General features: G+C 50.7%; 4 protein-coding genes across 7 annotated transcripts; 2 read left to right on the top strand and 2 right to left on the bottom strand.

The window, feature by feature from the left end:
- Positions 1 to 781: 781 nt before the first annotated feature.
- Positions 782 to 1,314, top strand: NANOS2 (nanos C2HC-type zinc finger 2). 2 transcript variants are annotated; one of them, XM_077318543.1, is made up of 2 exons: positions 782 to 943; positions 995 to 1,314. In XM_077318543.1, exons 1-2 carry the CDS (start codon positions 782 to 784, stop codon positions 1,253 to 1,255), a joined length of 423 nt encoding a protein of 140 aa, XP_077174658.1. In that variant the 3' UTR covers positions 1,256 to 1,314. The 2 variants fall into 2 exon arrangements, with proteins under 2 accessions (XP_077174658.1, XP_077174657.1); XM_077318542.1 differs by having other exon boundaries at positions 782 to 1,314.
- Positions 1,315 to 8,205: 6,891 nt separating this feature from the next.
- Positions 8,206 to 22,992, bottom strand: LOC143828230 (uncharacterized). Of its 2 annotated transcripts, none has more exons than XM_077318503.1 (9): positions 22,897 to 22,992; positions 22,749 to 22,808; positions 19,265 to 19,315; positions 18,061 to 18,088; positions 17,783 to 17,813; positions 16,843 to 16,900; positions 15,617 to 15,650; positions 9,844 to 9,884; positions 8,206 to 8,341 (listed from the first exon to the last, which is right to left on the bottom strand). In XM_077318503.1, exons 2-9 carry the CDS (start codon positions 22,797 to 22,799, stop codon positions 8,327 to 8,329), a joined length of 309 nt encoding a protein of 102 aa, XP_077174618.1. In that variant the 5' UTR covers positions 22,800 to 22,808; positions 22,897 to 22,992; the 3' UTR covers positions 8,206 to 8,326. The 2 variants fall into 2 exon arrangements, with proteins under 2 accessions (XP_077174618.1, XP_077174619.1); XM_077318504.1 differs by having other exon boundaries at positions 9,844 to 9,871; positions 22,897 to 22,990.
- A 35,247-nt stretch (positions 22,993 to 58,239) lies between these two features.
- On the bottom strand, positions 58,240 to 115,108 carry NOVA2 (NOVA alternative splicing regulator 2). Of its 2 annotated transcripts, none has more exons than XM_077318448.1 (4): positions 114,217 to 115,108; positions 89,127 to 89,270; positions 78,402 to 78,568; positions 58,240 to 60,330 (listed from the first exon to the last, which is right to left on the bottom strand). In XM_077318448.1, exons 1-4 carry the CDS (start codon positions 114,443 to 114,445, stop codon positions 59,314 to 59,316), a joined length of 1,557 nt encoding a protein of 518 aa, XP_077174563.1. In that variant the 5' UTR covers positions 114,446 to 115,108; the 3' UTR covers positions 58,240 to 59,313. The 2 variants fall into 2 exon arrangements, with proteins under 2 accessions (XP_077174563.1, XP_077174564.1); XM_077318449.1 differs by lacking the exon at positions 114,217 to 115,108 and adding an exon at positions 112,308 to 112,404.
- A 17,969-nt stretch (positions 115,109 to 133,077) lies between these two features.
- On the top strand, positions 133,078 to 137,094 carry MYPOP (Myb related transcription factor, partner of profilin). The gene is made up of 2 exons (XM_077318440.1): positions 133,078 to 133,596; positions 135,752 to 137,094. The coding sequence occupies exons 1-2, from the start codon at positions 133,086 to 133,088 to the stop codon at positions 136,405 to 136,407; spliced, it is 1,167 nt and encodes a 388-aa protein (XP_077174555.1). The 5' UTR covers positions 133,078 to 133,085; the 3' UTR covers positions 136,408 to 137,094.
- Positions 137,095 to 140,688: the final 3,594 nt, after the last annotated feature.

A 140,688-nucleotide genomic window follows, 5' to 3' on the forward strand; every position in this document is an offset into this window, starting at 1 on the left:
GGATTCAATAGCAGAGCTCCTACTTACTTACCGAAGGTCCCAGGTTTGATCCCAGGCATCTCCAGTTAGTTAGTGGATCTTGCGCAGGAAGCATGAGGAAAGGCCTAGAGAGCTAGGACAGCTGGGGTACACAAAGGCAGGGTTATATGTTCCAGTTCAAGAGAGGGCCTACAGCTCGGGACTAGAATATCTGCTTTCCTAGGTTCAGTACAGGGAAAGAATCTCAGGGGAAAAGTCTCCAGACATATCTTTCTCTCTCAGGCCCAGAAGAGAGATAATGTGAGGTTAGGATAGGGGGGACAAAGCTCTAAGGCCCTTTCCTGTTGGTGGACAACCTGCCCAACATTTGGCCAGACACCCCAAGCTCTTGGTGTCCTTCCTGAAGTGCTGTTTTCAGCAAGACAAGGTGAACCATGGTGAACCAGAAACATTTGCCATTTCAGCCATCACTTTGCGATTGAGAAAAGGGGAGATTTTCCTTGGGGTTCGGAGACCGCCCAAGGTCCCTTTCAGGGAACTATTGCTATCTAGACCCCCACAAGGGCACCAAAGTGCATGGAAGCCTTCTGTCTCTTCAAGGAGAGAGATTTGGAACTCCTGGCCCTTTAAATCATAGACTCCTCCTATCCATGTTTAACATTGTCTAAACAGAATATTTTCCGGGGGGGGGGGGGTGGCCACACCAGTTAAAAGTACTGTGCCTGAACTGCTGCTATCCCATGCCGGTCTGCCCTCATGATCACCGGGTCTCCCCTGGCTGGGCCACCTCATCCCTCCCATCATGGCTGTTGAACGGTTCGACATGTGGAAGGATTACCTCAACCTCTCCACGGTTGTGGCGGAGATTGTCGAGGACCGGAAGAAGGGCCCACTTGAGCCCCCCATCGCAGACTCCCCAAAATCTCATGGGCCGCCGTTCTCCCTCCAGGACCCCTTGGAAGCTGCAGCAACGTGGTCCAATGGGAATGGGGCCAGCGGCGGCAGCGGTTCGGAGGGTGGCCCCAGCGGGGGAGCCGTCCAAATATGTCAGTTCTGCAAACACAACGGAGAGTCCAAAAACGTCTACTCCTCCCATCCGCTGAAGAGAGAAGACGGGAAGGTGGTCTGCCCCATCCTGCGGAATTACACCTGCCCGCTGTGCGGTGCGACCGCTGACAAGGCCCACACCTTGAAGTACTGCCCGCTCAACCAAGGGCAGCAGTCCATCTACCGCAAGAGTGGACGCAACTCAGCTGGCCGCAAAGTCAAGAGATGAAGCCATGGGGGGAGTCCTCGAGAGCCCGACGGGACAGGAAGGGAGAGGCAGACGAGTGTTGGGGGGACGCCATGTGCAAGCCTTGGAGAGGCACAACCGGGGTTGCTTTTGAAGTTGTTTCTTTCTAAAATAATTTTTAAAAGAGACTCTTTGCTGTGAATGGTGAACAGGTGAAAGATGGGAGCCGTTTATGTGTTTTGAAATCATTGTGCCATTTCCTCTGCGGGCAGCCTTTCTCTCAGATTCGGAGAGAGAGCATGTGTCAGTTTCCAGAAAAGCCATCAAGATGGAAATGTGTCTGGTTTAGAAATCTTGCGATTGAGCTAGACTGTCGGATAGATCATGAAGATTGTGCATGTTGGAAACAAGGGGAGAAAGGGGCTTGGCTAGGATAGTTTTTCAGTTTTGTATCAACGAGGAAAACATGTTTATAGCTTTTGAAAATATTTTTAAAAAACACAACAAAAAAATGACATTTCCCCCTGTCCTTCCTTCCTGTGTAACCTCTTGGGAGGCCGTTGCTTTGAATGCGTAAGTTAACTATTATGATTCTCTAGTGGTAAGTTGAATGTCAGCTTGTTCTGTTTAATAAATGACATTTTCTTGTTCTCGCAGCCGACTGTGGGTTATTTTTGCATCGCTGGGTGGAGTGGTTTTCTCGATGGACTGCCTGCAAAGGTCTCATTAAAAATTACACGGGGGGCTGTGAAAGGTGGGCAGGTCAGCAAGACGTGTTCGATCTGCTTCCTTCCTGGGCCATCGATCAGATGAGGAATTTGGGGCAGGCTCAGCCAGAACGGCTTGCCTCATTTTCACCCCTGCACACACACACACACACACACACACACACACACACCCAGCCTGAAAGGAGCTTCAGGTGGCATCTGCTGGTTGGGCCTTGGTTCAATAAAGGGTTCCCAGGAAGCCGGTTTGGAATTCTTTTGGTGTCTTAGAACAGAAGCTTTAGGGCAGGGGTAGTCAAACTGCGGCCCTCCAGATGTCCATGGACCACAATTCCCAGAAGCCCCTGCCAGCGAATGCTGACAGGGGCTCCTGGGAATTGTGATCCATGGACATCTGGAGGGCTGCAGTTTGACTACCCCTGCTTTAGGGGCATAAAATGGGTAAATGCAAGATATCGGCATACAAATATGTTGGGTAGCCAGAAGATTTTTTTGGGGGGGGGGGAAGATGATTTGTGGGTTGGGAAGAGTGATGGGATTGCTGAAGTTACAGTAGTTACAGCAGACCGCCAAGCAACAGATTTTGGTTCCCCTGGAGGATGGCTTTTTTCGAAGGTGGGTGATGTGGCATTCTAGCTCATTAAAGTCCCCCCCTTAAACCCCCTTCAAGTTCCACCCCCCCCAAAGCCCCAGCTATTTCCTGACCTGGAGCTGGCAACCCTAAACTATACATGGGCACATAGAACAATGTCTCTCTCTTTCCCATGGTGCCCTCGGAGACAATCCATGTAAATGATGGGATGTAGATCTGGAGTAGACCCACAGAAAGCGTTCGGCCCCACATGTAAGGAACCCAGAACTCACTGCCGCCAGAGGTAGGGGTGGCCACCTTGGGGCTGGAAATTCCTGGAGAATTGGGGGAAGGGAGTGGGGAAGGTGCGTTTGGGGGAGAGGAGGGATATACAGCCCTAGGGCAGGGGTGGCCGATCTGTGACTCTCCAGAGGTCCAGGGCCTACAATTCCCATGAGCCCCTGCCAGTATGGCAGGGGCTCATGGGAATTGTAGGCCCTGGACCTCTGGAGAGTCACAGTTCGGCCACCCCTGGCCTGGAGTCCACCTTCCCAAGCAGCCATCTTCTCCAGCAGAAACAATCTCATCTCTGCCGTCAGGGAATGGATTGTCATGCCAGAGAAAATGGCTGCTTTGTGGGGCAGACTCTAGGAAACTGCCCCCCAAGGAGGTCCCTGTCATCCCTGGATACCCCCCCCCCAAAAAAAAAGAAATCTCCAGGAGTTTCCAACCTGGATCTGGCAACCTGACCCTTGAAACCAGGTGCAGGTTCACCGATTGAGAAATTCCTAGAAATTCCCAGGGGGAGGCTGGGGAGGGGGAGTGACGAATAAGAGGGATAATGCCGTAGAGCCCCCCCCCCAAAGCAGCCATTTTCTCCTGGGGACCTGATTTCTGCAGCCTGGCGATCCATTGCATTTCTGGGACACCTCCAGCCACTGCCTGAGGTGGGCAGCCGTGTCCGGAGGCTGTTATTTTCACAGACAGACTTCTCTCTGCCCCCTCCCCACGGCTGTGGGCCCACAAAGCTGATCCAAAAGGGCTCAGCTTCCTATGTTCTTAGAACTACAGGGAGTGGGGGGGGGTAGATTTCTCTTGTGGAGGAGACAGACTGGCACCACTTTCTCCTCTGGACGAACTTGTTTCGCCCTGTCTATCAAAACCAGCTGCAGAGATCAAGAGAAAGGCTGCGAACCCCCTCGGCCACCCCCCCCCCACATACAGTGTCCGTAAACAAAGTCTGGGGACCAGTCCGTCCTAGAAGGTTCTTCTGGAGGTCAGCAAAGAACTACCTCTCTTGGGAAGCCAGGCTCAAGAATAAACCAGACTCAGAGCTGGCAATATATCCCACCCCTGAAGTCTAGCCTGCCCCCCCTCCCAGTTCCCTCATCCAGCTGGAGCCCAGAGATCTCCTGCTTGGGGGGCACCAATAAAGGTGTTGGTCAGAACCGTAGTGGTGCCACCACTTTGGGGACCCTGCCTCAGATCCTAGCTGGCTGCTCCAAACCCCTACAGCACACTGGCTTTCCCACTGTGATAGACCCAGAAAAAGGGCCACAGAGTGATTGCATGAGTTAAGGATTTGTCTCTGAAGGCCTTCTGGTGAGTTTTATGGGACAAGTATCCTTCCAGTGCTTTGCCCCCTATATATTCATGATTCATAGTTTGAGTGTGAGGTTAGAAGAAGAGCTGGCATTTATACCCTGTTTTTCAGTGCCTGAAGGAGTCTCAAAGCGGTTTACAATCGCCTTCCCTTCCTCTCCCCACAACAGACACCTGGTGAGGTAGGCAGAGCTGAGAGATCTGTGACAGGACAGCTCTGTCAGAACAGCTCTAACAGGACTATGACTGGCCCAAGCTCACCCAGCTGGTTGCGTGTGGAGGAGGAGGAGCGGGGAATCAAACCCAGCTTGCCAGATTAGAAGCCACCGTTCTTAACCACAATACCACCGCTAGGGACTGGGGGGGTGGGATCGCGGCTCAACTCCCCTATTCTGTCATGAAAATGTTCTGCTGGCTCAGTTGCATGCACACACACTGTCATCTTCGGCTTGCTGCACCTCATGGAGTTGTCACAAGGGCGAAAGATTACAACCTCCTTTGGAGGAAGGTCAGCATAAAAATATACTAGATAGGCACAGTGTTGTGGTTAAGAGCCACAGACCGATCTGGAGAGCTGGGTTTGATTCCCCACTCCTCCACATTCAGCCAGTGGCATGACCTTGGGCTAGTCAAAGTTCTCTTAGAGCTCTATTCAGTTCTCTTAGAGCTCTCTCAGCCCCACCCACCTCATGAAGTGTCTGTTATGGGGAGAGGTAGGAGGGAAAGATGTTTGTAAGCTGCTTTGGAATTCCTTCAGGTAGTGGAAAGTGTGGTCTAAAACCCAGCTCTTATTCTTCCTTAAACAATATTTTTTTCAACTAGCATGAGGTGGGTTTTTTGCCAGCAAGGGAGAGGACAGAAAAAACACACCACTCCAGCAGATGGGAATTGACTGAAATTATTTTCTTTTATAAGAGCCATTGCTACAACTGGCTGAGGGAGTATGATTGGCCCAAAGTCATCCTGCAGGCTTCCAGGGCAGTGTAGGAATTAGAACCCGGGCCTTCTCCTATGCTGACACTCTAATCCAGGGGTGACCAAACTAAGCTGATGGGAATTGCAGTGCGACATCTGGAGAGCCCCAGTTTGGCCACCCCCGCTCTATCCACAACACCACACTGGGGAAAAACCCACACCCTGTTTCTGAGCACAGGAAGAGAGGGACGCATCATTTCCCTTCACGTTACTTTCTAATCCTAAAGGTGTCCCCAGAAAGCTTTGAATAGCCAGACTTGATCCAGGAGCACCTTAGAAACTGACAAAAATTTTCAGGGAGATGAGCATTTGGGAGCCCTTCGGCAGAGATCTCCGTGCTTGACTTTGACTCTTGGAGCCTTCTGCCCTGAAGATTTTGCCCATCTCTAAAGTGCCAATGGGCTCCAGGCTAGCTGCCCGGCCCAACTTGTGAAAACAACTTGTGAAAATCCACATTGCCATGTGAGCTTCGGAACGATGCGTCACTCGCCGATTTGCCCTAAATGTCAGAGGCGAAGGCCCCCTTTCAAAGCCATCTGTGAGCACCCCTTGCCGCTGGGACCATTCATTCCATTTCAGTCTTTAGTTGTCTCTCTTTCCGCCTTCGTCCCTTTCTCTTGGCTGTCCACAAACTGTGCAAAACTGAACTCTTGAAGAGCGCTTTTCCCACATACAGTTGATACTGCTCAGTTCCTTAGATCAGTGGTCCCCAACCCCCGGTCTGGGGACCGGGACCGGTCCATGGATCAGTCGGTACCGGGCTGCGGCTCCTCCTCTTCCTGCTGGCAGCACTCCCCAGTGGGCGGCGGGAAGTCAGGGGCACCAGCAGGAAAGCAACCAGAGCAGGGGCTCAAGCAGTGGCGACGTCCCTCGGCAAAAGACTACCCCCCCCCCAGGCCTCAGTAAAATTGTCAAGCGTTGACTGGTCCCCAGTGATAAAAAGGTTGGGGACCACTGCCTTAGATAAATTATTAGGAACTATAGTAGTAGTGGATAGATTTTACTGTATTGGCCAAAGGCCTTCACAATGATTAGATAGATAGATAGATAGATAGATAGATAGATAGATAGATAGATAGATAGATAGATAGATAGATAGATAGATAGATAGATAGATAGATAGATAGATAGATAGATAGATAGATAGATATGTACATGTAATTCAGCTAAAAACACAATAACAGATACAGTTCCATTAGCAATTTAGGTACAGTCATTTAGAATTTAAAAGTCTTAGGATACCATTTTTTCCTTGCTCGTTATGGCTCTAATTATCCTGGCTGCAAGGGCATACAGAGCTAATCTGCTGGAAATGTATGGAAACTTGGATGAGTTTATGATGAGTTTATGATGGAGTTTTTGCATGGTCCTGTGTGTCAAATGAGTACCTCTGCTTGGCTTCAGTTCTGGTTTTAATTTTCCAGTTGGCTTTACATTGCATTGTTGATTTGACTGCCCCATGGATTGGACTGACTTCTTCTGCACGATCCACCTTGAGTCCAAGCGAGAAAGGGGAACTAGAAACGGCATGCTGGGGTGGGCAGGCAGTTGTGAATGTCCTGCATTCTGCAGGGGCTGGACTAGAGGATGCTGGAGTGCCCTGCCAACTCTGTGATTTGGTGACTTAAGTAACTAACAAACAAACAAACAAACAAGCCTCTTCTTTATTGCACGCAGAAGTCTTGAAAACAGTTCGGATCTGTTTCTTTTCAAGGCTCAAGGAAAAATGCCCCCCCCCCTCCCCACATGACTCAAGATCGACTTGCAACTGCAGTCTCCCCTCCTTGAATACTGAGCAGCCGGATGCAAACTCAGCTGCTGCAAATCGGTCTGTTCCTGCAGCCACCCATTCATTGCCTGTTAATTTCCTTCCCATTCAGGATTCAGCCGAAGACAGGCAGGAATGTAACAGAGTAGCAGACGGCTGCTGGGTCCGGAAAGGGGCCCATTTTTATTCACCAACATGCCTTGAAACAGCCATTCTGGCAAATCCCTGCCAGTCAGCCTCTCTGCAATCCTGAGCTGCTGCTCTGTTTGTCTGCCCTTGCTTTTGACTCCAGGTGAGCCTGTGTCCAAAGGGCACCTCATGGGAGTTGGCAGGTTTCAGATCCCTCTTCTGCGAGGGTCCACAGAGGCCAAACCAATAAGGTGAAGGATGGAAAGCCTCTCAACGGAGTTGCCGTCAGAATCAGTTCTAAGGCAGGGATCCCCAATGTGGCCCCCAGGGGCACCCTGGTGCTAGCCGACCCCATTTTCCTGGGGCCAACCAGAGGTGCTTAGGCTGGGGCCAGGTGGGACTTTTGCCCCACAAGGCTTCAGGTATGCCATAATTGTTGTTGTTGTTGTTATCATCCTTTAATTTATATCCCGCCTCCCCCCGGAGGCTCGAGGCTGAGACCAGATTGGCTTTTGCCAGGTGGCTTTAGCAGCAGTGGCGGCCGCAGTGCAAGGAGCATCACTGTGTGACTGAAGGACAACTGCAGCAACTGTTTTAAGGCAGGCTCCGCCTCCCGTGGCAGCCATTTTGTGGCTGGCTCCTCCCTGTGCTTGCTTCGGCAGCACGTACACCCTGCTTTTCACTACCTGAAGGAATCTCAGAACAGCTTCCAATTGCCTTCCTTTTCCTCTCCCCGCAACAGACACCCTGCGAGGTAGGTGGGGCCGAGAGAGCTCTGAGAGAACAGTACTGTCAAGGCTGTGACTAGCCCAAGTTGACCCAACTGGCTGCATGTGGAGAAGCGGGAAATCAAACTTGGCTCACCAGAAGCTGCCCCTCTTAACCACGACACCATGCTGTCCATTGCCCTGAGTCCACTTTGGTGGAGAGGGCAGTTTACAAATTCAAATAAATAATAATTCCTGGAGATCTCCAGCCACCACAGGGAGATTGGCAACCCTGGTTATGAGAGCTGACCCTGAAAGGGCCAGAGGCCATTTTTTGAACAGAACTCAACCAGCCAGATCCTCAGCCCTCCAGATGTCCATGGACTACAATCCCCATGAGCCCCTGCCAGCAAATGCTGGCAGGGGCTCATGGAGATTGTAGTCCATGGACATCTGGAGGGCCGCAGTTTGACTCCCCCTGGGCTAGACCGACAATGTTCCCAAATACCGTTTTTGCTGCCTGGCCAAAAGCCACGCTCAGTGAGGGTTTATTTCGTAAGAATCCGCAGGCAGCTCTGAGGGCTCTCTCCTGGCGAGTGATGGTAGCGTGCTCCTGACTGGGACGGTCTTCGTCACTCAATATTTTCTTCTCTGAAAAGGAGGCGTGGAAAGAAAGCATGGTTGGAAGGGGTGCCCCCGGCCGGTGTGAATCCACATGGGAGAACCCCTCCCTTGTCTTGCTGCAGAGACCGCAAGGTTGTCATCGTCCCAAAGGGTCCCCTGAGCACTTCTGTCACCTCTTGCTTTCTGTCTGCTGTTCAGCCATTCATGAGAGCACCAGAAGCGCCTGCTGGATCAGGCCACAAGTCCTTCTAGTCCAGCCTCCCATCTCACACAGAAGCCAGCCAGTTCCTCTGGAGGGCCAACAACAGGGCAGAGAGGCCGAGGCCTTCTCTGTGGGTTGCCCCCTGGAACTGGGATCCAGATGTTGACTGCCTCTGAATGTGGAGGTTCTCTTAAGAACCTAAGAAGAGTCCTGCTGGGTCAGATCAGTGGTCCATCCAGCCCAGCATCTCACAGGGTGGCTAACCAGTACCCCTGGAGGGCCAGCCACAGGGCAGAGAGGCCAAGGCCTTCCTAAGGACATCAGGGGAGCCCTGCTGGGTCAGACCAGGGAGGGCCCATCCAGTCCAGCCTCCCCTCTCACCCATGGGTCAGCCAGTACCCCTGGAGGGCCAGCCACAGGGCAGAGAGGCCGAGGCCTTCATAAGGACATCAGGAGAGCCCTGCTGGGACAGACCAGGGAGGGCTCATTTGATGTCCTTATGAGGAGAAGGCCTCGGCCTCTTTGCCCTGTGGCTGGTCCTCCAGGGAAACTGTCTGGCCTCTTTTAGAGACAGGAGGCAGGACTGGATGGGCCCTCCCTGGTCTGACCCAGCAGGGCTCTTCTTATATTCTTATCAGGGGGAGGCCTTGGCTTCTCTGCTGTTGTTGGCCCTCCATGGGAATTTGCTGGCCCTGTGCGAGACTCTTTCCTCCCACCTAATTTTTAAGAAACATCATCCCGTTTGCCACTGTAAAATGTTGGAAGGCAGGAGGATTCAAAGTTAAATATAAAAGCAAAATCGAGAACGCAATGCCAAGAGAGACGGACGAGGATTTCCAGAAGGCCATGCAACCTTTGTTTTCCCCCAGAATATATCAGTTTTGAATTTTAGATCCTTGAGGTCTAGAAGTGGTCGAAAAATCCCTCCCTGGTTTTAACAGACCACAATCGAGGCTTTCTGTTATGATTTTTGTTGCACATGATGGTAGTTACTTGGGTCTGATTTGGAGCTCCTTCTCCTGTTCCACGATTAATCTGAACAAAAAGGGGAGGAAGCTGGCTTGGCAGGAGCCCACAGAACTAGGGCAGCCCACCTCCAGATGGCGGCTGGAGATCTACAGGCGATAGGAATAATATCCCTGGGAGAAAATGGCTGCTTTGGAAGGCGGAGTCTTTGGCATTCCATCCCTTTGAAGCCCCTTCCCAAACCCCGCCCACCTCATGCTACCCCCCCCCCCCCCCCCCAATATCACAGTATTTACCAATCCAGAACTGAAACCCTAAAGGCAAACCCAGGAAAAGCCCGCATGGAGGAGGGATCTCTTACCTTTTGTCTTTCTGGCAAGTGCAGGCACCTCGAAAGGGAATCCAGAATAAAAAGAGAGAAGTAATTTATTCCTGTGAAGCTGTTTCACACCTGCCAGGCTGAGGTTCACCGAGCCAATTCATGTCTGGCTTGGTTGGACAAGCCTTTTTTGGCAGCCATTTTGTGGCTGGCTCGACCTTCTGCAGGGGCCATTTTGTAGCAGCCATTTTGAGTTTGTGCCCGCCATGCCATGCCCGGATTCTAAAGGTGCCCTCAGGCTGCACCCTCTGGATTGCATTGCCTTCACCCTAGGATCCCGCCGCTGCACTTGGCATAGGGGAGTACATAGGTTGCCAGCCTGCAGATGAGTCCTGGTAATCTTCTGGAATTACAACTGATCTCCAAAGATCAATCCCCTAGGGCAGGGGTAGTCAAACTGCGGCCCTCCAGATGTCCATGGACTACAATTCCCAGGAGCCCCTGCCAGCATTCGCTGGCAGGGGCTCCTGGGAATTGTAGTCCATGGACATCTGGAAGGCCGCAGTTTGACTACCCCTGCCCTAGGGGAAAGAGATGGTTTGGAGCAGGGGTCCTCAAACGACAGCCTGCGGGCCAAATCTGCCCGGCTGAGGATGTTTATCCGGCCCGCCAGGTGTTTTTTTCTGCAGCTGCCTGTTGCTTAGCAGCTGATTCCCTGCAGTGCGCGCATGTGTGGAATTTGAGCTGCACTCTCTGACTTCCCGCCTTCTCTCTGTCTCTTGACTCTTCCTCTCAGTCCTCTCAGTCTCCGGCGTGATTGGAGGAATAACGAGTTTGTCTGTGCAAAGTCTGCTGCTGCCTGATTGAGGTTAGAAACAAGTTAGGATTTTTAGGAGAGACTGTTTTTTTAAGTTGGTTAGTTGGGTGGGGTGGTTTCCAGGTGGGTTGCATCAAAATGATAATGCAAATTGTCAGTGCTCAGAGGAAATGCAAATGGTCAGTGCTCAGTGTTATTGCATGGGAACTTAATCCAGCTCTGCAGACAGCCGAGGAGTAGTAGAAGAAGAAGAGTTGGGGCCATTCCGCCCTCGTTCAAAATTGCACAATGGTTGCAAATTGAAATCGCTACTGTTTTGCTGTTATGCACAACGTCGTTGACAATCTGCAACACTCCTGAAACCGATCCGCAAAAAGCGCTTCGTTGTAGCGCTTTCAGGGAAATCCCCAAAAGTGGATTCACCCTCTGGAAAGCGCTACACTCTTGCAACCAGTCTGCAACACTAGCGGGAAAGTTCTGTGCGTTACCATTGTTGCGGTTTCTGCAAAGTCCCTCCCCCTGGCTCTCTCCTCTGATCTTCCGGCTAAGCGATCGCCATTTTTTTCTCTCCGAGCGAGCAGAGATCAACGCACCGGCGAGCTTTTGTTTACGCAGCGAGGCTTCCCTGGCTGCAGTCCCTCCCCAGAGCTCTTTTAAGTCACCAAGCACCAAGCAACACACAGCCCCGTTTGCTGGTTTATTTTCCCTTTTTTTTTCACTGTATTTTCGGCCGAAAATCGCGCCCGTGCGAGGTGGGGGAGGGTTTTTTTTTCCCTCGGGGGGAGCATGGCAACGATGAAACGGCAGCTCAAACACCACCTGCTAGCTAGATGGGATTCGATGCAACGTGTTTTTTTTTTAACCTTCCTTAGAGGGAAAGGGGCTTTTTGGGAGCATTATAAGAGCCGCCCATTGGCTGCTTGACGGCCAGGGGCGGGACAAAGCTCGGCAGTATCGCTTCCTGGCTAGCAATTTTTGCCGAGACCAGAAACCTGTGGGAAACGACAGAAACGCAACTGGATTCCACTACAAAGGCAGGTATGCATAACGACAAATTCCACTATTTAAAATGGCGTTTTTTCGTTCCGCAACCAATTTGCTATATAGATCCTGGTGCGGAATGGCCCTTGGTTCTTATATGCTGCTTTTCTCTACCTGAAGGAGTCTCAAAGCAGCTTACAATCCCCTTCCCTCTCCCCACAACTGACACCCTGTGAGGGAGGGGAGGCTGAGAGAGCCCTGAGATTACTGAAGAAGAAGAAGAAGAAGAAGAAGAAGAAGAAGAAGAAGAAGAAGAAGAAGAAGAAGAAGAAGAAGAGTTGGTGCTTAGATGCCAGTTCTACGTGGAGGGGGGCCCCCACCACCACCACCCTTCTTGAGCCCAGTCCCAGTTGTGGGGGAGGGGGGGAGGGGAGGGGGGTCCGGTGGTGGTGGCGCATCCTGCCTTAGATTCCCTTAGTTCTGGTCACTTTAGGATACAATTTACCAAATGGAATTGTGACTCTCTGAAAGATGCATTCAAGTCAAGCAGCCTTCTTAATTTCTATGCATCTCTCCCCTCTGAGACATATCTCAGGAATCATGCACTCAAAATGGGAACCATCTTTGGCAGCCCTTGTGTCTGTGAACAGACTTTTTCCAGAGAGAAACATCTGAAATCTCCAACTAGATCTAGACTAACTGATGCACATTTGCATCACTTGTTACGACTAGCAGTGATAAATAGGGAACCGGACATGGACCATCTCATTAGCCAAAAGCAGGCCCTTAGTTCCCATTGAAATACTGGCCAGTTTGTTGATTTAACTTTACTTGTTCTTCATTTTAAATATTTTCAAATATTGTATTTGTTCCCGTTTTGTTTTTTTACTTCAAAATAAGATATGTGCAGTGTGCATAGGAATTTTTTCATAGTTTTTTTTTTTTTTAAATTATAGTCCGGGCCTTCAGAGGTCTGGGGACAGTGGCCCCCTGTTTAAAAAGTTTGAGGACCCCTGCTTTGGAGGAAGAAGAAAAAGATCTGTGTTTTTGGTACCTCGCTTTTCACTACCCAAAGGAGTCTCAAAGTGGCTTACAATTGCCTTCCCTTCCTCTCCCCACTTCCTCTAGGTGGGGCTGAAAGAGCTCTGAGAGAACTGACCTGCAAGAACAGCCCTAAGAGAACTGTGACTGGCCCAAGGTCACCCAGCAGGCCTCGTGTATCTCAAAGCAGCTAACGTGTGTTCCCTTCCTCTCCCCATGACAGATACCCTGTGAGCCAGGAGGGGCTGAGAGAACTCTAAGGGCCATTCCGCACAACGGGCAATGTAGCTAAATCTGAGCACTATTGAAAAGCGCTGCAATCAAAAGCAGCAGGTCTCGGTAACACACAGCCGTTTCTAATGAAAAAAGGCTCTCCCACTAGCACTGTTCTCGTAATGCACATGTTTCCGGTCTCGCTGAAATCGCAACAAAGGAGGCAATATTTTTTTCGTGCTTCCTCCCACCCCAGCCGTCAATCAAACAGAACTGCCAATTAACTGTTGTGTTCGTGCTTCCCTTTAAAAACTGTTTTTAAAAAACCCGAAAACACCAGTAGCAACGCATATTCGTTCATTCGATGTATCAGAAAGACCTTTTTCGCTGGCGTAGGAGCTGGCGCTTAATCGTTTACACCAGGGGTAGTCAAACTGTGGCCCTCCAGATGTCCGTGGACTACAATTCCCAGGAACCCCTGCCAGCATTCGCCGACAGGGGCTTCTGGGAATTGTAGTCCATGGACATCTGGAGGGCCGCGGTTTGACTACCCCTGGTTTACACGCTCTTAAAATAAATTTAAAAATCCCCCCCCCCAGTGCAATTTCTGGCCGTAATTACGGGCAGTGTCGAACAGGGGGCTGCATTGTGCTTGGAAACTTTACAGACAATTGCTTGTGGAGGGATTTCAGCCAAAGAAGCATCGCTAATTCGTTGCTTTTGCCGGTTGAAGGGGGGGGAAGGGCAATCGCGATACCGGAAGCTCAGGTGCGAGAGCTTAGGGAGGGTCATGCTTGCTACCGCTATACTGAGAACGCACATGTCTTTTTCAGTTGTGTTGCAGGTTGTTCTCAAGAGTCTAGCAGGTTTTTTAGGGGGAATCCACTTTTGTGGATTCCCCAAAAAGCGCTAAAACTAAGCGATTTTTGGGGGGAGTGTTGCAGATTTTGTACAACGTCGTGAATAACGAAAAATAAATAGCGTTACACAATGGTAACACTTCAGTAACATTAACCCTGGCTACATGTGGAGGAGGAATGAGGAATCAAACACAGTCCTTCTGGTTAGATGCTGTTGCTCAGGTGGGTTTGTGGCACGTGGAGATCTCCTGCTCTTACAATTAACCTCCAAGCAACCAAGATCAGTTCCCCTGGAGAAAATGGCTACTTTGGAGGGGGGATTCCAGTGCATCATATCCTGCCAAGGTCCTTCCTTTTCCAAAGGCCAGCCTCTCCAGGCTTCACAGCCCAAATCTCCCAGTATTTCTCAACTTGGACCTGCAACCCTTCTGACAGGGCATCCAAGGATTCACCTGGCCAACAGTCATCTTTGAGCTTCCCTGCTCCACCCAACTTTGGCACAGGTGATTTCCTACCTGCTTGCCTGCTTTCTCTTGGGGATGCATTGTCCCCCTCCCCCAATTCGCCTGTGGCAGACTATCTAGCCAAGGACCTGTTGCGACTTCATGTTCACAGGAGACTGAGCCAGTCACAAAATGGCCACTGCGGGAGGCTGAGATAGTTACAAAATGGCCGCTGCAGGAGGTTGAGGTTCTATACCAGGGATAGTCAAACTGCGGCCCTCCAGATGTCCATGGACTACAATTCCCAGAAGCCCCTGCCAGCGAATGCTGGCAGGGGCTTCTGGGAATTGTAGTCCATTGACATCTGGAGGGCCGCAGTTTGACTACCCCTGTTCTATACAATTGGGACAGTAACTCTTAAACATTTAAGGCTCTGTTTAATGGGATGTCTTTTATTCTGCCCATCCCATCAGAAACCCTGTTGGGAGAACACCCCATCTATCCCTCCCGTTTCCTAAAAACATTTGGCTGGCTGCCACAGTCCCCACAGGCACAGTGTTGGGAACTCCTGCAGCACAGAAGGTGGGACGGTATAGTGCAGCCTGATCTTGTTTGATCTCAGAAGCTAGGAAGGATGAGTATTTGGACAGGAGACCCCCAAGGAGCGTCCTGCAGAGGAAGACTTTGACCAACCACCCTGGCCTGGGAAAACGCTTGCTGGGGTGGCCAGACGTCCATTGAGACTTGCCCTCGCTTCCCAGCACCATCCCTTACACTCTGTGTGTGAACTGATCCCCTGCTGTAGGGGGCAATGGCGTGGAAAGAAAATGACTGGGCCAAGGTCACCCAGCTGGCTGCATGCAGAGGAGGAGCAGGGAATCAAACCTGGCTCTCCAGATGGGAGTCTGCCACACTTTGACCCTTCTACACAACCCGCCCCCCACCCCCCTTCTCACTTCCTAAGGCCTTCCCTGAGGAAATGTTGTAGAAGTTTTCTTGGCTTGTGGAAGAAAACATAACAAGTCTGGCCTTTTTGTGTCTTGGGATGGCCTCGGTTCAGGGGGCTAGTAAAAATGCCTCCCCACCCTGCACTTTGGAGTGTTCTGCTTTGTTTCTATTGCCCTCGCACCTGCCAGTTTTATTTTATTTTTTAAAACTCTGCTCGACTTCTCTGGTGTGACACTGGTCCCTTCTGTTGGGTTCACGCTGCAGCAAGTGTCACCTGAAGCTCCCCTGCTTTTACAACTGATCTTTAGGAGACCCTGGATCAGCCCCCCAAAGAAAAAGGCTGCTTTTGATGGGCAATTGTAGGGCACCCCTCTCCTCTTCAACCCTCCCTCCCCAGGTTCCACCCCCCCAAATCACCGGGTGCTTCCCAACCTGGAATGGGCTGACCCACCAAACGCTGAAACAGAACGGGAGGGGTCCATTCCGCAAATGTGGGCTCTTGGGGGACTTACAGAGCTGTTCTTCCAGAACATAAATATCGTCTTGCTGGAAAAGAAGGAGAGAAGTGTCAGAGTTAAAGATGAGGTTGACCACTCTGGGAGCACAATTTCCAGCACTGTTTACAAGATGAAGAAGAAGAGCTGGTTGTTTATACACTGCTTTTTATACCCAAAGCGGCTAACAAACCTCTTTCCCTTCCTTTCCCTGTGAGGGAGGTGGGACAGACTGAGCTCAGAAAAAACTGCCCTGCAAGAACAGCTCTCAGAGAATGGGGGACTGGCTGTAGGTGGAGGAGTGGAGGAATTGAACCCAGTTCTCCAGATTAGAGACCGCTGCTCTACACCAGTTTGGTGTAGTGGTTAGGAGTGTGGACTTCTAATCTGGCGAGCCGGGTTCAATTCTGAACTCCCCCACATGCAGCCGGCTGGGTGACCTTGGGCTCTGTTCTGACCAAGCAGTGATATCAGGGCTCTCTGAGCCTCACCCACCTCACAGGGTGTCTGTTGTGGGGAGAGGAAAGGGAAGGTGAATGTAAGCCCCTTTCAGACTCCTTTCGGTAGAGAAGAGTGGCATATAGGAACCAACTCTTTTTCTTCTTCTTCTTTAAATGAGAGTATAGTGTTTGACTAAGGCCTTTGGAATCGGGGGGGGGGGGGGTATTCGGTATAAGGCCTGAACTAGAGTTGCCATTCTCTAGGGGTCAAATATCTGGTGTGTCTGATCCTGGTCTCCTATTCATTCTCCTCCCCACTTCCTCCCTTCATCCACACAGGAAGCTGCCTCCTACTGAATCAGACTTTGGTTCATCAAAATCAGTCTTGTCTACTCTTTGGGGTCTCAGGCAGAGGTCTTCCATGTCACCTCTTACCAGAGCCTTTTTGTATGGAGATGCTGGGGTTTGAACCTAGGACCTTCGGCATGCCAAGCAGATGCTGTTCCAATGAACCAGGGTCTTTCACAACACCTCCTGCCTGGTTATTTTAGCTGGAGATGCCAGGGATTGAACCTTCTGCCTGCCAATCAGAGGCTCTGCCACTGAGCTCCAGCTCCACTTTATGGCTTTCCAGGGTCTCAGGCAGAGGCCTTTCCCATCCCCTCCTGCCTGGTCTTTTTAACAGGAGATGCTGGGGATTGAACCTGGGACTTTCGCCTCACCAACTGTCTGATCCTTTTAATGTAAGAACAGAAGGGGGGGAGGGGATTGGAAGTTGTCCACCCTAAGGTCCAAGAGACTCACTAGAGATTCCTGAAGCTCCTTCAGTTGGTGAATTTTCTTCTTGATCTTCTCGTTGTCCCTGGAATTCAGTAGAAGGAGATTATATTTACGTTTTTTTGACATTGGAGAAAAAAACATTGGAAAACATTGGATTGGAAAAGCCACCCGAGTTTGCTTTGAGGTTTCTCTTTCAGTTTCTGGTGATTTGGATGGGATTTTTTTTTAAAGAACAATTTGGGAGGTGAATAGAAGTGCTGAGCAGCCTTCTCCTCTCCGTTTTATCCTTGCAGGTAGGTTAGGCTGAGAGAATATGACTGGCCCAAGGTCATCTTGAAAACTTCCGTAACATGAGCAGGGATTCGAACCCGAATCTCCTAAATACGACCCGCACTTCGAACTAGGGTTGTGTGCGGCGGCATCCGAATTGGGCGCTCCAGGCTGCCCCAGGCAGCACCTCACCGCGGGGGGAGGAGGGAGGGTGCGCAGCCGCATAACCCTTCTTTGAACCACTAAAACCACAGTTTGGACACCTTAACTGGGAGACAAAGAACACCTGTAACCAAATGGAGAGTGGGAAAATATCTGAGAGAGGGAGAGAGCTGCTTTTTTGTCTGCCGTTCTGTGAGAACAGCTCCCAGAGAACTGTGACTGGCCTAAGGCTGCATGTGGAGGAGGAGTGAGGAATCAAACCCAGCTCTCCGGATTAGAGGCCACCACTTAGAACCATGACACTCTTGCAATGGCCCAAGGCTCTAAGGAATAAAATGAATGACTGACTATAACCACGTCACCCACACTGTCTGGGCCTGTAAGGCTGGCCCTTGACAGCCACAGTCAAATCTGTAATTGAACCAGGGCTTTGTAAGCGGCGGTAACAGGTGCATTCTGGGTAAATGCATATGAACACCGTAACCTGCCCGATGCCAAATCCGAAATGGTGCCGAAAAACTTAGCATCCTACCTGAGTAAGATTTCTTCCGTTGACTTGAAGACTGTAAGAAATGGAGGGAAAAGGGAAGAATAATTTACAATTATTCTTCAAAGAGGAGATTGGTGTCCATCAAGAATAAGAATTCCAAGAGAAATAATTTGGATGGATGGTATCTTTTAAAGGAAGGCAAACAATCTCCAATGTTGGACGCTACATTTCTGTAATAATCTGAATGTTCCTTGGTGATTGTGGAGCTTCTGGCCCATCTCCATGGAGAAATAGTCAGGAAAGGCTCAAGGCCAAATCACCTTCGTTCTCTTCTCTCAGCTTTAAGTTCTGCAGGGAATAGGATAAAACAAAAGGAAGATTAGGAAAGGGATTCTGCAGCAGCCAGGGGAGAGGTCTTTGCAGCATTTTTGACAGGGCAGAATTGTTTGCTCGCTTGTTTGTTTAATGAGATTTTTATCCTGCCCTTCCCTCAGAAAGGGACTCCGGGTGGCCAGCATGGCCAGTTTATATGCCTCCCTGGCAGAACAGGATCAGAGTGGCTCTCAAGGAAAACCAATACCGTAAAATTGTCGATCAAAAGAAGATTTTTTAAAGTAGCATAAAATAAACATTGAGAAGCCTAAAAGGGTATCCATAAAACGGACTCTGGATTAGAAACTGGCCCCTCCAAAAAGTACAGCCCCCCTTAAGCGATGGCAAGTAGGTTGCCTGAAGTTACCAGGCCTGGTGTGGGAAAAAGCTGGAGATTTTTGGGGAGGACCTGAGAAGGACAGAGTCTGGGTCTCCAGCCAACACCTGCAGGGTCTCAGCCTGGATGGCGAGCAGAGTTGACTGCCAGCTTCTCCCCTCACTTCTGCCGGCAGGAGAGCAGAAATCGGGACTTGGGAGGTGGGGTCGGAGCATTCAGGAAGAAGGTAGACGGTAATATGGGGGATTGGGGAACAGGCCCAAAGACTTTCTCAGGACTTTTGGCGTCTTTTGCCAGTGACCTGGGCTGAATCTGCACTTACTTTATTTATTCCTGTTGAATTCAGATTGATTTGAGCTCAGGTGTTCCTCATTACTCCCCCCCCCCCAATTTGAAACAGAAAGTGCTCTGCACTTGATTGGGGGAGGGGGGAGGATTTCTCCTCCTTTTGACTGCCAGTGGAGAAGCAGCCCCAGGCTCCACAACGAGGATGGGGGGGGGGAGGGCAGCCAGCCCGCCAGCAGCCTCTCACAGAAGAGGCAAATCTCTGGTACCCGGATTCCAGAGGGAAATAACGAGAAACAATATCGCAAACAAAAGGTAGGGTCACTCCGGATCAATCATGTTTGTTGTAGAGGGAAAATTTAAATTGCCCAAAATCAAAACAGAAATCGCATTCCGTGTAGATGGCAGGGACTGAATCGACCTGGAATTGCAATAAAAGCTCCGTGCAGCTTACACCCTGGTCCAAAGGCCTGATGCCCCCCCTGGCCCAAGAGGTCTCCCCAAGGCACCGATCCAGGGCTGGTGCTTACCATATGCCGCAAGTTTGCATTCGCCTTCTGAAGAGATTTGATCTTCTCCATCTGCAGGAAAGAGACAGTGAGCAAGAGAGAGCCAAAATGCATGTTTGATATTTGGGCTACCTTAGAGGCATGATGAGTGTCATTCTATGATTCTAAATCACCATGGACGAGAATGCTGGAAGGGAAGGGAGCATGTGAAGGGTGGGCGCTACTCAAACAGGAGCTATTGCATGCTCAAACAATCACTATCCCAGAAAGACAAAAACACTGCAGGAGCTCTAAGAAGCCTATTTGGATGAACAGAGAACTTCAAGAGGAACTAAGAAAGAAAAGGAAAATGTTCAGGAAATGGAGGGAAGGACAGAGCTCTAAAGAAGAGTACCTACAGGTTACTAGACACTGTAGATCAATCATCAGAAAGGCCAATGCTGTGAGTGAGCTAGGTTTGGCCAGGGAAGCCCATTGTAACAAGAAAAGATTTTTCAGTTATGTGAGGAGCAAGCCTTCCATCCTTCCGAGGTTGGTAAAATGAGTACCCAGCTTGCTGGGGGGTAAAACGGTAATGACTGGGGAAGGCACTGGCAAACCACCCTGTATTGAGTCTGACATGAAAACGCTGGAGGGCGTCACCCCAAGGGTCAGACTTGACCTGGTGCTTGCACTGGGGATACCTTTACATTTACCTTTTACCTGAGGAGCAAACGTAAAGTAAAGGAGGCAATAGGCCCACTGTTGGGTGCGGATGGACAAACTCTAACGGAAGATGCAGAGAAAGCAGAAAGGATCAGCACCTATTTTACATCTGTTTTTTCCCACAGGTCAAAGGGTTTAGGCACATCTAGAGATGGCAGTAGGCAAGAGATAGTGTCTGGGTGGCAGGTTAACATGGACAGAGAGGTTGTCGAGAGGCATTTAGCTGCACTGGATGAGTTCAAATCCCCTGGTCCGGATGAAATGCACCCGAGAGTGCTCAAAGAACTTTCCAGAGAACTTGCACAGCCCTTGTCCATCATCTTTGGGACCTCTTTAAGGACTGGAGATGTCCCGGAAGACTGGAAGAGAGCAAACGTTATTCTGATCTTCAAAAAAGGGAGGAAGGATGACCCGGGAAACTACAGACCAGTGAGTCTGAAATCTGTTGTGGGGAAGATAATGGAGCAGATATTAAAGGGAGCGATCTGCAAACATCTGGTGGACAATTTGGTGATCCAAGGAAGTCAGCATGGATTTGTCACCAACAGGTCCTGCCAGACCAACCTGGTTTCCTTTTTTGACTGAGTAACAGGATTGCTGGATCGTGGAAATTCGGTTGATGTCGTTTACTTGGATGTTAGTAAAGCTTTTGACAAGGTTCCCCATGATGTTCTGATGGATAAATTGATGGACTGCAATCTGGATTTTCAAATAGTCAGGTGGATAGGAAATTGGTTAGAGAACCGCACTCAAAGAGTCAATGGTTTTTCATCAGACTGGAGAGAGGTGAGTAGCGGGGTACCTCAGGGCTCGGTGTTCAGTCCAGTACTTTTTAACGTATTTATTAATGATCTAGATGAGGGGGTGGAGGGACTACTCATCAAGTTTGCAGATGACACCAAATTGGGAGGACTGGCAAATACTGCAGAAGATAGAGACAGAGTTCAATGAGATCTGAATACAATGGAAAAATGGGCAAATGAGAACAAGATGCAATTTAATAAAGATAAGTGTAAAGTTCTGCATCTGGGTCAGAAAAATGAAAAGCATGCCTACTGGATGGGGGATATGCTTCTAGGTAACACTGTGCGTGAACGAGACCTTGGGGTACTTGTGGATTGTAAACTAAACATGAGCAGGCAGTGTGATGCAGCGGTAAAAAAGGCGAATGCCATTTTGGGCTGTATCAACAGGGGCATCACATCAAAATCACAAGATGTCATAGTCCCATTGTATACGGCACTGGTCAGACCACACCTGGAGTACTGTGTGCAGTTCTGGAGTCCTCACTTCAAGAAGGACATATATAAAATTGAAAGGGTACAGAGGAGAGTTATGAGGATGATCTGGGGCCAAGGGACCAAGCCCTATGAAGATAGGTTGAGGGACTTGGGAATGTTCAGCCTGGAGAAAAGGAGGTTGAGAGGGGACATGATAGCCCTCTTTAAGTATTTGAAAGGTTGTCACTTGGAGGAGGGCAGGATGCTGTTTCTGCTGGCTGCAGAGGAAAGGACACGCAGTAATGGGTTTAAACTTCAAGTACAACGATATAGGCTAGATATCAGAAAAAACATTTTCACGGTCAGAGTAGTTCAGCAGTGGAATAGGCTGCCTAAGGAGGTGTTGAGCTCCCCCTCACTGGCAGTCTTCAAGCAAAGGTTGGATACACACTTTTCTTGGATGCTTTTGGATGCTTAGGGCTAATCCTCTGTTGGGAAGGGGTCTGGGTAGGTTGGGGGGGTGATTGTGCGGTTGGGGGGTGCTGGAAGCGTGGGAAACGTTGGCGGGGCGGGAAGGGGTATGGGGAGGGTGGGGGGGTGAGTGGACGGTGTGTGTGTGTGTGTGTGTGTGTGTCCTCGAAGCGCGGGAAGCGGCGGTGGGGTGCGGAGAGGGGGGGTTAGCGGGCGGCATGCAGGTGCGTGAGTGTGTGTGTGTGGTAGTTTGAAGGGAGGGGATTGGTGGAGGTGCGGGAAGGGGTGTGTGGACGGAAGGCGGCAGTTTGCGCTTTGCGGGCGCGTAGTGTGGTTGGGAGTGGGTGGGAAAGGAGCAGGGCTCCTTTCGCCAGGGCGATGGGAAGGCAGGAGGACTCACTGTGGGCAAAGGCAGTCCCCTGGCGGGCGAGGCCGGGGCAAGCGGCCAGTGGCTGCTTGGCCCTTGAGTGTCACTCGGAGGGGGGAATTTGCGGCTCCTGATTCACCCCTCCAAGTTTTTATCACGGACAGAGCCCGCCCTAACTCCTCCCCGATAGCCCTTAGGGCTTTATTTTATCCACTCTGCAGGAGCGGTTAAAGATGTCTACATAAGCAGGACAGTGGAACAATATATGCTGTTTTGTATCAATTTTGCCACTCCCACAAAACATTGTCTCAGTGTAAGGGGAATATCCTTACAGCGACCCTCACAGCCACCCACCCTTCTGTACCCCCAGCACTTCCCCCCCTTGCGAATGGACCCCCTGCCCCCCTTGCGATTCAACCCCCCCCCCGCCCATTCAACCCCCTTCCCTTCCACCCCTGCCCCATCCCCTTTCATGGCACCTCCCTCCCTGACTGCCTTCCAGCGTTCACTTTCTCCTTCCTTCCTCTCTACATTTCTCTCTCTCTGCCTCTTTCTCCCCCTCCCACTTGCTCTCATTCTGTCTTCATGCCTTTCTTCCTTTCTTTCTTCCTTCCTCCCTTCTTTCTACCCATCCACCCCCCCACCCCCCACCCTCCTCCCTAGTGCTCGCTGTATTTTCTTTACAGCGGGCTTAATTTCTGGTTTATGAATAAAGATATAAAAAGAATTCCCTGGTACTGACCAGGGTCTGATTCCTCTGCTCCAGTTGATGGAGCCTCTTGGGTTCCGCCATGGTGTCCAGCTGCAAACAGGAAGTGGGTGTCAGATAAAAGAAATCACCCACACCCACACCCGGAGGGGGGCAGACCACCCCCCTGGGTCACACTCACATCTGTCCTTGGAGTATGGTAAAGGAAGGGTTTCCGATCTACTCAACTGCCCACAGTATCAGGTGACCTCTGCAGTGCCTCCCCCCCTAGGTACCTTCCCTTATGAAGTGGGCTGTGATGTCATAGGGGAGACAAGGGCAAGGGGTAGAGAAAACTCAGGAGGGGTTGCTTTGTGCCTATGCAGGAGTTGGGAAGGGAGCACGAAGGGAGTAATTGTGAAGTCCTTGCATTCTGCAGACTAGACGACCCTTGATGTACCTTCCAACTCTATGATTCTACGAAGGTCCCGGAGGACAAACCTGGCATTGAGAGCCATCATAGCGTCATGGTTAAAGAGCGACAAACTCTAATCCGGGCAACCGGGTTTGATTCCCCACTCCTCCACCACATGCAGCCAGTTGGGTAACTTGGGCCAGTCATATTAGGGCTGTTCTTAAAAAGCAGTTCTCTCAGAGCTCCCTTGGACCTATTTTTATTTATTTGCTTGCTTGCTTGCTTGCTTGCTTGCTTGCTTGCTTGCTTGCTTGCTTGCTTGCTTGCTTGCTTGCTTATTTATTTATTTATTTATTTATTTATTTATTTATTTATTTATTTATTTATTTATATACCGCTCTCCCCGAGGGCTCAAGGTGGTTTACAGAAAATAGGAAAGGATACATGGTAATAGGTAACAGTAACAGTAATAACATTATAACAATAATAACAAGATCATAATAATCCTTAACACGCCCGCAGCGCCGTGGGCGCCACGGACTAAATAATTCGTTAAGCCCTCAGGCGGAGGGCTTTGTCCGTGATGAGGAAGGGGCCTGATTGGCCCCTTCCTCCTGACAGACCATCGGCCGGGCCAATTCCTAGGCTGCTGAAGGAACCAACTGCAGAGCGCGGCTCGCAGTTGCTTCCTTGAGGGCGGCCTGACGTGTCGGGAGGCGCAAAGTGCCTCTGATGCGTCAGGCCCCCGGCAAGGGAGCCCCCGGCAGCCGCGCAGAGCGCGGCTGCCAGGGGCTCCCTGCCCGGCGGCCTGATGCTCCGAAAGGCGCGAAGCGCCTCTCGCAGCGTCAGCCCCCTGACACACGGAGCCCCGGCAGCCGCGCTCCGCGTGAATGCCGGGGGCTCCGTGGTCTAGCGCCCGCTGCATTTAGCTCCAGCGGGCTTGATTACTAGTAACATTATAAATAGAAATTGTGAGAGCCTCAGCTCAATTCTTACTGGACCCAGTGGGTAACAGATTAGTGTTGGTCGTAGGGGAAGGGAGCTTGGGGGCCAGCTGGAAGCAGTGGTTTGATCTGTAGAGATTCGGCCTGAGGGCGTTGGCAAACCATGCTCTCTGAGGCTGCACCTCTGCATCTAACCTAAACCAGTCAGGATACTACAGCACAGCAATTGCCTCATATGTAAAAAGGATTACTCGAAGCCTATCAGTTTGCTCCACGCTACCTCGCAGGATTACTTGAAGCCTATCAGTTTGCTCCACGCTACCTTGCGGGATTATTTGAAATGATTTACGTGTATGTATAAATAAAGGATTCCCCTCTGTTCGAGAGGTCTTTCGCAGGAAATCCTTCTCCGTGTCATTCTTCCTCATTGCTTCCCGACAAGTGGTGAAGCCCGACGTGATTCCAGATCCTGTGCTCACTGCGACCAGAAAAAGAGTCTTCGTGCACGATCAGCTACGGCTCCCTGGTGAGTATGGGGGAATCATTGTCTAAGGAACAGGTAAAGCATGCTGACGAATTGCAACAGGCAGTGAGACAGTGCACAGGAGAGGCGATTTCAGTGAAGGACCTCCGGGAACTGATACAAGAAGTATCTTGCCAGTGCCCGTGGTACCCTTTAGCGGGGACCAGAAGACTAGGAGACTGGGAAAAAATAGGGAGGGAGTTAAAGGCAGAGCCCTATGCTCCCATGCTGATCTTATTGACATGGCAGAAAGTACACAAAGCGCTGGAAGTCATGAACCCAGAAGCTGGAAATCTGCTATTTTCATCCCTTCCCTATCCCACTCTCTTACCAGTGGCCGTTACACCGACCACTCCCAAACCTGTCGCCTCGCAGCCATTAAGGACTGGGGGCCACTCCCAGATCGTTAACGTGATTCAAGCTGCCCATCAGGCCGGTCAGCTCGATCTCTCTGAGGACTGGGAGGGAGAAACCCCAGCGTGGGGAACAACGCGTGGGGAACCACGTGGGGAAGGGAAAAACAGGCAGATCCCGTTAACGTGGGAAGCCATTCCCTATTCAATTCTGCGTGAGTTGAACAAGGCTATAAAGGAAAATGGTTTACAATCCTCTTATTTTCAAGGAATGATAGAGGGGATCACTAATGTTAGGCAGAAAGTCTCTGAATTCTTTCTTGAGTTCATCAAGCACCTTACAGAGGCACAGATTAATAATCAGGAAGCCCAAGCTGAATTGCTCAAGAAATTAGCTAAAGAAAACTGTATTTCAGAAAATAGATGCATTATTCAGGGTTTGGGCCGTGATCCAGATATTGCAAGCATGATAAAATCTTGCTGGGATTTTGGCATAGGTGACTACCAAGCTTCTTTTGACTCAGGGTAAAGCCCTCGGGAATATAGTTCATTCTCCAGATGCTTGCAACAATCTTTATCAGGGATCACTAATTCTTAGTCACTGATCTTATTAAAATTTCTGTTCCTCTTACAAAGTATGCATTCTCTCTAATTTTTCAGCTTTCTTCTCTTCTACAACGTGCTTTGGAAAGATTTTGTAGAACAGGTTTTTTCCATCTCTCTACAGATTTCTATGGTCTTGTTCTTATAAGCAAGCATTTTTAGAAGCGATATGCATTAAACCACAATCTGCATTAGTATTTTAGGGTACTTGCTCGAGCACCCTCACCTTCTGAGGTTAGATGGGTGGCAGCCTGAGAAAGGATCTTCTCAGTTGTTTTCAATTGGCTTATATAATGTATCAAATAATGTTTTCATGGTTTTGATGATTAGCCACCTACAGAAATTTTAAAATTTAAAATTTGGCTGTAATTGATAGAGCCTCCAGCTGCAGTAGCAGGAGTGCTGTTTAGCGATTTGGAATCAGGCTCTCTTTTTCCAGTTCCTATGCTAGGAGCTTAGTTAGAAACTTATCTTGCTTTCTTACCTATCACCCACTAATCTACACAACTAAAAGGTTTTCCGTAGCACAGGAATGATCCTTTGTTTACAGCCCAGGAAGAACTTTAGCTTTTGTTTCCTCACCCCCGCTTCAAGGAAGAAGGGGGGGAGTGGAGTTCTGTCTTAAAATTTTTGGTCAGCAGTTAGGAGGTATGCTCACTGAAACGCTGCTATGCCTCAATAGAGCTTTATCAGTCAGAGCTGTCTAGCTGCGTAATATTTATAAGTCAGGGTAATGCCTGGCTGTGATGGAGATAGAAATTTTTATATAAGACAAAATCCTTTTGTCTTTATTTTATGTTTTGCTACCTTTTGGGTAAAAACAAGGCACAGAACCTCTTTGGGGAATGTGTCCACAGTTTTTTATTACATCATCAATTTTTTTATGTGTAATTAGCAGTTAGAATATTTTCTTTTGGTCAATTTTTTTGGGTTGTCTATTTAAAGGAGAACCTGCAATTTTGTTTTTTAACTCAGGCTACCTGATTTATATCAGACAGGCCTAATCTTTCACAGGTCAATTGTTTGTTTGGTCACTGGAATGTGTGGAGATTAGCTCTCTCTTGGAGCTCTAGCCATTCCAGCCCTCAACAGATGAGATGACTCATGGAGTCCCTCTCTTTCTTTGAATTTGTTTGGTCCAATGCTTGAGCACTATGAAAGCTCTAAGCCTCCAGGTTTCCTTCCAAATGAGTATTTGCTTTACATTGTTTCTAATGTTTTCAGTTGTCATTTTCTTTGAAAAGGGTTATTACTGATGTCCCAGTAGATGGCCTAACGGTGTTTACCGATGGATCTCCCTCACCAGGAGTCTTAACCTGGCAACAACCTGATGGTATATGGTACAGTAAGTTTACAGGTCCGCAGATAATCAGCCACCGGTTGGAACTGGCTTCAGCAGTGTTGGCCCTGGTCTTTCTGAGTCTCAACTATTTAATTTAATTTAAATTCTGATAGTTTGTATCTCTGTAATCTTTTATCTGTAATTGAATATTCATATTTGTCTCCAGTATGTGATGAACAACTATTAAGTGTGTTTTTAGCTGTACAAAAATCACTGTAACAGTGAACAGCTCCAATGTATGTAGCTCATGTGAAAAGCCTTTTCCTGGTTTTCTCACTGAAGGAAATGCTTGAGCTGATTCTCTTGTTTCATTTGTTTTTCAGTCTCCAATTGAGAGTCATGCCTTGCATCATCAAAATGCAAAGGCATTAGCCAAGGAATTCCACCTTCCTTTGGCAGAAGTACAAGCTAATGTCCACTATGCGCTAATCAGGCGTCTCACCCCTCCATTGGTGTGAACCCCCGTGGGTACGGGGCCAACCAAATCTGGCAAATGGATGTTACACAATTTCCCCCGTTTTCTCCGTGGAAATATGTTCATGTTTGTGTTGATACGTATTCTGGTTATATATATGCCTCCCCTCAAAAAGGGGAAACACAGAAGCATGTGCGCGTTCACCTTACCCATGCAATGGCGGTCATGGGCACTCCTTCCGCGCTCAAAACCGATAATGGTCCCGCTTATTGCTCCACAGCATTCGCTCAATTTTGTGTGCAATGGAACATCAAACATGTCTTTGGAATTCCCTATAATTCCACGGGTCAAGCTATTGTAGAGTGTGCCAATGGGACCCTGAAACACATGCTCGACAAACTAAAACAAAAAGGGGGAATTGGGATTTCCCTTTTAGACAAGGAATCCCTGCTTTCAAGTACTTTGTTTACTCTAAATCATCTTAATCTTATTTCTTTTAATTCTCAATTTTTAGCTAGGACTCAGCATCATTTCCAGACCGACGTCCCTCTTCCTCGGGCCCAGGATCAATACCGTCGTTTACCAGACCCGAGGTGGTACGGGCCAGTCCCATTGATTACCTGGGGCTGGGGCTACGCAGCAGTTGCCCTTCCCTCTGGGTGGGTTCCTGCTTGTTGTGTCCACCCTGCACTTAATGGTTGGCATCAGGGGTTAAGCAACCCAATTCCTCAGTTCAACCTGCAGCTGCAGGAGATGGAGCCCGTGGTCAAGAGAAAACGGGGAGGGAAGACATCCAAACCCCCCAGTGACTTGGGGGGCAATAAAGGGCCTGTCTGATCAAGCCGAGCAGCAACTCAAGGACCAAGGACTTCCAGAAACTCTGGAAAACTTTCTTGCTGCTGTTATAACAGCCTTACATTTTAATTCTGTTGTTATTTGGTTATGTTGTATGTGTGGGTTTTTACCAAGTGGGGTTGCCACTCCGCATTATATGTCTGCGCCTAATCACTGGGTCCGCCATACTGCTTATATGTTTCAATTTCATGGGAAAAATGTGTCTTTAATCTATGAATCCCGTCTGTCGGTAGCTTCTATGTCATTTATCCCCACTCCCTTTAATTCACCTGAGATGGTGCTGGCTGAATTACAAAATGTAGACAAATCAAAGTTATTTGCAGGGAACTTTTCACAAGTTAAGCGCTTTCAACAATTTTGATATCAGCGCACAATGCCAGGTCTCTGTTTTTGTTGTCATGCAAAAAATTCGGCATTTCATAATTGGACACCCAAAAATCACAGTGATAAAATATGGGTAATGTGTTGCCAATCCCATGAAACTTTTCAGCGCCGAAACATGTATTGGGCTTATCATTGCCTTAAAACAAAAAAGGGGGAGATGTAGAGATTCGGCCTGAGGGCGTTGGCAAACCATGCTCTCTGAGGCTGCACCTCTGCATCTAACCTAAACCAATCAGGATACTACAGCACAGCAATTGCCTCATATGTAAAAAGGATTACTCGAAGCCTATCAGTTTGCTCCACGCTACCTCGCAGGATTACTTGAAGCCTATCAGTTTGCTCCACGCTACCTTGCGGGATTATTTGAAATGATTTACGTGTATGTATAAATAAAGGATTCCCCTCTGTTCGAGAGGTCTTTCGCAGGAAATCCTTCTCCGTGTCATTCTTCCTCATTGCTTCCCGACATTGATCGAGCTCAACCAAATGCCTGGCGGAGGAGCTCCCTTTTGCAGGCCCTGTGGAACTGCTCTAGTTCGTTCCACCAGGTGGGGGCCAGGATGGAGAAAGCTCTGGCCCTGGTTGAGGTCAAGCGGGCTTCCTTGTGGCTAGAGACCACCAGGAGATCGGAAGTAGTAGAGCGCAAGGCTCTTTGAGGAGTGTAGGTGGAGAGGTGGTCTCTCAGGTATACTGGGCCCAGGCCACGTATGGCCTTAAAGGTGATAACCAACACCTTAAGCCTGATCCGGAATTCAACTGGGGCCTATGACTTCTCACTTGTGGGGATGCTTCTGTGCTTGGGTGGAGTGGGACTTTTAGTTACTTCTTTTCACAACAGGGAAAGCATCTGCCATTAATCACTAACCCTAATATTTTTATTCCCCCTATATTTTTGTGAACAGGAACTGAACCCAAAGGACTGATTTGTTATTTTAGCAAAAAACTATCCAATATTCATTATCATGCTGTGTATTTGGGGATGTCTTCATGATGCTGTTTACTAATTCACTACTGATTTACTCTTATGACCTCTGTTCCATTGTCTGAGGAAATATGCCTGCACACGAAAGCTCACACCTTGAATAAAACTTTGTTGGTCTTAAAAGTGCCCCTGGACTCAAATTTTATTGAGGGGAGAGGAAGGGAAAGGTGTTTGTCAGACACTTTGGGCCTCCTCTGGGTAGTAAAAAGCAGGATATAAAAATCAGCTCCTCTTCATCATCTTGCTAATAGTGGCTGTAATCAGATCAGATTTAGGGTTGTATCAGAATGCTTTGCTTCTGCCATTTGTTTTCATTCTGTTTGATGTGTAGATCTAGTTTGATGTGCAGATGCAGATGCAATTTATTGCACCCAGCTTCCTTCCCTTCCTTCCCTCTTTTATACCTTCACCTTGTCCATCTTCCTTGTCTCTGGAATGCAGCACTGCAGCCTTGATCTATCTGCCCTGATTGGTTCCCTTTGAAGAATCCCTGCATTTCTTGGGTTCCCATGGTTATATGCTGTGTTTGTTCTCTTGTACCCTGCGTGTAAACTGCATGGAGTTTTTATTCCAACCCCAGATCGATTCAGTCCCTGCTCTCTACCCAGAATGCGATTTCCGTTTGGATTTTGGGCAATTTAAATTTTCCTTCTGCAGCAAGAAGGACCGATCCGGAGTGACCCGACCTTTATTGTGCGATATCTCAGACTGCTTTTAATCCTCAATATCCATTGGGAAAGAAAGCTCCGTGGTAGAGAACCTCTGATAGGCTACACCTGGTCATGTGACACGCTTGCCTTAAAGGAGAAGCCCCTAATTTCTCTCAATTTCTGTCGGTCCTGGATTTTTCCTCCCTCCTCTGCCTTTTTCAATGCTCTCCCTCTCCCCTCCAAGAAAAGAAAAAGGCTCCCTGCTTGGCTCCTCTCCCCCCCCTGCCCTTCAAGAAAAGAAAGAAAGAGGCTTGGCTTCCTCCCCCCTTCTGAACTACCCTAACCCCGTGCAGAACACTTTCCTGTTTCAATGGGGAGGGGGGGAGAGGAATAATTGAGTTCAAAGCGATCTGAATTCAACAGGATTGACAATGGAATAAAGAAAGTAAGTGCAGACTCTGCCCTGGTTCCAACAGGTACTTGTTGGGTTATCTTTATTGCTTCAGAATATACACATCTTTTGCACCAAGTAAAAGACTGTTTTCTGGGCAACTGAAGAAATTTGGCAAATTGTCGGAAGTCCTAAAATTTGGGCTCGCGTTCCTCATTTGGCCAACATGTGGCCAACAGAAGAAAACATGGAAGGAGCCTGAGGAAGCCAAGTTGGCTCCATAAACAGTTGTCAAAAGATTTGAGAAATAAAAAAGAGTCATTTAGGAAATGGAAGGAAGACCTTATTACCAAGGATGAGTATAAACAAATAACCAATAATTGTAGGGGGACTGTTAGAACAGCTAAAGCTCAATATGAGCTTAGTCTAGCAAGAAATGCTAAACATTAAAAAAAGGCTTCTTTAGTTATATTTCAAGCAAGAAAAAGAATAGGGACACCATAGGACCACTGCGAGGACAAGAAAGTGAAATTATCATAGATGATGAAGAGAGGGCTGAACTGCTTAACTCCTATTTCTCCTCGGTCTTCTCTTGTGAGGGAAATAGTGATCAATGTGGCAAAAATGTAACACAACACGGGGGACGGGAATGGTGGCCTAGGATCCCTGTTGGAGCAGTCCACAAACACCTAGTTTCTTTAAATGAAACAAAGTCTTCTGGGCCAGATGAACTGCATCCAAGGGTACTAAAAGAACTTGCAGATGTCATCTCTGAACCTCTGTCCATTATTTTTGACACTTCTTGGAGAACAGGTTGGAAGTGGGCAAATGTTGTCCCCATCTTCAAGAAAGGGAAAAAGGAGGATCCGGGTAACTATCGAACCGTCAGCTTGACATCTGTAGCTGGCAAAATTTTGGAACAAATAATCAAACACTCGGTCCTTGAGTAGCTGGAACTGAGAGCTGTGATTTCAAAGACTCAGCATGGGTTTCGCAAGAACAAGTCATGTCAGACCAACCTTATCTCTTTTTTCGAGAAAGATCCTTGCTGGATCAGGGGAATGCCGTGGATATAGTTTATCTGGATTTCAGTAAAGCTTTTGATAAGGTTCCACATGATATTCTTGTTTACAAGTTGGTAAAATGCGGTATGGATCCTAATTCTGTCAGGTGGATCGATAACTGGTTAACAGATCGTACCCAGAGGGTACTTGTTAATGGTTCAGCATCTTCTTGGAAAAGAGTGACCCAATGATCTGTCCTGGGGCCTGTGTTGTTCAACATATTTATAAATGACTAGTTTCAAAGCCCCTTTATAAAAAGGGGTTTTGAAAGGCGCGTGAGTCCGGCAGGGAGGGAAGCCCCAGCAGCCGCGCTTCGCGCGACTGCTGGGGGTTCCCTCGGGCGGCGGTCTGACGCGGCGACAGGCGCTTCGCGCCTCTCGCTGCGTCAGTCCGGGAGCAACTGCGAGCTGCGCTGCGCGCGGCTCGCAGTTGCTCAGCCTGGGAATCGGAGGGACCAATTGGCAGGCGCTTCGCGCCTGCCGATTGGTCCCTCCGATTGTCTGTCGTGAGGAAGGGTCCAACCCGGACCCTTCCTCATCACGGACAAAGCCCACCTCTAGGGGGCTTAACGAATTATTCAGTCCGTGGCGCCCGTGGCGCCACGGGCTGTTTAAAGATTTGGATGAGGGATTAGAGGGATTAGAGGGGATACATTAAATTTGCAGGTGATACTAAACTGGGAGGAGGAGCAAACACAACTGAAGACAGCAACAGAATACAGGATATTTTTGACAGGCTCGAGAAGTGGGCTAAACTGAATAAGATGAAGTTCAATAGGGACAAATGTAAAGTTCTGCATTTAGGTAGGAGAACCCAAATACACCCATATAAGATGGGGGAGACTTGTCTTGGCAGTAGCATGTGCGAAAAGGATCTAGTAGACCAGGGGTCATCAACCCCCGGTCTGCGGCCCGGTGGCGGCCCGTAAACGCCATGGTACTGGGCCGCCGGCAGCCACACCTGCCTCCCCCCCGCCGGCAGCAAGAAGGAAGGGAAAAGGCAGGCACAGCCGCCGGCATGGCGGTGACGCAAACGCGCATGCGCGTTGTTGCCGCGCATGCGTGTCAGCGCCCCCTAGTGGTGAAAATGCGCACACGCAGTCGCGGCAACTGCGGGTGCGCATTTTCGCAGCACCCGGGCCGTCGGCTCTTCCCTCACTCTGGAGGCGGTCCCTGACCTGAGAAAGGTTGGGGACTGCTGTAGTAGACCATACATTGAACATGAGTCAGCAGTGTGACTTGGTGGCTAAAAAGGGAAATGGGATTTTGGGCTGTATCAAATAGAGATCACGGTAGGTGATGGTACCACTGTACTCTGATCTGGTTCGGCCTCACTTGGAATACTGTGTTCAGTTTTGGACACCCAAGTTGAAGAGTGATGTTGACAAACTGGAACATGTCCAGAGGAGGGCAACAAAGATGGTGAGGGGTTTGGAGACCAAGAAATATGAAGAAAGGTTGGGGGAGCCTGGTCTGTTTAGCCTAGAGAGGAGACGATTGAGAGGGGAGCTGATAACCATCTTCAAGTATTTATAAGGGTGCCATATGGAGGATGGAACAGAATTGTTCTCTCTTGCCCCAGAGGGACAGACCAGAATGAATGGGATGAAATTAATTCAAAAGAAATTCCCTCTAAGAAGTTCCTGAGAGCGGTTTCTCAGTGGAACAGGCTTCCTCGGGAGGTGGTGGGTTCTCCATCTTTGGAAATTTTTAAACAGAGTCTAGATAGTCATCTGACGGAGAGGCTGATTCTGTGAAGGCAAAGGGGTGGCAGGTTACAGTAGATGAGCGACTGGGATGTGAATGTTTTGCAGAGTGCAGGGGGTTGGACTAGATGACCCGTGAGGTCCCTTCCAACGCTGTTATTCTATGATCCTATGATTCTATGCCTGTGCAAGGTGACTCAAGTTTCAACACCAACCCTGAGGAGAACACAGAGGAGGCCTCCTCCCCCCCCCCCCCGCAAGTCTGTGCTCTCTGCACTGGGAGTGGTCGGCCCACGAAGCGGCTTTTTTGTTCAACCCTCGCCCTGCCAGGCACAAATGCGCAGGCCCGCGAGCGCAGCGCTGCAGGGAGGAGGGAGGTGCAGGCACTGGAATGCCAGCAGGCGCAAATGCATGTTTGCACCCACTGGTGTGCCAGCGCCCGGGCCTTTCTCTCCCCCCCTCCCCGCAGTGCGGGGCTCGCTGCGCCGGGAGCAATTGGCAGACAAAGTGGCCGATCACTCCCAGTGCAGCAAGCGCCATGCTGAGGGGGGAGGGAGGCACTGGCATGCCGGCGGGCACAAGTGTGCAGGTGTGGCAGCTCTGCGCCTGCGCGTTTGCGCAACAGCTCCGTGCATGCGTGTTTGCGCCCACTGGCGCCCCGGCACCTTGGCACCCGGGCCTCCTTCCCCCCTCTCGCGGACTGATCTCCGGCCTGAAAAAGGTTGGGGGCTGCTGCTTTAGACTGTCTGCATCTTTCACATGAAGTCAAGGACTGTGTTTTCTGGACAATTGAAGAAACTTGACAGGTTGCCAGCTCTGGTTGGGAAATTTCTGGAGATTGGGAGGCAAATCCTGGAGGAGTTCCTTGGGGAGGGGAGGGGAGGGACCTCAGTGACCCCACAGTGTCATACAACCCCACCCTGTAAAGTGGCCATTCTCTCCAGAGGAACTGATCTACACCACCTGGCTATCCGTTGCGATCCTAGGAGATCTCAAGACGCTTCCTGGAGGTTGGTGACCCTATTGTGACACCTGCAATAAAACCCACCAGCTATTCTTGGAATAGCCAAAATTCTCTTGTTTTTTTGGAGAAGGAGAAGGAGAAAGAGAAGGAGGAGAAGAAGAAAAGTTGGTTCTTATATGCCGCTTTTCTCTACCAGGAGCTTCAAAGCGGCTGACCTTCTCTTTGCTCTCCCATTGATGAAGACTGTTGGTTTCAAATAAGGTCCCATCACTGTAATCTTATATGCCCTTACCAATGAACTATACATGACATTGTATTCTGATTAATTTTTACTATGCCAATAAAGACTTTTTGAATCTGAAAAAAACCACACAGCTGTTTTCATCCCTTGGCTCTGCATGTCCCCAAAGGTGGGTTCCAGCCTCTTTTGGGTCATGCTTGTGAGTGCTGTATGGTTGCCATCTCCACTCTGGAAAGTGCCTGGATATTTTTTTGGGGGGGGTACCTGGGGAGGTTACAGGGTCTGGGGAGGATGGAGACCTCAGTGGGGTAGAATGCCCCTGAGTCCACCCTGCAAAGCAGCTATTTCCCCCTGGGAAGAGGTGACACATTATGTTGCAACCCTCAAAAGCAGGGGTAGTCAAACTGCGGCCCTCCAGATGTCCATGGACTACAATTCCCAGGAGCCCCTGCCAGCGAACGCTGGCAGGGGCTCCTGGGAATTGTAGTCCATGGACATCTGGAGGGCCGCAGTTTGACTACCCCTGCTCAAAAGAGACCATCCACAGGCTGAATTAGCCCTTATTGGAGATGTCAATGCTAGACTAGGAACCAAGCACCCTGGGAATCCTATCTCTGTAGTCTGGAGGTAGGGGTGCCAGCTTCCCCTGGAGGTTACCAGGGGGGGGAAGGTGCTAAAACAACAGGAAATGATGTCTCCAAAAGTGCAAAAGTGTCATTTGGCGTTGCCAACCTCCAGGTGAGAATACGACAATCAAACAAAATCCGGGATGCACAGTAAGTGGAAAATACCAGGGGGGGAAGCAGCTGTGTAATAGTGGCGGCTCTGAAAGTACAGTAAATGATTGTCTCCAAAAGTGCAAAAGAGTCATTTATGGAGCATCATAAAGACAATCATTAGTAATAACTATACAATACTGCAAATCCCAACAGGTTAGTTCTAACCTCTACTAGGGAAGTATCAGTGATAAGAAGGAACAAATCAAGTGTCAATTAAAATTTAGTCTTTTTTCTACTTAAATGGAACAACTGGGGCCAGTCACCTCCCATGTAACTATTTGAGTCTCCTGATGGTAATTCAGTCAAAATACGATCTCTCTCATTCTAATCCAGTTATTTTTCATTATTTTTGTTTTAGAATAAGTTCGCTTTTTGGAGAATAAGTTCATTTGTTAGTTATTCTCTTGAGGAACTTGATAATATTATATTACTCCTGTTTGGTAAGAGTAGAATTTATGCGCTTCTGTATTTTGAAAATATAAATTACAATTTTTGAGACTTTGGCTTATTATACCATTTCACTTCGGTCGTTTAAGTCAACGGTAGAAGCCACCCTGCAAGATCAGGGACTACCGAATCCTCATTTAGACTTCAGTTGGAACTAACCTGGTGGACTTCTGCCTGAACTATTTTTTTGTATTATTATACACACATTTACAGTATTGTCTGGTTATTTATTTATTTATTTGTTTGTTTATTTAATTTATTTATTTATTCATATTTATATACCCCCCTCCCCGAAGGCTCAGAGCGGGTTACCTATATGAAACTATACATGCAATTATCACTGATGATTGTCTTTAAGATACCTCATGAATGACTGTTTTGCACCTTTGGGGTCATTATTTACTGTAGTTTCAGAGCCTTCACTATTCACAGCTGCTTCCCCCCCCGGGCCCCCCCCGGCATTTCCACTTACTGTGTATCCTGGTTTTTGTTTGATCGTTGTATTCTCACCTGGAAGTTGGCAACACGATGTGGGGGTCCTTGTGTGGGCTGCCCACTGCTTCCCTGAGGCACCCCCTCCCCTGGAATAGTGTTCAGGCCAGCCCAGTTGGGAGGCAGAGGGGCTGTGTCAGGCATGGCGAGGTTAAAGCAGGACAGAACCGGCGTCTGTGGACAGCAACGGGCAGAAGCTGTTGGGAAGAGCATCTGCCCCTATGGAATCCTGCCAAACAACAACAACAAAAACAACTCAACAAGGGTTGTCTTCCCCTTTGCCAGGTCTCAGGTGCATGATGCGCCATGTCTGAATCCCAGAGGTTTACTGCAGTCAGCCTGCACACAGGGCTTTTGGGGAGATTGCTATGGTTGTTTTACAATAATTGCTTTAAAGGGTTTTCATGCCTTTTACCCAGCCTCAAGCCAACTGCCTGAAAGGGGTTTGAACCATTTTTTTTAAAAACGCTGGCCTAGAGGCACTTAAAGCACATTTCTATGAGAGGTGTTTGTGTGTGTGTGTGTGTGGGGGGGGGGGTTTGGTATATCTCAACACCATCTATTTCAGTGCAACCTTTGTCCCATGACTTCACTCGCGGCCCGGCTAGCTTCTAGCTGTAAGGGGGGGGGGGAAGAGGCAGGCGCGGCCGCCGGCACACTGGTGGATGCAAACGCGCAGGAGCAGACCTGCTGCACCTGTGTGTTAGCGCCCCTGGTGGCGAAAACACGCAAGCGTTGCCACTCCGTGCACGCACTTTTTCACCACCAGGGGGCACTAGTGCGCACACGCGGCACCTAGACCGCCGGCTCTTCCCCCCCCCCCAAGAGCTAGTCCTCAACCATAAAAAGGTTGGGGACCGCTGCTCTAGAGCCCAGCACCCTGCAGTGAGAAGCTCACCGGGCCTTGAGCAAATCGGCCTCTTTGGCGGGCTATTCGCTTGCAGCCTGGCCAGCTTCTCGCTGCGTGGGGGGGGGGGAGGGGGAGACGTGGATGCCGGCATGCCGGCGGACACAAATGCGCATGCATGGAGCTGCTGCACATGCACATTTGCTCCCCCGGCATGTGTGTGGCAGCTCCGTGCATGCGTGGCAGCTGTGCGCATATGCGTGGCATGCATGGCGCACAGGCCGCCGTCTCCCCCCCACCCCCGCAGGCGGTCCCCAGCCTTACAAAGGTTGGTGACCGCTTCTCTAGAGCTTCCAGCATTCTGCAGGGTCTGCAAAACAGAGCTCTTCCACCAGGTATATGGTTGAGGCCAGTGTGGCAAGGAAGATCTGATAGCCCCACCCCAACCACCCCCGGGTTAAGAGCATGTACTCACTTGGTGATCTGCACTCCCTCCTCCTTCTCCTGTATCAGTTTTTCTTTGAGGGGTTAGTAGGGTACAGTCTTTTTAAATGCAGTCTCTTGTATATACTGATATATCCAATGGGGTTTTAAATGGGGTTTTAATGGAGTTTTAATTCGGACAGGCTGTAACCCACCACAAGTCAGTCTTGAGAGTGGCAGGCAATAATAATAATAATAATAATAATAATAATAATAATAATAATAATAATAATAATAATAATAATAATAATAATAATAATAATAATTTGAGATTGGGAATGGCCTTAGAATAACACAATGGATTTTGCCCTGCTCTGAATTTTTGGACCAAGGTATCCTCCTGCTGTATAAAGAAAGCTTCAGACATCTTTCTCTGCCCCATCCCCCCAAAAGGAACCGCAGAATGATTCGGAAAAAAATCTGCAGGAGGGCAAAGGCCATGTCTGTCTGTGTGTCCCTGGAAGATGCCCTGGTATCGCCATGGCAACACCTGGTTGGGCCTGTAGCGTGATCCCTGCCTGTTGCCATGGGAACAAGAAGAATCCTCCCCCTCACACACATCTGGGGTTGGATCAGAAGAGAGGACAGCCGAGCTGGAAAAGACAAGAAAAACGGAATACCCTGAATCTTGCTTGGAGAGGACAAAATATTTTGAACCGGGCGCATTCTGCCCCTCTTCTTGGGCGCTTAGGGGACCAAGTTCGGTTTGACACCCTCACAGCAGGGAGGGGCTGGGGCTCAGCGGGAGAGAATCCATTTGGCACGTGGAAAGATCTAGGTACAATCCTCTGCATCTCCGGTTAAAAGGAGAAGGCCGCAAGTGATGGGAAAGACCTCCGCCTGAGACCCAGGCTTCTAGTCCTGTATAACACTTCTAGTCTTTCTAGTCCACCTTCCTCATTAGACTGAAGGCAGATTACAGGATAAAACCCACCAAAGCCCCATAAAACCCCAATCTTAAAACTAGATGGCAGAAAAACCCATCACTCTCCCCCATAACGTCGCCTGGACCGGGGGGGGGGGGCAGTGATCTTAAGAGACCAAATGCCTGGCGGAAGAGCTCCATTTTACAGGCCCTGCAGAACTGGGAGAGCTCCGATAGGGCCCTCAGCTCTCCCAGGAGCTCATTCCACCAGGCCAAACAAGGGCTGCTCCCTGGATCGTGGCCCCGGCAAGGGGGTGGGTCAATAACTCAGGATCAACTATGTGCAGCTGATAGATCGAGCAGCACGAGTATGGCCAATCTGTTCACAGGGCTCAACAGTGTTGGAACCCAGGTACCCAAGTAAATCCATTCCTGTATCCAGTGTTTGCTGGACGCCTGGATGCCAACAGCACAGAAGCCCAGATGAGAAGAAAGGCTGTTAACTCAAGGCTGAGTCCTGGCCTTGAAAAACAAGCTGTGACATGATGCCCAGATCCTGATCTCAGGCATCTGCTGGCTGGTGGATGGGCACGGCTGTTGCGATGTAGGTATCCCAATTCACTGACATCACAAAAATATAGTCTCAGACGCCCACATTTTCAGAAGCACCCGTAGAGGGCAGCAGATGCTCAAAGCACAGAGAAGGCTTCCTCCGGCTGGGTGCAAAACTCCTCTTTGCCTTCTCTTGGGAAAACATAAATCTGGGCTGTTTATCGGTACGTGCATTCAGGTGTGGGGGTTTTGTATTTTGTCTTCATGCAACCGTACATCCTGCGGGGGGGGGGGGGTTAGGGACGGTTGCATTTTGTAACATTTCTATTTTTATGTAATTTTTTAAAGTAAAAGACAGCCCCAGAGACCATTTATGTCAGGCAGAAAGGCCAGTTTCCTAGTTCTAGATGGGCTTTCTCAAAGGCCAGCACATGTCAGGTTGGGGGGATGGGGGAGGGAACTGGATATTTTGCAGGGCTGCCCAGGATGCATTAAGGGATTTAAATAAAGAATGCCATTAATCCTGCAAGAGGAGTAAATTGGATGTGATTGGAAGGCAGAACTATTTTTTGACGGGGAAGGTCATTTAGAGTTTTCAAGAGGAGGAAGTAATAGCTTTGTGATATATAAATCAACAGATAGACACATTCTAGGAAAATGGGAATGAGGAGGTGGATTTCTAACCTCCTCTCTCACACACAGCCATGCGTATGTGTGCATGGAGTTGTTCAGGTTATGGCCCAAGCATCTTCTAATGAATGGTTTTCATTAAAGCCCTTTTATGGCGTTCTCCAATTTCATTTGTTTAATCGGAGGGGGTTTATCAAATAGGCTGATAACTCTGGCTGTGTTTTGTGGTCTTTAAAATGGATGTGTTTGTGCGGGGAGGGACTGCAGGTGTGGTTCTGTTGCTAGAAGCCACATGGAGTGTTTTCATACCAAAGCTCCCCCACATACACACAGATACATATTTGCACAGCATGATCCATTAACCTTTTTCTGGCTTCCTCAGTCACAGTCCGGATTGTCTGGCTGGGATATTTGCTTCATGTGGGAACTGGGGAACTGCGAGGGGTGGGGGGGTGCTCAGCTGAACTACGCACTGACTCACCTCTGAGGTGCCAAAGGCTTGCCTAAACCAGCAGGGTGATTTTGAATGAGGAAGAGAGACAGATGCCCTGGGACCCAGCTGGTTTCCAGTGGGGCAATTCGGAACTTAAAAAAAAAAAAAAGTGGTGGGTCATGAGCAGTGTTTCCGCTGTGGAGCATTGTGGACAATAATTCTGTTTGGTGAGTCAGAAGAGCTAGTCGGGATGCCAGGTCCCAGGTGGGACCTGGAATTATAGCTCATCTCCAGAGTAAAGAGAATTTCTCCTAGAGAAAATGGATGCTTCGGGGGGGTGAATTGCAGAGCAATATTCTTTACTGAGACTCGCCCCGCCCCTAGTCCCGCCCACTCCCAGCTCCACCCCCAAAGTCTCCAGGGATTTCCAAGCCCAGAGCTGCTAAAACTATTAGCATTCAAGTTGTGAGTGAGCCATGGCATAAATTACCGTATTTGCCGGCGTATAAGACGACTGGGCATATAAGACAACCCCCCAACATTTCCACTCAAAATATAGAGTTTGTTACATTACATTACAGTCCTATGGGCCACCTATGGGCAGCTATGTCTATCCCAACTGAAGTGCACCCGGCGTATAGGACGACCCCCCCACTTGGAGGCATGTTTTTCAGGGGGGGAAAGTAGTCTTATACGCCAGCAAATACTGTAGGTTTTTTAAAGGAGATTATCTTGTAAAAATCTCAGAATGAATTCTTTGAAACTATATTTGAATTGCTCATGTGCTTTACAGCAGTGGTCCCCAACCTTTATTAGGCTGGGGACCGGCAGGGCATTGGGCCGCGCCCGCAGGGACCGCGCGGGCAACACCCACGAGCCGCGCCCGGCCGCGCCCGCGGGCCGCACCCGCGAATCGGGCCGCGCCCGCGAGCCGCGCCCGGTCGCGCCCGCGGGCCGCACCCGCGGATCGGGCCGCGCCTGCGAGCCGCGCCCGGCCGCGCCCGCAAATCGGGCCGCGCCCGTGGATTGGGCCGCACCCGCGGGCCGCGCGGGCGCGGCCCTGCCCTGATTCCCTCTCCCCGCCCTCCCCGCAGTAAGAAGCTTCCCGGGCCGCAAGCTTGCGGCCTGGGAAGTTTTTTACTGCGGGGGGGGGGGGCGGGGAGAGGGAGCCGCGGCCCGGCGCCATGGCCTTTGCGGCCCAGCGCCGGGCCGCGGCCCGCAGGTTGGGGACCACTGCTTTACAGGGAATGCCGCCCCTGAGCCTGTTCTCCTCACAGAGGAAAAAGCACCATGAGTTTGGGGACAAATAAGCCAGAGCATCATTTCAAAATGTCCCTTCCCTGGGTGTTGGGGATCGCCTATCTCCTCGCTCATTGGTGGCTGTCTCAGATTCCCAAGTAGCCTTGAAATGAATCTGTGCAGCTGTGCCCCCCCCTCCGCCTCCCTCTGTTTCCTCTCTCTTTCCCCATCCAAACCCATCCACCTCCCGGGCAGCCTGCATCCCGTTGCCACAGCAACGCACTCCAGATGAAGCCCTCCAGTCTCCTTGAAATAATCAGGACCACTGGAGTGTGAAGGAAGGGGAAGAAGAGGGAAGGGAAGGAAACCAGGAAATGAGGAGGCTGAAGGAAGGCAAGAAGGGTTGCCAGCTTCCAGGCGGGGCCTGGAGTTCTCCCAGGATCGTAATGGACCTTCAGGCTGCGGGGACCGATTCCCCGGGGAGAAAATGGCGGCTTCGGGAAGTGGGCCCCATGGAAAGTGGGCCCCACCATATCAAATCCCTGCCAAGTTCCCTCCCCAGCCCAAGCTCCACTCTCTGCAGGCTCTGCACCCAGATCTCAAGGAACTGTAGGGATGCCAACCTCAAGGCAGAGCCTGGATCTCTCTCATTATTGCAGTTGATCTCCAAACAATCAAGAGCAGTTGCCCTGGAGACAGTGGCCATTTTGAAAAGGGGAAGTCTGTCCCCTCCTCAGTCTCTGCCCCCCCCAAAAAAAAATCTCCAGGTATTTTTCAACACAGAGCTGGCAACCCCAAGTAATTGAATTGGGGCTCCCCAATAAGCTGTGGTAGAGCCTCTTGTGGCGCAGAGTGGTAAGGCAGCCGTCTGAAAGCTTTGCCCATGAGGCTGGGAGTTCAATCCCAGCAGCCGGCTCAAGGTTGACTCAGCCTTCCATCCTTCCGAGGTCGGTAAAATGAGTACCCAGCTTGCTGGGGGGTAAACGGTAATGACTGGGGAAGGCACTGGCAAACCACCCCGTATTGAGTCTGCCATGAAAACGCTAGAGGGCGTCACCTCAAGGGTCAGACATGACTCGGTGCTTGCACAGGGGATACCTTTACCTTTACCTTTTAATAAGCTGTGGTAAATATAACTGTTTATTCAAAATAATGGCGGAAAACCACACCGGTTCATAGAAGAAGAAAAAGAAGAAGAAGAAGAAGAGTTGGTTCTTATATGCCGCTTTTCCCTACCCGAAGGAGGCTCAAAGCGGCTTACAGTCGCCTTCCCATTCCTCTCCCCACAACAGACACCCTGTGGGGTAGGTGAGTCTGAGAGAGCCCTGATATCACTGCTCTGTCAGAACAGTTTTATCAGTGCTGTGGCAAGCCCAAGGTCAGCTGGCTGCATGTGGGGGAGTGCAGAATTGAACCCGGCATGCCAGATTAGAAGTCCGCACTCCTAACCACTACACCAAACTGGCTCATAGACAGTATTCTGTTAGCACACCAAATCCCAGAAGAGATTTCAAACTACAGAATTGTAACTTACTGTAGGATTGTGCTTTCGTTACTTTTGGGTAACTCTCCCTTTATACATTTTATATCGCTGTACTCTTGACCGAAGTTGTACATGATATGTTTTCTCAATGAAACCCTGGTTTTTGTAGCTTTTGAAAGGAGGTTATTTATGCCGCCTCTAAACGTCATACCAGAAGGTAATTTGTTTGATTGTTGTTTTGCTTTTTGCTTTTATATATATGTGGCATATTCTACATGTTATGTTTCATACAGATATGGGCTGCTGAGGAAGTCCATCAAAATACCAACTCAACCAGACTGTGGTTTCCAAACGTTGTTCTGAATAAACAGTTCCATTTATCACAGTTTATTTCAGAACCTCAACTCAGTGTTTTGTTCCTTGATTTTTTTAAATTTAAATTTAAATTTTATTATTATTTGACTTATTGCCCACCACTCCCATACAATGGCTTGTGGTGAGTTACAATGTCCTCATAAAAATTCCCATTAAACCCCCCATTAAAAGGACAGGCAGATGCAATATAAAATACACAGTAACAGGTGATAAATAAAACAAGCCCCACACCCAAGACTGATACGGGGCTTGTTTTATTTGATACCCACTCTCGGGGAGGGAGAGGGGGCCTAGCTGGCAACACCCAGGTGCTAACACCAGCCCTGGGAGGGGGGGGGGAGGCAAGATCTTCCAGTGATCTTCCTCACTGCCCTGGCCTCAACTATAGAGCTCCGTTTTGCAGGCCCTGCTGAATGTGGAAAGCTCCCATGGGCCCTGCAGCGCACACGGCCGCTCATTCCACCAGGTCAGGGCCAGGACCGAAAAGGCCCTGGCCCCGGTCGAGGCCAGGCGTGCCTCTCTTGGACCGGGAATCACCAACAAGCCAGTACCCACAGAGCGTAAAGCCCAGCAGGGGGCATAGGGTGACAGGCTGCCCCTCAGATATGTGGGGCCCAGACTGCGAGGGCCAAAACCAAAACCTTGAACTGGATCCAGGCAACAACCTTCTACCACTGAGTGGTCATCTGTTTGAGCCTCAAGGAACTGGAAGTTGTAGGGGAGAGGAAGCCAGGCCTCATAGTCGGTAGGCCAAATTCCCCAGGCCCCTCTGAAACACATGGGACCCACATGAGGCTTTGGAAAAGAGTGAGAACCCCGTGGTACCTTAATGACCACCATAATTTGTGGTTGGGTAGGAGCAGTGACTCACGGAAGCTCCTCCCCTGCCACAAATCTTGTTAATCTTTCAGGTGCTGCTGGACTGTGACCCTTGGCTGCTGCTGCAGACGAACACAGCTACCCATCTCGAAGAAGTGAACAGCAACTCCCAAAAGGTCATCCCCTGCCACAAATGCTGTTCAGGTACCAAAGGTATCTGAGGAAGTGAGGAGGGACTCACAAAGCCCAAGCTGGCTTCCAGATCGGAGAAGCTAAGCAGGGTCTGCTGGTGAGTCCTTGGATGGAGACCCCCCCCCCAGGGCCGGCCACCTCTGAACAGCTCTTGCCGTGGAAACCCTGCGGGTCACCATCAGTCGGCCGCGAGTTGACAGCAAATGAACAAATAAGAAGCCATGAAGCCATTCTGGTTTTCACCCTCCCCCTGACCCAGGATGGGGAGAGGCAGGATGTCCCAGGAAAATGCAGGTTTTAGGTGAGGGAGCTGCCTTGAGCTACAGAGAAAACTGGTCCCTGTAAGGAAGGTCATGCCCCCTGGAGACCGAAGGCCTGTAATAGTCTGAGTGACAAGAACAATGCTGGCAAAGGTAGGAGCTCTGAAAAGAGGACGCAGAGCCCAAGAGGAGGCCAGAGCCCAAACCAGACTTTTGGAGAAGGAGGATCTTTCCCTGGTTGATTTCAGTGCTACTTCTGCCCGGCCCCCACCCACCCATGCTGGCTAGAGCAAGTTTTCTCCCCCCAGCCCCTTGTGGCACACGCCACCCTCTCCAGGACAGGGTGTCGAATAATTCAGGGCTTTTGTTGTGTCTGACGTGCTCCCCGGATGGGGTTTGTCACAGCACATCCCGTCTCCTGGATTTTCTGCTAAGGAATTGCACAGAAGACCTGGGTTGACCTCTTCTCCTCCAGGAAGGGGAAGGGGAAGGGAAAGGGGGAAAGGGAAGGGGGAAGGGGAAGGGGAGGGCAGCCCTCCCTGCCTGCCAGGGCAAATCGGAGAAAAGGACTCTGCGTGTTTAACGTGCATCTATAGTCCCAAAGATGGCTCGATTCTTTATAACTGCTTCTTGGAACAGAAAACCAGGGTGCCTTCCTCGCAAAAATTGCACACAGCCCAAATAATATGGTTCTCTTTGTCCTGCCTAGATGATGGCTCCCGATTTGTGGAGGACCCTTCTCTAGGAGCAGGGCTTGGGATACCTGAGGGGTGTGTGTGCAAAATGCCCCAGAAGCCTCCGATCCAATGCAGGCGATCGCTTTATTCTCCAAGCAAACAAGAAAAAGGCGAAAACTCTGTGAAAGATGCTCACAATGACTTGGAATCAACGAAATGGCCCTTTTCTTATATTTGGTGGTTTTGTATGAAGCAATGTTAAACTTAACCCTTTCATGGATATCTGTAAATTTACTTGTTATAGTTAGGTAACTGCCACTGTCTTACTATCAATTTCACAAACTGTTCTTCTTTTTCTTGTTTGCATTGTCTACTTCTGTGACCTCTGTTAATTTTCACAGTCAGAGTAGTTCAGCAGTGGAATAGGCTGCCTAAGGAGGTGGTGAGCTCCCCCTCACTGGCAGTCTTCAAGCAAAGGTTGGATACACACTTTTCTTGGATGCTTTAGGATGCTTAGGGCTGATCCTGCGTTGAGCAGGGGGTTGGACTAGATGGCCTGGATGGCCCCTTCCAACTCTATGATTCTATGATTCTATGATTCTATCCAAGCAGCCTGGATAGTCTGAGTAACCCTCATGGGGGAGGGGGGGTTCTTTGGACACCCACCCAGCATACCCCTGCCATGGGGTGGAGGAGTAAACATGTCTCAAATGAGCAAAGACATCTCTGCCCCCAGGGCGCAGGGTGACACTGTGCACAGTTCTGGCCTCCTTTTGACAGTAGTTAAAAACCTGATGTAATGCAGCCACTGGAGCAAAAAAAGAAGGACCGGTGAATGCAGAAGGCGCTGCCCCCACGAGACCATCACCTCCATCCCTGCAGTAAACTTACCAGCCACTTGCCAGACAGAAGGGTATCAGGGGAAAGGAGGCTCTGTTCCCTCCCAAGAAGGGTTCCACTTCCAACAGTGACCCCAGGCCCCTGCAGGTATAAAATGCAAACCTACCTGTGGACGGATTGCAATGCTGAAACCACAGAGGTGTAAAGGTTTGGGGAGAAGACTAGAGGCACCTTTATTCCGATGACAGTTAACACCCCACTTCCCAGATCCATGCAGTGACGGGACACTCACGACTGCACACGCTGTTCCATGAAGCAGGACATGGGTTAGCAAAGGGGATCTAAGTTGAAAATAACTTGAGAGACCCCTCTCTCCAGACAGAAAATATAAGAGAGCTTTCAATGGCTTGACTTGACAAGGCGATGCCCCCAAGAGTCCTCTCCCCCTTCTCCCAGTCGACCATCCAAAGAGGTGAGGAGAACTGGAGACAGGCAAAAGGGAATGCTTCTTCACCAAATGCGTTATTATCTTGTAGATTTCTCTGCCACAAAATGAGCGGATAGCTGCAATCTCAGACAGGGTTTTTGTAAAACAAAATCTATCAGGGTATCCTGGTGCCTGGCAGCTGGGAAGAACGTGAGTTGATGGCATGGAAGCTCTGGGTTTGAACCTTACAGACCGCTGCATGACCACAAGGTTGGTAGGTTCCTATCCCACGAGCAATACGGGGGTTACCTTTCTAGCCTACTATTTGGGTTTTGTAATTTTAAAAATTAATGTTAATGATGTCCCACCACTGAGAAGCAGGTTTCATAATGCAAATCAGAGCAATCATTAGGATGGTTAGTAAGCATTTTCCCCAGAAAAAAAAACGCAACCTTTTTGAACCTGTGCACTCCTTTTGAATTCTGACACCAGGGGGGTGGTTACAACCATAAAATGGCCATGCAGGAGGCAAAGTCAACCACACGGAGAGAGAAAATGTAAGTTCAATGGGGTAAGAGGAGCACATTTTAAAAGTATACTGGGAAGTGGAGTCTGGGAGATAATGAAATGTGTGCTATTGTGGTCACGGTCACTGAAATATTTTCATATTTTCATATTTTCATATTTTAATATTATTTTAATCTGCACCACCGTCCGGATCTCCAATGGGCAGTGACAAACTCTGCTGGGTTGGCGTGGCCTGCCTGGCCCCACCCACTTTCTGAAAACACCTGGTGAGTGCCAAGAAAGTGGCTGGCAGGTGCCACAGTGCCCCTGGGCACCACGTGGGGGACCCCTGCTCTACACTCTTTGGAAAAGCGCAGCCACAATCGTGATCCTCATTCCCAGGGCTGTCCCTAAATTAAGACATCTCAGAACCTCAGTCAGAGCTTGTTCACTCATAAGCAATCCCTACCAAGATTGGGATTCTCCCTGTGTGTCCATTCTGAGAGTAAAAAGTATTGGATGAAACCATTCCCAAGAGTTCTTATCTATCACTTTACTAAATCTTAGTTTGGGAAATACTGGAGATTTTGGGGGTGGAAGCTGAAGAGGATGATGGGGTGTGGGAATGCAGGGACTTCAGTGGGGTATAACGCCAGAGAGTCCCCCCTCCAAAGCAGCCATTTTCTCCAGGGGAACCCACCTCTATCCCCTGGAATCTGTTGAAATAGCAGGAGGATCTCCAGATACTACCTGGAGGTTAAAAACAGTGAAGACCAATCAGCCGCAAATGATGAAAGAAGAAAGAAGGTGACAAAATAGCTACAAACAAAACAAGTCTTTGTTAATTCAAAATATATGCCAGAACGAGTTCCGGTATTACACTCGTTTTCCAAAGGGAAAAATCTTCCTCAGTGGCTTAATTTTCTTACTCTGGTAGACTCATGCCGCATAGATCCCCTGCCCAAAATTGTTTCAAACTGTCAGTCTTGTTGATACGCGATAGTTGGAACCCTTTTTGACTGGCTGGAAAACTCCTGCTTGATACTTTTGAAAATTCTGAAATTCAATCCACCAAGGAAGATTTTTCCTTTTGGAAAACAAGTATTATATTGGAACTCATTCTGGTGTATATTTTGAATTAACAAAGACTTGATTTATTTGTAGCCATTTCATCGGCTTTTTTTTTCTCCTTTCATCACTTGAAAGTTGGCAACTCTAAAATCTGGATAAACTTGCTGCAGATAAATGAGAAGTTCTGGAGACGTCGTCACTGTTCCTTGGTTTTGTGGCTGTGTACTTTGCCACCTTAGAAATTACCCACTTACCGTTTGGGTGTTTGTAATATTAATGGGAAATAAGCATTATGTTGAAAGGTCAGCTGCTTGGTTAACAGGGATGGGTTGTTGAGGCCAGGAAATTAACCCCAACAAAATATTGGCCTCCCTATCTGAAAACCTAATTGAGAACTATCTGTGATGAAAATCTGCCCAAGGTCTCCCCCCACCCAGAAGATTTTAACTATAATGAAGAGGTGACGTTTAACCTAAATAAATTAATTTTAAATTAGATTTATTGAATTAATGTTTTATTGCTATGTGATTTGTTGGATACAAGTTTTTTAATTTTGACGTTACCTGCCATGAGCCTACCAGGGGAGGTTGGGCTACAAGAATACAATTATTATTATTGCTATTATTATTTCAACTCCTCCTCCTGCTGCTGCTACTTTTAAATCCAGCGGAACAGATTCATTGGCCTCACGATGTGACCAAACTTTGTATCTACAATAAATATTCTCAGTCATGTACAGTGGCTGGCAGCAGCACGGCGGAGGAGTAGAGCATCCCATTTATGTACAGAAGGTCCCTGGATCAGTTTCCTACACCTCCAGTTCAGGGATCTTAAGATGCAGGATGTGGGACAGACCTTCTCAGCCTAAGACGTAGCCGACCATTGGCAGCCAAGGAGACAGAATTCATCCTCTCTGAGGCCTAACTGGCTTCTTTTCTTCTGGAAAAAAACACACTCAAGCTGTTCTGATAATGACTTCTGATAATGACATTGACCTCGATGGCCTGATCTCAGAAGACCCTGCCTATTATTTGGATGGGAGACCTCTATGGAATAGACATGGGGGCAGGCAGTAGCAAGCCACCTCTGAACATCTCTTGCCTTGAAAAGTGCACCTGGGGCCGTCAGAAGCAGCTGTGATTTGATGGGGGAAATAACGACCTTGTAGATACAGTTGTGTGAAGAACATCAAGACTGTCCTTATAGTTGAGACGGGAGCAGTGAACATACAAAAGAACCTCCAGTAACTTGAAAGCCTGCATTCAACATGGGAGGAGTCAAACTATCTGTCTGGGATCAAACTATCTGACTTTCTCCTTGTGCATAATGTGTAAGGGGCAAGGCCCACATAGATTGCCCCCACAGATGCTTTAAGTCTGTTCTCATACAATCTCTTAAGTTTATCCTCAGTCCATGCCTTTGTTGTGTTTTGCTGCATGCTGTCCTCAGTCACAAGAGGAGGCTGCAGAGCTGCTGGAAGTTAGTGCCTCATACTGACCCCTAGTGACAGAACATAGGCTTTACCACATCAACAAAAGATGCAACAAAAGAGAATAAAATCCAGGAAAGGTGTAAATTTCAACCAGAAATCCACTACTTCATCTCGATATTCTAATTTACAAGCTGACCACAAACCCACCTCCAAATCTGATCCACTTAGAATTTGAGGTGCTCTTCCCCCCTCTCTGCTCCCCCTGTTAAATCCCATTGTGAGGGAAATATAGAGCCCCGTTGCACAAGGGGAGGTATTGCCTCAGTTAACTCCCTCCCTCCAAAATACTTAACCCTGTGTTTCTCAAACTTGTTTGTCAAATAATATTTCTCTGTTTTTTCTGAATTAAAATCGAGGGCACCGTTCACTCAAAGCCATACCAATTTACCTTTGATGTGTAAAAGGAAAGAACACACTGCTGTTGGAGAAAGCAACTCTGCATGAGGTAGTAGTCTGAGCAGTGACTCATTAAGAGATGCAACAGACAGCCTCAGAGAGAATTCTGCTGTGTCTAAGCACTGAGATTGATTGTGTGGTCCCTTGCAGAGACACAGCAGAATTTCCTGCTTCCAGTTGGAGATTGAATGGAAAGCATCAAGGCTGGGGCATCATGCAGAGACATGGCAGAAGGATGCTCCCTCTAACTCTGGGCACTTTGACCTCCCGGTAGTGTTACTCACAACACGCCTCCTTACCACACTCAGCTTGGAAATGGCCAACCTACCCTCAGTCAACATGAGGTCTGCCGTTTGAGATTCACCCGCTATAATCTGCCCTGTGCCCGGCAATGGGACAAGGAAGAAGTGGAGGGAGGGGAAATGATGAGGCCAAGATGCAGCTTTCTCTGCGACACGATCCAGCACCATTAGTAAAAATGGGTTAAGATTGTTGTGAAATGTAAAGAAAAAACGACAACGGAAGACGGAAGTGATGTCGTGAATGGACATTTATCATGACAGAAATGAGTTAATAGTATTAGCACTAAAAAAACGCTGACTCCACTGATCACAAAATCAATACACAACTTTACACTAAACACATAAAGCTACCGAGACATTCAGATTTTTTTTGTTTGTTTGTTTTTGCTATGTAGCCATGGCAATGGAGTTGGTTACTTGGTTGCTGCTTTTTTTTTTTAATCCTTTTTTAACAATAAAAACATTTTTTTTCAATCATCACCCTCCTCGGTTTCAACTCCCCCTTTGGCACCACCCCCACGAGAATAAATAAGATTACGGTTAAAGGCGAGATTTGGATGGAGAACAAAAACCCAGAATGATCGGAGACGGTTGCATAAAAGGTATCGGAGGTTTGCACAGATATAAAACCAATGTGTGAAACTGACTTCTACCAAGTCTATTTGGGCTGGTGATACTTCTAGTGGGTCCCGGGGAGAAAATCTTTTCAGTAGAGACACTAGGGACTGGATTTGGAATTGTATGCCTGCAGTGCAAGCTGTGCTCACGTTCCCCCACCCAGCCAAAACTGGGAAGGAGGAACCAAAAGTTTATAAATTCCTTCCTCATCCACCTGAGGAGGCATCCCCCATGGGAGGGAGTTAACAGTGGGATTCCATGCCACATGGATGCCCTAATCCTTAAAATCCCCAAGGAGCAACTACTCGCCCCAGTGAATGGCTGCCTGCTCACATTTATGGGCAAGCCGGCAATTACTCAGAATTGCTACAACTCAGTTCTCCTCCTCTGTAACTCAATACTATTCATCACTACACTGGGTCCCAGGGATATCTTTGGATATAATCCAGATGATCCCACAACATCTGCTTCGGTAGGATTGAACCCAATTCCGGTGACGGCTACATTTAAAGAGTGTATTGGCTAAGCTGAGCTCTTCTTTCTGATTAGACTGGTTTATTGGGAGAGAATTTCCGGGGGAAGGGGGGGGGACGTTGCGTTTGTATAGCATCGTCTCTCTCATGCATGCGTGCACACACAAACACACTAAGCGCTTCAGGTGGTGCAACTGAGACATTTTCTTTCAGCATTGATTCCACTGACAGTATAAATAGGATCAAGGAAGACAGAGGCTTCTCTTTCCTTCTCCCCTTCAGATGCAATCCTGTCTCCCATTCCAGCAAACCGTCGACACTTTTATACATTTATTTGTCTCTGATGTTCAAGAACACAAAATTAATGGGCCTCCCTCTCCCCTTCTCTTTGCCCCCCCTCCCCACCAACATGTTAAAACAGAAACAGAGTATTTACAATGAAGGGAAAAAAGTGACATCAAATTGTCCCATTCAGTAGTCTAAACTGTAAGAATTTGACAGTCTGTTGTATTTTTTTTCATTTCTTAGTATTTATATATTTATATATATAATTTTTTTTTTTTTGTAATATGGAAGATGAGGAAAAAATCCAAAAAACACAGGTTTGATGAACACAGAAGGAGGGAGGTTTTAAAGTTCGAAATGATGGAAAGGGTGAAGCCCATAAGTTCAGAAGACGGATTGAAACGAGATGACTGTTCCCGGCAGCGAGAGAATTCAAGATGGAATCCCCAATTCGGATGAAGCAAAAGTTGCCTTCATTTTTTAAAAAATTATTATTAAAAAAAAACACATCGAAAAGGTGAGAGGTTGTGTCCCCCAGAAAAACAACACGCTAGAAATGTTCTTGATGCTGAGAAGAAGAATGAAGGTGGATTTGGAAAAGCAGTCCAGAGGTAGCCAACCACTGTATAAAGAGTCCCACGCTGCTTTAGGTAAGTTTTTTAAAATAATATATATATACTTATATATATATATATATATATTTATAGATAGAACTTTGTGGTGTGCGAACTTGTCAAAATGCTGGATGAAAGGATGCTCCAGAAAAATGAAGTGCCCTGACACAAAATTAAAACAGTTTTTGAGGAAGGGGAGGGCGATAGGGTAGGGATGACAGCTTGGCACTCAAAACTGGGATGCACAAACAAGTGGAGGAGAAGGAGTTTCACCTGCAACATTCCCATTCGACCTTATCGATTGCCTTTTCCTTTCCTTTTTTAAAAACCTTGCTATCACCACACCCCTTCTTTAAACAGAATTGCCTAGATATTAAGACAAGAAAGAAAGAAAAAAAACAGTGATATGATAAATGCTGGGGGGGACAGTAAGTGGAGAGTAAATGATAACAAGACAACTCTCCCTCCCGGTCCCTCACTGCTGCATGTGATTCTGTTGGAACGTGAGTGGATATAGAAATTATGAGATATACATATACATACTGGCTTGCTGAGATATCTTCAGAGAGGAAGCTCCACCCCCCACCTTGCTCTCCAGAAATGTCTCTTGATCCTTATAAGTTGAAAGAAGGCTATGCGCACCCATACACACCAGTTTGGCATGAGGCAGAGCCAGGAGTCCTTCAAAGAACACTTCCCCTAAAGGACAGGCTAGAGTTCCCCTTCAGGCTTATGGAGTAGATCCCCAGTTAAGTCTAATCTGGCTACCTCCACGGTGGATCCTTTCAAGAGCTTCTTAACATTATTTTAATTCATAAAAATTGAGCTTATATTTGGCACATTGAAAACTTGCAGGTCCCAGCTCTCACCATGGCAGATTTCACCACCCATTCCCCTCAAGCACCAAGAGTGGGGTGGGATGAAGGGTGTGAGGGACCCAAGCACCCAGAAAGCAATGACTGCTTTTAAAACTAACTGAAAATGGACTGGGAAGGGCATAGGGTGGGGTACAGGTAAATTCCAGTAGTGAAACCTGGTAAAGAGAGAGAGAGAGAGGAGGCAGTCACAATATTCGCAAAACTTCAGAGATGTACATGTTGATCTCCATAGTTCACCATGCCCTAGCACCCTGGTGTGGTATATTGTCACTGCGACCTCCTAGCTGGGCATGGTGTCCTTAGCCAAGCCACCAGACCAAGGACTTTGGTGGTATCATCATCCAAGCAGATACTCTCAGGACAGAGTTAAAGAATACTGAAGGTGCCTTTAACTCCCCCATCAAGACTCACACACCAGCGTGGAAAAAAACAAAAGATACTGAATGCCATCCAGAAAAAAGTTAGTTGGGATAGCAAACCAGAGAATATCAGGAAGTGGGTCCCACAGAAATAAGTGAGGTCTAATTCCAAGGAAATAGGTTTAGGCTTGGCATGCAACTCAACTGGATGGCAACAGGAAGAGGGTTGGGTTATGATTTAGATTCCACCTAACTTTTGCTGTACTATCCCTACTAGATATCAATGAGGAAAAATTACCACCACCAACATCCCACTACTCCACCCAGCTGGCTGAAGGATATCGGACATGAACTCTGAAATTGCTTGCCATGAATCCACAGCCCTGCCCCAGCCAGACCTCTGTTCTTTTGTACCTTTGCCCCAAAATCAGGATGTACACCAAGCAGTAGATATTTCTCTCAAAGCGAGCTCAGGAACAGCCTCTGCAAGACTCCCCACCCTTTGCTCTTAAAGAGCATTTGTTTTTGTTAGATGAAAGAAAGGGGAAAAAACCAACAAAATTAAATCAGATATTATTTTGTTAAGCAGATCCCCACCTTGTACATTGATATATAACAGGATCCCCGTATTACTGGTGCAAAAGATTTTGATTTCATGCCTCCAACTACAACTGCTATTCTACCGAGATTCATAAATGGTGCCGAAAGACCCCCCACCCCAGAGGTCTCTCTTGTTTTTTTTTTGTAATGTCATTTTTTAAAAAGCCACTAAGGACCTGATTTCAGGTCCACTAACAAGTTCTACACTTTACTTTTTTTTAAATTTTGTTTTTAAATATCAAAACACTGCCCTCCCCTCCCTCCCCCTTTCCCCAACAACTCTCCCTTTTAAAAAATTTCTTAAATAGCTGCATGTTTTCTATAAATAATAGTTTGGCACTTCGAGAAACGAAAATGAACAAACAAACAAACCCAAAGAGAGTGCGTCTTTTTAAACAGGACGTGGGTCCATCACATTCCCAAACAGTTCTATGCACAAGACATTTGGGTAACGGAAGCTGTGATCATTCCAGGGCCAAGGGAAATTCGTCCCCTGCATTTTAAATTTAATGTAGAAAGAGACAGGAAAAGGACGTTGAGGCCTTGGCAAGGGGGAGAAGTTTCATGAAGGAGAGGATGTGCTAGATCAGCCTTTCTCAACCTTTTTATGGTTGAGAAACTCCTGAAGAATTCTTCAGGCTTCGGGAAATCCCAGAAGTGATGCCATCCTGCAGAATATGGTTGGGAAGCCCACCTGGGGCCCGTCCCCACCCGCTCCAGGACCCCCGCTGGACCTTTTGGGAAGAAGGGGCAGATCAACATGACCCTATAATGGTCATATCACCTGATAAATATTTAACAAATTTAAAAAATATATTAAAAATTAATTAACTCCTACCCATTCAGGAAACCCTTCCAGGGCCATCATGAACACCTGGTTGAGAATGCCTGTGCTAGATGATAGCAAAGCACAATCAATCCCATGAAAATGAAACATGGCCCGTATCTGATGAAAGGAGATTTGATTTTCCAAAAATCAGAACATTTTGCTGGTCTCTAAAGTGCTAGAGGAGTGGAATAGAGCCGGGAAGAGTTCCCCGTGGGACTTGGATAGCCCATGGACCAAATTTTCCAACTTCTCTTCCCGTCTCCAGAATGGTGGACAGAAAGAAGACAAAAGAAGTAGGCTCAGAAAATCCTTACAACGAACATTTGACAAATTTATGTATGAGGTACTTTGGCGGCTGCCAATTGTGATTTTTTTCAGAAGAGCGAAGACGCCACCAAACACGGTGATGCATGCAAAATCCTGCTTTTTAAGAAATGCATTTTGCTAGTTGCAAATATTTTTGATGCAGGAATGATAACAGAGTAGCTGAATTGCTGATTTAAGAGGGTGAGGCTTTGGTGCCTTTCACCCCAAGTGTAGCGAAGGTGGAACAAACTCAGCCAAATCAGCAAAAGTAGGCAAATTTGATCAGCGTAGTTTCTGCAGGCCCCTGGCACAGATATTTGGCATTTAAGTGCTCACAGCCCGTGGCCATTAGCTCCTGAAGAAGGAGAGGTCAAAGAAGAGGAAGGAGGGGATCCCACAGCCTTAGAATGAACTGCCTAAACATCTGAGCCATTGGGTAGAGGAGGGGAAGTCTCCTTGCTCCACCGATGCACCCACACTGTTTAAAAAGACGCAGGCTAAGTTTGGCACAACACATTTCCTTTCACTCTTCCTCACCACCCTGGCAAAGCCTGATATGCAACACACTGGCAAAACAGCAGCAATATTTGTTCCTTGAAAAAAAAAATCCCAAGAGGCCCAGAATCTCAGCCAGTGCAAACTGAGGCCTTCATTGCTGGCAATTTTTTCTGTGTTTTTTTTTTCTCCCCTCCCCTTTCCCGGGAAACCTTTTGTGGATAAGATGCTGGCTGCAGCAGCTCTCCCCGCTCCAATAAAATCAGTGCAATGTTGCTAGACAGATATTGCTTCCTTAATTTTTTTAAATAGTATATAAGTTTCACATTTCAGTTTTGCTCCCTAGTGGTTATAGAGTCATAAGTCCCTCTCCTCAGACTAAGAACAGAGCTAAGACACAGGCTGCTACCTAATAAGAGATGCATCCTCCCCCCGCCCCAAATATCTCCCGAATCACCCCCTCCCCACCCTTGTAGAGTCAGCCTCACCTGTCGTTAGTCAATCAAACTAATCTGGAAAAGGACTTTCCCCACTTCTCCCTCCTCTCCACCCCATTTTAGGTTGTTCCACCAACGACCCTCCTCATGCTTTCAAGAGAGTCCGGAGGGAAGTGTTTCCCTCTAGTGGTAATAAGAAAAAGTATATTGCACAAGTCCATATCTCACTGCTGGAGTAGAAAAAATGTTGGTCATCGAGGCCAGAAGACAAAGGTCTATGCTAAGGGTAGCCGCGAGGGACGGAAATGTTCAAGAAGGTCTCCTGCTTCCCTCACCAAGGTCTTGGGCAGAGACCCTTGTAAACACACCCACATCTCGAGTCTTTTCAGCTCCTGACCCAGGCGAGAAAAGGAGGGCGATGGCCCAAACTCCGCTCTTCCTTAAGAGAAATCTCTCGCCACCGGCCCTCCCACAACCAAGGCGACGTGCACAATATACAAGACGCCTTAAAACACCACCACACTGGCTTGGGTCAGCCGGATTTGCTGCGAGATGGCCCAGAGGGGCGCATGCATGGCCTGAAAAGGAAGTAGCTTGTGGTGCCACAGTTGAACGCTACATCACAGCGGGAGCCGGGTGACGAGGTAGACATCCACTTCACATTGAAGACCTTACGAAGGAAGTCATCCGTTCTGGGACAAGAGGTGAACGAACGGGTGGGCTGCTGCCACCCGAAGGAAATGCAAAGGCTCTCAACACGAACTGACTTTAAAGTGGCCTTTCTTGGTCGACAAGGAGATGAAGACCAGCATGGGACAAGCGTGTCCGTTCGGTTGGACTGACAGCGACTCTCATCTCTCCATATTTCCAAGGAGCAAAAGCTGGCAGGAAGTGGAAAGACACTCCGAGTCCAATGAGGGAACCTTCCAAGAGCAGGTAGGGCCAAACCCTCCCTCTTATCTAGAAGGTGTTACTAGACCAGGGGTAGTCAAACTGCGGCCCTCCAGATGTCCATGGACTACAATTCCCATGAACCCCTGCCAACATTCGCTGGCAGGAGCTTATGGGAATTGTAGTCCATGGATATCTGGAGGGCCGCAGTTTGACTACCCCTGTACTAGACCTGCATGTAAACATCACAGGGAGATAACCCTGGGGGGGGGGGGTTGTGCCCCTTTAAGGGGAGCAGGTGGGGTAGATGATAAATAGCATGCATCACTGAAACGCTTGCAAATATATCAGGATAAGAAATGATTCCAACCACACGCAGCCCTGTACTGAATCGAAAGGCTGCCGTTTGGGTGGAGGGACAATCGGTGTGGGGGAGGGTGGGCCATTTTACCTGCCCCACCCCTGCATCGCAAGCGTACGTGCATCAGATGCCATCCAAACAGCAGGCAGAAGAAAGCCGTATCCCTGCTGCGTGACGGTCACCATCAGAGGCCTCCTCACAGCTGTGGGCTGATAATACTGCTTGTTCATGCAAGGGCTGGGGGGGGGGCAGGATAAAGAGAGAAAGAAGGCGGGTCAAAGGGAACCCTCCCCAACTGAGTTGGGATCTCAAGAGCCGACTGACTTTGTAGTCCCTTTGATAAGGTACGATGCCACACCGGGCATTAATACTGATAGTGCTTCCATTGCTTCTTCGGGGTAGGTGGGGGGAACTGTGCAATTTTAGTTAGCTTACTGAAGGCAGCAGGCTGGGCCGCCTGGAGAGGCAGGAAGCACCAAGAGGAAGCAAGTGGGCGTTTTTCTTTTCAAATTATACCCCCCCGTATGGATAACGCCGCTCTTAAGGTATTTTGAAAAGACACGGCTGATTTAGACACCAGCCCCCAAGAAGCCAAGGAGAGATTTCTTCCTGCTATTCAGAGACGACCTGCAGTAACAAAAGGCTACGCTACTTCTCTGCAAGGTGACTCCTCCTCAGCAGCTTACTTGCCCCACAGCTGAGAGACCCTTGGTGGCACAATGGCAAGCAGCCAGCGCCTCTCAGGAAACAATCCTCAACTAGGGCTACTATGTCAACCAAAGACTACACACCACCTGAGCATCAACAAAATCTGCCTTTCACTTTGCAGGAGGTAGCCCCAGCCCTGGCTCTAGGACAGGGGTAGTCAAACTGCGGCCCTCCAGATGCCCATGGACTACAATTCCCAGGAGCCCCCTGCCAGCATTCGCTGGCAGGGGGCTCCTGGGAATTGTAGTCCATGGACATCCGGAGGGCCGCAGTTTGACTACCCCTGCTCTAGGACATCCATCTCAACCCGGGAGACGCGTTATCCTCCTGAATTGTCTCTCTGCTGTCCTTACAAAACCACAGGAGAAGCCACCAAGACGCCTTGGTACCCTGTTTCCATTCTAGTCCAAAGAAGGACTACCATGACCCAATCTACTTGACGTCTCTCAGCTGCTTCTTAGGTCTATCTCGGGGTAATTCCTCATCGATAACCCTTCGCTCCAAATGCCTCGCTTCCCCACCCCTTTTACAACGGGGCTAAGGAAGGAGACACACGAGTCATCCCTCCCAAATGAAAATATGCGTGGGTAAACAGCTGCTCCACCCAATTTGATCCCCCATTTCAGAGCCCGCCCCCTTCCTATCTTGAACCTCGTCTCAAAACGAGCAAGTCTAACTAATAGGTACGCCATACTTCTCTTCACTACAAAAAAATGCGTGGGCTCAACACACTACAGAGCGATGCCAATTTTAGGGTTCAAGGTCACAGGGAAGGTTGGCTTCCCTCCCCCATGGATTTAGAAACATGGCTGTGCACCTGTATCCTGTAAAGGTGTGAGCAGGCATCAAGAGGGAGGGCCACACAAACACACACCCACACACACACTCACACACCCATCGGGAACTTCTGAACCTGGTCTACACATGACAGTGCAGGGGGAAGGGGAGGGTTAAGAGGCAGACCCTCCCCTTCCGAGACTCTCAATACAGAACGTTAGAAATAAAGAGGGAAAGAGAGAGGGTATTTTTTTCTTAAAAAATGATTTTTTTTCTATTAAAATCCATCAACTCAAAAAGAAAAGAAAACGTTGCCATATATATACATATACAGGATCGCCCCAATGGCGAAATAACGGTCCAGAAGAGGAAATATTTGAGCCATTTCCCGACCAGAGAAGTGAGTGTGTGTGTGTGTGTGTGTGTGTGTGTGTGTGTATTTGTGTACGAAATGGATGTTGGGGGGGGGCTGGTGTCAGGTTGGTTACAATTTGAACGATTTAAAGACTCTGTTTGGATTCTACTCCTCCTCCCCCCCCCAGCCTTCTCTCAGCCCACTTTCTGAGGGTTGGTTGCTCGGACTCCTTGCTCATATGTTACTCGCTGGCTGATGAGATATTGGGCTGCTTGAGTGGCGGCCGGCGTGCCAGTGATGGTGACTTTACGGTTCCTGGTGCCTGGAATAAACTCCCCCTTTTTGGAAATCTGGATGCGGGCACCCGTCAGCTCTTGGTACTCCACTAACGTCTTGCCTCCTTTCCCCAAAATGGCGCCTACTAGGTTCTCCGGCACGGCGATCTCCACCATATCTTTGGCGCTTTCCACCAGCTTCTCGGTAGCCAAGAAGGAACTGGCCACCAGTGGGGAGGCCGTCCCCAAGTAGCCATTGGCTGCCCCCGTGGCCGCAGCTAGAGAGCCCAGGGTGAAGGCTCCGACTGCACCCGCTGGGGTGGAGGTGCTGGTAGAAGCCTCGTTGGCATAGGAAGCTAAGAGATTGGCGGCAGCGGCAGCAGCTGGGTTGGCGCCGGCAGCGACAGCCGCAAGCACCCCGGAAGCAGCTGCTGAGTTGAGGCCGAGCCCCAAGGAACTGGTGTTGTATCCGTAGCTTGCCAAGGTGTTGAGAGCCGTGCTGATAGCCAAAAGGTCGCTCCCAGAGAAGCCTGGCAAAGCAGCGGGGAAAGCCCCCACTCCGGCAAGGCTGGTGTGGCCCAGCAAGCCCGACGCCGTGGCAGCGGCAGCAGCTGCGGGCAGGACGTCCGTGGAGTTTGCGTAAGGGGATCCGGTCGGGTTAGAGTTGGCTACGGGGCCTGTGATGTTGGCGTAGCTGATGTTGAGGCAGCTGCTGCTCTGTGGGTCCTCCTGGATCTTCTGGACGATGATGTCGACCGCCTTGTGGATTTGTTCGGGTTCCCCACTGATAGTCACCACCCGCTCCTGAAGGTTGATGCCCTCCGGCTTCTGGCTCAGTTGCACCCAGGCCCCCGACTGCTCCATGATGGCCTTGACGGTGGCACCGCCTTTGCCAATGATCAGTCCAGCCGTGCTGTTTGGGACAATCACCTTGGCCTGCATTGGAGGAAAAAGAGAGGGTGTGATAGGGGTGGAGCAAGGTTTGATTCACTTGCATTCCGATTCCTTACCCTGAACCAGGGGTAGTCAAACTGCGGCCCTCCAGATGTCCATGGACTACAATTACCATGAGCCCCTGCCAGTGTTTTCTGGCAGGGGCCCATGGGAATCATAGTCCATGGACACCTGGAGGGCTGCAGTTTGACTACCCCTGCGAACGGTTGTCAGGAATAGCGAGAGGAGATTTCCTGAATGGACTATTAATTCACCAGGCAAGGACAGGAAGTAAATCCTTCAATATGACAAGGAAGCAATTTGGCCTGCAGATCAACACACCACAATGCAGGAACAGGAAGTAAACTCTGTCATGGACCAGGAAGCAGCATGGTTCTTGCTGTGGGGAGAGCGAGATGAAGATAAAGGCCCTATCTGAGAGAGAAAGGCTCTATCTGCCGGAGGCGGCAGAAAAAACTGTCTCATGAAGTGCTGTTCTGTATCAGAGCTCTCCAGTATGGTCTGTTTGTAATATTCCAGATCAAGCTGGACATCAGGGTCCTAACTATTTTTATTGTTATTTATAGGCCATGCGGTCTCGGGGTTGCTCACAACAATGGGTTAAAAACCAGGGCAAATTTAAAATACAATGAAAACCTATCAGTATCATAGAATCATAGAGTTGGAAGGCACCTCCAGGGTCATCTAATCCAACCCGCTGCAGAATGCAGGAAATTTACAACTCCCTGCCCACCCACAGGGACCCAAATCCCATGCCCAGATGCTGGTGGTAAGGAAGGGCCACGAGAGCCAAGCACTGACACAATCCCTTCTGCCCGTCCACTTGCAATCTGCATAAATTCGCAGAATCAGCTTTTCAGTAACAGCTATTAACTAGGCATGAAATGGAGGGCTGGCCAGGACCACACCTTGTGAAATCCAAGCTGGGAAACTCTTGGAGATTTGGGGATGGAGCCTGGGAGAACAGGGACCTCAGTGCGGTGCAAGGCCTTATAGTCCCTCCTCCAAAGCAGCCCTTTTCTCCAGGGGAAAGAATCCCTGACATCAGGAGATGAGCTGTCATTCCGGGGGATCCTCAGCTCCCACCTGGAGGCTGGCACCCCTCTGTCTGGCATCACTGTGGCGATGCAGGGATGGAGGCATGCCCTGATCATATCACGACCCTGCTGGCCACACTCCATTTTTCAGTTTGGCCTGCAGATCACCACACCGCTGTGCGGGAACAGGAAGTAGATGTCGCAGCCTGACAGGAAGCAGCACAGTTCTTTGCGGGGGGAAGAGTGAGGCAGACAGAAGGAGCTGTCAGAATTGTCAGAATCTTGACCTTCCGCTGGGAGGCTTCTGGCTCTTGGTGTGGGATTTCGAGAGGCAAGGGCTGCAGTCAAGGGATTTCCTTTAGCTGCAGGGGTAGTCAAACTGCATCCCTCCAGATGTCCATGGACTACCATTCCCAGGAGCCCCTGCCAGCATTCGCTGGCAGGGGCTCCTGGGAATGGTAGTCCATGGACATCTGGAGGGCCGCAGTTTGACTACCCCTGAGCTACAGACTAGTTCCAAACAGCCATGATCCGGTAGCCCAAGTTGGCCTGATCTCATCCCATCTGGGAAGCGAAGCTTGGTGCAGCGGTTAAGAGCAGCGGCTTCTGACCTGACTTGGATTCCCCGCTCCTCCTCCACGTGTTGGGTGACCCTGGGCTGGTCACAGCCCTGATAGTGCTGCTCTCACAGAGCAGTTCCCTCAGAGCTCTCTCGGCCCCACCTCCCTTGCAGAGTGTCTCTTGTGGGAGAGGAAGGGAAGGAAATGGGAGGCCGCTCTGGTAGAGAACAGCGGGGTATAAAAAACAACTCTTCTTCTTCTAAGGGGGGCTGTGTTTGCTTAGTGCTTAGGTGGGAGACCACCGAGGCAGGCCAGGGCCTGCGCATCTCTTGCCTTGAAACCCCATGAGGGCCAGTTGGGGCTCAAAGGCCCTTTCCACACACCCCATTCCAGGGAGGGGCAAAACCACACCGTGCAGTTCTAGCAGCCCTTCAAGGGAAAGGGACGTTTCATTCCAGTGCATGACTCTGTGGATGAGAGCCCTTTTCATTAGAGGCAATGAGACGAAATGGGCCGTAAACTGCGAACGCTTCTGATGTAATCAAGTGCTGCTGGCTATTAAGATGCCAATGACCCCCCTGCTTATCATTATGGCACGGAGAGGGTCGGCTGCCATCCTTCCCTACGGGCAGACTCCAAACTCCTCCCTGCCCACCCTCCTTCCTTCTTTAAAGATATCCCGCTCTTATTCGGCAACCCATTGCAAGCGCCTGCCCAAGTACCTAATTCGGAGGGCGGAAAGCTCCTTTCAGCACCATGGAGAGCAGATAGCCCTGTCCCTCTGAGATTCGGCTCTTGGCCTCTGCTTGGGAAACCCTGGCTGGCTGGGGGTCTTTCTAGGCCCCCGAGAACTAGGCCAGCTTGTGACAAGTGGACAGCCAGGTCTTCCAAACCAGGGTAGAAACTGAGGCACAGACTCAAACTCTGAGAAGACACAGTTTCTCCCCTTCCAACCAGGGCTGGGTATGCTGCATGATTTTTAAATAAAGGTAATAAATTCTATGCCAAGAACCATTGGATTTCACAGCCTGAACAAACAGTGCAAGCCAGTCCAATTCTGCATGACAACTTTTATTTTTTGCATGGTTGAATCTGTTTCAGCTCTTTATGGGGAGGGGCAAGAGGCCCTGCAGGGTGCTGAAGTCCTGACCTCAGCCAGGGAAGTCCTGTTCACCAACAAAATAAAAACAGGAGTCCAACAGTTGCCTGAAGACCAGCAAAAGGCAATCCAATGTCAGCTTTTGTGAGTCGGAACTCAGAAGCACAGGCTCTCTTGTTCAGCAACATAAATCTTATTCACCTCGAGTTTGCCCACCAGCTTTTAAGAGAAGCTTCATAAGCCTGAGGAAAAGTTCTGGTTACCATATCTCAAAAAGGACATTGCAGATCTGGAAAGACCAGAGGAGGGCAACCAAGATGAGGGGGTAGGAGCATCTTCCTGGGGAGGAAAGGCTGAAGAATATGGGACTTGTCAGTTGAGAAAAGAGACAACTGTGACCCCCTCCCCAGTATAAATGAAGCTGGGTGGGGGAGAAAGTTCACAAAGAGCAGTTCTTCTCCAGCTCCCAAAATACTAGAACTCCAGGGTATCCAATGGAGCTGATGGGCAGGAGGTTCCAGGTGGACAAAAGGAAACACCACGTTATAAAGAGAGAGTGATTAAAATGTGGCATTCACTGTCAGGGGATGTAGAGATGACGAGAGGAATTTACAGCTTTAAAAGGCACTAGATGCATTCATGGAGAATAAGTCTGTCATTGAATACTAGCCATGGTGACTGAGGGGAAGCTCCACTTTCAGAGGCACTAAACCTCTGAATAGCAGAACCAGGAGAACCTCAGGGGAACACCTCAGCCTCCCTGCTCTGTGACTGATTCTTCAGAGGAACTGGCTGGCCCCTGGGTGAGACGGGAGGCTGGACTGGATGGGCCCTCCCTGGTCTGACCCAGCAGGGCTCTTCTGATGTTATTATGAAGGCCTCGGCCTCCCTGCCCTGTGGCTGGCCCTGCAGAGGAACTGGCTGGCCCCTGGGTGACTTGGGAGGCTGGACTGGATGGGCCCTCCCTGGTCTGACCCAGCAGGGCTCTCCTGATGTCCTTAGGAAGGCCTTGGCCTCCCTGCCCTGTGGCTGGCCCTCCAGAGGAACTGGCTGGCCCCTGGGTGAGACGGGAGGCTGGACTGGATGGGCCCTCCCTGGTCTGACCCAGCAGGGCTCTCCTGATGTCCTTAGGAAGGCCTTGGCCTCTCTGCCCTGTGGCTGGCCCTCCGGAGGAACTGGTTGGCCCCTGGGCGAGACAGGAGGCTGGACTGGATGGGCCTTCCCTGGTCTGACCCAGCAGGGCTCCCCTGATGTCCTTAGGAAGGCCTCGGCCTCTCTGCCCTGTGGCTGGCCCTCCAGAGGAACTGGTTGGCCCCTGGGTGAGATGGGAGGCTGGACTGGATGGGCCTTCCCTGGTCTGACCCAGGAGGGCTCCCCTGATGTCCTTAGGAAGGCCTCGGCCTCCCTGCCCTGTGGCTGGCCCTCCAGAGGAACTGGCTGGCCCCTGGGTGAGACGGGAGGCTGGACTGGATGGGCCCTCCCTGGTCTGACCCAGCAGGGCTCTCCTGATGTCCTTAGGAATGCCTCGGCCTCCCTGCCCTGTGGCTGGCCCTCCAGGGGAATTGGCTGGCCCCTGGGTGAGACGGGAGGGTGGACTGGATGGGCCCTCCCTGGTCTGACCCAGCAGGGCTCTCCTGATGTCCTTAGGAAGGCCTCGGCCTCTCTGCCCTGTGGGTGGCCCTCCAGGGGAACTGGCTGGCCCCTGGGTGAGACGGGAGGCTGGACTGGATGGGCCCTCCCTGGTCTAACCCAGCAGGGCTCTCCTGATGTCCTTAGGAAGGCCTCGCCCTCTCTGCCCTGTGGGTGGCCCTCCAGGGGAACTGGCTGGCCCCTGGGTGAGACGGGAGGGTGGACTGGATGGGCCCTCCCTGGTCTGACCCAGCAGGGCTCCCCTGATGTCCTTAGGAAGGCCTCGGCCTCCCTGCCCTATGGCTGGCCCTCCAGAGGAACTGGCTGGCCCCTGGGTGAGACGGGAGGCTGGACTGGATGGGCCCTCCCTGGTCTGATCCAGCAGGGCTCTCCTGATGTCCTTAGGAAGGCCTCGGCCTCCCTGCCCTGTGGCTGGCCCTCCAGGGGAATTGGCTGGCCCCTGGGTGAGACGGGAGGGTGGACTGGATGGGCCCTCCCTGGTCTGACCCAGCAGGGCTCTCCTGATGTCCTTAGGAAGGCCTCGGCCTCTCTGCCCTGTGGGTGGCCCTCCAGGGGAACTGGCTGGCCCCTGGGTGAGACGGGAGGCTGGACTGGATGGGCCCTCCCTGGTCTGACCCAGCAGGGCTCTCCTGATGTCCTTAGGAAGGCCTCGGCCTCTCTGCCCTGTGGGTGGCCCTCCAGGGGAACTGGCTGGCCCCTGGGTGAGACGGGAGGGTGGACTGGATGGGCCCTCCCTGGTCTGACCCAGCAGGGCTCCCCTGATGTCCTTAGGAAGGACTCATCCTCCCTGCCCTGTGGCTGGCCTTCAAAAGGAACTAGTTGGCTACCGTGCAGGAAAGGATGCTGGACTACATGTATCTTCACTGGTCCGATCCTGCAAGGCTCTTATGGTGCTCCTAACAAGAAATATTTTATTTAAAATAGTGAAAAGTGGCTGTTCTTGGATTCAAAGGGCTGTGTCTCATTGTGAGGCTGTTCTGTACTCCTGAAGAAGGCAAACAAACTTTGCTCACAGCATCTCACTTGCAGACCAAGGTGCGTGCCGGTATAAAATGTACTTTAAAAGATTCTGCTCTGGTGCTGAGGGCTTTGAATGAGATTTTCTTTGACTCTTGCTCATCCATGCGACACTACAGTTTGAAGAGAACGGGAGGTACGAGCAGTGTGTGTGTGTGTGTGTGTGTGTGTGTGTGTGTGTGTGTGTGTAAGAGTGGGCGTGGGGAGAGGGGATTTCAGGGAGTTCTCCACCCGCCCCAATCTTCTTTTATGTAACCACAGAGAAAGAGACGGCTGTTTAGATTTAGCAAGGAAATGCTCTTATGTAAGCAAGCCCCCACCGTCCCCTCCCATCCATTGCCTCAGTCAGCAGGCCCACAACGATGGGGGAGGATTAGTGGGGAGAGGGAAGGGGAGAGGAGGCTGTGCCCCTCTGCTGGTGCAACAGAGTGACACTCCCACCTGGGAGGCCGTGTCGCCTGGGAACTGGCCGTCTCCGCTGGGCCAGGAGGACCACACAAACACAGAACGGATTATTGTGAAGAGCTGGCCCAGCCTGGCCTGATCTCATCAGAACTCAGAGGGCGACTCACAGGGTCACTCTGCTTAGTACTTGGATGGGAGACCAGCAAGGAAGTCCACGGTTGCTACGAAGAGGGAGGCAAGAGCCAACCGCCTCTGAACATCTCTTGCCTTGAAATCTCGCTGTCCTAATCTCTGACCCCTCCCGAGAAACACAGTCCTGGCTCCCACATGGTAGAATGGAGCTCCCAGGAGTGATCAGAGCCCTGACGGAACTTGCTAAGATCCACGGGGCCTGCAAGATAAAGCTCTTGCAGCAGGCTTATGGTTGAGGCTAGTGGAAAGTCCCCCTCCCCCTCCCCTCTACTGCCTCCTCATATTATTGTACCACTGACTGTCCAGAATCTAACGTCTGTCGGTGCTGATATATTAACTTGTTAGTTTTAACCTATTAAAACTACTGACCCACAGGCAAGTGTTGGTGGATGAGGTGAAGGAGGTGGGGACCCTAGGGGGAAGTGACCATGTCCTCATAGAATTCCTTTTGAGATGGGGAGCCAAGAAAGCTTGTAGCCAGACATGGATCTTGGATTTTCGTAGGGCAAACTTCAATAAACTCAGAGACATGATGAGTGTCATACCATGGACGAGAATGCTGGAAGGGAAGGGAGCATGTGAAGGGTGGGTGCTACTCAAACAAGAGCTATTGCATGCTCAATCAATGACTATCCCAGAAAGACGAAAACACTGCAGGAGCTCTAAGAAGCCTATTTGGATGAACAGAGAACTCCAAGAGGAACTAAGAAAGAAAAGTAAAATGTTCAGGAAATGGAGGGAAGGACAGAGCTCTAAAGAAGAGTACCTACAGGTTACTAGGCACTGTAGATCAATCATCAGAAAGGCCAAAGCTGAGAGTGAGCTAAGATTGGCCAGGGAAGCCCATTGTAACAAGAAAAGATTTTTCAGTTATGTGAGGAGCAAACGTAAAGTAAAGGAGGCAATAGGCCCACTGTTGGGTGCGGATGGACAAACTCTAATGGAAGATGCAGAGAAAGCAGAAAGGCCTATTTTACATCTGTTTTTTCCCACAGGTCAAAGTGTTTAGGCACATCTAGAGATGGCCGTAGCCAAATGATAGTGTCTGGGTGGCAGGTTAACATGGATAGAGAGGTTGTCAAGAGGCATTTAGCTGCACTGGATGAGTTCAAATCCCCTGGGCCGGATGAAATGCACCAGTGCTCAATGAAGTGCTCAAAGAACTTTCCAGAGAACTTACACAGCCCTTGTCCATCATCTTCGGAACCTCTTTAAGGACTGGAGATGTCCCGGGGGACTGGAAGAGAGCAAACGTTATTCCGATCTTCAAAAAAGGGAGGAAGGATGACCCGGGAAACTACAGACCTGAGAGTCTGACCTCTGTTGTGGGGAAGATAATGGAGCAGATATTTTAGGGAGCAATCTGCAAACATCTGGAGGACAATTTGGTGATCCAAGGAAGTCAGCATGGATTTGTCTCCAACATGTCCTGCCAGACCAACCTGGTTTCCTTTTTTGACCAAGTAACAGGTTTGCTGGATCGTGGAAATTCGGTTGATGTCATTTACTTGGATTTTAGTAAAGCTTTTGACAAGTTTCCGCATGATGTTCTGATGGATAAGTTGAAGGACTGCAATCTGGATTTTCAGATAGTTAAGTGGATAGGGAACTGGTTAGAGAACCGCACTCAAATAGTTGTTGTCAATGGTGTTTCACCAGACTGGAGGGAGGTGAGTAGCGGGGTACCTCAGGGCTCGGGGCTCGGCCCGGTACTTTTAAACATATTTATTAATGATCTAGATGAGGGGGGTGGAGGGACTACTCATCAAGTTTGCAGATGACACCAAATTGGGAGGACTGGCAAATACTCCAGAAGATAGAGACAGAGTTCAACGAGATCTGAACACAATGGGCAAATGAGAACAAGATGCAATTTAATAAAGATAAATGTAAAGTTCTGCATCTGGGTCAGAAAAATGAAAAGCATGCCTACTGGATGGGGGATACGCTTCTAGGTAACACTGTGTGTGAACGAGACCTTGGGGTACTTGTGGATTGTAAACTAAACATGAGCAGGCAGTGTGATGCAGCGGTAAAAAAGGCGAATGCCATTTTGGGCTGTATCAACAGGGGCATCACATCAAAATCACAAGATGTCATAGTCCCATTGTATACGGCACTGGTCAGACCACACCTGAGTACTGTGTACAGTTCTGGAGGCCTCACTTCAAGAACGATGTAGATAAAATTGAAAGGGTACAGAGGAGAGCAACGAAGATGATCTGGGACCAAGGGACCAAGCCCTATGAAGATAGGTTGAGGGACTTGGGAATGTTCAGCCTGGAGAAAAGGAGGTTGAGAGGGGACACAATAGCCCTCTTTAAGTATTTGAAAGGTTGTCACTTGGAGGAGGGCAGGATGCTGTTTCTGTTGGCTGCAGAGGAAAGGACACGCAGTAATGGGTTGAAACTTCAAGTACAACGATATCGGCTAGATATCAGGAATATAATTTCACAGTCAGAGTAGTTCAGCAGTGGAATAGGCTGCCTAAGGAGGTGGTGAGCTCCCCCTCACTGGCAGTCTTCAAGCAAAGGTTGGATACACACTTTTCTTGGATGCTTTAGGATGCTTTGGGCTAATCCTGCGTTGAGCAGGGAGTTGGACTAGATGGCCTGTATGGCCCCTTCCAACTCTATCATTCTATGAATCTATGATTCTAATATATATATTTTTAATTTCAACATAAATATAATTTGCCAGGTGCCCCTAGATGTCCCTCCAAAACTGGGACAATCTGGTCACCTTATTCTGGCCCCCACTTGGTGGAATGAGTCCCCGGAGGAGATCATGGCCTTGTAAGAGCTAGCACAGCTCTGCAGGGCTTGCAAAACTGAGCAACCAAGATTTTGCTTGGCCCCCCTAGAACCCTCCCCTACTGGATATGCCACCTGATACAACACAAGGCGACACCTCATCAAGTGAATATTGTGAACAGTTAGATGATTACAATGTTTACAAGTTGCAAGTTTTTAAATCTGCAAGGAAGGAAGGAAGGAAGGAAGGAAGGAAGGAAGGAAGGAAGGAAGGAAGGAAGGAAGGAAGGAAGGAAGGAAGGAAGGAAGGAAGGAAGGAAGGAAGGAAGGAAGGAAGGAAGGAAGGAAGGAAGGAAGGAAGGAAGGAAGGAAGGAAGGAAGGAAGGAAGGAAGGAAGGAAGGAAGGAATCAAACAATAATAGTTTCTACCATCCTTTTGTTTCAAGACTACACGAACCCCATTTTGGCTTCTTCCCAATTTGTGTCCCTGTCCTGGTGACTCCAAAACCTTGCTGTGACATCCCTGATGTGAGCCATAGTTCCTTGGACTAATGCGTCACTTTTCTTGCCTGCCTTCCTCCTCCTCTGCTCAGCCAGGGTTTATGTCTTTCTCCTCAACCCACCACCCAGATCAACTGTCATCTTCCCACCTACTCTCTTGCTCTTTTTATTTCTCTCTTAAAAAAAAAAACGCAGGGGGGAAAAAAGAACAAGAGGGGGAAAAACCAAATCCAGCAACTAATTAAAAAAAGAGGAAAGAAGTATATATATAATGTGAATACATAACAGCCTTTTAAGATGGAGGGTTGAAATGAGCAAAAACTCCTGAGTTTTAGAAGCTTTATTCTTCTTCTGGGTAGATGGCAAGACCCAGGGCGGGGGCGGGGGATAATTTCAGGTGCTTTCCAGATATACCTCAGCCCACTTCATACAAGTGCTAATCCAGGGTAGTCAACCTGTGGTCCTCCAGATGTTCATGGACTGCAATTCCCATGAGCCCCTGCCAGCGTTTGCTGGCAGGGGCTCATGGGAATTGTAGTCCATGAACATCTGGAGGACCACAGGTTGACTACCCCTGTGCTAATCTATCTAGCAGGAGAACCAATGGCTGATTCAAGCGCTCCCTCCCCCATTTTCCACAAGCAGGAAACAGATATTTGGAGAACTTATGACTAGAAGGACTTCAGGAAGAAAGTTCTGGAACCATCAGGAAAAGTTTCTTTGACCTGGCCTGAGCTGGCCATTGGGAAGGAAAAGAGAGAAAATTCTTGGAAGTGAGGAGAAAGGGCTCTTTCGTGCTGAGTCTGGAAGAGCATCCAGATCTCTTAGGCAACCATTGACATGAGCTGGCCTGGAGAGCCGGAGGAGGCCCCGGGGTAATGGAAACTGCAGAGATCTATAACATTTGAAGCTTAAGGGTTCTGTCCTAAATTTTAACATCTGATGGGGCATATATAGAGAAAGGGACAGTGGAATTGTGTTTTACCCATTTCTTTGAATCCCCTGCTCAATCCGGTGCTGTGCTAAGAATATGCTTGTGAAAGAAGAAGAAGAGTTAGTTCTTATATGCCGCTTTTCCCTACTCAAAGGAGGCTCAAAGCGGCTTACAGTCGCCTTCCCATTCCTCTCCCCACAACAGACACCCTGTGGGGTGGGTGAGGCTGAGAGAGCCCTGATATCACTGCTTGGTCAGACCAGTTTTATCAGTGCTGTGGCGAGCCCAAGGTCACCCAGCTGGCTGCATGTGGGGGAGTGCAGAATCGAACCCGGCATGCCAGATTAGAAGTCCGTACTCCTAACCACTACACCAAACTGGCTCTCATGAGTCTTTCTCTTCCCCTCTCCTCCCTCTACTCCTGAGGACTGAAAACTTGCTAGTGCTAGCTAGTTACGACAACTGAACAGAGAGGCTTTGACAAACCAAGGTTTGGTTCTGAAGGGAGCTCAGGAGCCTGGCAATTAACCAAGTCTGTGTCCAGTTTGCTCGCAATGCCTGGAATGACCCCAAAGGTGCCTATCTCCCCAAAAGGAGTCCCAATGTGGCTGACAAACACAGTTCCCTTCCTCTCCCTACAACAGACACCCAGTGAGGTAGGTGGGACTGAGAGAGCTCGGAAAGAATTGCTCTGCAAGAACAGCTCTGAGAGAACTGTGTCTAGCCCAGGGTCACTCAGATGGCTGCATGGGGAGGAAGAGTGGGGAATCCAACCCAGTTCTTCCGATTAGAAGTTGCTGCTCATTAACCATGACACCACGTTGGTCGATTAGCAAACATATAAGCTGGCCCCGCCCTGACAGCTCAGGCCAGTCAGAAGCTAAACTGGGGGCAGCCCTGATTAGTATTTGGATGGGAGGCCACCAAGGAAGTCCAGGGCTGCTATGTGGAGGGAGGGAATGGAAAGCTAACTCTGTTAATCTCTTGCCTTGATAACTTTACGACAGGGGTGGTCAAACTGTGGCTCTCCAGATGTCCATCGACTACAGTTCCCATGAACCCTTAACTCTGAGGGCTCATGGGAACTGTAGTCCATGGACATCTGAAGAGCTACAGTTTGACCACCCCTGCCCTAGGGGTTCACCATCAATTGGTTGCAACTTGCCAGCATTTGGCACAGAAACAAGCACACACACACACACACACACACCCCAATTCTAGCCTCCCATTCTGATGACTGGATGGAGCAACATTATGCTAATAAAATAAATAAACCCAACTGATACTTGTCAACATACAAAGTGACAGCATCAAAATAAAAAACTGCCCCCCAATCCCTTAGCCAGGGTTGCTGTGCAGAGGCAGGCGAGAGCCAACTATCTCTGTGAGTCTCTGCCCTGACCGTGACCCAGGCAAAACCAATCCAGGCACATCTCAGAAGCTAAGCAGGGTCACCTGTGGTGAACACTCGGGTGGGCAGACAGACAGCAATGGAGTCCAGAGCCGCTAGGCAGAGGCAGGCAAGAGCAAATTGCCTCTGAGGGCTCTTGCCTGGAAAACCCAGGGGGTTGGCCGTGACTTGGTGGCAAAGCAAAACCGAAAAATAGAAACCTCGACGTTGGGCCACAATGTGGATTTCCCCTTGGCCTTGGCTTTGCCTTCAGCAGCACTGAGAGAGAGAGACAGGAATACAAGCCACAAAGTCTCTCTCGCTCTATTTATCTAACAAATACGTATCCGGCCTCTCCAAGGAATGGCCCGAGGTGGGTTGGGATATGCCTCCCCTCCCCCAATTTTTTAAAATAGATGCAAGGATCGTCAGACGTAAAACCAGCATCACTGTTGACCAGTGAGAGACGCATGATGCTCAAATAGACAAGAGCCCACTCGGCACACCCCAAGCCCACCAAACAGAAAATAAAATCGTGAGAAAATAGAATCGTTTCAAAGCGGTGCCTACAATAACGCAGCACAGGGGCCCGTTTCACCTCGCTAGGCAGAGCCTCCCAAAGCTGAGCTGAGTTGCCATTTGCCTCTGGGTTGCCAACCCCCGGAGACTTTGGGCGTGGAGCCAGAAGTGGGCAGGATTTGGGGCAGGGAGGGACTGGATTCTTCCCCTCCCTCCTGCCTCTTGGTTGCCGGCTATTCTCTTTGTGGCTTTCACGAATCAGTTCTTAGAGCAGGCTTTCTCAACGAGGAGTTCATGAACCCCTGGGGTTGACGACCCCAGAAGGGTGGGAGGTAATTAATGTTAATACTTTTTAAATAATTGTGAAACTTTTATTGGGTGATATGGCCATACATGGTCGCGTTAATCCACCCCCTCTCTCCCAAAATTGGCCTTGAGAGAGTGGGAAGGGGAGGGGCCCTGGGTGGGCGTGTCCACGGCTCTGCTTCCCAACCCTATTCTGCACGATTGCGCCACTTCTGGGGTTTCTCAAAGCCTGGAGAATGTTTCAGGGGATTCTCAAGGTAAAAAAGTTGAGAAAGTCTGCCTTAGAGTTTTGTGGGCAGGGGCTGCTTTGGAGGGTGGGCTCTTGCTTTATACTCCATTGAGATCCCTCCCTCCCCACCCAAAATCCTGCCTACTCCCAGTTGTACCCGGGTATTTCCCAACCCAGTGCTGGCAACCTTGGGTGCCCCCCCTCCTCTTGAGGAATGGCTCCCCTGGCGAGGTTAGGAAATCTCCTTCTCTGCAAAAGGGAATGTCACGTAAAACTGTTCCTTCGCTAGGCCGCTGTCCCGGGATCCAGGCGGGCTGCTTCCAGTCAGAAGGGGAAAATATCTGGCTGTCATCATGCATTGCATCTTGCTGGCACCCCATACTTCTGTTGCTGTAGACAATTAGCCAGTGGCCTGGTCACCCATGGTCCCCTCTGCAGCTGTTTCAAGCAGGGTTTTTTTGTCCCCATCAGCCCTCTCAGACATGGTGATGTGACTGTTGGGCTAATGAGACAGAGAATGGACAGTCTTGGCACTCTGTGAGAAACTCCAAACTGGAGCATGAGAAGGGCAACAAAGATGGTGAGGAGTTTGGAGACCAAGACATATGAAGAAAGGTTGGGGGAGCTTGGTCTGTTTAGCCTACAGAGGAGACGACTGAGAGGGGATCTGATAGCCATCATCAGGTGTTTAAAAGGCTGTAATATCGAGGATGGAGCAGAATTGTTCTCTTGCCCCAGAGGGACAGACCATAACCAATGGGATGAAATTAATTCAAAAGAAATTCTGTCTAAACATCAGGAAGAAGTTCCTGACAGTTACAGCAGTTCCTCAGTGGAACAGGCTTCCTTGGGAAGGTGGTGGGTTCTCCTTCTTTGGAAATTTTTAAACAGAGGCTGGAGAGCCATCTGACAGAGGCTGATTCTGTGAAGGCTCAAGGGGGTGGCAGGTTGCAGTGGATGAGCGAAAGGGTTATGAGTGTCCTGCACAGAGCAGGGGGTTGGACTAGATGACCCAAGAGGTCTCTTCCAACTCTATTATTCTATGACTAGGAAATAAGCCCGCTGTACTCTGAATACAGCGGGCGCTAGCGGGGCTCGGGAGTCTCGGGGGCTGACTCTCCAGGTGTGCTGGGCCAGGGGCCGGACCCGAGGGCGGGCATGGGGCAGCGTGTGAGACGGATCAGGCTCATCCTGGGACTCCCCCCCCCCCGTGGCGCGGCCTACCTGGGCCTGTGGTGGCGAGTCAGTCAATAGAGGCTGTGGAGCTGGAGGTGAGGCCGCTGTTGCTGGGCCGGTTGTTTTGCGGAGAGCGGGGCCAGCGTCCCAGTCGGGGGAGGCGCAGGCTGCAGCCCCACAAGCGGTCCCCGAGCCTCCTCCTGCGGGCAGGCCGCTGGTCAACGTGGGGCGGCGGCTGAGTGGGTCTGTAAGCGAGCGGGGCGGGCACCTCCGCTGCTGCCTCCGCCATGTCCTCCATCGCGGGCCGCTCCCGGCTGTGTGGGCCGGGGGCGAGGTGTTGAGCAGGCGGCCGCGGCTGGTGGCAGCGCTGGTGCTACAGCCGCCGCCACTGGCCCGTCCTGGTGGAGCAGCAAGGCGGCGACCTGCCCTCTCCCAGGCGAGCCAGGTAATGGCAGTGGCCAGCCGGCTGTGGGCGAGCTGGAAGGGGGGTGAATCGGGAGGCGCTTTGTGCCTCCCAATTGGGCCCTCTGATTGTCAGTCCAGGGAAAGGGGTCTATCGGCACCCTTCCTCATCCCGGACAGGGCCCGCCCTTGGGGTCCTTATTGCTTTATTTAATCTGCTCCGCTAGGAGCAGTTAAAGATTCTATGATTCTAAAAGGCAATTATCCAAGATGGGACATTTTTGCACAAGTCAGTAGAACTGTACTATGATGAAACGGTCACAAGGTGGCAGTGGTCAAAGAGCTGTGGCCCACACCAAACCTTTTAAGAATGGCAGTTTCAAGCCCATGTAAGATACAGGGTGGCTGGCTCCCTCCTGTAGATTTGAGAGACCAAATCCCGGAAGGGTTTTGCACTGTGAAAGACCATAGATGGAATCTGGGGCCTGGAGACCTAAAAATTGCACAAGGAAAGGCCGAGGGAACTGGGAATGTTGAGCCTGGGGAGGAGGAGGCCGAGAGGGGACAGGGTGGCTCCCCTTAAGTAGTTGATAGGTTGTCACTTGGAGGAGGGCAGGGAAAGGTTCCTGTTGGCAGCAGAGGAGAGGACCTGCGGTCATGGGTTTAGACTACATGGAGAACGATATCGGCTACGTATCAGGGGGGGAAATATCACAGAGTAGTTTAGCCGTGAAATCAACTGCCTAAGGAGGCGGAGAGCTCCTCCCTCCACTGGTGGTCTTCATGGGGCAGCTGGACAGAAGCATCATGGATGCTTTAGGCTGACCCTGTCTGGAGCAGGGGCCTGTAGGATCCCTTCCAACTCTATGATTCTATGAATTGAGCCTGGTAATTGGTTGCTCCCATAGAATTGGAAAGGACCTCCAGGGTCATCTAGTCTAACCCCCTGCACATTACAGGAACCCACAACTACCTCCCCACCCACAGTGACCCCAATTTCATGCCCAAGTGATCCCCCTACCCAAAATCTCCAGAATCCAGCCTGACATTGTATCTGAGGAAGTGTGTGAGATTCCTTGAATAAAACTTTGTTGGTCTTAAAGGTGCCTGACTGGACTATTTATTTCTTCTTCCCACAACAGACACCCAGTGAGGTATGTGGGGCTAGGAGAGCTCTGGGAGAACTATGACTGGCCCAAGGTCACACAACTGGCTGCATGGGCCTCACTTCTCCAGATTAGAGGCGGTTGCTGTTAACCACGACTCTACACTGGCTCTCCCAGCGATGGCAGTTATGTGGAACTCCACTCCAGCGCTGATTATCCACACGAGAAACCTTGCAATGGTGATTCCGTGTTATTTCAATCTTTTTTTAAATCACCACAGGGGCTGACAAGAAGGGGAACACCGGAATGCAGAGGGAAGCCAATGTTGCCAGAATTACGGGAGCACGGCAACTCTAGCTGTAGCTGTGCAATTACAAGCCGAGATATAGAAGAAGAAGAGTTGGTTCTTATATGCCGCTTTTCTCTCCCCGAAGGAGTCTCAAAGCAGCTTACAGTCGCCTTCCCTTTCCTCTCCCCACAACAGACACCCTGTGGGGTGGGTGAGGCTGAGAGAGCCCTGATATCACTGCTTGGTCAGAACAGCTTTCTCAGTGCCGTGGCGAGCCCAAGGTCACCCAGCTGGCTGCATGTGGAGGAGAGCAGAATCGAACCCAGCATGCCAGATTAGAAGTCCACACTCCTAACCACCACACCAAACTAGCAACTATACCCTTTTGCATCCACTGAAGTCAAAGTGGTGAGAAGGATGCAGCTCTGAAGCGTGAATGGCGATGACGGGCACCTTCTCCCTCCCTGGCTTTGCAGTATGGAGCGCTGCCAAGGAAATCCAATGCAGAAGTTCCACACGGCTTCCTAAGAACGATGAGGCAGAGGATTTGGCTGGCGGGGTGCGGTGATGCCCATGTCCAGCGGGGTTCCTCAGGAACAGCCACATCGAACCCCTTTCTTCCCCTCCAGCCCTGGGTCTGCACACCACTAAGGTGGCCGTGGCGTAATCCCTGCGCTCAGCTGCAAGCCCTGTGCTGGCTTTCCTTTGGCGCTGCCATAGCGACGGCACAGTCAACCAACAATGGAAAACTGCCTCTTCACCCACTCTGAAGGGTGGAGAGAAAACGCCTCCCCCACTTCCTCAGGCCCCACTGAAGGCCTATTTTCACTTGGAATCTTGATTTCTCTGCAGAGGAAAATGCAGATGTGATTCTTGTGTAGGGTTTATTTTAAAATAAACTACCAGTATTTCGGCTCACACACACCATAGATCTATGTCTAATTTACTTGGAAATGCGTCTATTTTTTCCTCATTTGGCACTTGGTTTTTTATGCTACTTTGGGCAACGTTGGGCAATGAGGCCTGTGAAATAATGCATCAAAATACAAAAACGAGGAAGCAATGTTTTTAAAAGGATCTCCCTGATTCAGACCCACCCAGAATTAAGTGGTCCTGGCTAGTCCCATCTTGTCAGATCCTGGGAGCTAAGCAGGCACAGCCCTGGTTAGTCCTCGGATGGGAGACTGCCGTTGGAGTGAAGGCGGGCCTGGGAAACCCCCTCTGAATGTCTTTTGCTTTGGGAACCCTACGGGGTGGCGGTGAGGAAGCAAGAAACAAAAGAAAGCAAAAAACTCTGATGCAAATTTTGACAGCAAAGAGATTTGGACCTTGCTCGAAATGTGTCATTTTGGTTTGGGGAAAAGGCTTTTATTACCATAGGACCTTCCCTCCCACACACACACACACACTGGGCTGTTGTTATCGTCACCACAGGAAAAATTCACGGAGGTTTTAGGTTTGTCAAATTGCTCCTACAGAACAAGTGGGTGTGGCCACAAGATGATGGAGACATCGAAAAGCCTCTGCCGTCTTTCATTCTTGGCTCCCCAGAGGTTCTGGGTTGTCCTGCAGGAGAGGGCAAGGACTTCTTCTCCAGTGCTCCAGAGAGAAAGTCTATACCTAGTGCAGGAGAGGCCAGATTGGTTCTCCATGGACTAGAGTTCCCATAAACTGCTGCCAGCATGTGTTGGCAAGGGCTCATAGGAATTGTAGTCCATGGACATCTGGGGAGCCACAGTTTGGCCACCCATGACCTAGTGCAGGGGTAGTCAACCGGTGGTCCTCCAGATGTTCATGGACTACAATTCCCATGAGCCCCTGCCAGCAAACACTGGCAGTATGAGTATGAGCTGTACTTCTGGGAAATCCCCAAATTCCCCAAGTGGAGTCTGGCATTCCTAGCTGTGCCTCAGTGGCAGAACATCTGCTTGGCACCCAGAAGATCCCCGGTTCAATCCCCGGTATCTCTAGTTGAAAGGACCAGGCAGGAGGGGATGCCCGAGACCGTGAAGAGCAGTTGCCAGCGTTAGTAGACAGCGCTGACTGTGATGGACCAAGGGCCTGGTTCAGTAGAAGGCCAACTCATGTGTCCGCATGCTTTAGTTTTGGATTTCCTGCACTGACCCACGAATTAGGCTAATTTGCCTAAAAGACTAGACTCTGAGATCTGGTTGGACACTGTCAGAAAACAGCAGCCTCTGGGTTTGATCAGGCAGGACGCTCTCTATTGGATTACATGAGATACGCAGTGTATATAATATCAAAGGGGAATTTGGGGAATTGGAGGAGATGTATATTTAGCATAAATAGGACAGGAACTTCTTGATGATTTTCAAATCATCTCCTCTTTGGAAGCTTCCTGCCTTCTCTGAGGATACTTCCTCCCTGCTTGCCTCTGGAACAATTGTTAAACAAAAGATTGACTGCAGACAACAGCTAGCCTCCCGCCCTCCCAAGAATCCGATGGGTCCTCTGGCCGATCACCCACCTGCTTGGCCCGGTCGGGGTTCATAGTTGTTTGTGGTTGCAAAATATTGACCGACTCTGGCTTCACCACGGACTGTGGGATCTCCCGAACCTTCTCGGCGATGAAGTTGTGCACCGCGTTGAGGGCTTCTGCCGTGCCTTGCACCAGGCAGACACGCTCCGTGGTCCCTGGAGTGAAAGGAAGCGTTAGAGAAGTTTTAAAGGGAGATGACGGCCACGAAGAGGGTCTTATCGCATACTCTTGGGACCTGGGGGTTCGAGGAGGAAGAGGGTGGCTGAGAAAAAGAATGCAGGGTGTGTCTATGCAAACAGAGAAATAGGCGTATCTGTGACCCGCACCCAGCGCCTTAGGGAAAGGTCAACAGACAGCAATCTGGGACACAGCTGAAGCAAGCAAAATCACATTTTCTCTCCCACACTGTGCCCTAATATCGCATCCATCCAGGGGTAGTCAAACTGTGGCCCTCCAGATGTCCATGGACTACAATTCCCATGAGCCCCTGCCAGCATTCGCTGGCAGGGGCTCATGGGAATTGTAGTCCATGGACATCTGGAAGGCGACAGTTTGACTACCCCCAGTTTGGACCCTCAAAGTGAGGTTCACAAACAAATAAAAACCTCAGCCGAGCACGGCTTCCACGCATTTTCTGAACACCCTTGACATGCTGCAGAAAGCCCAAGGACTCTGTTCATCCAAGGCCGCCTTTTCCAACCTTCTGACCATGGAGGAGCCCCTGAGATATTTTTCAGCCTTCAGGGAGCCCCAGAAATGGGTCGGAAGTGATGCTAGCTGGCCATGCCTCCCTGCCACGCCTGAGCAAGGCTATGGAGGAGAGAGAGGAGGTGGTTTGAGGCTCTGCCTCCTTTCCTGGGTGTGGTAACCACCCCAGAATGCCACCTGCAGGTCAGTGGAAGCCGCCAGCTCCCTAGCTGCACAGCAAGGCCAGGAATAGCTTAAGGTGGGATATAGGGGAAAGGCTAGCCAGCCGCAGGGGAGCGCTCATGGAGCCCCGGTTGGGAATTCTTGGTCCAAGGATTGTTAACATGCAACGCAACTGGACTGACCCAGACGTCAAAATGAGAAAGCTATGGTTGCCAACTCTGGTTTAGGAAAGGGGGTGGAGCCTGGGGAGGTTGGGGTTTGGGGCAGGGAGAAGCCTCACCCTTCAAAGCAGGCGTTCAAAGGAGCCAACCTTCAAAGCAGCTGGACTGTTGTTGTCTAGAAAGCCACCATAATATACTGGTAGATCGCTAAGCCTCCTCTGGAGGTTGGCAACCCTAACTGGCCCTCCCAAAAGGCAGAATTTGCACCAGCGCTGTTTCTCTTCCTCTGCTCCAGCCCTTCCAGAAGTCCCTTCCCTGGCTCCGGCTCCAGGCCGGCATGCCCCGAATTGCATAGGGGAGTTCTTTTCAGCCTTGGGTCCGAACCTCTCGCTGCCCCCTCCTCCACCCCCCCTTTTCTCATGGGCCCAGGAGTGGGCCAGAAATAAACAAGAAGAAAAGGGAGTCTGGAGGGGTCTGTGCAGCGGGGAAGGACAATCAGAGGTGCTTTTGGGACATGAGCAGGCAGAGTCCAGCGCCTTGGATACCAGGAGATGAGCACCCGCATTCTCCAGCCACAAATCTTTCTTCGCCCCCCCCCGCCCCCACCCACTGGTGGTCCCTGCATCTTCCGCCGCATCTTCTCCATAGCTGCTGCCGCCTCAATAGCACATCTCTGCTACCCTGGTTGCCCTGGCAACCCAGAGCGGCCTTCTCCCACCACGGTTGCAGGCCTCGAGGGCCCGTTGTCATGGCAACCGGCACCCCCTCATCCGCAAAGGAGGAATGTGCTTATGGTGATGAGTGGGGGGGGCTGAGAGACAGGAGACAAATCACCTGGGCAACGGGACAGGGGTGGGGCGGAGCCTCCGAAGATGCTTCTTTTCTTTGTCTGCGGCCCCCCACCCCACCCAGGTGAGGAAGGGGAGGACGGCGGGGTCAGGGTCCCTGTCGTCCCCCTCTCCCGCCAACACTTAGACTGTTTCTTGGGCTCAGCCCCAGATCCTGCTTTACAAGAGCAGGCCTCCCTAGGAGGGATGCCAACTCTGGGTCTGGAAACACCTGGAGATTTGAGGGTGGAGCTTGGGAGACTGGGGCTTAGGGAGGGGAGGCTGAGGGACATTCCACCCTACAAAGCAGCCGTTTTCTCCAGGATTCACCCAAAGGCAGGCGGGGCTAAATGCCAACCAAGAACAATCTGAGCATATGCGGCATGCTTTTCCTCCGTACACCTGGATTCCAGATGGGTGGATACCAATCAAAGGGGGAGAGGTCCCAGTGGAACAAAGCCCCAGTTTAGAAATCAACAAAAGCAGAATTATATGGCATGTTAAAAAGAATTCCGAATGCTAGAACGTTATATTATGCTGCCTCAAAATTCAAGACCAGTAGCTCCTTATTTATTTATTTTAATGTATTATGTTGATTTAAGAGCTGCCCCACTTGGACTAGCCATATCGAGGCGGTGGACAAAATTTAAATATACAATAACAAAAATAAAAGTGACATTATTAATAATATTATAAAGAACATCTAAAAATTAAAGCCATAACTTAGGCAACCATCAGCACTGATAGAAAATTGCCGTGATTATAAAGATGGCAACATTGTTAGCAAGACCAGCAGGAGAAGAGTTGGGGGCGTTTTGTACCCACTTTCTATTACCCGAAGGAGTCTCAAATGGGCTTACGGTTATCTTTTCCCCACAACAGAAACACTGAAAGGTAGCTGGGGTTGAGAAAGCTCTAAGAGAACTGCTCTGCGAGAACAAAGCTCAGAAAACTGTGACTGGCCCAAGGTCACCCAGCTGGCTGCATGAGGAGGTGTGGGAAGTAAAACCCAGTTCTCCTGGTTAGAACCCACTGCTCTTAACTGCTCCAATGGAAATCGAAAGCTTTGTTTCTGAGTATAGTTGGTCTCTGAGGTGCTTCTCAACTTAGATTTTGTTCTACTCCTCCTTACAACTGTGGCTGCACACCTGAAACTATTATACTCTCTTGGAAATCTTTTCCACAACCCCCTTATGTTATCCCAGTATCAGCCTATTGCAGGCGCTGAAATCATTCCACCTGTTTGTGACCGAGGTTAGATTTGAATTGGGGACTTCTTCACATGCCTCTCCCTCCCTCCCTCTCCCTCTCTCCCTCCCTCCCTGCAAGCATCACTAAGGGTGTAACTCTGTTTCCCACCTGATCCCTGCCAAGTGAATACAAACAAATTCAAATTGCTGTTTTTTCCTACTTATCTCAGGAATTTGTTAGCCGTTTTCATTATGCTGAATGTAAATATACTCTTACACTATGCCTATAAGCATGCACCGGTTACTTCCATTCCACGACATTGTATCTGAGGAAGTGGGTGTGCACACGAAAGCTCATCCCATGAACCAGACTTGGTTGGTCTTAAAGGTGCACCTAGATTCTATATTGGTTTTATTACACAGAGACAGGCAATGGCATCTCTTGCCTTGCACACCCCCATAAGGAACTTCCAAGGATAGCAAAAGAAGAAAAAGAGGGAGATGGCAGGCATATTTCCCCCCAACAGGGCAAACAGCACTCCCTTGAGCCACTTCAGTTCCAGAATATACCCTGGGAAGGAAGGCATTTGATCTGAAATGGGCCATGCAGAGAGCTTGCAAGTACCTGTCCCTTTGCTAGTATTCTGGCAGATCCAAACCCAGACAACGCAGAAAGTAATGCCCAAAATGTCAGAGGTACCTCCACAGTAAGTCACAATCTACAACAGGGGTAGTGAAACTGCGGCCCTCCAGATGTCCATGGACTACAATTCCCAGGAGCCCCTTGCCAGCGAATGCTGGCAGGGGGCTCCTGGGAATTGTAGTCCATGGACATCTGGAGGGCCGCAGTTTCACTACCCCTGATCTACACCCTGAAAGGCTATTTGAATTAGTGCAGCAATTCCAATCACAAAAGTTGACAAAAAAGTTCCTCCCTTGGAAGAGAATCTTGAGCTTACAATATATTACTCAACCCCCCCCCCCCCATTCAAATAGTTTCAGGGGCGGCCATGTTGATCTGCAATACAACCATTAGACTAGAGTCAAGTTCTCTTAGGATCTTGGAGGCCTACAAGAGTTCCAGAGCATAAGCTCTTGCAACTCAGACCTCCCTTTGTCAGGTATGAGCAGAGTAGAAATTGATATCTCTGCGTCCTTTTGTCCTACTCCAAAGGTGGGAGAGGGTGTGTCAAGAATGCTTGTCGAGGATGCAGACTTTAAATTTTAAAAGTGCACTTTAGGACTACAAGTCAATTCATCAAGCGTATTCCTAAAATCACTGCGGTCTTCCACAAGCAAGAGCAGAAAATTTGGTCAAGCGAAGCCGACAACTGGGATGGCTGAATGTCATTTGCGACAAGGTGGGTTCTTAAGAGGGTTACCGAGCTAATCACCCCAATACAGTTATTGGTTATCAGGGCCCTTGCCGGGACCAAGAGCTGCAGCATGTAACAAAACTCTTCTCCCTCCCAAGTCCTGCTCTGAATTGGGGGCTCACTTGCTCAGAGGGAGCTTCAAATGCAGCCTCTCCAGTGCACATCTGGTGTGGCCAAAGGGCTCACGTGGCGCAAGGGTTCATACCCTTTGGCCACACTCTCAGATTCATCCCGCCCAGCCCTTCTGAAATGCAGCAAGGATTTCAGCCCATGTTGCAACGCCCGGCTCCTGTTTCCCGTTCCATCTGCACGGGGAATCCTTTCCGCTGGCTTCCCAGGCAGCCCTTTTAATGTTCAGCAGCAGTTGGACCGTTCCCCGGAGGCATACGCATCCCAGAAATTGTGGTCCAGTGCCGGCAGCCATGCTTAATCTGAAGGGGACTGCCATGTCTAGAAGCCATGTGCTCATGAGTGCTGGGGTCGAGTGTGGGAGTCCCACTGGCATCTTTCAGGTCACTGTCGGGGGGGGGGGGGTCTGGCCTCAGCTGACTGACCTTAGTAATGGATATTAAGAAGCCCACAAAGCACCAGGAGATTTGGGGAGATGTCTCTCCTTTGCAGAAATCCAAACCAGGTGAGAAGTCAGCTTGGTGCTGTGGGAACCCAGCCAGGATGGGTTCCCTGCTCTCCCACATGCAGCCAGCTGGGTGACCTTGGGCTCGCCACGGCACTGATAAAGCTGTTCTCACCGAGCAGGAATATCAGGGCTCTCTCAGCCTCCTCCACCTCACAGGGTGTCTGTTGTAGGAAGAGGAAAGGGAAAACCAAAGAAAGCCACTTTGAGACTCCTTCGGGTAGAGAAAAGCGGCATTTAAGAACCAATTCTTCTTCTTCTTCTTCAGCAATCTCAGGGCTCTCTCAGGCCCACCTTCCTCACAGGGTGTCTGTGGTGGGGAGAGGAAGGGAAGGCAATTGGAAGCCATTCGGAGACTCCTTCGGGAAGTGAAAACCAGGGTATAAAACCCAACTCTTACTTCAGCCCAGAACCCAGTACTTGTAGTGCCCAAGGGGACATATTGCTGACTGTTGCCATGGGGAGCAATTGGAGGTATCCATAGCAACAGTCACTTGTTTACCCGCCCCCTTTGTTCACAACGCTTTGGTTTTTGCAGAGAACAATAAGCCCAGTCCAGCCAATGGTTCCTCTGATGCAGCACAGAGAGGAAAGGGCCTGGAGGGAGCTCATTCGTTCTCAGAGTCCGGCACGGAGCAGAGGATACATGTGGTCTCCCAGTGTTCCCTCTGGGGAGCCAAGTGGGCCTCTGCTCTCCCCCCCCCCATTAGTCTCAACTGGGGTGGGGAGATGCAAGGGAAGGAATGGAGCTGGCCATTGTCTGGGGTGGCCCTCCTTGGTTGCCAGCCAGGCCCTGCGGCCTTTCACCAGCTGTGTAGATTTCTGGATCTGCGTCTCTTCCCAGAAGCACGCCTGGCAGCTTGGTCTCGTGGTCAAGAGCCAGCTTGGTGTGGTGGTTAAGAGTGGCAGACTCTAATCCGGAGAGCTGGGTTCAATTCCCAACTCCTCCTCCACCAGCAGCCAACTGGGTGACCTTGGGTCAGTTCTCTCAGAACTCTCTCAGCCTTACCTACCTCACAGGGTGAGGAAGGGCAGGCGATTGGAAGCCACTGTGAGACTCCTTCTAGTAGTAAAAAGCAGGGTACAAAACACCCAGCTCCCTCCTCCTCCTCTTCTTTCGTGTGAGCAGGACGGCTAGTGAATCTTTTGCCTGTGTAGTCATTTATATTCAAATTTCAAAAAACCTTTAATGGCATATAAAAGCATCATGAAAATCGGAGTAATTCATAATTAATGATAAAAATTACATATAGTCTTAATAAAACAAATAAGAGAAATAAAATAGGCAGCAACCAACAATGGATTCCTCCAGAATGCCCAGCAATCAGTAATTTCCACCACTAATTGTAGGTGCCCCTGGTCTAGAATTGATTCTTGCCTAGCCGACTGTCCCTTCGTATCATAGGAGCCAAAATTCGGCCACCAGTTCCTTTATTTCTGGGCACCCATCAGCTAACAAATGTCTAGTGATTCTGTCTATAGGATAGACATTTATATTCTGTTTTGCCTCCTAGCTTTCTTCAACCTGCTTCCCCGTTGCTCCTTTGTTTTTGGGACAGGGTGAAACAGGGGTTACGCACGCATGCCCATTTCCCCAACGAGCAGGGATGGAGTGTCTGCAGGCACCCGCCCCCACCCCCCACCCCCCACCCCCCACAGGTCTACTGCTGACTCCACTTCCCCACAAAGAGGGTTCTCCCCCTCTGGAGAACCAGGCTCCTGCCCTTTTCCTAACAAAGTGTTCTGTCCCTTTCCAGTTCCCCTTCTAAAAAGGGGAAGAATGCGACAGGAGATCCCCGATTCGGATTGGGACCCACGTGTCAACTTGGTGGGAGTCCAGCAGACCTTGTTCTGGCCCCCTTATCGGGGAGAGGGCTTCCGGCCATTGAATCCCATTTCCCCCGCCAGGCTAGCCCAAGGGCCATTTCCTGCTTCCTTTCCTGACCGGCCTCCACCCTCCTGAGGCAACAGAAAACAGCAGCTGCGTGCCATTCAAGGCTGCAGTTCAGCTTCTGCTCTCCGCCGTCAAGGGGATCCCTTCCTGGCCCTCGCAGATGTCCCCCAGGATCCCCACAGCTTGTGCAACCGACCACTCAAAAGCAAGAAGAGACCATGGGGGGTGTGCATCCGGACCCGAAATCGTGGGTGACCGGCTTCACGCCTGCACAAAACTCTTCCTTGCACAAAAACCGGGCCTCAGTCCTGAGTCAGCGTGCTTTGGCTTCAGCGGCGGCCTTTAATGAGGACACCCACTCCACTGGAAGCTCATTGGGGCCGAGCGCTGGGATGACTGGAAAGGACTCAAAAGTGGGCTTCCGACAAAGAGTGACGTCAGGAGAGCCTCCACCCGCCTTTAAGAAGGATGCTGACAGGGGCTCATGGTACTTGTAGTCCATGGACATCTGGAGAGCCACAGTTTGGCCACCCGTGTTCTCAAAGGTGCCTTAAATGTGCTACTCTGATGTAGCTGCTCATGAGAACATGCCATGGGTTGCCAATCTCCAGATCTGGGCTGGCGATCTCCCAGTTCTACCACCAATCACTAGACAAAGAGAGCAGTTCTCATTAAGGAAATGGAAGCTTTGCAGATGGATGTTATCTCAGTATATCAGACAACCCTGCTCAAAGCCCACCCTCCCAAGGCTCCAAATCTCCAGGGACTTCCTAACTCAGAGCTGGTACCCCTCAGGTGGCATCTGGAACCACTGGTGGGCCAGGCTCAATTCTCTGTGGATCCTGGATTCCCTGCAGATTTATGGGTTCTGCCAGTGGTTGGTCGGTTTGGATTTATATGACTGCCCCTCCCAGCAAGGATTGGGGCACTTGACAACACAGTAATTAAATAACAATTTGTTAAAATGACATTAAGAAGACAATAACATTAATTAAAACCAGTTAAAAACAAAGATCTCACACAATTCCATCACTGCACCCAGGTCCAAGGGGATATTCCCAGTTCTTTCCAGGGAAGCTCATGGCAGGAGGGGGCCAACTCATGATGTCGCTGGTTAGCAGCCCCAACCAGATGCCTGGCAGAAGAGCTCCATCTTTGAAACTGAGCCAGCTCTTGAAGGGCTCGCAGCTTTTGGGGGAGCTTGTCCCACTACATGGGGGCCAGGACTGAGAAGGCCCTGGGTGCCCTGGGTGAGGCCAAACGGACATCTCAGGGGTCAGCAGCCTGTTTGTACTGGCTGAGTGCAATGCCCTTCAGGGTGTATAGTCAGTCAGGCAGTCTGGCAGTCCCTCTGGTTTGGGACACTCTGCACCTGCTCAGAGGTCCCGCTGCTCCTTTGCGTATTCGCGTGGCTACAAGCTGTTTTCCCCACTTTTGTGAGAATGAGGCCAGGGAATTCACTGGGATTATTCGGGATCCGCTCACAGAGAGGGCTGGGCTGCGATCTGGGATGTGCGGCCTAAACCACGACAGTGGAGGATGCGCAGAAGGAAAGCCAGTCTTAAGGCGGGACCTGGAATCCCAGCTCAGCTCAAGACTACGGACCTCAGTTCCTCTGGAGAAAATGGATGCTTTGAAGGGGAAGCTCTGTAGCATCCTGCCCCACAGAGGTCCCTCCCCCTCCCCTCCCTGGGCTTCATCCCCAATTCTCCAGGAGTTTCCCAACTGGGAGCCGGCAACCCCTCCCCCGGCCACCCTGACCCCCGGCGAGCAAGAAGACGGTCGGATCCTGCTTTTGTTTCCTCCGCCGCCACCCCGGGAAGGGGACCGGGGGTCTTCTCAGCCGTCACCAACAAACAACGCACCTGCTCCCCGTTGCCATGGCAACACGGTCTTGCGGGAGGGCATCCCTCCCTCTCTCCCACCGCCCCCGAAATCATGCTGCTGCAGCCGCGAGGATTTGACGGATTAATCCCGCAATCAAGAGCGGGAGGATGCGGAAGGAAAGAGGCTTAGCAGGGGCTGCCCTGGCGGGGTTTTGTCTGCCCTTCAGTCGCAGCTGGGATTACGGGGGAGGGGGTGGCTCTGGGACAGGCAGCTGCCCCCCCCCCCCGGCCGTCCCCAAAAGCTGACCGAGGCCGTCTACAGCTGCCCTCTCTTTCTGCGGCTTGGCCTAGAGATGGAAGCCTTTGGGATTACGGAGAACGCAGGGCAGCGAGATTGCCCAGTGGGGCAGGGTCTATTTCCCTCCCCCTCCCTAGGCAATCCTGTAACCTTGGAGGGGGGCTCGGGTCTCTGGATTTGAGGGTGGGGACTAGGGAGAGGTGGAACCTCCGAAGGGTCTAAAGCAGGGGTAGTCAAACTGCGGTCCTCCAGATGTCCATGGACTACAATTCCCAGGAGCCCCTGCCAGCGAATGCTGGCAGGGGCTCCTGGGAATTGTAGTCCATGGACATCTGGAGGGCCACAGTTTGACTACCCCTGGTCTAAAGCCACGGGGTCTAACGTCCAAAGGAGCCATTTCCTCCTGGGGAGCTGACCTTGGCTGTCTGGAGAGTAAATGTAATAGCAGAATCCCCAGGTGCCAACTGGAGACTGGCAACCCCAGTCTCTTCCCAATTTTATTTTTTGGCAAGACAAACTGAGTGCCTGAAGAACCAAAGCAAACCTGATTCAAGGAATTTAGTTTGGATAGAGAAGTTTAATTCAGAGGTGATCTGGCAAATTTACTGAGGAGGGTCGGAAAAGCTCCTGATTTGCTGACTTTCTGCCGTTATTCAAGAGGGCTTTTCTACAGCTCACCTCCAGACTATAGAGATCAGTCCCTCTGGAGAAAAGGGAAGCTCCGGAGGGTGGGCACAAGGGCCCTGTACCCCACTGAGGTCCCTATCCTGCCCAAGCTCTGCCCCCAAATCTCCAGAAGTTTGCCATTCTGAATCTGACCACTCTCCCCGTACAACGTCTCCCAGTGGCCAGGCCGGCTACGGCAACTACGAATGGGCACGAATCGCATTTCTGCAGTTCGGTTGTAGCTCTTGGCCGAACCACCAGCCAAACACTGAACTCGTACGAACCAGTTCGTGACCCATTTGAAATTTAAACCTCTGCTCTCTATTCTCTGTGAAAAGCCACAGGTGAGCCTGGCTGTTTCTCGTGAAGAGCCAGGAACCGAATCCAAATTTATGAAAGTTCATGGCAGTTCCACCACATGCAAGATGCCCCAAGATGTCGCAGTGAGAGGCGGTATATAAATCAAACGAATAAATAAAATAAAAATAAAGACACCACTTTTCCACCAGGCATCTGACTGAGGCCGACACAACCCAAGGCCAACATCAGAAACCCACCCCCATCTCCCCACCCCCACTTTCGTTCATCATCCAGTTCGTGCCCCGTCCCCTCCGACAACCCCAGCGGAACCAAATGCCACCAGCGGATTAACAGCACAAGCAGGTCCCAAACTGGTTCCATGGGAGAGTTCACACATTCAACGGCCCAATTCGAGGCGTATGCAAACGAGGGCTGTACTCTTCGGCTTGGTTCAGCCGAAATGGCGCTGGCCTCCTATGCACCACTTCAGGCTTCGGGGATCACCTGTGGCAGCTGAACTGAAGCGCACAACCCTAATGCAGAACAGCTCTCCGATCTCTGGCTTGGGCGAGGCTACCGGGGAGAGGGGCTTCGGCAAGGGCCTAGGTCCACAGTCAGGCCCTTTCCTGCTCCACACGCTCCCAGGTGGTGCCTTTGCTGGGGAGACTCACCTGGGTAGAAATCCTTGGACTTGGACAGTTTGATGGTGGCACCCGTCTCCTTCTGCAGTTGGACGATGGTTTGGCCTCCTTTGCCGATGATGGACCCGGCGGCATAGCTGGGGATCAGGACCTTCAGGAAGTACTCCCCGTCCTCTGAAAAAAAGGAGGAGAAAGGGAATTGACGTGGATTTGTGGACATCCCGCATCGAGGGGGAGCTGGAGACGAGGCTCAAGGGCGCCTGGATCGGAGCAGTCACAGGGAAAAGGCATCCCAGCCCCAAAACACCCGTTCATTAGGGAAATCGGGTTATGTGCCCAAGACCAGACCCGGAGCAGCTTGGAGCAAGCTGCTGCAAAGGGGGCAGAATGATCACAGCTGTCTTGGATCCCGTGCAGGTGACTTCCCCACCCCACAGCTGCTCTGGGCAGGAGAATAGCTGTTGACAAGTCTGGAGACAAACCCACATACCAGCCCAGCCACAACCTCCGCATGGTCCTAAATCCATTTCAGATTCTTAAGAATTTCAGCCTTCGTTTTGCAACACACAGTCGTGCACCCCACAACAAGTTTCCAGTCCTCACAACTGGTGTCAAGAAGTATGAAATCATGCGAGGGGTTGGGTCTTCACAAAAAGTTACCACTAAGCCATAAAGACTTCTGTGAGTTTTATCATGACCTGAGAAAGGAGGAAGAAGAAGAAGTAGTAGTAGTAGTAGTTGGTTTTTATACCCCACTTTTCACTGCCCAAAGGAATCTCAACATGGCTTACCATCGCCTTCCCTTCCTCTCCCTACAACAGACACCCTGTGAGGCAAGTAAGGCTAAGAGAGCTCTGACAGAACTGGGACTGCCTCAAGGTCACCCAGCCAGCTGCATGGGAGGAGGAGCAGGGAATCAAACCCGATTCTCCAGATTCAAGCTCTCTCTTAATCACCACACCAAGCTGGCTCGCTCGCTACCCCAAACTGCAACGTCAGATGGGAGAGGGAGAATTTCTATCTGGTGGGAGCCAGCCGGGTTCTCCCCCAGGAGATTCCCCCCCCCCTTGAGCCTGAGCAGATGCAGCCTCCCAGAGGCCTTTGGGTTTCAATGTCGCTTTGATCGCACAGAGAGACGCTTGCCAGCAAAATCTCATGGCCGGGACGGGGGCCAAGGCCGCCAGCATCTCAATGGCTGTCATTTCCTTCCCCCGCCCAGCAAACAAAATGGCTGCATCTCTCCCCGGCTAGACCTCGAATGAAAAACAGCCCTACTGGGGGGGGGGGGGAGATGAAGGACTTTTCTCCTTCTGTCCAGTGCCACTCAGCTCCTTCCTCCGTCAAAGCAGGAATGTCTTAACAGGAAAACGGCATAAAGATGTGACAATCCTTATCTGCATCGTTTATTTGAGGTGGGGAGTTTGCATTTTTTTTGGAGAAGACATTTCAGGTTGATATTCTGGCATTCAGTACCACGGCCTAAACCCCACAGATGCATTCCGCTAGCAGAGGCCCTTTCTTCTCCAAGAAGGAGCTGTCCCAGGGTTCGAAAATTCCTGGAGTCTTTGGGGGTAGAGCCAGAAGCAGGCAGGAGAGACCTCAGTTGAGTATAATGCCATAAAGCCCCCCTTCCCAAGCATCCCTTTTCTCCAGGGGAGCCGATCTCATTTGTCTGGAGAGGAATGTCTGGAGAGAGATCCCCAGGCCCCACCTGGAGGCTGGCTATCCCAAAGCTGTCCCCGATACATCACATCCTGCACTGACTCTTCCAGTGGAGAAAATGGCCAGATCTGCAGGATCTGTCTCTTCCTTTCCACAGAAGTGAATGCAGATCAGTCAGTTTGCTAGGAGGAAACTCAGAATGCCCCCCTGGGCCAGACCAGCGGTGGCCAAGCTGTGGTCACCAGATGTCTCTGGACTACAATTCCTCATGGGACATCTGAAGAGCCGACCCCTGGGCTAGACTCTGGCTTTGGAGATCCCTTGCAATTTGAGGGTGGACCCTGAGGAGGTCCAGGTTTGAGGTAGGAGACAGACCTCAGTGGGCCATAGAGTCCCCCCTCTGTATCTGTATCTGCAGTCTGGAGGTCAGTCATACTTCCTGGGGGTCTCCAGACCCCACATGGAGGCTGGTAACCCTAAATAGACTGCCCCTCCCCTCCTCATGTTGAGATCTCTAACACCGAGATCATGGTTAGATCTATTGTATTGGTGCCACCCTCTTCTGAACATTATTCTCTCCACCAGGCTGAACTAAGATCAGAATTGTGACCACCACCGCTATATGTTATGTGATGTTATATGTAACTTTTAATTGGGGTTTTTATGGGGATTATGTTTAGAGTGACTGTCTGGACTCCTGTCTGCTGGTCTGGTACATTTCCAAGACGGTTTCCATTGTTCTTCATTCCCCAAGTCTTCCTCTCGACAGCCACTGTAGCCGGGAGAAAGCGACTGGGGCACAATCCCCCAGCACGCCCCGCATACAAGTGGGGATTTGAGCCCCAATTGTCATGGATGGATCAAGCTGTCCGGTCTCAGAAGCTAAAAAATATTTGGATGGGAGGCCATGGAGAAATTCAGGGGCTGCTGTACAGAGGCAGGCCATGGCACACCACCTCTGATCTGCTCTTGCCTTGAAAAGCAGTCTTGGGGAATTCAAAACACCTTTAACACCTAGCCGCTTTTATAATATTTGAGCAGCAGCCTCCTGGGTGGAGCTGGTGTGGATTCTGTTTCTGGTCCAGGGGCCAATCAGGACATGCACAGCAAAACAGAGGCCGGACCAGCCCCCAACGAACCCAGTGAGGGGCAGTCTGGCACAATCAGTGCCAGTCCGCCCCTGACCACTGCTGGGAGAGGAGGTTGGTGGGGCTGTGGGGGAGAGAAGGTAGTTCCCTGGCCCAAAAATGTCCGCTGAGCCTTGGAGAGGCCCTGGCATGTCTTTTTGGGGCAGGGTGGAGGGCTGGTGGGAGGCTGCTGGGTGGGGGGGAACGGGGTTCCCACCACCACTCCCTCCTGCTCCGAAAAGGAATGCCACGGCCTCTCCAAGGCTTGACGCAAGTTTTCAGGGCAGGGAGGAGTCCTGGAGGGAACTGCACTCGGGGGGGGGGGAATGGGATGCTAGCGTCAGTTGCATTTACAGATGCAATGGGCTTTAAATCTAGTAATATCAATAAAATGAAAAAACAGCCCTCAAACAGACCCATGAATGAAAAGCTAAACAGAAGAGCTCTGCCTTGTGGGCCCTCTGGAACTGTCCCACTGGGCCTGCCTACCACATGACAGCTGGTTCCACTAGGCTGGAGCCACCGCAAATAAGCCCTTGTCCCGATAGATGCCAGGTAAATCTCCTGCGGGGCAGACACCACAAGCAGGTTGCGCGTTGAAGACCGCAAATTTCACAGGTGGGGGATATGTCAGAAGAGGCAGTCCTCCAGGTATGAAGGCCCCAGGCCAACTTAGGGAAGTAGTGGCCAAACGGTGGCTCTCCAGATGTCCATGGACTACAATTACCAGCTGGCAGGGGCTCAGCACAACTGGACTCCATGGATATCTGAGAGCCACCGATTGACTACCCCGGTTCAGGGCACTGACCAGTGCTTCTCATTTCCATCACTTCCCTGACCTTATCTAATAGTCTGACCACTACACAATGCCGGCCCTCCAAGTTCTAGCTCCCTGTGGTTCTAGAACGATGCGCTAATGTCCATACCTGGCCACCTGATCTAGAACTAGCTGGCTATATCACAACCTGCTGTGCTGTAAAACAGGGGTAGTCAACCTGTGGTCCTCCAGATGTCCGTGGACTACAATTCCCATGAGCCCCTGCCAGCATTTGCTGGCAGGGGCTCATGGGAATTGTAGTCCACGGACATCTGGAGGACCACAGGTTGACTACCCCTGCTGTAAAACATTCTCGTCTCCTCCTCCGTCGTCTCAGAAAGCTTTGTGAAAGAATGCGGTTATTGCTCCTTCCGCAAGTCTGTGTTTCTCATGCCAGATTTGAGAAGAACCTGCTCCCTTAGCAGGCCCAAACACTCTGCTTGCATTTATTTTCGGACTGAACCAGGGCAAATGTCAAACCCTCTTTCTGTAGGCCTTTGGGACAGTGGCCGCTTGTGAAAATCCTTTCACCACACCAATACATAATCCTGAAAGCAGAAATGAGCCTCTGTGTTCAGTTGCAGTATATCTCAGGGTTCCAGACATCCGGGAACACAGGGTGCCAGCTGTGGCCACCACCTTGGTAGCTTTCTTGCAAATTTTCAAAGGCAACTAGATGCCCAGTCTTGCACTGAATTCATTTTTAAAAATCTAGTCTGTTCTCCGTGGTTCCCTTTCCCCTCGTTTTATCTTTGCAACGGTCCTGTGAGGTAGGGTAAACTGAGAGACTGGAGCTGGCTGAAGATCACCCAGTAAGCTAACAAGACTTGTTAGTGTGAGACTTTGACATAAATCACCTTTTAATTGTTATTTGTTGGTTTGTTTGTTTAACACACTTACTTAACCTCTCCTGGAGAAAATGGCTGGGAGGTGGTCCACACAGAATTATAGACTACCGAGGTCGCTCTCCTTCTGGAGCCCCACTTCCTCAGATTTGAACCCAGGCCCACCAGTCCTCGCCTGACCTGACCCTCTCCGACCACAGCCCTATGCTGAATCTTTGCCCTGACCAATCCAGCCACGTTATCACCACCGAGTGCAAAATAATAATTATTCCCAAGCCCAATATATAAGTATGATAAATAAAATAAATAAATAAAAATAAACAGAACTCCTTGCAAACAACATTGAACACCAGAATTGCCGAATTTCGAGACCAACAAATAAAGCGGAAAGGCTGGGAACGTAGAAACAGGCTTGGTTCAGTCTCCAAACGTGGAAGCAACGGCTGACCTCCCCTGCCCCCCCCCCCCGCGACTTAGCTTCTTCCCCAGCTCCATAACAAGCGACTTCCTCCCCAGCCCATGAAACAAGAGCACCTATTTTTATCTGGCCCCAGCAGAGGGGCTGGGCTGCCGTGGCGCACGGCTTACTCGAGACTTCGGGCCTGACCTACTTATGCTGTGAATCCCCTGCTGAGTCCAGTGGCCAGGCTGGAGAGCAGCTTTTGTGATCAGTGATTTGGGCCCGCTGCTGAGTCCAGATTGTGACGGTCCCCCGGGGTATGGAATCAAAGCCCTCCGAGGACGAAAACAGATCTCTCTCTCTCTCTCTCTCTCTCTCTCTCTCTCTCTCTCTCTCTCTCTCTCTCTCATGGGTCTTTTTTTTTTTTTTGGGGAAAGACACCATTGCAGAAGGTATGAATTATCTGCTAGTCTCTACCACCTCAAGACTAGGAGGATAAGAGAGAGTTGGTTTTTATGTATCCCACTTTTCACTACCCAAAGGAGTCTCAAAGCAGCCTACTATCACCTTTCCCTTCCTGTGGGGCAGGTGAGGTTGAGAGAGCCCTGAGGGAACTGTGACCCGCCCAAGGTCACCCAGCTGGCTGCACGTGGAGGAGGAGTGGGGAATCAAACCCAGTTTCCCAAGTAAAAGTCTGCTCCTCCAATAAGACTTATCCATTTCACTAGGCTGACCCAGGAGTTTAGGATCGAAAACCTACCCACCCTTTGACAAGTGAGCCAGCATGCTGTCAGTTAAGAGCAGCGGCTTCTAATCAGGCAAGCTGGGGTTGATTCCCCACTCCTCCACATGCAGCCAGATGGAAGACCTGATAGTGCTGTTCTGGATGAGCAGTTCTCTCTGAGCTCTCTCAGCCCTACCTGGATCAAACAGTGTCCATTGTGGGAAGAGGAATTGAAGGATATTCTAAGCCACTTTGGGTCTCCATCTGATAGCGAAAAGTGGGGTATAAAAACCAACTCTTCTTCTCTGGGCCAAACCACTGGGCCAAACCCATGGAATTGAACGGAAGGTCCCATTCATTTTTGGAATTCTCTTCCCCATGAGGCCTTCTTCAGACGCCAGCTAGGCTACAGATCCATTTTGGGTCGGCACCTGACCATTGACTAGCAGGGGTAGTCAAACTGCGGCCCTCCAGATGTCCATGGACTACAATTCCCATGAGCCGGGCTCATGGGAATTGTAGTCCATGGACATCTGGAGGGCTGCAGTTTGACTACCTTAGTACTACTGGCTTTGACACTGATGTAGATTCCCTCTGTTTGCCCTCTATTTGTGACTTGGTTCTGCCCAAACTTTGCCTGGTTTTTATCTTGTTTTGCAAACTGACCAGTCGTCTGCTGCCTCGCGGCAGGGAAGGCAGAGAAAAAAATGTCTGAATAAATAAAACTCTTGCTGTCCTCCTTTTCTCAGAGCTACCTTTGTAACACACCTTGAGTTTCTGTGGATGGTGGGGAAGGGAGAGGGTTGTGTTTTATTTTTTTTTAAGATTCAATCATTGAACCTGGGGTCACCAACATGGCGCCCATCAAATGTTTTTAGAAAATGGTGTCGTGGTTAAGAGCGACGGCTTCTAATCCGGAAATCCGGGTTTGATTCCCTGCTCCTCCACATGTAGCCAACTGGGTGATCTTGGGCCAGTCACAGTCCTGTTAAAGCTGTTCTCACAAAGCAGTTTCACTCAAAGCTCTCTCCGCCTCACCTCCCTCACAGGGTGTCTGTTGTGGGGAGAGGAAGGGAAGCTATTGGAAGCCACTTTGGCACTCCTTCAAGTAGAGAAAAGCGGCATATAAGAACCAACTCTTCTTCTTCTACTACTACTACTACTACTACTACTACTACTACTACTACTACTACTACTGCTACTGGCCTCTAGACATCTAACTGGCTGTGGAAATTTAAAAACATCCTGTTAACACTGGAGCTGCTATGAAGATGGCACTATGTGGTTGGCTCTATCATCTATGGCGTCTGTGGCATTTTGAGTTTGGCTCCACCTCCCGCAGCAGCCATTTTGTCCTGGCTCCCACCGTGCCTTCTCAGAATCCCAGGAAGCTCAGAAAGATCAAGGACCCCCTCTGTTAAATGAAATACAAGTGCACCGCTGTCCAAGGAGGAGATGGACAAAAGGGTGTGCCCAAAGGGAGTGACTCAGATTAGAGGGTTGATCAAAAGAATGCAAGAGAAGCCATGCTGGATCGGGCCAAGGGCCCATCTAGTCCAACGCTCTGTCCCTCAAAGTGGCCAAAACCCAGGGAGGTCCCCAGCAGGAGGTCCCCAGTGGGACCAGAAATCCCACTGTTACCCCTCCCCCAAGCACCAAGGATACACAACATCACTGTCCCAGGCATAAGAAGCCATGATGGACTAGGCCAAGGGCCCCTCCAGTCTAACACTCTGGGTTACACAGTGGCCAAAACCCAGGGGCCATCAGGAGGTCCACTAGTGGGGCAGAACTACAGAATCCCTCCCATGGTTGCCCCCCACCCAGCACCAACAAGGCAGAACATCCCTGCCCCAGATATCAGAATATAACAGAATCCATGCTGGATCGGGCCAGTGGCCCCTAAAGTCCAACACTCAGGGTCGCACAGTGGCCAAAGCCCAGTGGCCATAAGGAGGTCCACCAGTGGGGCCAGAACTCCAGAAGCCCTCCCACTGTGGCTCCCCCCAGCACCAAGAAGATAGAGCATCCTCCAGCCACCACATCCTGCACACGTTGGATAATGCACTTTCAATGCATTTTAGAAGCAGATTTTCCTGTTTTGCACAGGAAAATCCAGCTGCTGATACCCACTGGAACTACATTGTCCAGCATGGGTGGAATGAAAGACACCCCCAGGTTCCTTGCAGAGGCAGCGTAAGGGTAATTTCTATTACTGGGTCAGTTCTGGCTAATCCCTCTCCTCGGTCGTCTTCTCCTCCGGAGCAACTGAACATGGGAAGGTGGCAAGCAGAACGACAGCAGGGTTGGATTTCTACAAGACTCCCCCTTGCACTTTCTCCCTCCTCCCCAGTTTGCCCTTTCCTTCCCCTCCCCAACACGCTTTTTCAAAACCGCTATAAGCCTGCTGAGTAGAAATTTGTCCAAGCTCATGACTCTGCCTTTGCCGAAAATGCACCTTTCCACCCTGTCTCTAACCACTAAACTGGGAGGAGCAGCAAACACAACTGAAGACAGCAACAGGATACAGGATGATCTTGACAGGCTCAAGAAGTGGGCTAAACTGAATAAAATGAAGTTCAATAGGGACAAATGTAAAGTTCTGCAGTTAGGTAGGAGAAACCAAATACATCAATATAAGATGGGGGAGACTTGTCTTGGCAGTAGCATGTGTGAAAAGGATCTAGGAGTCTTGGTAGACCATACATTGAACATGAGTCAGCAGTGTGACTCAGGGGCTAAAAAGGCAAATGGGATTTGGGGCTGTATCAAACGGAGTATCCTGTTCAGATCACAGGAGATGATGGTACCGCTTTACTCTGCTCTGGTTCGGCCTCACTTGGAGTGCTTTGTTCAGTTTTTGGCACCCCAATTGAAGAGGGATGTTAACAAACTGGAACGTGTCCAGAGGAGGGCAACAAAGATGGTGAGGGGTTTGGAGAACAAGACATATGAAGAAAGGTTGGGGGAGCTTGGTCTGTTTAGCCTGGAGAGGAGACGACTAAGAGGGGATCTGATATTCAAGTATTTAAAAGGGTGCCATGTAGAGGATGGAGCAGAATTGTTCTCTCTTGCCCAAGAGGGACGGACTAGAACCAATGGGATGAAATTAATTCAAAAGAAATTCCGTCTAAACATCCGGAAGAAGTTCCTAACAGCCAGAGCGGTTTCTCAGTGGAACAGGCTTTCTCGGGAGGTGGTGGGTTCTCCATCTTTGGAAATTTTAAACAGAGGCTAGATAGCCATCTGATGGAGAGGCTGATTCTGTGAAGGCAAAGGGGTGGCAGGTTACAGTAGATGAGCGATTGGGATGAGAGTGTCCTGCACAGTGCAGGGGTTGGACTAGATGACCCATGAGGTCCCTTCCAACTTTATTATTCTATGATTCTATGAGCAACAGCTGGCTGCTCCAGGACCTCAAGAGAACCATGCCCTTGGTAGCTTTGGGGGTGGAGGGGTTGGGGTCTCAAGGCTGTAAGCTGCATCCAAGCCAACATGAAAGCTTCTCAATTACATACATTCAATGCTGCCAAAGCTTCCTAAATGATACATGCTTAATAAATGAGCTACGATAATAGAAGGCTTGTGCTCTTGATCTAAGCCAGAAGTGGGCAAACTGTGGCCCTCCAGATGTCCATGGACCACAATTCCCAGCTGGCAGGGGCTCATGGGAATTGTAGTCTATGGACATCTGGAGGGCCACAATTTGCCCACCCCTGCAAGAGTCACAGCCCACCAGGGTCTAACCCAGAAGAGGCCATCCACCACTGCACAGAAGAATGGCATATGGCCTCCTAGGAGAGGCCACTTATCGTGGTTAGCTTTAATTGTGGGATAACGATCTCTTGTGTCGCGTAAGCGGTCATGTCTGCTTGATCCGTGCAAATAAGCGCTTGCACCAGTGCCCGGTTCATATGAACGGAGGAATGGAGGAACGGTCAAGCAGAAGGACGCTATCGGCGTTCCACAGGGCTTGCAAGACGGAGCTCTTCCGCCAGGTCTACGGTTGAGGCCAGGGCATGAAATGTCAGATAGGCCCCCTAAGAGATCACCACCTGGCCAGACTATCTCCGCCGCTGTCCTGCCGGCATGCGTAGTCCCCTACGGCGCATGTCATGGCTGTGGGGGTGGGAGATAGTTTTGCCGCCGGGGTATATTTTTAATGGGGATATTATATTACGTTTTATGTGGGGTTTTATTGTGTAACCCGCTGTGAGATGGCTTGCCAAGAACGGCGGGAAATAAATAGAATAATATGAATAACAACAACTTAGCTGACAAACATCTTTCCCTTCCTCTCCCCACACCAAACACCCTGTGAGGTAGTTGGGACAGAGACAGCTCTGAAAGAAACCATTCTGTAAGAACACCTCTAACAGGACTGTGACTGGCCTAAAGTCACCCAGCACAGTGCCTGTGGAGGAGAAGCAGGAATCAAACCCGGGTCTCCAGATTAGTCCTCCGCTCTTAACCACGACACTCCGCTGGCTCTCAAGTATGTGTCTAACACCTTTTGAAGAATGGGAAATGAAACTTGCCCAATATGTAATAATGGCAAAAATTATTTATTATTTGACTTTTATCCTGCCGCTGTTGACAGCAACTTGCGGTGGGTTACAATATACACACCCCTCCCCTATTAAAGCTCCCAGTAAAAGTACACAACCCACAAAAGACAAATGGCAATATTTCCCCCAGCCCACCCCCAGCCCGCCTATCCAGGCAATCACCCACCTCAGGGTATGGGGTTTGCCGATGTTCTGGCGCTGTACATTTGACCTTCCTGGCTCTGGCCTGGCAGAAGAGGGGTCCTGCGGAAATTTGGCAGCTCCACCAACTTATTAACAGATAACTTGAGAAACAGATCATGAGGAGAGATTGAGTGTGAGCTAAGCAAGCAGAAGACTTAGAACGAGAAATGTTTAAAATATTGTATACGTAGGTATGGTAATGAAGAAAAGGCAAAAATGTGAATCAGTTTTAAAGGTAATGCCCTGAATATAAATGTGTGTAAGGAAACGGACCACGGGGAGATACATCTCTTTAATGTTCTTATTATGAGAGAGATTCCTTCTGTAATTTGTGCTATAGTGCCTACTTGTTAAAAGTGATATTGAAGGCAGAAGGCAAAAACATGGGATACTGAGTATGTAGCATTCATGTAGCCCCAAAACAGGCTGGAAATGAAGTCTGAAATGCACAGGGATGAATATAAATGTACCCCAAAAAACAATCAAGTTCGGTATAAATACAGAAAGCTTCCAGCTTTCTGCAGGGCCTGCAAAACGGAGCTCTTCCGACAGGTCTATGGTTGAGGCCAGCATGGCAAGGAAGATCTGACAGCCCCCTCCCCCAGTGTTGAGATCATACACTTATGAGGTCTGCATTCCTCCTCATGCTCCTATATTAGTTCTGGGTGGGCTTTAAAGGGGTTCTTTGTTACAGTTTATTGTTGGAGTCTGACATGTATTTGTATATTGTTACATCCAGTATGGTTTTTAATGGGGTTTTTAACAGGTTTTTAATGGGGTTTTTATTGTGGATGAATTTGTAACCCGCCACAAGCCAGAAATGAGAGTGGCGGGCAATAAATCCAATAAGAATAACAACAACAACAACAACAACAACAACAACAAGGAATCCTGAACAGGGGCTAAATAAAGTACCAGTAAACCAATGAAAAAAGATTATTCTTGTCTGTTTTTCTTTTTGCTAATTTATTTGTAGGCCCTTTTTGCCATTCTAAAAGCATGGGAATAGAATTTGGGGAAATTATAGCTCATGGTTTGTAGGTATCCTTTATGAGACCACCTTGGAGATGGTCGTGTTCATTGTTTGAAATTTTTTCTGGGTCTATCAGGCCTCTTGTGATGTTTTTAACACTGAGGAAAATATTTCGAAAGCAGTTGCAACTGGATGCCGCTTTGGTGAAGACTACAAATAAATCAGAAAACAAAAAGAAAAAAAATTCTGTAAATGTACCCCACCAGACGTTATATATCATTGTACATTATAGACAAAGTCCCTCATATTTTTCAATGTAACGAAGAGGGTGTTGGGTAAAATCTTCTGTCTTTTATCCTTCTCTAGATATAGTCAGATTCGTTACATATAATCCCCCCTTGTTCCCTATATATGCGAGCAGAAGATCCATTTTGAGTTCTGACAGCATTCGGATTGCAAGGTGGATTAGGGGCACGCATTTCAACTACTTCCGAACGAACCGACCGGCCATGCATCCCAACCCAAGAAGGGGCATTCAGCCAAAGTGCTGGAGACCCCAATTAAGACTTCTGAGAGACTGAATGAAACCACAAGGCCTAGATTTCTTTGGGGAAGTCCCTGACTTTGGGATCAGTGATGTAGCCTAGTTATTAGCACACAATAATGTTGCTGGGTAGAGGAAAGGTCTCCCCGGCATGCAAAGAAACTTTTCAAGAAAGCAAACCTTGCATTTTTCATCCTGATCTAACAACAAAACAATAAACATTTCCTGCACCTGTGTTCTTGGAAGAAACAGTCAACTTCATAGCAAACCCGTGGAGGATGCATTCAGAGGCAGTAACAACTCAAGCCCAGTGCCAGAAGGCAACTTAAAGGAAAGTCATTGGCCTCTATTGCTAGACCTCCAGAGGAACTGGCTGGCCCCTGGGTGAGATGGGAGGCTGGACTGGATGGGCCCTCCCTGGTCTGACCCAGCTGGGCTCCCCTAATGTCCTTAGGAAGGCCTCGGCCTCTCTGCCCTGTGGCTGGCCCTGCAGAGGAACTGGCTGGCCCCTGGGTGAGATGGGAGGCTGGACTGGATGGACCCTCCCTGGTCTGACCCAGCTGGGCTCCCCTGATGTCCTTAGGAAGGCCTCGGCCTCTCTGCCCTGTGGCTGGCCCTGCAGAGGAACTGGCTGGCCCCTGGGTGAGATGGGAGGCTGGACTGGATGGGCCCTCCCTGGTCTGACCCAGCTGGGCTCCCCTGATGTCCTTAGGAAGGCCTCGGCCTCTCTGCCCTGTGGCTGGCCCTGCAGAGGAACTGGCTGGCCCCTGGGTGAGATGGGAGGATGGACTGGATGGGCCCTCCCTGGTCTGACCCAGCAGGGCTCTTCTGAGGGTCGTATCAGGGGAAGGCCTCAGGCTCCCTGCCCTGTGGCTGGCCCTCCAGAGAAACTGGCAGGCCTCTGGGTGAGACGGAAAGCTGGACTGGATGGGCCCTCCCTGGTCTGACCCAGCAGGGCTCTCCTGATGTCCTTAGGAAGGCCTCGGCCTCTCTGCCCTGTGGCTGGCCCTGCAGAGGAACTGGCTGGCCCCTGGGTGAGATGGGAGGCTGGACTGGATAGCCCCTCCCTGGTCTGACCCAGCAAGGTTCTTATGAGGTTCTTATGAAGGCCTCGGCCTCCCTGCCCTGTTATTGGCCCTCCAGAGGAACTGGCTGGTCCCTGTGTGAGACGGGAGGCTGGACTGGATGGGCCCTCCCTGGCCTGACCCAGCAAGGATCTCCTGGTGTTTTTAAGCTAAGAGATTGCAAGCAGATCTGCTACTCAGGTGTAGCCAATGGGGCTTCCTCCCCCAGGAAAGTCTTCTTCGGAGTTCCCTTTTAGTTTGTTTGCCAGGATATTGGAACAAGCCGGACTGCTTGGGCCTCCTGACATGGGGCCCTTTGAAAAGAAGAGTTCCGTTCAAATTAAGGACTCTTCTGTGTGAGAAAAGACTGCTTGAAGAGGGTCAGGAGCACCTTGGGGCACCCCCCCTTCCCTGTCACCTTGATCTGTTGCTCTCACTGCAAGATTCACCTAAGCCGAAAGCTCTTGGAGGCAAATCCACTTAAAATCGCTCCTCTGTGGGTAGCTTAAGCCAGTTACTTCATTAGCCACCTGCAATGGAGCACAAGCTGATTAGCCAAGAGGAGCCACACCTCCCTCGGAGCTGGACGTCCCTCTTTTCCAGGCCTCCGCCGGCCTCTGGCAGGGCTCCAAAGCCTCAGCCCCGTCCGGAGTGACCCTCTCTGCCTTCCCCTCCTTCTTCCCCCACTCAGCAAACACCAAAGAAGGCAAGAATCAGAACAGACCCATCCAAAGTAGTCAGCGGTGCCTCAAAAGATCTCATATTGGAATAGAGACTGCTCCTCTGGACCACCATCCCCAGGGGTTCCTGGCACCTTGCAGGTATGCCACTCCTCCACTTGGAGGTTCTGTGTCATTTCCGGGACCGACATGCACCAGGAAAGCCAGCTCGAGCCAAGAGGAAAGGTGAGGCATGGACATTTAAGTCAACAGAAAAACAAAGACCATGAATGTCAACTATTCCTTTCTAAAAAGCTGTTTAAGATGTTGTCTGTTACCCACCCTTACCAGTAGCAGATCCCAAGATCAGGGATCCTCAACCTGTGGTCCTCCAGATTTTCATGGACTACAATTCCCATGAGTCCCTGCCAGCAAATGCTCTGACTCGTAGTGGACATATCCGATCGCAAATGGGAATTGTAGTCCATGAACATCTGGAGGACCACAGGTTGACTACCCCTGCCCAGGATCAACTGTGGAGTGCTTCCTTTGATCCATTCTGAAGTGTCCTCCGATCAGCTCAGCTGGGTATCCCTTCTCTAATGTTGCCAGCCTCCAGTGGGGGCCTGGAGATCTCCCGAAATTACCAAACTACAGAGATAGGTCCCTGGAGGAAATGGCTGCTTTGTAAGGAGGACTCCAAGGCAGGGGTGGCCAGACTGTGTCTCTCCAGATGTCTGTGGACTACAATTCCCATAAGCCCCTGCCAGCATGGCATTATACCCCACTGAGGTCCGTCCCCTCCCAAACCCTAGCTTCACTTCTCAAATCCCCAAGGATTATCCCACCTGGAGTTGGCAACCGTAGCAGCAGAGCAACGAGGAGGGCGCGTCGGCTGGGCTTACAGCCCCTGGCAGAGCATGGGATGGTGGGTGAGCTTTCCCTCCTGGGCATGGGTGAATGCAATGCCATGCCGTGGAATAAAGTTTTGGGTACGGTGGTGCCTTGACCAACAGTAAGTTGGACCAACAAAGTTTTATTCAAAATGTAAGATTTCAGACAGTGGCTAGCCTAGTAATAGCCAAAAGATGGAAACAAAAGGAGGTCCCCACAATGGATATGTGGCTGGAAAAATGGACAGAATGGGCTAGATTGGCCAGACTAACAGAGTTAGTAAATAATCAGGAAGAAAACAAATTTCAAGAACAGTGAAAGATGTTTTTGGTTTATCAATCTACTTACATATATAGTCGGAGTAGTAGGGGGAAGGGTTTAAGAGGCAGAAGGGGTAAAAGGACAAATGTAGAGTATAATACAATATGTTGATATTATGTTGGCATTACTAACATGCTGATACTATAGTTAATTTAGTTGTATTAGAAGACACACGTTATGGAAGAAGTTATATGAATTTAACTGGTAGGAAAATAATACTGTATCTAAAATGTAATAATAAGGTTTTTTTTAAAAAAGATGAAAGCTTTCACAACTAAAGTGCGTCTAGTCAAGGCTATGGTCTTCCCAGTTGCAATGTATGGCTGCGAAAGTTGGACCATTAGGAAGGCCGAGCGTCAAAGAATTGAGGCTTTTGAACTCTGGTGCTGGAGAAGACTCTTGCGAGTCCCTTGGACTGCAAGGCAAACAAACTGGTCAGTCCTAGAGGAGATCAGCCCTGACTGCTCTTTAGAAGGCCAGATCCTGAAGATGAAACTGAAATACTTTGGCCACCTCATGAGAAGGAAGGACTCCCTGGAGAAGAGCCCTGGGAGTCCAATTTTGTCCTTGCGGCTTCGGACCAACACGGCTGCCCACGTGAAATTCGCTCTGGGATGACTGCCATCCCAAGAGGTTTCACAGGATCTAACCAACAGCCTCATGTCTGCCGAACCATTCTCTAGCGATGAGACAAGTAAGTACTTGCCCCATCACTAGAGTATGGTTCGGCAACCTGAGGTTGTTTGTTAGATCCTGGAAAACGCCCATTTTACAGATGAGCAAAACAGAGTCTGTGGCAGAGACAAGCCGGCAATTCAGTCTAAGACCCGGAGGGCTTGTGATCAGCTCAGGGCCCTCAAAATCAAAAACCAGGGCTGCAACGTCACCCAGTTAAAACCCTGTTAAGCAGAGCGGCGGAACAGACAAGGCCAGGGGGCTAATTGCGCTAGCCAATCCAGAGGCCTCACACTGCCCACCAATAGTAGGGCCTGATGTTGGTAGGCCAGAGACCACTATCAGATCCATGGCCACATACCCATTGCAAAAGAGCCAGAGTGGTGTAATGGTAAGAGGTTCTAGGGATGACAGTCTCCAGGTGGGTCCTGGGGATCCCCTAGAACAGGGGTAGTCAAACTGCGGCCCTCCAGATGTCCATGGACTACAATTCCCAGGAGCCCCTGCCAGCATTCGCTGGCAGGGGCTCCTGGGAATTGTAGTCCATGGACATCTGGAGGGCCGCAGTTTGACTACCCCTGCCCTAGAATTATAGCTGATATCCAGGTTAAAGAAATCTGTTCCCCTGGAAAAAAATGGCGGCTTTGGAGGGGGGACTCCACAGCGTTAGAGTCTACTGAATCTACTGAGTACCCCAAATCCTGCCCACTCCTGGCTGCACCCCCAAAGTCTCCAGGTATTTCCCAACCCAGAGCTGGCAACCATATTAAGAGCAGCAGCCTCTAATATGGAGAACCGGGTTTGATTCCACACTCTTCCACATGCAGCCAGCTGGACGACTTTGGGCTAGTCACAGTTCTCTTAGAGCTGTTCCCACAGAGCAGTTCTCTCAGAGCACTCTCATCCCCACCTACCTCACAGGGTGTCTGTTGAGGGCAGACTGGCTCTCTCAGCCAGGGTTTTGTGAAACCCTGGGGTTTCTTGATGGCCCTGGAAGGGTTTCTTGAATGGGTGGTAGTTAATTTTTTATATAAGTTTTACATTTGTTAAACATTTATCAGGTGATATGACCATATATGGGCATGTCTACCTAACCCCACCCCCCAAATGGCCCGTGATAGGCCTGGAGGAGGTGGGAAGGGGAGGAGCCCCAAGTGGGCGTGTCCACAGCTGTGTTTCCCAACCATATTCTGCACAATCACACCACTGCTGGGGGTTCTCGAGGCATGAAGAATGTGGTAAAAAAGATGAGAAAGGATTGATTTATTTATTTGGATTTTTATACCGCCCATACAGCTCTGGGTGGTTTGGATGAAGGAAAGGGGCTTCAGAGAAGGAGAATTTGAAGAGTTGGTTTTTATACCCCGCTTTTCACTGCCCAAAGGAGTCTCAAAGCGGCTTACCATTGGGGTATAAAAAACCAGGTTTTCTTCTAAAGGCACCTGAACATCTTTGTGTCATCTCAGTGCACATGCACGCACCAAGATGACACAAAGATGCTGCTATGAACTGATAGATCAGCTCTCTTCTCTGAGCTTCAGACGCAAGCACCCCAAAAGTCCAACCAAATTGCTAAAGGAAGGGAGGGGTGTCAGCAATTTAGAAAGAAGCAGGCACCATCTTTGGGAAATAAGCACGTGTTTTAGGCTATGGGGCCCTTCCAGTTAAGGCTGGACACCCAAACACACCTGAAGCTGCCTTCTACTGAATCAGGCCCTGGTCTGTCAAGGTCAGTACTGTCTACTCAGCCGCTCTCCAGGGACTCAGACAGAAATCTTTCACACCACCTCCTGCCTGGCCCTTTAACTGGAGATGCCGGGGATTGAACCCAGGACCTTCTGCGTGCCAAGCAGAGGCTCTGCCCCTGAGCCACAGCCCCTCCACACTTAACTGACCCACAGCAAAGCGTCCTGTTCGTTAGGCATGACCCGGATAGGCCTACCGTGCCAACCTGAGCTTGACTTCGGCCCCCCACCAAAGCCGTCAGCTGATGTGTGGATAGTAGAAATTAGAAGCAGGAAGGGCAAACTCCAGCATACGCAAGGCCTCATTCTAACCCCAAAGGCCCAGCTGCCTGCTTCATGCCTGTTCTCCCCACGTGCTGTAAGACAGGCCACGGTTTGGTAATACATTTTTAAAAGCCTCTATACTATATTTTAAAAGCCTCTTCTGGTCACCACCTGATGCAACCCCCCCCCCTGCTCAGGACCACAAGTCACCCCACAAGCTTCGTAGCAGTGGACAGATGAGAACCCCGATCCCCCCGAACGGGCCCAGTGCTCTACCCGTGGCACTAGGGGTGCCAGCCTCCTGACAATCCCTCAAATTACAGCTCATCTCCATGCAACAATTAGTTCCCCCAGAGAAAACGGGTGCTTGACTTTAGGCATTGTACCTCCCTGTCCTCCTCCGATGCCATCCTCAAATCCCCAGCAGTTTCCTGACCTGGATCTGGCAACAATACCGCCCCCCAACCCCTGCTGAGGCCAGAAGGAACCTGAGAACCCTGCAAGGCATAGCGGAACCATCAACAACAGTAGAGGAACCCATTTCTAGGAACACAGAAGAAAACAGCCATTGGGTGGGTTTCTTTGGAGCTCCCTCCTTCAGCACTGAGCTGGAAAGTTCCAGGAGATGTGGCAGTGAAGCCTGGGGACAGCGGGATTTGGTGAGGTCAAATGTTGACAGGGGCTCATGGTGACTGTAGTCCATGGACATCTGGAGAGCTACAGTTTGGTCACCCTTGCAGTAGCCCAAGTCACTGAGCGCATCCAGACCAAGTGCATCACACCCATGCTCTCAGCCTAGCCACAGAGACAGGTTCTCTTAGATTTCTTGGCCCATAACCTTTTGTGGTTGTACAGAGAACAAACGATCCCCTTTCTCTGGAGAACTGAAGCCCACCATAGCTTGGGAGGCTATTTTGAGCATAGTCCATCATCCAGGCTCTCACAGCCACTGGGAACGGGGAATCCAGGCCAACAAAGCCCAAGGCTGCTGGAATCTGCAAGATCTGCTGTGTGCATGATTCAAAAGCATATGAAGAATATCCTACAGGGGGCATCGGAGATGTATAATTAGCATAGTGAGATTAGGAACTGCCTAGTGTCTTTCCCAATGCCCTGATTGGCTCAGTTAGAGACTTCTTGCTTTTTTGGGCACACTTCCTCCCTGCTTGCCTCCAGAACAGACAGAAGGAATGAAAGAAGAACAGTTAGATAGTTAAGGCTCTCTCTCTCTCCTCTCCTATTCACAAAGTTTGTTTCCAGCCCGCCCTCGAGCTCTACAGCCATTTGTCAGACGCATCTGACCTGTCAGATTACAACATTTATCTATCTAGCAGTGCCCAGCGTCTCCTTAGACTCCAGGCAGCTAGGGAAAGGTTTCAAGGACATGAAGCACAGCAGTCCCATTAACAAAACAGCTCAAGGGGAAGGGGGTTAAGAGCCAGCATGCAGCCTGGAGACCCCCAGAGCAGGTGCAGATCCAGTTGTGTGGAATTTGTTAGTGGCGGGCATTAGTTTAGTTAAAAATGGTTTTAGCTATTTATGAATGAGGTGTTACAGTGTTGTTACCTGCCCTGAGCAACATGGAAGTGTAGACTAAAAATGTATATATTCTATTCTATTTTATCTTGTTGAAGCTAGGTTAATGATCCGCCCTCCTGTCTCTCTCACCCATGCTCCTGGGCAGACCCTTGTGCCAGATAGCTGCTAACAGCTGGGCAGGCGATGAATGGTTTGGAGGTCAAGAGAGGGCCAAATATTATCTCCCCCCCAGCATCTTCCCTTGTCTTGCTCTGCTAAAATGTGATCACAGCCAGCCAAGGGTTAGGGCGGTACTGAGAGATTTCCGGATCCCGCATTAAGGATGAAAAGCTGCATGTCTCAAGATTGGAAAGGATTTCATTGGCAGAGTCTCTTCTTTGGAAAGGGGTGGTGGGGAAAAAAAACAGGAAAATCTACTTCTAAAGCACATTGCAAGCGCATTATCCAAGGTGTGCTGGAATGGGCCACAGCATTTCTCCCCCACAAAAACTACTCTCTAGATGAGAGACACAGAGGTACAGTCATGCAGCTGAAACAGGGTGATAGTCTACTGCAGGGGTATAGTCCACCTGTGGTCCTCCAGATGTCTATGGACTACAATTCCCATGAGCCCCTGCCAGCGAATGCTGGCAGGGGCTCATGGGAATTGTAGTCCATGGACATCTGGAGGACCACAGGTTGACTGGTGGGAAGAATTGCAAATAAGTGGCAGAAATTTAATTCCCGCTGGTCTGCTGTGGCTACATTAATTTATTGACTTAAAAAAATGCATTTCTTAAACAAACACCGAGGCCTTATCAAAAACCTCAGCCCCCTTCTGCTCACTGACCAGTATCCTTCCTCGAGGCGGCTGGTTGGAGCACCCAGAAGGAAAACATGAAGGCAACAGAACTACGCAGCATCCGGGGTTCAAAGATACACTGCCTCTGTCCACGGCAGTTCCATGTAGCTATCACCGCTGAACGGCTGTCAAGAGTTCATTCCATGAGGCATCAAAAAACATTCTTTTTTTTGTCTGTCCTGAATCTCTTGTTTATCCTTTTATTCAGCCAGCCTGAACTCTCTGACTAGGGAAGACCTTCTCCGCTTTTTCCACACGCCCTTCTTAATCTTATAATCTTCTCTCATATCCCTTCTTAGCCTTTTTTTTGTCTTCGCTCGACTAAAAACACACCTTCGCCTTTCCTCGCCGGTGTTTGAACCTAAATGGGCAAGGCCTCCTTTAGGTGAGAAGTTTGGCCTTTCACTATTAAAGGGGATGATGGTGACTTCGGGGACAATTTCTTCCTTACGGCGCACATGTGCTGAATTGGACCATGTCCCTGTGCCACTGTTCCCACAAGGTCCGGCCATGCTGACATCCGTCCCCGGGCACAAATCAGGGTCAATCGCAGGATCTCCCCCCTCCTCCCCAACTCTACGCATAGTCATAGCCCTTCCAGACGACATTCATTTCAAACGCTTCTTATTCTTTGGCATGACCCAAATGTAGATTTATCCAATCAGTGCAAAGACATTTGGAAGTCACCCATCTGGGTAGTATTTTCTCCTTGAGCAGATTTCTCCTCCCGCCCCCCCTTCCCTTTATTTCAAGTTCCTCGTCACAGTTTTGAGCAGAGGCGGCTGGATATCCCTATTACTGAATTACCGTTTGGGTTTGGAACGTGTTCCCCCAAGATTGTGGCAGCCAATCCCTCAGTTTCTCTAGCCAGCTGGACCCAGTGCCCTCTGTGACTTTCAGCGAGGATGACCACATCCTCGGTTTGTGCCTTCCCTCCTCCTTCCTCTTGCAGCCAGAGAGAACTGTACTCCACCGATTCACTCCGTCCTGATAGGTGTCTGATATGCCCACACAGACCTATGTTTTCATTCAGTATCAATCCAGCCATCATGGCCGGGAGAATTGCAGCCCTCCAGATGTCCATGGACTACAATTCCCATGAAGCCCCTGCCAGCAAACGCTGGCAGGGGCTCATGGGAATTGTAGTCCATGGACATCTGGAGGGCCGCAGCTTGACTCCCCCTGGGTTACAACAGTGGCCTTTGAATGACCCGTTTCCTGGACCGTTCTGTCCTTTGCTCGTAGACCAGCTACTATCCAGTCCCTGTTTTGATGTTCCAGAATATGGAGGCCCTCATCCCAAAGAGAGGAATGATCCCAAATCCAGTCCTCTCCGCTCCTATCAGCGCTCTCTTGGAAGTCAATTAGAAAGCTGCTCCATGTGACCTTCATGAAAGGCCCACAGTTGGCTTTCCCAAGGGTCAGAGTGGAAACCCTCTCTGCAGGGTCCCGAAATGTCCCCAGAGCCTTGTCAAACCCGAACCCCCCAGCTTCATGCCCCCACCTCGTCCGTGATTGAGAACCCTGCTGCTCTTTCGTTCGCTCTCACTATCTCTGCAAATGCCACTTTAAGCAGTAATCTAAATTTGGGTCTCAGGACTACACAACCACGGTTCCTGCAGCTGGCAGGCCATATTCACGGCCCTCAAAAACCCATCTCGTGATGTTCCCCACTGTCAAATATCCCGTATTCAGGAGCACGCCCTTAGAGGTGCTTACCCAGCCAAAGAGGATCTGTGTATTTCTCCGGAGAAATGGGTCTCTCCTAAAGAACTGTTTGTATCTCCTTGATCAGGAGGCCCCTCAATTCACCATAATAAGAGGGAAACTGCTAGTGGGGGCATTGTAGCTCCCTGCCCACTCTGAGGGCCAGCTTGGTGTCGTGGTGAAGAGCAGCAGCCTCTAATCTGGAGAGCCGGGTTCGATTCCCTGCCCCTCTTCAACGTGCAGCCAGCAGGGCCACCTTGAGCCAGTCCCAGTTCTCTCAGAGCTCTCTCCACCTGACCTACCTCACAAGGAGTCGGTCATGGAGAGAGCCTTGATCGCTGCTCTGAGACTCTGTCAAGTAGTAAAAAACAGAGTACAAAAAGCCTAGCTCTTCTTCTTCCTGCGGCACGTGCTTCTTTGCTACCTTCCTTTAGAAATCTGTAATATCCAGGAATTCACTGCACTGAACCAACACCTTCTCGCTTCTGCCCAGCAGGCTGACACAGACACACCACCTCCCCCCTTCCCCCCTCCCTCAATCTGGTTTCCCAGCTCCATGGGGGGGGGGGACACGTGATTTTAGAGAGGTTTCGTTTTTAAACGAAGGGTCAGGGAAGGCAGGGCATCGCGGCTCCCTTGCCCGGCTCCCACACGTGCACAGGTGTTCAACTCACCTGGCTCCTTCCTTTCCTCTATCTCAGCATTTTGTCGCTGGAGTTCCCCCTGATTCCTAAAGCACCCCCTTCCATTTCAGCTTGCCAGAGACACTCCCCCCTGTGGGGGGGGGAAGCTGAGTGTGTCCCCAGAGGCTGCGAGTCTGGAAGTCCATCTGAAAGTTTCCTCATCTCCCATCTCCACCCGCCCCCACCAGCCCGATCTGTGGGCCAGGCTATATGGCAGCCATTTTGGGAAACAGGACCGCCAGCGAGAAAGCACAGACATGAATCTACTCCTCACCTGGAGAGACCCTTTCCTGCCATGGCAGCAGCCGGAAGGAGAAACAGGACTCCTCCAAGGTCACAAAGGGACACCAGGAACTGAACCTGGGTCCCGGCACCCAGCTTCAGCCTCCAGCTGGCCCATTACCAGCCTCCAGTCCACCCGTGCTGGAGCCCTCAGCCCAAAGAGGCCAGTAGAAGACGTCCCGTCAGTAGCCTCCCTGTGCCATCTCCCTCGAGAACCTCCCTGGCCACAATCCGTCCCGGAATCCTTCCCGCCCCACACTGTGCGGCCGAGGCAGAGAGAGCCAACCTAGGCTGCTGCCGGTCTTCCTTTGGTCAGCCCTGCTGCCGGCGGTGACGTCGGCCCTCCCTGCCGCCAGCGAGGCCTGCCTTTTGCTAGCCTGGCTCCAAGGGGGTGGCCGGGGCCTCTGAGGAAGTCCCCAGCGGCGGTACAGCCCCCTCCCCGACAGCCAGGAAGAGTCAGGATGCCCCCTACCCCGGAGATCTGCCTCCCTCCCTCCCTCCCTCCCCCCCTGCCAACATAGCCAGGCACATCCCTGCCCACTCCAGTCATCAGCTCCAATGCCCAAACCTCAGACTGCACAAAGGCGTCCCACCTAGTTTGACCTTCAGCCACACGCGACCTGTGTCCGCCCCCCAGACCCGACCCGACCCGACCCGACCCCCTGCGCCTGGGCCCTGCTAGCCGGCCGCTGACCTCGCCGCTGGGCCTTGAGGCCTGCATGGCCCTCGCTCTTGCGCATTTCCTCGGCAACGGGTGTCCTTTGGCGATGCACGCTAGGTACCACTAACGCATCCCCCTCCATCTCCGTCACACTCCTTCCACCCCCCCCCACCCCTCGCAATCACCCATGGATGCCGCTTCTCCTCCTCCCCTCCCTCCCTCCCTCCCTCCCAAATCCATCCCTGGAATCGACCCGGGCTTCAAACACAGAGCGGTCAGCGATTTTATTTTTTTTTTTTAAGGAGGACACAAGACCAAAACCAATAGGGCAGGATTGACCAGCTGGCGGAGGGAGCGAGTCGCTCCTGCCGCAACACCCACCAGCCGGCACTGACGACGGCGGCAGCGGGCAGAGGAGACATGCTCAGAATATCCCCCTCCCTCCCTCCCTCCCTCCCCCGCCTTCCCCCTAAATCACCCCCCGCCCGCCCGCCCAGGCTCCTCTGCTCTCCAAGCGGCCGCATCACTCGCTTGAGCGAGAGCCATCAGCATCAGCATCAGCATCCTCGTTAGGAGGGAGGGAGGGAGAGGAGGGGAGCCTCCCCCAGAGGGCCCTTGCCCCAGAGGAGCCGGCCTGCAGACGCAATACTCATCGCCTCTTGCCACCATGACCCGGCCGGCCGGGAAGCCGCCTGCAATGGCCAGGGCTGCTGGGCGGGGCGGGGCGGGGGGGGTGCGGGGCGGGGGGGGGCTGATGCCTGTCACCGGGGCCATAAAGGAAAGCCCCCCCATGCCCCAATGCGTGACGATTAATATGCCCTTCCTCCCCCCCCCCCCAGAAGGGTGGGCGAGCCGGGCCAGGGCAGGTGCTCTTTGCAGGCAGCTCCAGAGGCAACCGGGATTGAGGCGTCAGGGAAGAGGGCTTTGTGTTTGGCCAGCCCTCCCCCCCCCATACACACACACACACACACAGCCTGCCTGACAAACGCCTCTCCCTCCAGACGCGCAAGGGCCTCTCGACTCTTTCTGTCCCCCCATTCACGGGGACGCCTCCACCCCCATCCCAGGAAGACACAGGGCCTTTCTCAACTCCCAGCTGCCGGGACGGCTTTTCAAATGCCCACATCCTCCCTTCCCCGTTTCCTCCGGCGGGGGGGGGGGGTGCGGGGGGGGGGCTGACAGGTTTCCCAGAGCTGTGCCTGGGAGAGAAGGGAGGTCTCTCCAACCCTCCCCCTCCTCCCGACCAGCCAGCTCCATTTTGACCTGTCAGCTGCCTACACATGAGCACATTTTGGGGCAGAGAAATGTCTATTCTTGGGGGGGGCTGTTAGATTGCTGTGCCCCCCCCCACATACACACCTTTCCATGCCGGGAGAAACAGATGGTGGAGAGGACCCTTCAGCTGGGGACTCTTAGTCCAGGGACCGGCTTCTCTTTGTCGGAATGGACATGCAGGAAGGAATGTTACGGGGGAGAAGGGGCACCCCACATTGTGGGGCATGAGATAGCCCCCTCTTCCTCAGTGAGGGGCCAGTTGCCCTGGGGGGGGCTACCGGGAGCCCACTTGAGCCTAGAACCATGTAGGGGACGGAGGGGAGGGGTGAGGAGCAGATGGAGGCAGGTGAGTGGAGACAGTGAGGCGAGGGGGGTCCGGGTGGGCCGTAGCAGAGAGGGAGGGGGATGGCTCAGGCTGGGGAGTAGGGATGGGGAGGGCAGCCAAAGGACTGGGCGCTGGGGGTCCTCTGGGGAGGGGGGAATCTGCTGGTCAGGGACAGATTTCTGGGCGGTGGGTTAGCACGGTAGGCCTCTGGGCTGGGGGTGTGCCCCGATCCCGCTAAAGGCAGCTCTCCCTAGGCAACAGGGGTGGGGAGCACGGCCCCCGCTGATTCCTTTCTCCCCCCCCCCATAGACAGGCGCGCACATCCGGACCCGATCCACTCACCTCCCGTGTTGCTCCGCTTGGTGCTGATGGCTTCCGTGGGGGTCTCCAGGGGTCTTTTCCTAGAGTCGGGGGGGTCGGAATCCATGTGGGGCGGCGGCGGGGCTTGGGGGGGCTGCTGGGGCTGCGGCTGAGGGGCCCCCCCGGGCTGCTGCGGCGGCGGCTGCGGTTGCTGCGAGGCCGGAGGGAAGATGCCGTTCTGGTGGACGGAGCCGCCGGCCATCATCTTCATGCCGAAGGCGCGGAGGACGTCCCCTCCGCGGATCCCGTGAGACTCCAGCAGGGTGAGGTTGCCGGGGGTGGGGGTGGGGGGAGAGGAGAGGAGAAAGGATGCTCCGATGGGAGGGAGGGAGGGAGGGAGGGAGGGAGGGGCGGGAGGAAGAGGAGGAGGAGGAGGTGTGTCCAGCCAGGGGAGAACTGGCGGCCAGGTGAAATTGACAAAAGCAGGTGAAATTGACAAAGGGGGCGAAAGTGACCAGCAGGGAGCCCGGGAGGGAGTGGGTGGGAGCGTCTCTACCCTGGTCGTCTCCCCCCCCCCCGCTTTCTCGCTCTCTCTCTCCCCCACCCCCACCCACCCCCTCAAAGGAAGAAAAATAAATCCCAAAAAGGGGAGGGGGGGAAGGGTCGCGCCCAAAGGACGCCCAGAGGGGAGAGGGGAGACGGAGGGAGGGCGGAAATTTAGAGGACGAAATGAATTACAAGGCGGGTGGGGAGGGGGGAGAAGGCGGGGAGGGGCAGGTCCGGAGGGCGCTGGGGGGGCGGGGGGAGGAAGCGGCGGCGGAGCCCATGGAAAAAAGCGAGAGGGAGGGGAAGAGCGAGAGGAAGCGCCGGCGGAACAGTCTCAGCGCATCCCCCTTTTCGCCTGCGCTGCTGGACTGCCGGGTGCGTTTGCCGGGGGGGGGGGGAGGCAGCAACCCAGCCCCTGACGTCGGAGGCGAGGCCCACCTCCCTCCCCCCCGCAGATTGGCTGCCAGGAGGAGCTGGGCCAGGCTTGACAAGCTGGGGGGGGGGGGAGAGAGGAGCTATTCTACGCCTTCGGGGAGGGGGTTGGCAGAGAACGGAGGGGAGCAGGTGGGAGAGGGAGACAGCTGTGCCGCGCCAAAAGAGGGGGGTGCAAGAGGATGCTGGGGGGGGGGCGGGAGGTTTGGAACTCAGGGCTCGACTTCGCAGCCGGCCCCTGGGCGCTACTGGGTATCCAGTCTGCCGGCAGCTCTCCGGAGAAAGCCTTCCCCGGAGACCTCGCCCCCTCCCGACACCCTTCCAGTGGCGATGGGGCTCCCTCCCTGCGGAGCTGCCTGCAAGGGGGATGCGGGAAGCGCCTCTGGAGCGGCACCGGCTCCTCGGAGAGCCATTCGCAGGGCCGGAGCCTCGAATCTGGAGAACCGGGAATGATTCCCCGCTCCTCCTCCACATGCAGCCAGCTGGGTGACCTTGGAACAATCTCAGTTCTCTCGGGGCTGTTCTCTAGGGGCTCTCTCAGCCCCGCCTACCTCACAGGGGGTGTCTATTCCGGGGAGAGGAAGGGAAGGCAATTGTTTGAGGCTCCTTTGAGCATGGCAGGGGCTCACGGGAATTGTAGTCCATGGGCATCTGGAGAGCCACCGTTTGGCTACCCCTTGAGAATATGGGCTGGGCTGTTGCCTTGAGGATCAGCTCGGTCTCCCCTCCCCACCCCATGCCAGCCTCGGGCGTCCTCCAGAGAGGAAGGGGGCTTCTCTCATCTTCTCCGCCCGTTAACCAACAAGGCAGATCTGTTTCCGAGATCGTGTCCGCTTGGGGATGGGGCGCCCTACGCGCTTTTTTCCTGCGCCTCTGTCCCCACCCGGGCGTCTCAACAAAGCTCAGACCGGTATGGAACCAGCATTTTGTCTCTAGCCGAAGGTGTCCTCTGACCAGGTGGGGGAAGGCCCCTTGCAGCCTCTTTGAAGCCCTCAAACCCACCTGCAAAATCCCACAGGTTTAATGCACCCCTCCCCCTCCTCCCCCTCCTCCCCCCCTCTGGGAAAGGTCCCTCATGCAAGACCTTGGAGAGCTCCTAGCAGAGTGGGCTGCAGCCCCACCAACCCCCAATGGATTTTTAAGAGATTTTTTTAATACAGATTTTTTAAAGAGAGGGGGAGAAAGCTACAGAAAAAAAGAGGAAAACATTATCGGCATCATTACAATATTTTTGTGAGTCTCTAGCCATCCAGGGCTATACGGCAGAATGATCAATTAGATCAAATCTTGGTTCTTAAAACTGAAATTAAAAATGAATTTTACACTTGCTTTCTTTAATCTTTAAAACCACAAGTCATCCCATCACTATTTCCCTCTTTCCTGCAAGGAGTCAATAAGAGGCTTTCAATTAATCATAAATTAATCTTCTCTCTAATCAGGGATGCAAATTTAGCCGTGTCAGCAAATTCCAACATCCTCAACAGCCAGTCTTCTCAGGTAGGTAGTTTTGTAGACTTCCAGTTCTGAGCATGTGAGGGTCTCAAAAGAATTCCCATGGTTATTTTCCAAATGTTTAATCTATCAAACCTAAGAGGAAAACATCCAGTCTCACTTGACGGTTAACCTTTAAAATCTGTTGCAGGATCCTCAGGGAGGACATTTTATGCAACTCGGGCCCTACTTACCTATGGGACTGCTTGCCTCCTTAGGCCCCTCCACTCTGCGAGTATGAATCTGCTGAGTATTCCGTGCCCCCAGGAGGTGCACCTGGCCTTGACCAGGGCCAGGGCGTTTTCGGTCCTGGCCCCTACCTGGTGGAATGAGCTCCTAGACGAGCTGCTGGCCCTGTCGGGACTCTCTGAGTTCCTCAGGGCCTGCAAGTTGAGGCCGGGTGGGCATGAGATCTGGTCCCCCCCCCAAGTTTGGACACAGCATTAGAGTTGCTGACGCCCACCCCTGGTTGCCAAAATGGGTCTTGACCAGCAACCACTGGCTAACATCTGGACCAATTGCCGGAGGGCCGGAGGATAGGAAGCACAGGAGAAGTGTTATCTTGTATTGTTTACCGCCATTTTTATACTGGAGGGGTTTTTTTTGTGGATGTTAATATTGGGGTATCTTATGGGAGATCTCTTTTATGTTTTATATCATTTGTGAACTGCCGCAAGCCAGCTTGCTGGGAGTGGCAGTCTATAGATTGAATAAATAAATAAAAATACAAAAATTAATAAATTAACAAACATGCATTTGTATCCAAAATTTCTGTGCTCTACTGTTAAGTCCACCATATAGGGTAAAATGTTCCTGTTAATTCTTCACATTTATTGTGCACTGGATCCTGTGTTTATTTTATGTACTTTTATACATTTTAAGGGGGGGGCTACGGTTTCAGCTGAACGTATAGAATCTCATTATAAATGTTCGGGCAGAAGAGCGACTCTGCAGGATCAAGCCAAAGATTCATCTAGACCACCCTATTTTTGTCGCCCACCCTCCAGGTTAAGCAGGCTAAGCAGGCCCCCCAGAGGCCAATAAGCCAAATGGCCAGACAAAGACCCTAGCAGCTGGTGTTTAGTGGTACACTGTTTGAGAACATGGAGGTTCCATTGAGCCAGTTCCCCTTAAGCATAAGAACTGTCCCACTGGATGAGATCAGTCTTATTTCATTCAGAAACGATCCAGGGGCATCCAGGTATCTGGCAGGAAAGTAACAGTCCTTCTGCCCTTTATTATTATTATTATATTATGGAAGTTCCATTTAGGCATCTAACCTGATCGCCACTCGCCGGCCTCTCTTCCCTCAAGCTGTCTAATTCTTCCGCAGAGTCATTTAAACTAGCCGCATCCCTGTGACCATGAATTCCACAAGTTAGTGGCACACTGGGTGAAGTGCTGTTCAGCCTGTCTACCCTGCATGTATTGCTCATCAACTTCACTGGTTGCTTCCAGGTTCCAGGTTCTGTTCCGCATTCTCATTTTTCTCACAGATATGTTTCTGTCACGTCCGGCAGGGGGTTTTCTTTTCTGCCTTTGTTTAACTCCCCCTAGTGGTTGATTCAGTATTACACCTATTTACATCGAGCACATATCCCCCAGCTGGTTTTTAATCTGGTCATAAAGCCATTCAATATTAAATTGACCACTAGAGGCAGCAAAACACACGTGTAAAAGACCACTCCCCCCCTCCCCCAAATAACAGGAACACACAGAGGAGGAAAATCAGAATGCCGAGAAACCTAAATTACAGCAGAGACAGAAGAAAATATCTCTCTCCACTTTCTTCATCCCCTGCATGATTTCATAAAGTTCTACCTTGTCTTTTTCTTCTAACCAGAAAGGCCCAGACTGCTTAGTCTTTCCACGGCAGTATGCCATTTCAGCCTCTGGGTCGTTTTGGAAGCCCTCTTCTGCCTCTTTTCCAGGTCTACAATACCTTCCTTGCGAAGGGGATGACCGGAACGATACAGATTCCAGGTGGGTCACTGGGCTGGTCGGAAGCGGCAGAACCAGGTTTGACTCTTGTGGCACCTTGAAGACCAACCAAGTTCCATTCAAGATAGAAAACCTTGTTGGTGTTCGAGGTGCCTCTGGACTAGAACTTGACAGAGTAATCCTAACGAAGACTCAACAGCCTCCTTAGGAACAGCGATGAGGAGGACATTCACAGTCCCAGCTGTGACAATTCCCTTTTCTCGTCTGGAATATCCATATTTGCCAGCCACCAATTTAGCAGTAGCTCAGCAGTTCATCCACCTCTTAAACACCCAGACTGGTCTCCTTCCTTAGTCAAACAACACTGCCTTTCTTTCGGGGCCCAATTGAACATCAGCTTCACCAAGGTGAGTGTGAAATTAGGATGGGGGTGGAAAGCGCCATCAAGTAACAGCCCAGTTGTGGCAATCCCATAGAGTAGGGGCAGCACCGGCTCTTTGGAGAGCCAGCCGTGAGGTCGTGGCCTCTGATCTGGAGAACCGGGTGTGATTCACCACTCCTTCTCCACATGCAGCCAGCTGGGTGACCTTGGGCCTGACTCAGTTCTCTTAGAGCTGTTCTTGCAGTACAGTTCTCTCACAGCTCTCTCAGCCCCACCTACCTCACAGGGGGTGTCGGTTAGAGGGAGAAGAAGGGAAGCTGATTGTCTGAGGCTCCTTTGAGCATGGCAGAGACTCATGGGAATTGTAGTCCATGGACATCTGGAGAGCCACAGTTTTGCCATGCCTGCCATGTTCTCTTAGGGAGGTTTAACCACATGCATTTAGCGGAGAGGCTATGTTTTCATGGTTGTATGGTTCCCGATCTTCTTCCTCATATTATTTTGTTTTGCCCCAAGTTTTCTTTATACCGCTATGTGATACCTGACATTCTGTCCTCCCTTCAATTCCACTGTGTCAGAACTGTAATAGTTAATAAATTACTTGATAGCAAGGATCCTGCCCAAACCGCCTGTATTGCAGCATTTTTAGGCAAGGTTTTTAGAATAAATGCCTTGTTTTTAACAAAACTGAGTAACTCCGCTTGATTTATTAATTTTTTTTACTTTGCATCTCCCTGCTTGTGTTGTTCATTATGCCAGTAAAGGCTTCTGTATCTGCCATAGGGTTCCAAGGCAAGAGACATTCAGAGGCATTTTGACATAGTCTGGATCTCGTAACAACCCTGGCCTTTCTTGGTGGTCTCCCATCCAAGTACTAAGCAGGCCTGACGTGGCTTAGCTTCTGAGATCTGATGAGGTCAGGTTAGGCTGGGCCATTCAGGTCAAGGCAAGGCTCTACGCAGGCCTTCCCTTGTCCTTGGCCCGGAAATTGCCATGGGTGCAAAATGCATCTGCCAGGGTCTGCACTGGGCCCATATCCAGCCTGTGCTGAGGCAGCTGCATTGGTTGCCGGTTGCGGCCCGGGTCAAGTTCAAGTTCTTGGTATTGACCTTTAGAGCTCTTTGCGGTCTGGGACCCACACACCGCCTGTATGCCCCCTGCAGGGCTTTATGCTCTGCAGGTACAAACTTGCTGGTGGTTCCCAACCCATGGGAGATTCATTCAGTCTCGACCAGGGACAGGGCCTGGTGGAATGAGCTCCCGGAAGAACTGAGGGCCCTGCAGGAGCTTGCACGGTTCCACAAGGCCTGTAAGACAGAGCTCTTCCGCCAAGTCTTTGGTCGAGGCCAGGGCACGGAAGATCAGGGGCCCCTTCCACACACAACACTGCCCGGACAGAGGCCGCCCTAACTCCTCCCCACCAGCCCTTACTGCTTTATTTAGACTGCGGAGCCCGTGGCGGTTTAAAGATTTTTATCATTTTTTGTAACCTGCTGTGAGACGCTGTGCAACAGCAGTGGGTAATAAATCCAAATAATAATAAAAAACAGAGCTGGGTTTGCCTCTCTGCCTACACTCCTCAAAGAGCCTTGCGCTCTACTACTTCCAACCTCCTGGCGGTCCCTGGCCCCAAGGTAGTCCGCTTGACCTCAACCAGGGCCAGAGCTTTCTCCATCCTGGCCCCCACCTGGTGGAACGAGCTCCCTGAAGAGATCAGGGTCTTGTCCGAACTCTCACAATTCTTCAGGGCCTGCAAAAGGGAGCTCCTCCACCAGGCATTTGGTTGAGGTGGACCCAAACCATCGCTTCCAATTGGCCCCCAAGCCCCCCCCCTCCTACTACGACTGCCACTAATCTGGCCAACCCACTGGGTCCCAGTAAGAGTTGAGCTGAGGCTCTTTTGCAGTTCCACCATTCTCCAATGTCATTGTGGTGATCATGTTAAGGTTATTGTTGTTATAATGTTATTCCTGTTATCACCTGTTGTTACCATATGTTATCTGTATCTTTTTCCTGTTTCCTGTAAAGTGCCGTGAGCCTTCGGGAAGGGCGGTATATAAATATAATCAATACATAAAATAATAACATAAATTGCCTTCCTCTGCATGGCAACCTTGGGACTTCCTTGGTGGTTTCCCTTCTAAATAGTGTCCAGGCATGACCCCGCTTAGCTTCTGAGAGTTCCCGAGATTGCCCTAGCCTGGGCCGTCCTGCTCAGGGCTGTGGAAATGCTCCCTCCCAGTTCTTCCGCCAGGAACCAAGGTGCTAACTCCTTTAACCAAAGTGTTCCTTTTACAGTGGAGTTAAGCCGCTGGGCCACCTGCTGACCAACACAGGAATGGTTGACTAAGAGACATTTATCTCCTCTTCCCCCAAACAGACTCAACAGCATCCAAAGAAACTGATGGGCAGTAGGTTCAGGACGGACAAAAGGAAATCCTTCTTGATGATACAGAGAGGGATGAAAAGGTGGGATTGGCTGCCAGCGGTTGTGGTGAATAAATAGTTTTAAAAGGGGATCAGTTAGATTCATGGAGGATAAGCCTGCTAGCCATAGTGCCTGAGAGAAACCTGCACATTCAGAGGCACTAATCATCTGAATCCCACGCCAGGAGGAAGGCTTTGGCTTCTATGCCCTGTTGTTGACCATCCAGAGGAACCGACTGTATGAGACAGGATGCTGGATTGGATGGACCACCCGGCAGGGCTCAGCTGATGTTCTTATCAGAAAAGAGCAACTTAGTTGTTGCCTAAAACATGATAGCAACCCAGGATGGATCACAAACCAATCTCCTAGCATCCATTTCCCACAGGAGATCAGTCTCTGCATTCCTTGGCAGGCCACTTTTGAGGCAGCTCACAGGAAACTGCTGCTGAGCCAGGATAAAGGCCCAGGCTAGCCTGACCTGATCACATCTCGGAAACTAAGCAGGGTCTGCCCTGGGCTGAATCTGCACAGAGGTTTTATTGCAATTCCAGGTCGATTCAGTCCCTGCCATCTACACTGAATGCAATTTCCATTTTGATTTGGGACGATTAAAATTTTTCATCTGCAACAAGCATAACTGATCCGGAGTGACTCTATCTTTACCCCGTGATATCCTGGAGTGGATATAACTCTCAATATTTGAAAAATTGGCATGAGTAAAGGTGCAGCTCTCTACTTTTCTGGAACTAACGTGCTGCCTCGAGCCTCCAATGCTGTAGAAAAGCCCTGATTGGGCAGGGCATCAGTTCAAAGGCTTCCTCATTCCCAGGTTGCAAGGCTTCCCTTAAAGGGGAAACCTTTTTACTGAGCAGTCTTTGTGTATCGATGCAGCGTACCAGCCAGAACAGCAGACAAGGCCCTTGGGCAATCCGGCTATGAATCCCCCATGGAAACTCACTGGGTAACCAACACAAACCCTCACCCTAGCCTACTTCATAGGGTTGTTGTGCAATGGTCTAAACACCCCATTTGAATCCCAAGGCAAGAAATAAGCTGAAATAAGTGCAAGGGCATGCATAGATCTCAGGAAGCAGGTTGTCGGAAAGGTGGTCTCTGCCCAATTTCCAAGCCGCCATTGCCTGTTGGAAGAGATAATGCTGCGTTGGGGGTGGGAGTCACTGGTATGAGCTGTGGTATATCTACTCTTCCCTGCCCTTGGTGACCCCTGAGTTCAGGCTTTCTCAACCAGGGTTTTGTGAAATCCTGAGGTTTATTGACAGCCCTGGAAGGGTTTCTGGAATGGGTGGGAGTTAATTAATTTTCTGTATATTTTTTAAATTGGTCATGTTGATCCTCCCCCTGAAAAAACTGTCCGTGATGGGCCTGGAGGGGGTAGGAAGGAGAGGGGCCTCTCCAGGGTTTCCCAGCCATATTGTGCATGATCACACCCCTTCTGGGGTCTCTTGAAGCCTGGGGGATGTTTCAGGGGTTTCTCAATGGTCAAAAAGTTGAGAAAGATTTCCCTCGTGGGAGGCGAGGTCCACAGTCAGCCACTCTCTTGACCAGGTTCCAAACCAGCCTGGTTACTTGGTCCCAATTAGGACAGAGCGCCAGCTCCCGACACTCCAGGATCTTATTTATGTGGGGTACCCAGGCAGAGACGTGTTACTTGTAAACACTTCCTTTTAAATAAATACTTTATAAATGTTGATGCTGGTAGTTGTTCTCTGTACCACACAGACCAGGGGTAGTCAAACTGCGGCCCTCCAGATGTCCATGGACTACAATTCCCAGGAGCCCCCTGCCAGCGAACGCTGGCAGGGGGCTCCTGGGAATTGTAGTCCATGGACATCTGGAGGGCCGCAGTTTGACTACCCCTGACATAGACCTTCCCGTCTTTGGAGCTCTGGGAAGGGGGAAGGCTGGCAGTTGGCAAGCAGCTATTCCTCCGGGGGTGAAGAAGGCAATCAATTGTCCCTGTGTTGGTCAACAGGACACATAGAAGCAAGGCCTCATGTCTCAGAAGGGAAGTTGTGACTCTCCTAACATGCAATTCTGGACACAGGTCAAGTGGCCGTGGCAAAGCAATGAGTGAGAGGGGGGGAGGGGAAGCCTCTCCTGGAGTTGGGAACCCCTTGGAGTGGGCAGGGGGGGAAATGGGCCTGCAGGCCAGAGGTGTTCTCTCTCAGTGTCTACTCAGACTGCCGGGGGCTCTCCAGGGTCTCAGCCGGAAGTCCTCCACATCACCCACTGCCTGGTCTTCTTAGCTAGAGATGACGTGGAGCAAGCCAGAGGAACCCGCACACGGACACCCCCCTGCTCTTATTTTAAAATGAGGTAACATCAAAGGCAACATGTTCTAAGGTCCCCCTCACTGTTTGAGGGCTGGTTTCATATCTTTTCGGGCCCTCTTGGGCAGCCCTCCTAGGCTCATGAAGTGAAACAGAAGAGAAGCCCTGTCGGGTCAGGCCAATGGCTCCTGCAGTCCAGCACTCTGGCCTAAACCCAGTTGCCATCAGGAGGTCCACCAGCGGGACCAGAACTCCAGAAGCCCTCCCACCACTGCCCCACAGCACCGAGAAGACAGAGCACCCCTGCCCCAGACAGAGGGCTCCCATTATGCCTTGTGGCTCATAGACTCAGACTGATCTCGGCCTCCCTGTGTTTCTCCAGTCCCCTCTTAAGGCATGCCTCAGATCCCACTGCACTGGGAATGCCGTTGCCAACTGCTCAGTCTGGCTTGGCTCCTGCACCTTTTTTGGCTGCCCAGATTGGGGAAACTCAGCCGCTGAATCTTTTCTCGGGACTGCCGCTCAGTTTGCTGTCTGTCTGCCTGTCTGTCTGTCACGCAGTGGTTAAAAGGTTCTTGGGAGGGAGGGAGGGAGGGGATGGCTCTCTGCCCCCCAGGGACAGCTGGCCACCCATGACGGAGGGAAGAGCTTCTCCACTTTCCGTAATTGTGCTGGAAGAAAATTCAGCAGACGCAGCTGGTCACTTCACACGACTGCCAAGCACAGGAAGCGGCAGACAAAGCAAAATTCCCCTTAGAGCCTCCGCCTGAAGCAACAAGAGCTGGTTACTCACAGGAGGAGGGGGGGGGGTGGAGATTTTTAATTATCTGTAGAGACAGATTGTTTCTAAGGTGACTTCCGTCCAAGAGATTCTAGAGGCAGCTTTTGATCCATGGCTCTGTCCATCTAGATCTGTGCCTCTCTCGGACACCAAGTTATCCTTGTCTGCCCTCTGAAAACTACCTATAGGCCCCCTTCTCTTTTAAACAGAGATGTGCGCCTGGCCTCGGCCAGGACGGGGGCCTTCTTGGTCCTGGCCCCTACCTGGTGGGTGGAGTTCCTGGGGGAGCTCTGTCAGATGGCTCTCCAGCCTCTGCTTTAAAATTTCCAAGGATGGAGAACCCACCACCTCCTGAAGAAGCCTGTTCCACTGAGAAACCGCTCTAACTTTTGCATTATTTTCATCCCATTGGTTCTGGTCTGTCCCTCTGGGGCAAGAGAGAACAATTTTGTTCCATCCTCCATATGGCAGCCTTTTAAATACTTGAAGGTGGTTCTCAGATCCCCTCTCAGTCGCCTCCTCTCCAGGCTAAACAGACCAAACTCCCCCAACCTTTCCTCATACGTCTTAGTCTCCAGACCCCGGGGGTTGTTTTAGAACTTTTTAGTTTTATTTTGTACTCTGTTGTGTGATGTGCACAGCCCTGAGACGGCTGAGCTGAGAGGGTCAGTCGTAAAGTGAATTATAAATAAACCTCACAACAACCCTGCAGGGTAGGAGAGGCTACCAGAGTGTACCTGATGAGCTTCAGAAGGGCTGTGGCTCAGCACGAGAGTCTCTGCTTGGCATGCAGAAGGTCTGAGATTCAACCCACCATTTTAAAGGACCACTCTGCTGGTGATGGGAAAGATCTCCCCCCGAGACCCCAGGGAGTGGCTGAGTAGGCAGGGAAAAGGATCTGATTCAGTGGAAGGCCGCTGCCTGCATTCATGGGTCGGGGTGTGCAGTTAGGCTTCCCGGTTCCGAGTGGATCGCAAGAGCGCTTCTTTTGCACACTGCCTTTTTTGCCTTAAGGCTCAGCCAGGAGTGCTCCTGGGCGGGGGGGGGCTTGGCTCTCCGACTGGGTCCCCCCAACCTTGAAATGGGGTGCAGGATCACCATCGTTCCCAGGGCTCTCGCCAGGGTAGAAAGAGCGTTTGGTTGGGATTCAGCCCCAGCCCCGGTGGCAGTCTCGGTGCCCCATGAAGACCGGGGTGGTGCGCAAAACATGAAATGCAAAATGGCCCTCTCTGCTCCTCAGCCGCCTTGGGCGGGGGGGGGGGGGGTGGCGCTGGCGGCAGATGGGCCTCGCCTCGGCCTTTTCATCCTTGGACGGCTCAATGGAGGGGCAGGCAGAAGGGGTGGGCAGGCGAGGCAGCCGAGCACGGCTCTTGCATGCTAAACGGCTCGGCCATTGTGTCAGCTGGCCCATCTGTCCGCTCTCGCGCCCCCATTGTCCGCGGCCGACACATCTGGACGCCCAGCGCCCCCCCCCACGCCGCACAAGCGCCGGAACTCCCCTTTTTTCAAGACACCCCCCCCCCAAAAAAAAAAACGAAGAAGAAGAAGAAGCTGCAGGCGGACATTTAAGCAAGAGCTATTGGAGAAATGTTCCTCCCTCCCTGCCTTGGTTTGCGCGCAGGCACGCACACACAATTAGGCTCCGTGTGAAAGAAGAGCTATCCCCCCCCACACACACACACACAACTGCTGGACCATCTCATCCACACAAGGGGGGGGGGTCACGGAAGCACCAGCTCTCCCTAGTGGTGAGCCTTTGGTACTGCAACACCAAACACCCCCAGTACAAACATCATTATCATTATTATCTTTATTAAAAGAAATAATATTAACAACAACTAGAAGGATGTAATGTTATAATGCAATCTAAGGGATGCGACATTGTCACAACACTAATCGAGCTGTTCTGACCAGGCAGTAATATCAGGGCTCTCTCAGCCTCACCCACCTCACAGGGTGTCAGTTGTGGGGAGAGGAAAGGGAAGGCGACTGTAGGCCTCTTTGAGACTCCTTCAGGTAGAGAAATGTGGCATATAAGAACCAATTCTTCTTCTTCTTCAGTTATCTCAGGGCTCTCTCAGCCTCCCCTCCCTCACAGGGTGTCTGTTGTGGGGAGAGGAAGGGAAGGCGAATGGAAGCTGCTTTGAGACTCCTTCAGGTAGAGAAAAGCGGCATCTAAGAACCAACTCTTCTTCTTTTTCTACTGGGCCTCCAGAATGCCCCGTCAGAAATGCAAAATAGGTACATCAAGAGTGAACCAGTTAGGGTCTGGTCAACCTGTTAATTTATAGTCCTAAATGCTTTCAATAACTTAAATGTTTAAAATGATTAATCATTTCAGTTTAATGCTACTGAGACTAACTTTCAGTATGCATTATGTTTTTGTGCATTTTGAAGCCTGTTGTATTCAATAATTTTTTGTTAGACCCCTCTCTTCCTGGTTGGCTCAGGGCAGGTAACAGCAGGAATTTATATTAAATTATATTAATAAACCACCTTATAGAGAGCGCCCGATTTTGTTGGGTAGTTGGCGGTTTTTGTTTTTCCTGTTTTGTAGGTATTACCTTGGTGTTAATTTTTAGTCAATGTATTAAGATGTGGGATTTAGAGACACACACCCTGCCCAAATCTCCCCTCTTGGGCCTCTGAAAGCCAATGTGGTGTCGTGATTAAGAGTGGGGGACTCTGATCTGGAGTACCTGCTCATCCTCCACACATGCAGCCACCTGGGAGTCTTTTGGCTGGTCACAGTTCTCTCAGAGCTCTCTCAGCTCTACCTGCCTCACAGGGTGTCTGTTGTGGGGAGAGGCATTTATGAGCTGCTCTCCTTCAGGAAGTACTAACCCCCCAGCTCTTCTTCTTCTTAATAATAATTTGTTTTGAATGTATATGTTTTTAAGGTGGATTTTTAAAGCAGTGTGCTAAGAAAGCAAGGTATATCAAATCCTAGGTAGCAAACCCCTCCCTTAGCCCTACCTCCATAGGCCCCGCCCCATGATGTCACTAACTCCTCCTTAGCCCCCCCCCCAGAAATGGAACAGTCTATGCCCCTGCTGTGTACCCCATTTTGTATTTCTGGCTCTTGGGGGGGGGAGTATTTCCACTGCTCTCATCTTTAAAATAACAAGGTAAGGGAAGAAATTGGATGTTTTTCCTTTTGTTTTCTTCACGCTGTTTCAAAAAGGAACACGCTGACATCTGCGTTCTTCAATCAACACAAATGCATCTTTTTAAAAAATCCCAAATAAAAACTGTAGCCCTTTTATCCCATGAAAGTCTCCCTTGTTAATGCCCAAGATTTTTAAAATCTGTTTCTGTGCTGCCCCCTGGTGGCCTTTCAGTTCCTTCCAAAGTATGTGGGTGGGTCAAGGACCTTCAGGTCCCAGCTGACCTCACAATCAAGGGCCTTTGGAGCCCACCTTCTTGGGGGTCTCCCTGCCAAGTGCTGACCCTGCATAGCGTCTGAGATCTGATGAGATCAGCCAGGGGTAGTCAAACTGCGGCCCTCCAGATGTCCATGGACTACAATTCCCAAGAGCCCCCTGCCAGCATTCGCTGGCAGGGGCTCCTGGGAATTGTAGTCCATGGACATCTGGAGGGCCGCAGTTTGACTATGCCATGCCACCTTCCTTCCTGCAGCCAAATACCCCAGCAAGAGGCTTTCGGGGCAAGAGAAAACCCGAGGTGGCTCCGGGACTCTTGACCCTGGACTTCCTGGTTGGTTTCCCATTTCAGGACTAACCGGGGCCCACTTTGCTTCAACAGCATTCATGAATCAATTTCGTATCATATATCATGAATCGTGTAGTCATGCAACTTATTTTCTGCCCTGTCTTATGCAAGCCAGGGCAGATTAGTGGTAAAACCGCATCTAGGTAAAATATGGCAACAGAAACATAAAACTATTAAATCAACACTAAATCAACATTAAATCAACATTAGAATCTAAAGCAAACTACAATCACCTTCTGGTAGTTCTCTTTGTACTTAAAAGGAGATCGGGGTGGGGGTGGGAGGACCTTCCCGGCCCTAGATGGCAGATGAATAATATTTGGGTGGGGACAGCAGCTTAATTCAGATGTTAGTTTGGGCCTCAGCTCTGTCTTACCAGCCCTGCAGAAGCATTCACGGTCCCTCAGGGCTCTGGTCTCTTTTGAAAGAGGGTCCCACCAAGCCCTGGGTGAGGCCTATCCATGGGGGCCAGGGACCCTAAGCAAGTTTTGCTCACTACACCTTAAAGCTCTCTCGGGGACGGACCATTTTTGGTTTGGGGGCTTCCTGCTCGTGGCCAGTCGTGAAAGTAACAAACTCAGATGGCACACACCCTTTGTTTGCAGAAAGATATCTTTTAAAATCCACCCAACAGTGGGGGAGCAGCTTACAGAAGATGGGAGACGCTCCAGGACGCATGGAGAGCAGCTGAGAGTTTATTTGCGGGGGCATCTGAACAATGTTTGATTCCAGGATATAAGTTCCTTGGTGTTTAAGCTGCTAATGGGCTTTAAACTAATGGTTAAAGAGGAGACATTGCCACAGGAGAAGGGAAATGAGCCTGTTGAAAACACTGAGAAATTTTAGGATCCTGAACAGGAAGACCAACTTTGCTAAAAATGCAAACTCTGTTAAATTCTTAACTTGTCTTGCTGACAGCTTCATTTCCCAGAAAGTAGAGAGGGGAACCAGGGGCTCTGCTATTTTAGAACTGATTCTCATCAATAGGGAAGAACTGGTAGATGAGGTGGAAGTAGTGGGCACACTTGGTAGCAGTGACCATGTGCTTTTGGAATTTTCAATTGTGGGAAAGAGAAAACCTTTATGTAGTCGTACGTATAGACTGGACTTCAGGAAAGCCGATTTTAACAGACTTAAAGGTATGTTGGGTAGAGTCCCGTGGTCAGAAAGAGGGATGGGAGTTTCTTAAAAGTGAAATACTGAAGGCTCAATCACAAACAATTCCACCAAGAAGAAAGGATGGAAAGACCCTAAGGAAGTCAAGGTGGCTCCATAAGCAGCTGTCAAATGATTTGAGGAATAAAAAAGTCATTTAGGAAATGGAAGGAAGACCTTATTACCAAGGATGAGTATAAACAAATAACCAATGATTGCAGGGACAGTGTTAGAAAAGCTAAAGCTCAATATGAGCTTAGGCTAGCAAGAAGTGCTAAACTTAGCAAAAAAAAAGGCTTCTTTAGTTACATTTCAAGTAAGAAAAGGAGTAAGGACTCTGTAGGACCAATGCAAGGACAAGAAAGTGAAATTATAACAGACTAGTAGAAAAGCCCGCTGCAGTGAGGAATGCAGAGGGCGGTAGCAGAGCAAGGGGTGGGGGCAGCATGTAGGTGGAACAGAAGGGCTCGGGAGGTGCGGAGTGGTGTCCCTTGCCCCACATGCACCTGTGCGTGGGGAAGGCGGCAGGGCGAGTGGATGGCAGCTTGGGGGTGTAGGAGTCATGGTCCGGGCTGGGGGAGGGTGCCTGCTGCCTCCAGCGGGGCAAATGCAGCTCACAGCGACAAAACAGAATGTTGATCTGAAGGCCGAAGTCCCCTTTTCCAGTGTGGCTGAAATCCTTCCCTGACCATCGAAGGAGCTGAAGAAAAGGGAAGTGAAATGGACAGCAATGAAGAGAAAGCTGAAGCATTGTTTGGGCCGTCTCTCCAGCATTGGGGCGAGGACACCCCATCGGGTCTGCAGCGGCAGCGCTTCTCTGGGGGCAGCTTGGTGATAGCTGGGTGGGTTGTGCAGTGGGGCTCGCTTTTCCGGTGCTGGCTCTCTGCCAGTCATCCTCTGCTGCCTCAGGAGCGGGCCCATGGGCCTTCAGCCGCTGCCATGGGCCACTTGGAAGAGCAGGCTGGTCAGAGCTCGGTGGCGGGTGCAGAGGTGGTGGTGTGGGCAAGGTAGGGGGTTGGTGGGCAGGTTGGCGGGCGTAGCAGCAGCCTAGTAAGGCCAGCAGAGGCTCAGTGGCGGAGTTTCACCACCCCCGGTGGCCATGGAGCATCAGGGCGCAAGGCAGCAAGTGTGCCTCACGTCCAGATGAAGGGGGTGGGCAGCATGGGAGCCAGGGCAATGCGGGGGCAGGCAGGCAGTGGGGCTGCCGCGGCAACTGGTGGGGCTGGCAGCTGAGGCAGGTAAGTGGAGGTGCAGTGTTCTCGTCAGCCGGGGAGCGTCTAGCTGGCTGCGTGGACCATGGCTGGGCTCTGGAGGCGGGCACTCCAGGGGCCGGCCCAATCCGGTCGCACCCAACTTTGCTGAGCATAGCCGGAACCCCGGTTGTAGGCTATGCAGCGGAAATATTCTGCCCTTTCATCTTGGACCGGCACTCCAGCCCCGTCCTATTGTGGCCAAGAGCCCACATTCTCATGGCCACGTCCTCAAAAACCTCCTGGTTTCTCTAGTAGGCATTCAGGGCATTTTGAATCTTCTCCTCCACAGGGCAAGGAGGTCTCTGACCTCAGCATCCCTCCAAGTAGGTCCCCTGCCACTGGGCTGGAAGATCGATGTCTGGAAAGTCTGCTGTGAGGGGGACTCCATCTCGTCCTAAGCACAACAGGCAGAGGATGGCCAGCCATTTTTCTTGCTTCCCACCTTACTCGGTCCTGGGGAATTTTCGACTCCTGATTGGATCGGGAGCATGGCTGGCCAGGCAGATTGGCTTAATGGGATCACAAGTCCTCTTGAATTCTTGCCGGCAACATTTCCTTAGTCTGCAGAGCACATGGTCACCACCATTTATTTTGCTGGTATTTTGAACAGAAAGAAGAAGAAGAGTTGGTTCTTATATGCCGCTTTTCCCTACCCGAAGGAGGCTCAAAGCGGCTTACAGTCGCCTTCCCATTCCTCTCCCCACAACAGACACCCTGTGGGGTGGGTGAGGCTGAGAGAGCCCTGATATCACTGCTCGGTCAGAACAGCTCTATCAGTGCCGTGGTGAGCCCAAGGTCACCCAGCTGGTTGCATGTGGGGAATGCAGAATCGAACCCGGCATGCCAGATTAGAAGTTCGCACTCCTAACCACTACACCAAACTGGCTCTCCAGAAATAAAATCGTATGTGAGCCAACCCTAAACAGTTAAATGGCTATGGTATGGTGACAATCAGCAATGAAACCAGATTATGTTACATTATGTGCCTGTTTGGTAACAGAAAAGCAGTCACAGTTTGGGAAAATAAGACATTTTTAGGGTGGGGGGGTTGCCAGGGTATGCAAAAACTGTTGCTTTCGCAATGCTGAGACAAGTTTAAAATGTTCATTGCTTTGTAAAAAAAAAAAAAAAACTTTGAGAAGCAAGCTTTGTGACACACCACTGAATAAAATTTGCTTCCATGTGTCGCTAGTCTCTCCTTCATGCCTATACATGTATGCATTGCTCCAAGCACGTTGCCATTTTTAAAAAGAAAAACAATTCCTATTCACAGGAACGATGGCGGGACATTGCAGAGCTGACTATAGCGCCTTTGAGCCTCCATCCCTTCCTTCTGCTGCTTGCCTGCTGGTTGCCAGGTGGTGGAACGCGCTTTTTAGGTTGGTGAATGCACTTATTGCGATTCCTGAAGTCGAGCTTTAAAATGGAGGCTATTGTGAGCCGGTTGCTGACCAGATGCTGGGTGTTGGCAATATCATGAAACCAGGGTCACCGTGGGTGGGCAGGGAATTGTGAGTGTCCTGCATTGTGTAGGGGGTTGGACTAGATGACCTTGGAAACCCCTTCCAACTCTATGATTCTAGGAGAAAAGCATATTTGGGGGATGGATTCTGTGTAAGCTGGCCAGGTCTCCTCCGGTCTCCGGAAGAGGATAAGGGAGCTGGATTGCCAACTCCAGGTTGGGAAACTCCTGGAGTTTCGGGGGTGGGGACTGGGGAGGATAGGGACTTCAGTGGGGTCCAATGCCCGAGAGCCCACCCGCCAAACCATTCATTTTCTCCAGGGGATTTGATCTCCCTAGTCTGGAGATGCAATTCTGGGGGATCCCCAGCTTCCACCTGCAAGCTGGCAACCCAATGGGCCTGCACCCCTCCCTGTCCCTGCCCCCCCCTCACTTCTGTCCCCAAATCACGGGGAGCTGGCAGCCCCCTCCCCTCTCCTCAGAAAGAGAGGAGGCCGCCTTAGAGGGGTCTGATGAACTACGGCTGGTTGTGCTCTTTCTGTGGGACGAGCGCTGCGGCCAGAGCCCTGAGCCTTCGGGGGAGGGCGGGACGTCAACTTATTTATTTGTTTGTTTGTTTGTTTATCATACTTCTATACCGCCCTCCCCGGAGGCTCAGGGCGGTTTACATCATAACAGAGAACAATACATAAAACAGTCTGTAAAACATGTATAACTGATAACTTATGATAATGGCAGTGCCTAGGGGGAAGGTGAGCTGTAGCTACAAAGTCTTTATTATTATTATTGTTGTTGTTGTTGGTATTGTTATTGTTGTTGTTGTGTTGTTGTTGTTGTTGTTGTTATTATTATTATATGGGGCAGGGAGAGTCAGAATCAAAAATCCTCCATCCCCCCCCTTGGGGGATCTCCCGGCGCCAGCTGGGCCTTGGCAAGCGGGGCCCGAGGCCGGGGTTGCCTGGGGAACGGCGGGGCGGCCGCGCGGGCTGCTGGGAGTGCGGCGGCGGCGGCGTGCGCATGCCCGGGGCGGGCGGGCGAGGCGAGCCCCGTGCCCTGCCGGCCGCTCCGTCGGGGTCCCGCGCGGGCTGCCGTGGCGGGGCCGGGATGGCGGCGGCGTCGTCGGGGCCGGGCGCGGAGTCGGGGCGGCTGCGGAAGCCGCGCTTCTCGGGCGAGGAGAACCGGGTGCTGCTGCGGGCGGTGCGGGCCAACTACGGGCGTCTGTACGGCGCGCCGAGCCGGCGGGTGACGGCGGCGGAGCGGCGGCGGGTGTGGGCGGCCATCGCGGCCGAGATCAACGGCGTGGCCAGCTGGCGGCGGACGGGCCCCGAGGTGCAGAAGCGCTGGAACGACTTCAAGCGGCGCTCGCGGGAGAAGCTCGCCCGCCTGCCCCACTCCACGCAGGGCGCCGCCGCCGGGGACCCCGACCCCTCCGAGCCCCTCGCCCACGACCCCCACGCCGCCCTCTGGGCCCTCCTCGGCGCCCCGGACCGCGCGCCCAGCCCCCGCCACGCAGCCCGCACGCCCCCCGGTGAGCCGCCCCAGGGCGAACCGGCGTGTGGACCCCCTCCCCCCCGAAGGAGCCCCCTGGGTGGTGGGTGGGGCTGAGAGAGCTCTGGGAGAACCGGGACTAGCCCAAGGGCTCCCAGCTGGCTGCTTGCGGAGAAGGCAGTAGTCCAACTCCAGCCCTCCAGATGTCCATGGACTACAATTCTCATGAGCCCCTGCCAGCGAATGCTGGCAGGGGCTCCTGGGAATTGTAGTCCATGGACATCTGGAGGGCCGCAGTTTGACTACCCCTGGATTAGAGGCGGCCACTCTTAACCATCACGCCACACGTGTTTTCAGTTATTGGTGCCAGGAAAAGAGGTGTGTTGTTTTTAGGTTGTACTGCAATCGTGCAGAGTGTGGACTAGATGATCTTTGGGGTAACCTCCTGCTGAATCAGACCCCTGGTCCATCCAGGTCTGTAATGTCTGCTCAGACTGGCAGCAGTTCTGGGTCTCAGGCAGAGAAAGGGCTTTCCCATCCCCTCCTGCCTGGTCTTTTTAAGTGGGGATTGAACCTGGGACCTTTTGCATGCCAAGCTGAGGCTCTACCGCTGAGCCAGGGCCTCTCCCTAGGGCTGAGTGACCAGGGCCTCTCCCTTCGCAGCCTCTGAGTGACCATCTGTTTAACTGCCCTGAGAAACAAGATGCTGGACTGTTCAGACCTTGGGTCTGATCCCACTTGCAGTCCGGGTAGGACTATGTCATGTATGGAGTCAGCACTTCGAGCAAGGACTGGCGAAATAGCCAAACGGGTCCAAAATGTAATTTGTGAATCCTGCCTGTCTGTCCTGGAAAGTGGTACAGTCCTGAAAGGGCTTATCTGTAGCTTGCTAAATCTGCATTGGGAAATACCTGGAGATTTGGAGGGTGGGGCTGACAGAAGGGGCCTCCCTCATGTAGTACGGTGCAGTAGAGCCCCCCTTCCAAAGTGCCCATTTAATCAAAGTGAACTGATAGCTGTTGCCTGGAGTTCATTGGAAATAGCAGATCTCCAGGCACCCCCTGGAAACTGGCAACCCTAGCTGTACCACCTACCATTTCTGCATACTTAATCAGCCCCTGAGTTGAGAACTGGGAAAACAGGCCAGTGGATGCAGTCTGGTTCACACAATCAGGGCAAAAGGGAATTACTTGTGCCTCCCTGAATGCAGTACGCCCCCAGTGCTAGGGAATGCTACCCCAGTCCACAGTGGCTTGATGCCCCAGCTCCTCCTGCTGCTGCCAGCTGGGTGACCTTGGTTTCCTTTGCATTATGTGGTAAGTCATACCAGGTATTTGTTGTATCCTACTTCTCCTATCCATAGAGTTTTCATGGCAAAGATACTGGAGTGGTTTGCGTTTCCTTCTCCAGTGAAGAAATGGAGGTAGTGACAGATTTTATTTTCCTGGGCTCCAAGATCACTGCAGATGGGGACTGCAGCAAAGAAATTAAAAGACGCTTGCTCCTGGGGAGGAAAGCTATGGCAAATCTAGACGGCATCCTAAAAAGCAGAGACATCACCCTGCCAACAAAAGTGTGTCTAGTCAAGGCTATGGTCTTCCCACTTGCAGCCCTGACTGCTCCTTAGAAGGCCAGATCCTGAAGATGAAACTCAAATACTTTGGCCACCTCATGAGAAGGAAGGACTCCCTGGAGCCTAATGCTGGGAATGATCGAGGGCAAAAGAAGAAGGGGACGACAGAGAATGAGGTGGCTGGATGGAGTCACTGAAGCAGCCGGTGCAAACTTAAATGAACTTCGAGGAATGGTAGAGGACAGGAATGCCTGGAGGATCATTGTCCATGGGGTCGCGATGGGTCGGACACAACTTTGCACCTGACAACAACAACAACAACTCCTATATTACTTTGTATTTTATCCCTATTGCTCTGGGGTAATTCCATAATAAACTTACCAAAACTTCACAGGTGACCTTGTGCCAGCTATATTTCTTTTAGCGTTCTTAGAGCAGTTCTCTTGGCGCTCTCTCAGCCACACCTACCTCACAGGGAGGATGTTGGGAGAGGAAGGGAAAGGTGTTTGTATGCCGTTCGGGGAGTCCTTTGAGGAGTGAAAAGTGGGGGATGAAACAACCAGCTCTTCTGAGGGAGGGCTCCTGGTTCCAGCACTCACCATTTTCTCCTTTCCCCCCACAGAGATGCCAACCCAGGGTGATGCCTCCTGTAGCCCAGAAACTTCCACACAGACTCCCTGCTGCACTCTGGACAACGGGCTGCTGCAGCCCAAGGAACGCGACTCGCCGGCACCCCCTCCAGGCCAGACCTCTTCTCTGCAGATCGTCCAGCTGCCGCCTTCTCTGGCCAGCCTAGGCTGCAGGCCACATCCTGAACACTCCCCAGCTGAACAGCTGGCCACTACATGCCCTTCGACCTCGCCCCCTCTGCGGCGCAGGCGCACCCGGCTAGATACACCACTTGAGGCCTCTCTGGATTTCCTGCAGGCCCAGAGGGAGACGGCCGAAGCCATCCGCCAGCTGACCTGCACCTTGCGGCAAGGCCTAGAGAGGCTCACCGATATTGTGGCCACCCTCCTGCCACTCCTACCAGTCCAGACAAATACGCCCATGAACCAGCAGGGGGCAACATCTACCCAAATGCCGGCTCCTTCCACAGAGACCCTGCCCCACGCCTTCATCGCCAAGGTGGAGCCGTCCCCAGAGCCAGGGCCGCAGCCAGAAGAAGGTGGGCCCACAGCCGAAACCAGGCCATCCCCGAGCCAACCTGCAGCACCACGGAAACAGAGGAAAGGAATCCCTACTCAGAAACGCAGAGGCCGCTGGAAGAATTTCTGATTGAGCTCAGAAGGACCTGCTGCTGCCCCCTACAGACGAGAAGGGGATAATGCACATAGGGGTGGTGGAGTCTTCATGATGCTTCCACCCCCCCAAAAAAAAGATTCTTCTACCACCCCACAAATAATGCAAGATTGCACCTTTCACCATGCACCGTCCTGCCCCCCCCCCCACCCGTTACCACTGCAAAGGTTTTTGTTTGCAGCCCATTCTGGCCGCTCACGCCACCCTTCTTGTTGGCTGGCAAAACCTAGCCAGTTTGATTGAGTGGTCAGTGGGCATCCACTTAGGGCTGGCAGGCTGCATTTTGGCTAGTGGGTCAGGGATCCACTGAGGACTGAAAGCCAGCCAGAGAAATTGGAGATGGGAGATGCGAAGCCGACGGGCGGGCCCCTCTCCCGGCCTCGTTTGAACCCAGGGCAATGGGGCAAGCCAGAGAGAGCCTTGCTGGCTTCCAGCTCCCAAGGGCCCCTTCCCTTCTTCCTTAATGCTACCGCAACCCGATCCTGTGCCTGAAAATTAGAGACAGAGGGGCCAATTGAAGCTGGAAATCCAGCGTCTGTAGCACAGAAGGAAGGCCCTGCCTATGGCTTCAGATGCTGGAGACGAGACTGCCATAATAACACCTCCTTCTTCTCCATCGTACCCCGTTCCAACAGAAACTTAATAAACTATTTTAATGCTAGATTTCTTGGCATCCGTAGAATCGTATTTGGAAAGCTGTGCAGGTAAATACAGGTTAAGCCTTTATTCCAGGAAAGGGGTCCCCTTCCCTGCTAAGTACCAAACTAGAATCTCTTTCATAATCTAGAAAGTAAATTCACTAGATCATTTGTCTAAGGTTTCCTACAGCTCATTTCTGCCTTGATCTGGAGAAGCATATTGTTATTCCCATTAGCACTAATAATGTCTGGGACCATACATGGGTGTCCTTCAGCCCCGGTCTTCCTGTCTGCACATTCAGGTCTCAGTCCACTGACAAGCCCCTGCGGTATTCTTTGGACGGGCTTTGTACACGGTGCTCATGTTTTTTTGGTTGGGGTGCAAATGTGCAATTTAGATAAAGGTAAAGATAAAGGTATCCCCTGTGCAAGCACCGAGTCATATCTGACCCTTGGGGTGATGCCCTCCAGCATTTTCATGGCAGACTCAATACGGGGTGGTTTGCCAGTGCCTTCCCCAGTCATGACCGTTTACCCCCCAGCAAGCTGGGTACTCATTTCACCGACCTCGGAAGGATGGAAGGCTGAGTCAACTTTGAGCCGGCTGCTGGGATCGAACTCCCAGCCTCATGGGCAAAGCTTTCAGACGGTTGCCTTACCACTCTGTGCCACAAGAGGCTCTTGCAATTTAGATAACAGGCCGCAAAACTATATAAACATTGTGCATAGCTTTAAAAAAATCTTTTAAGGTTAAAAACACAAACAAATCCCATAAGCTATTGGAAAATTATCCTATGCACTGGACACTGTATGCTATGCACTGTACAATCCTAGGCCTTAGACCTGGTGTGTTTTGACCCTCAGATGTCTAATTTTGACACACATACATTGATAAAATATAAAATGTACAAAGCAGCCAGTCAAACAACTACATTGTAAGAACTTATTGTTTAGGGTGGTGGAATCAATTAAAATGAATCAGAGGGCAAATGTCCATTTATCAGAGAATAGCCCCCTTCTTTGTAGATGCACACAGCAGAATTTCTTGGCAGCCGGAAAGAAGGGGACACTTACCCTGTGGTCTAAATTGAGTTCAGGTTCAAGCTCATTCCAGTTAGGCTTTTGTTATATGCAGCATTTCTCCCCTCCTTGCTATTGGGGTGCAGATGCGCTTGTTGTGGGCAACACAGTGCTTAGCCCAGTTGCGAAAGGCCACGTCCATGGGGGTGCGCTATCCAGCCCCAGCACCTCGTGCATTGCAAACAACTTCAGACCAGCCACTGTCACTCTCAGGGAGAACAATGTTTGAGTCCAAGGGCACCTTTAAGGCCAACAAAGTTTTCTGCATGTAAGTTTTCATGAGCATGTAAACTTCAGGCACTTGAATAAAATGTTAAAGCCCATCCCATCAGAGCCGAGAAGCGAAGCATTGCTGACCCAGGTTAATATTTGGATGGGAGGCCTTCAAGGATTTGCAGGGTAGCTCCCCCAAAGGGCGCTACAGATCATGGTGAGGAGGCAGGCAATTGCCAACTACCTCCAAACATCCCAGGCCTGGCTGCCAGACAAGCCTCCCATCTCCTGCCTACACATGCTATGGAATTAAATTAATAATACTTGTCACAGCCTTGATAGTTCTGTTCTCAGAGCTCTCAGCCCCACCGACCACACAGAGTGCCTCTTGTGGGAGGATTCAAATGTATAGCTGTGTTGGTCCAAAGTAGCAGAACAAAAGAGTCCAATAGCACCTTAAAGACCAACAAAGATTTATTCAAGGCGTGAGCAAAATGGAACAAGGATCACAAGAGTAGATGTATAAGGCAAAAGGAAATTAGTGGCAAAGAATTACTGTAGTGCATAATTGGATATTATGACAGTTTACTAATTTGCCACTAATTTCCTTTTGCCTTATAACATCTTGTGATACACTTATACACTCTCGTGATCCTTGTTCCATGTATGAAGAAGACAAACACAACCCAGGTTTCAGGTTCTTGTAAAGAGGGTAGAGCTGAAAACTCATTTTGCGCATTGGTATCAATTAAGCGTGGCTTTATCTGACTTTTTGTTTTAATGAGCCCACCCTCTAGGAGCTGTTCTGGATCTTAGTTCATCTACCGCTCTAATAGTCCATTGTGGGTAGGAAGTGGATGCCAACAAGGCGGGGTCCAATTTAATTTTAAGCTTAATTTTAAATGTTACACGCTTAGAAATTTTAATTAATTGTTAAATGTACATCGCCCTGAGCCGGCTTGCTGAGAGGGCAGTATAGAAATGAAATAAACAAATAAATACACATAGGGATTAACAAAAACAATTCCAGATTTCTTTTTTTTATCATTGGTTGAAATATTGCTCCCAGTGTCTTAGTGAATAGGTAGATTGTTGAAAGGCAGTAAAGGGAAATACTAAATTTCAAAAACAGATGACAAAACATTCCTTGAGCTTTAAAAAACGTTAAGCCACTCACAGCCCTGCTGAAGGATGGTCACTCTTGGCTACCCAAACAGACACGCACAGAGCAGGTGGCATCTCAGCATGTAACGTGATGAGATTGCGGGCTAGCACCATAACAGACACCCATAGACAGAGTAGATGAATTTATACGGACTGCTGACATTTGGCGAGAGCCGGCCTGCGCTTCGCGAAGTGCACGACGGAGTTGCAAGCTATAGAGCAGACTTGCACGGGGAAAGGTTGTTTGAGACCAGCGTTTCCGAGTGCCTCTTAAAGCAAGGGCGGGAGTCCTGAGTATTGCTGTAGGCTCACGGGCTAGATGGGAAACCAGCCCCCCCCCCCCCCCCCGGTTTGCCCCACCGATACAATCGCCGTCCATTGAAATCCCCCCTTGGCACCCCCCTCCTCACTCGGAAATAGGACTGTGGCCTGCTGGGAGAGGAAGGGGGACTAGCGGGCCGAGAAGAGGAAGCGTAAGGGAGGGGCAGGAAATGCGCAAGAGCATCCGGGCTTCTACACCGCTCAGCTCCCTGGGAAATGTAGTTTTAGCCTTTCACCTTCACCCTGCAGGATTAACCCTTTACGGTCCCACACAACTCTCCTGTGGGTTCTTATCCTGGGCTATCGTGGCCGAATTGTGCGTCCCTTAGAAACAGGCGCCTCTGCTCTCTGTACATGCTCTGAGTACATGCTAAGTCTATTGCGAAGACGCATTTGAAAACTGGCCATGAACTTTTAAGGCTGTGGAGAGCAAGACTGCAGGCAAGGCCAGAGAAACATCCCCGCACGCCCAACCTCGCAAGGCCTGGACAGTTGGAAAGTTTGCTCATCTGAATCATTTTTACATCTTGGGCAGGAGGCAGAACAGGCCTTAAAAACATTAAAGGCAGATTCGAAGGCAACAGACCTGCCATTTCCCCCCTGTAGGCAGTTGCAATAATACGGGGACCATCAGCTGCAATGAGGTAATGACTGTAATACTTTTATTTTTTTACAGTAATACAGAAATTACTGTATTTTGTCCGCACAGCCTTACCCAAGGTAGCTTGGGCTCTGGGAATCTTGGTCTCTCAGGTGCCGCTGCTGGACCCTGGACCCCCCCCCCCCCCTTACTACACTTCCACAAAGACCATTTGAGAGGGCTCCTGTGTCGGCCTGCATA

The sequence above is a fragment of the Paroedura picta genome, unplaced genomic scaffold (genome assembly GCF_049243985.1).
Source record: "Paroedura picta isolate Pp20150507F unplaced genomic scaffold, Ppicta_v3.0 Ppicta_v3_sca21, whole genome shotgun sequence".
Lineage (NCBI taxonomy): Eukaryota > Metazoa > Chordata > Lepidosauria > Squamata > Gekkonidae > Paroedura > Paroedura picta.

Bases quoted from the DNA above. Each gene is read 5' to 3' on its own strand.
- NANOS2 (XM_077318542.1), top strand. From the start codon at position 782: ATGGCTGTTGAACGGTTCGACATGTGGAAGGATTACCTCAACCTCTCC.
- LOC143828230 (XM_077318503.1), bottom strand. From the start codon at position 22,799: ATGGCGGAACCCAAGAGGCTCCATCAACTGGAGCAGAGGAATCAGACC. The intron at 19,316-22,748 runs GTCAGTACCAGG...TCTTTCCTGCAG, and splicing joins AGCAGAGGAATCAGACCCTG to ATGGAGAAGATCAAATCTCT. The intron at 18,089-19,264 runs GTAAGCACCAGC...TATTCCCTGCAG, and splicing joins ATGCAAACTTGCGGCATATG to AACTTAAAGCTGAGAGAAGA.
- NOVA2 (XM_077318448.1), bottom strand. From the start codon at position 114,445: ATGAAGATGATGGCCGGCGGCTCCGTCCACCAGAACGGCATCTTCCCT. The intron at 89,271-114,216 runs GTGAGTGGATCG...CCTTTTTTTCAG, and splicing joins CAAGCGGAGCAACACGGGAG to AGGACGGGGAGTACTTCCTG. The intron at 78,569-89,126 runs GTGAGTCTCCCC...CTTTCACTCCAG, and splicing joins GTCCAAGGATTTCTACCCAG to GGACCACGGAGCGTGTCTGC.
- MYPOP (XM_077318440.1), top strand. From the start codon at position 133,086: ATGCCCGGGGCGGGCGGGCGAGGCGAGCCCCGTGCCCTGCCGGCCGCT. The intron at 133,597-135,751 runs GTGAGCCGCCCC...TTCCCCCCACAG, and splicing joins CGCAGCCCGCACGCCCCCCG to AGATGCCAACCCAGGGTGAT.